We start from the raw sequence: 121,896 nt of genomic DNA, 5'->3' as shown, positions 1-121,896 counted from the left end.
TTTTCAATCTACAATCGGATATATTTCTCTTAAGTAACAACAAAGCATTAATATTAATTTATGAGTTGATTAAACTGAATATTTTATTTCTTTTCAAAGTTTACTAACCAAGTGCCGTCTTAACATCGCACAAATATTTGTCTCGGCCAAATACAAACTAGTCACGTCTCTTTTACTCAAACATTTTTTGTTTTTGGTTTTCTAAATTCATTCAAGGGGGTTTGGGTACATCAAAATCTATTACGTGACAATATTTTACAAGAAAATATAGATTATAAAGAAATGGAAATAGTTTACGTCAGATTTTTTCAAAAATCTTTTTTCGTGTGTGTTTTTGTCTACCCTATCCCTGATTAAAAAAATCATCTAGGTTAAACCCTCTCTCCTCCTCGTAATAACTAACAATGGTGATCTCTCCAGTTTTAAGCTCGTACTCTGAAGGCATAAGTTATCATATAAAAACAAAAATAATAAAAATAAAAATCAGTAATTAATGATAAATTACACAATACAATCGTAATAAAAAATTTCACACAACATAATTCTCATAGGAGATTACTAAAATCTCAATTGAAATAACATACATCTTTAGTATCTTTCAATACCTCAAAATTTTATAATACAATTACCAAACCTTCTAGTTTACTAATCAAACTTCTTCCCACTTTTTAACTCGTACCATAGAGATTTTGAATTTAGTATCATAAATTTATTGTTTATTTGAAATTATTTGAAAAACTTCTATAAAAAATAAAAAATAAAAAATAATAAAGCTTATCATAATAAAATGATGATATTTCAATCATATTGTTCCATTGACTTACCAATGTTGAAACCAATGTTATGTTAGAGATATGTAATTCCATGTAAGTGCCAAAGCCATATAAAATAAGTAGGAAATAGTGTCATGATGACTGTAAAATGGTACACATTATTAGAAACTCTTTTTGAAATGGTGATGATGTTATTATAAGAAATCTTTTTGGAATGGTGTGATGATGATTTTAATTCCGTATTTTAGTTGAATTTTGTGACAAAAGAAAGAAATGATAATTTTGCATTTTAGTGGAATTTTGTGACAAAAAGGAAAGAAATGATAGTTTATAAGCACGTGCTGGTAAAATATTGATAATGAATTTCCTATATTTCTTCTAGACATAGCCAAACAATGACAATGTATTTTCCAGATTTCATCTAAATACTACTCAAACAGTAACAATCCATTTACAGGTAGTGTATTACCTATTAATGTATTACGCCAGTAATATATTTCACAAACAATATATTTTCGGGTATCCAAACGGCTTCTTATGGCTCTACTTTGTTTACCAAAACTAAATTAGTAATAATTAATGGATATATTGGGGATTATACGTGGTGCAATAATATTGGGAGACCACTTAGAATTTAAATCCTCTCCATATACATATGTTGATTTACTTGAATTGCTCAAAAACTTTTACTGGGAGACCACTTGAAAACTTAGGCTGGACTTGGACAACCCAGTCCTATCAATTGGAGTGCCAGTATATACCTGGGCTAGTTCAGCCCGAAGTAAAATAATCAAATTTGGTCAAAGATATTTAAACCTAATATTCAATCAGTTTTGACTAATCGGAGCAGTCGTTTGAGTAGTAGGACACAATATTAAATAATTTTTTAAAAAATGATATTTTATGTTTTAAAATTATTTTCTATTTTTTTATATTTTAAAAGCCAATCTAACCAGCTCGACCGACTATCGAACTGATTATGACTTGACCAAATCCCTCACAATTTTAGTGGTTACTCTAATCTTGATAACTTTAGTGGTTACTCTAGTCCTCATGACTTTAGAAATCCGATTATGAGTATTTAAGTTATATGTATTCTTCTTTGCTGTCCACATCCCTACATGCCATTTCAGTGATTGTCTTTGCCGTCCAAATCCCTACATGCCATTTCAGTCATTGTCTCAAGTGGGCATTGTCTCAAGTGGGTTAGTAACAGTCCCATCCTCCTTGAAGCTCGGGGCCTTCTCTATGGGCCTGGTTAGATGGCAGGGCCGGGCCAGGCCAGCCATATCCCTTGAGATAGTTATCTAAGATGCATTTTACCATAAGGTGAAAAACTAGCAAAAATGACTTATCTACAAACTTACCTTCAAAATTTAGTATTAGAACTATCATTGTGGTAACGAAGTCGTCTCTATTGAAAAACCTTCTAAATTGATCAACTCGACTTTGAGATGTATAAATATAGAGAAAAAAAAAGAAATTGAAGTTCTTAAAGTAGTACATCTTATAACAAGTTATCTGGACTATCTATTTTCAAGATTTTTTAAATGTTTATAAATCTGCTCGATCTGCTTGGCTTTTGAAGTTTTAAATTTTATAATTTGACTTGAATATGTACTTTCAAGCTAACATGAAGTGTTTGACACTGGAACTACATCTTCTTGTAAAATTTAGATGTGCGCCTTACTTTAATATTATCAGATATGTACTTCCTACAAACTTCACACGTACAAACAACATGAGGGGTAACTTCCATAACAAGATAGGCTACATGACTTGCATAGCAAAATGGAGCATACACACACAAAAAAAGCATGAGGGGTAGCTGCCCTATCAAGATAGGCTACATGACGTGCATGACAAAACATAGTACAAAGCATAATACATCACCTCACTTTCTATATACACTACACTTACTACTTATCCCCCTCAAACTAATGCTGGTTGAATAGCATTAGTTTGTCAATGAGATAATCATGTCGAATTTGAGTAATTGTCTTCGTAAAAATATACGTAAGTTGTCTTGAGACAATATTTGGAAGTGTGATTTCTCTAGCCATGAATTTTTCACGGATGAAATAGCAATAAATTTTAATATTGTTTCTTTGCGCTCATGAAATATTGAATTAGAGGCAATATAAATGACACTTATATTATCAGCATATAAATGCGTGGACAATGAGGAAAAAATATTCAGGTCATGTAAGAGACCTCTCAACTAAGTGATTTCATTGCAAACTAAGGACATGACCCTATATTTGGCTTATGCAGAGTATTTTGATATATTGTGTTGTTTCTTACATTTTCATGATACGAGGAAGTCCTTGAGAAATATACCCCACCCAATGGTCTAGTGTCGAGTATCTAGGCCCCTGCTCAGTTAGCATTAGCATAGGCTCGTAAACGAAGAGAAGAATCAAAAGAAATAATCCTATGTGGCATGTACTCCATAGATACCGAATGATATATTGAGTAGCTAAGAAGTGGATACGATAGATATCTGCAACAAATTAACTAACTGTTCGCACTATATGTGATATTCCAGGGCGAATCATAGTGAGGTAAAGTAGGCAACCAATAGTTTATCTGTAAAGAGTAGGATCTAGAAGTTTGTCCCCATCATCATTTCTACATATTACATTCACCTTCATTGATGTATCCACCCATTTATCATCGATCAAATTAGCTAGTTTGATCGAATCTTTGGTGCGTTATTTTTTATGAACTGTATATTCATAAGGGGAATAATGAATCTCTAGGCCCAAAAAGTAAGTTCGTGGATCCAAAATCCTGAGAAACTCTTTCAAGTGTTGTATAGTGGCATGGTTATCACCTATAATAAGGATATTATCAACATATAAGAAAATAATTGTTATCACTGAGAAACATTGGTGAGTAAATTGCAAATAGTCATCAGAGCTTTGTTTAAATCCAGCACCCATAATGACATGTAGAAATCGTACAAACCATGCTCTTGGAGCTTGTTTCAAGTCATAGAATGATTCTTTCATACGACAAACCAGAGACTTGTCATGAGAATATTTATCAGGAGGTCACATATACACCATCTCTTTTAAATGTCTACAAAAATGTGCATTCTTCACATCCACATGAGAGATAGTAAACTAGCGAATAGCTGATAGAGCATTTACTATAGGCATCATGGTTATTTTAGCTACAACAATAAATGTTTCTTCATTGTCCATGCCATACTCCCACTTGTAGCCTTGAGCAACCAGCATATGCTTTATATCGTTCAATCCTTTCATTTTAGATCTAAGCTTCACAAAGAATACCTTTTTGCTTCCAAAGATAGAATTAGAGGACAAGGCACAACATCCCAAGCATCATTCTCCAACAAAGCACTGATTTTTGCATCCATGGCCTCCTTTCAATATGGCGTGGTAGAGGCTTATTAGTAGGGGGAAGGAATATAAATTGAATCAAGGGAGGCAAGCAATGATATATGAAGTAAACAAAAATCTAGGCGGTTGGAACGAATATAAATAATATCAATTTATATAACAAAGATCTAGGATATAGTGAAAAACTAAAATTATCAAAAGAAGAGCCATATAGGTTAGAAAGATAAGTTACATGTCTAGAATATTGTAATTTGGTAAAACTATTAGAAGATCCAGGGTTGGGAGTGATGAAAAAGGAAAGATAATCACTTATAAGTAGGACAGAAGACTGACTTTGTTGTAGTTGGTGAATTGAAGGAGGCATGGATTGGTTATGTTTACACCATTGTTGATTTACCAAAAGTTATGGCAGTTTATCATTCAAACTAGATGACAACATTAGGTGAATCTCAAAAAGCATTTTGAAAGATAGGGGAGTCCAAGAAATATAGTAATAAAGGAGCATAGAAGCATGTGAATTTAGCGATATAATAATAATAAAAGACGTTTTCTAGAAAGACGATATTTCGAGACATATTGATAAGTTGAGTTGTTCGATCATAACAAAGAAATCCGTTATGTTCAAAATAATAACCCATAGAGACACAAGTAATTGCTGGAACAGAAAAATCCATTATTTTATATACAGGAAGATGAACCAAATAAACACATCCAATAATATGTAAGAGAGAATACGATGAACATGAAATAATGAATATTATGGAGATTCTTTATGCATAACCTAGGATGTGAGATGATTTATGAGATAAATTGATGTCAATGCAGCTTCAGCCCAAAAGTGATGAGAAATATGGGCTTGTGCCTGAGCATCCTAACAACTTTCAGGATATGACAATTTTTCTTTTCAACTATGCTATTTCATTATTAAGTATAGGACCAAGTTTTCTATATGGGATTGTATATGATGAGACCATTTACCTTTGATACAAGAGAGTCACAATTATTTACAGCCATCAAATATGAGATTTGATAGCTTGGGTATGTCACAAAGTTCGAGATTATTTGTGGCCATCCAATATGAGTTTTGATAGCTAGGGTATGTCACAAAGTTCGAAAAAATTTATTTCGAAGTTCGAGCTTGGTCAATAGAATAAGTTCAGCCATCTAATTACATCTAATGGTCAAGACTAATTGTGACCACTTTGTACCAAAGTTAAATGATCTCATTATATACTTTTCTATTTTTTGAATCAAACTGATTTGTAACCATGGATATAAATATTTTGAAATGAGAGAACACTTTGGATTATGGTGCATTAGGTGTATCCAAGTATAAAGTATAAAATAAAACAAATACTTGAGAAGATCAATAACCATGCATTTTTCATACGTGTGGACTTAAATCCGAACTGCCACCATCGTTTGCTCTATCATAAGCCTTTTGCCAAATCTCGAAAGAATAGATGGCCATTGAACCTGTGATAAAGAGCACCGTAAAACAATATGGTAAGTAGACTCCTCTTGGAGGCGAGGAGGGCATCTAGGCCTTCAATGACTTTTTGTTTAGTATCATACCCAAATTTCATGAATTTGTTTGTGTGTGTGTGGTGGGTTTGAGATTTCTATCTCATCATTGATCTCTCTCTTTCTCTCTCATCATTTATTTAATGGATGACTCAAGACGTTAACTCATGCTTGGCATTTGGGATGAAACAATTAAAGAGGTAGTTTTTTGAGATGTATATTAGAGTTTTGTGACAAAAAAATCGTATATAGAAGACAATATCAACCTCTGATAGAAAACTATTCAATGAAAGATTAAATCACGCTAATATGTAGATTCCCATGCTACATATTAAAATAATCGGATAATCTAGATGGCAAGCATTTTATGCTTCCCCTACGACATAAAATGTACATACTTCCCTTCATCCAACCGTCCGTTTTCAATAGAGGGCGAGGATTGCACAATGTCATGTCTCCATACTATTTTATTTTTAATTTTTTTTTCTACAAACTATTTTAACATCAAATTTTGTACGTCTAATCCTCTATTAAACTTGTACTAGCAAAAAATATATAAAAAAAATATTTTTAATAATATAAAATGACTAAAATATCCCTTGAAAGTTTCAAGGGGTATTTTGATCATTATCGAAAAACTATTTTTAATATTGTTTATAGGTGCATCCCAATGAGAAGATGGCACGTACCAAATTTCACATTTATAAAATTTGTATAAAAAAAACTAAAAATAAAATACTTTGAGACCCCGGATCTGAGATCAAATGGTGAGTGGCTTTCTTGATCAAAATTGGATAGAAAGGAAGCATTGATCTTCTATACTGTAGGGAAAATATAGAAACATTTCCCAATCTAGATATGCCAAGAAAATATTCCTAGTTTCTACGCATCCCATTTTCTATTACTCCTAGATTTCGGAGGGAACTATGGTCTCTCTGGTTATGCATGTCCTAAGAGAACTACACAATCCTAGGACACCCAATGGGACATGGAGCACTATAATGGATTAGGTGCCGGTTCAAAGTCTATTTGTCCTTTTTATTGTACATTTTCGAATGGTCTCTTTCTTTTTTTTTTTTTTTTTTTCCGTTTGTTGGATATGGCGACATCAAAATCACCTCCATAAAGAAATCTTATGTTACTTGGATTTATATGGTACTTGACGAGTTTCTATATTTATTGAGATTTCTATTTTTGTAGGATGTGAAAATATTTTGTTTTTAAAAAACCAAATTATGCAAGAAATAAATATATTTCTTAATGTTATATATATATATATATATATATATATATATATATATATATATATATAATGAGGGAGAAAGGAATAAGTGTGACTATTTGGATTACCTTATGGGTAATATAGACTTCCCTTTTAGTAAGAGGCAAGTGCCTCCAAGTGGAGCTTTTAGAAAGAAGTGAGCCTCTAGTGAGAGAAATGATTTGCTTGTGACTCAAGAGATTTTTTTCTCTTAGAGAAGTAGTTTTTATGGAGATGATTTTAGGTGGTATCGTGTTTGTAAAGAGAAAATCAGTTTCTCGTTGTTCTTGTATCTATATCTAATGTATTCAGTAATAGTAGCTAGAAGTAAAAAAAAATGAAGAACGAAAAGAAATCATTAGTTTGTACAGAGAGACAGTGTAAAGAGAGGAACTTTGTGAGATATTGAGTTTGTCTCTGATTCTTTCATGTAAAAGCTATCTTGTAATTTTTTTTCTATTCTGCCTTTTTTTTACATTATCTCTTTCTGTTCTTTTTTTTACTTGCTGTTGGTTGTGTTTTTCTTGTTCTTTATTTGCTAAAAATTAACTTTCAGATGTTAGAGCTTCCGTACATAACATTCACATATTTAAGAGAACCGCACAGTCGTGGGACACTAACTTGGAGCTCTACGAGGGCGTAAGTGTAATTGGAGTTAGTGCTATGATATTTTAATTTCTCTATCCTCTTGTACCACTAGAAATTAGAGATGTCTCCATCTTCCATCTCATTTGGATTAATAAGTTAAAGGCGTCTTCTTTTATCTAGAACTTTTCAAATTGTGACTGGTTCAAAAATTAGAAAAATGATTTTGAGCTTTTAAAAACCCCAGATCAAAAATTAAAAAAATGACTTATTTCCAAATGAATTTTTGTTTTTTCAATTGGCCTGGAGAAGAACTAAGATGATTTGAAATCATTGGGGACAAACAAATCCTCCTAGGACTTTGGCCATTGGACAAAATGTGCAATTGGCCCCATCAGAACACCAACAAATCCCCATAGTTAATTTGGAGCAAATTTTTTCTCTAAATCATTTATAATTGATCTTAGAGAAAAATTAAGATGATTTGAAATTTCAAGGTCAAACAAATCCGATAGCGCCCTGTTTGGTTCCCTAGAAATGGAACTCATGTAGAATGTGTATCCTAGAATTGGTATTTCCTGAAATTCGTATTTCTTGAACGATGAGTGTATGTTGTTTGGAACGTTGGATCGCATCTGGCAGAGACCAAGCTTCACTGTTTGGATTGCCAAGTAAATGTATCTTCAAGAAATTCAAAAATTTTCATTGTCATTATTTTTTTACAAATAACCATTTTCAATGTTGTGATTATTGTAACTAAGAATCATTAAGGTACTTCTTTTTAGTGTTTGTCCAAGTGAGGAATAAATGGCAACATTTAAAAGTTGCCAAGTCAAGTTTGTTTTATGATATCTAACAACAACCAAAACTTGAGGCAAAAATTGAAGAATTTCTTTTTATCAAGTTCAAATATAATACCCAAACTTGCAAATGTGATGTTCCTTCATTCTAACATTACATTTCACGTAACATGTGCATTCAGATATTAACATCATAATTATTATAATTAAATAACAATATAATATTATTTTATTAGTATCAATATGATGTTATAACAATAATTATTGTATTATTATTATAGTAATTTTATTATTATTAAATAGTAATATAATATTATTTTACTAATATTACTATGATATTATAGTATTATTGTATTATTATAATATATTAGTAAAATATAATATCATAGTAATAATTATTATAATCATCATCATCATCTAAGTCTTATCCCAATTAATTCGGATAAGCTATTTATAATAATTATACAATATTAGAATATCGTTTATAGCTATTAATATAATATTATATAAAATATAAATATTTTTATAGTAATATAATGTAATATTAATATATTAAGATAATAACATAATATTATATTATAAAAAATATATATTTAAATGATCACTATGTCAATAATAAATATATAAATACTATTATTATTAATAATAACAGTGGTAGTAATTGTTAATAATAATAATAACAACATTAGGGTTCTGACTTTTGATTTCCAAGAAATGTCAGTTCTACCGATTTGGGTGGAATTAATATTTCCTAAAATTTGACTTAAAATGAAAATGCAAGACTCCCCCATAGAAATGTTAATTATGTCTTAAGAAGGAACCAAACATGTTAGTCTAGGCTGTTTAATGGCAATGTGACTTCAGGATTCCTATTTTTAGGGAACCAAAAGGGCGCTAGGTGTTTTACCACGGTGGATAAAAAACCAATTGACTCAAGAACAAATTGTTTTCCTTAGTAATACAACATACTCCTATACTTTATATTCTCCAAGGATATTTTTGTATTAATTTTTAGAGGTCATAAATTAAGAGAATCTCCATATTTATCAATGGATGAGGTTTCTATTTATGAAAACAAAATAAAGCCTCACCCCAAATCCTCATCCGGAAAGTACTTTCGGCGTTAGGAATATCTGAGAACTCTAAAATCAAATTATAACAATGATGATAAATTTAAAACTAAAAAATGGTACAGATCTTATAGATACGTGAACACTTATTTTTAAGGCGAGATGGATGGTCTAGATAATTTGTTACAAAACATATTATTTTTCGAGCTTGAAACTCTTATTTTTTTTTCACAACTATAATGTTGAAGTCAAGATGAACGATGTAAAGGTTTTCCGGTGCTTGAATTGTAAAGGTTTTCCGGTGCTTGAATCGTAATTTTGGACGAGTTATGGGGTTAAACTTTACTTACTTTGATAGGGCTGCAGCCCTATCAAATCATTTTCCTTCTTTTAATTTTGCACGTCTAAAATGTTGACATGGTCTTTATTACTTTTTTTGGGATGGTCTTTATCCCATTAAGTTTGTACGTAATTAGTTATAAATGTGGTTGGAGAGAACCACAAGCCTGGGTTCCTTATATGGAAATTTTTTGGAGGTCAACAACTATGACTCTGTCAAATTTCGCCCAAGAAATCGCAATCTCCTTTGACTTACTCCCTTCATTAGGAGATAGAAAGATTTATATGCCAAAAGATTTATGCTCATGAAGTAGCATATCTAAGATTTACTCTCTCGGGAAAACACTACTTAGGAATATTTTTAGGACTCCAATGTGTTTTGGGAATGTATCCTCTGAATAACCTCGAGAAGAAAAAGGAAAATAATTATTGTTTCACTAGCGATCTAAGATTGAATAAAGACCATCCAATTTTTAGATGGTGAGATCAAGTTTCTAAAAAACTGAAATTATAAAAATACATGTTAAGCGATTTTTAAGGGTATCCTAAAACTTTAAATTGAAAAAAACCCTCCTAGATAGGTCTTGTGCTGGAGGGAGTATGTATACAAAATGCTCCCATCAGAACACCCAGTATGTACTTGGCCAATTTTAAAAAACAGATCCGTGACCTGTATCACCCCTTTGGGTTTTGGATCCGGTTCATCGGATCATATATCTAGTCTACAAAATTGGAATTTAAAAGAAAATTTAAAAAATTAAGCACGCTTTGGTTCTAGCCAGTTCTATAACACAACTTGCTAATTTTTTCAAATAACCAGCCATATCTAGACCAAACCTGCCAATCAGTAATTAACAAAATTTAAAATAGAAAGAAAAAAAGGTGGAGTCAGTTCGTACCGATTCTCTAAGAGAACCGATTGGTTTTGTCAAAAAACTAATATGAACCGGCCAGAATAGGCATGGTCGTAGGGAAACCGACTGATTCTTGATATTTTATAAGGTCCAAATCAGCCTGACCTAGCAATCCGTTACCATCCAGATTACCGACCTGTACAAAGCACGGCCGTCTTCTCTAGTCCATAAAATATGGCAGCATGCAGTGAAAGAACATTGTAATGAACGAGAATACAAAAGCAAATGCATAGAGAGAATGTCTTAGGATTCATAAAACAGTGTAGGGGGAAGAGAGAGAAATTCCTTTGGGAATTGGGATTGATGAGTGAGACAAAAAATATCCAATACCAGGACCATGCGGAGAAAGATAAGAGAGAGAATTTGGTACATGAGACTTAATTTAAATTTATTTTGACCTTGTCTTTAGATCCAAACGAACAATTCCCCTCATTGTTTGGTCCAAACTGCACTGTCAACTCTCAATGAAACCAAAGAGATATTTATAAGGCAAATAGACACAAAGATAAGCATCACATAAGCGTTCCCTCCAACTCAAATCACCATTTTTTATTATCTCCTCTTCTTCTTTAGCTTGGTTCCTTGACTCTGTCTCTCTCTATAAATAACCCTTACCCTTGGAAAGATGAGGAAGACACATCGTGTTTCTGATCACCAAGATGATGCTTCTTAGACTTCTCTTCTTGCTCTTCCTGCTCAGTTTTGCAGCGGCCATCCAGCCACTTTCCGGCAACAAGTACGTAGAGAGAGAGAGGGAGTTGAACTTTTCATGAATCTTGAGTATGTGGAATAGGATTCGTTTTGCTGGTCCAGAATGGCTGGGATAAAGCTATGATGGTGATAATGATGATGATGATAAGGAAGTTACAATTGCTACTAGCCATTAGATGTCAAGTTAGATTGCTTGAAGTGTGTCATGAAATTCAAGAAGTTCGTTTTGAACTTTAAGTCTAGTCAATGACACACTCATATAATCACATCCACTTGATTTGAAATCTAACATAAAAGTGCGATTGTGACCTTCTTGTATTAAAATTAATTTGTGTACTCACGTATAAACTTCCAAAAAAATATTGAGAGAAAGAGAGAGGATTTAAATTCTACAAATGCTAATAACCATCTACTTTTCATTTTCTTTAGGTTGTTGGGATCATGGTTTGGAAGAGGATTTCAAGTCTACAAATGCAAATCAGGAAACTACAGTCTTGACCATGCAGAGGCAACGCTCTATGGGTGGGGTGCTGCAAAACATTCGAAACCTGACAGCGTTGCCGGACGCCACTACTTCCTTCCTTTTCCTGATGGTGCTGGCGGCAGACCCACATGGTCCTTGTCTGATGCCCAAGGCAACCCTTCTAGCACTGTCACTGGTTAGCAAGAAAGACCATCTCCATTTTGCTCTTACATTATGATTTGAAATATTCATATAGAACAATTTTTGTCTTTATTTAAGTCGTTTAATAGGGAAAATGCTTTTTCTAAATTTTGACAATAAAATTTTATTTTATTTTTAACCTAGCAAAAGAAAATAATATGAAAAATATAATTAAAATGGTAAATCACCAAAAAAAATAGTGAAAACAATCAATAAATTAACGAAATAATTGTCTAAATAAGACCATTTCACTCAAGTATCTCTTCAAGTATATTGTCAGGGGTTCATAAAAAAAAAAAAGTGTTAAAGAAGTATAACAAATTACTAAAATGTCCCTATTTGATCCAAATTCTAAAACCTGGAATAAGAGATTTAATAAAAAGAAATGTGTTCTAGGTTTAGAACCTAGAATAAGCGGGAGTAATTTCATCATTTAGCTTGACCAATTTAAGTCATGTCAAATGATAAAATACCTCAACTCGTTACGGGTTCCAAACCCTTGAACAAGAAGTTTTAATGACAAACAGGCCTTGGGTTATGATCTAGGAATAAGTAGGAGTATTTTTGCCATGGGTAATGAGTAGTAAAATTAGCCGATCCCAAATAGTTGGAAAAAAACTTCGAAAGTGATTATGATACCTGAGCTGTAAAACTACCACAAAATACTCCCACTAGTCCATAAGTCCTAATGCAGGACAAAGACATTGTAGGTACGTTTAACCAAATAATTAAGGAGGTGCTTAATGAAATGATCTTTTCGAGTAATCACTTCATCAATAAATTAGTTGATTTGACCACTTTGTGGTTTTTTTAGGTTGTTTTGACCATTTTAATGATACTTACTCAAAAATAATAATAATTATCCTTAAAGATTACATAATTTATGTAGGTGCCTTGAGAATACAATATGAAAAATTGTGAAGAGTTTGTAACGCTTCCTAAAGAGGATAGATAGTGACAATCCTCAGGGAATCTTCTTAACTAATATTGTGGGGTAGTGGATAGTAGAGTTTATAACGCTTTCTAAAGAGGATAGAGAGTCACAATCCGTGGGGAATCTACCTTCTAATATTGTGGGAGGGATTATGCTCTTTCTTATTAATTCATTGGTGGCAAACAATTTCCAATCTCCATCCATTGATGGATTATCTAGTATCCAATTATATGAATTTTTTATATCATGAAGTTGGAGAGTTTTTTTTTTTAACTTTGAATCTATTCAGTGCCACTTTAGAATCACCCGATTTGAAATCTGATGGACAAGAACGTTTATGCCTCTTTGTACCAAAAGTAAATGGTCTTTTCGTATGCTTTTCTTTATATATTAAATTTTGTAATATTTTGTCCGTGTGACTTCTAATTTATTCCATTTATGTTTACCTTTTGTTCCATTTATGTTTATTTCCTATCTAATTTTATCCTGATCTTTAATCTCTACGAATGACCCCACACGTATAACGGCATATATAGAGGATCGGGTTTAGAGAGGAAGAGCTACTCCTTATTCTTTAATTGTCAGTTTTCTTAAAATCTAGGAGAGGCCTATAACCCATATTTCCTTTTTTTGGGGAAGTTTTATAATTTATAAAACATTTCTAATCTAATTAGAATTATACAATATGAATATTAACATGATTAATTTATTTTTATTTTATTAGCATTATGACAATTATAATTATCATTAATTTTTAATTGTAATTAAAATTATTATACATTATTCTTAATTAATTATTTGAACTATAAATAATAATTCATATTTTTAATTAGGGCAAGTTTTCTACGTTTCTCCTACCACATAAAACTTTTATATTTCCTCTTATCCAACCGTCCATTTTGAATGGAAGGCTAAGATTGCCCCAATCACAATGTCACATCTCTACGCTATTTTATTTCAATTTTTTTAATAAACTATTGTGACACCAAAGTTTGGACGTCCAATATAAAAATTGCATCCGTATGCAAACTGCACCTATGGATGCATCCGTATGCAAACTGCACCCAAATTATAATTATAACTATAAATATCAGCGTAATTAGATTTAAATATTCTAGCAATTATTTATATTATTGCCACTTAGTTATTTTAATTGAAATTATGGTAATTAGAGAGTATTATTAGTTAATTATGAAAAATATACTAAATTGTAATTTAATTGATTGTAATTATTTTCTGAAAATCAAATAATTTTATTTATAAGTAACAAAATTATCATAACCATTATTATTCTATCTTAATCATACAGTAACATTCATCATTAGGAATTGATATGGTTATAATTTAATTTCTATATTAAAGTATTTTAATTTTTAATTATTATAATTTTTAATAATTGTCATACAATATAAATATTCATTGAAATATTAATAATATAGTTGTAATATTGAAATGAATACTATGATAATTAAAAATAATAGAATCAAAATTAAATATTATGAATGTACTATACTCATACATTTAATTGTGTAATGGAAAAAGTTTATATAAGGTCTCAACATGTAGAATTGAGATGCACCTGAAAATTATATCACAAAGGGATGTTTTGGTCTTGAAAAACCCTCTAATTGATCTTTCAGTATGAATCCGTCGGTCATGGGCTCAGTCCGGGTCCAAGTTATTAATATAGAGGGTCGGGTCCAGGTCTTTGAAGTTATGTTGGGTTTATCCCAAATGTAATTGGGGTGATCGGCCCAACCCGACATGATATATTATATAAAAATATATAATATATTATGGCCTAGAGTTGGCCCCATATGCCCATCAGGTAGGGGGTCTGTCCCACCACCATAGACCCGTCTAGCGCATGCCCAACCCGAATCGACCACAGGAGCGTACACCCCTAGATACTAGGTAGTAGGCAATGCACTGGTCCCTAAAAATGTGAGTTTTGAGACATAAATAGGGGGTTGTCTAGGTAAGAATCCCAAAAATATTTTGTAACTAGAAATTTGATTTTCTCCATTTTTTTTCTCAAAAAGGAATTGAGAAAGAAAAAAGATAAAAGAATAGAGACTACCCTTTTCAAGTTTATACATATGAGCAATGGTTTAAAAAAAAAGGATCGGTGACCCCGATTGGGCTTTCAAAAAACCGATCCGGATCGGTGAATCGGCGATTCGGATCGGGAATCGGGTGAATCGGTCAGAATAAAACTTAAAAAAAATCTGAAAAAATTATTAAAATTCATTATAAATATTTTTTTTTAGGAATTCAATAAGAAATGAGGGTACTCCATTAAGAATTTTCATGTTTTTGAATGAATATGCGCATATTGATATGTTCTTTCTTTGCATGAACCGCCATTCAACATTTAATTTACATCACACAAAAGGATAAATATGGAATTATCATGGAATAAATATATCAACATACATGGACTACAATAAAGCATAAAATTAGTAACATATGATCTAAAAATAAAATGATAGACGACGTTATTGTTCTTCTTGTTCACGTTGGTGCCATTGATTGAATTTGTTTAACAATTCATTGATTCGATCTAAAAATGAATCATTGATATTAGCAAGCGTTTGACTATTCCCAAATCCCTGAGTGTTAGTGTTTTGTTGTGTTCCCAATCTAAAATCCCCGAAGATTGTCCATCCTTCATGCTCACCTGTACTGTTGCTGTTGGGACTCGATATGTGAATAATATGGTTGGGATAGGGTGGCCTCAGAATCATCATCTCTCTCATTTTCTCTTTGAATAATATGGATTAAAAAATAATAATAACAAATTTTCAAAAAAATCGATCATAGATTTAAAAAAAAAAATCACAAATTTTCAAAAAATTCTATCATGGATTACAAAAAAAAATTCGATCAAGGATTAAAAAAAAAAAAAACACAAAGTTTCAAAAAATTCTATCATGTATTACAAAAAAAAATTCGATCATGGATTAAAAAAAAAAAATCACAAATTTTCAAAAAATTCAATCATGGATTACAAAAAATTCGATCATGGATTACATAAAATTCGATCATGGATTACATAAAATTCTATCATGGATTACAAAAAAAACAAAAAAAAAAAAACAAAAAATTCAATCGTGGATTACAAAAAAAGAAAAAAACAATTCGATCATGGATTACAAAAAATTCAATCATGGATTACAAAAAACTCTATCATGGGTTACAAAAAAAACAAAAAACAAAAAATTCGATCATGGATTACAAAAAAAAAAACAAACATTTCGATCATGGATTACAAAAAAAAAACAAACATTTCGAACATGTATTACAAAAAAAAAAAAAAACGTTTCGATCATGGATTACAAAAAAAAAACAAACATTTCGATCATGTATTACAAAACATTCGATCATGGATTACAAAAAATTCTATCATGGGTTACAAAAAAAAAAAAAAAAACAAAAAATTCGATCATGGATTACAAGAAAAAAACAAACATTTCGATCATGGATTACAAAAAATTCGATCATGGATTACAAAAAATTCTATCATGGGTTACAAAAAAAAACAAAAAAACAAAAAATTTGATCATGGGTTACAAAAAAAACAAAAAACAATTCGATCATGGATTACAAAAAAATCGATCTAAGTATTACAAAAAAATCTATCATGGATTAAAAAAAAAAAAAAAAAAAAAATTTCCATACAGAACTTGCCGGTTCACTGTACGGACTCGTTGATCCCGTACAGTGAATCGCGAGTCACTGTACAGAATCGTCCGGTTCTCTCTAAAACCGGACGATTCCCGTTTTTTTTGCCGATTCGATCCGTCCATGGCGATTCCCGACTCGGCGTTTTTTTAAACACTGCATATGAGAATGGGCTTGGTAAATGTGTCTCTCATATGAAAGCGCTGCCCGACCATTCAATAGAATACGAAATTGCTTTCCTACCATAATAATAAATTGCTTCACTACCCTCGCAAGTGTAGAACCCCATAGTCACATGTGTAGCATGAGCTTCTTGTACCAACATGCTTCTGGCGATGTCAATGAATATAGTGTGATTTGTGACCAAATATCTTCAACCGACTAGCAAAATTATAAATGAAATGATGCAAAGACAGGAGTGTGTGTCATTAAAAATTTACCCTAGATCTTAATGTAGAATGTTTGCTACATGTAATTGAAGTTAATGTTCATGTGATTTAGGATTTAGATTAATCTTTGATGAAGAGGTTCATAAAGGTAATAAGGCATTGGAGGATATTGATAGTTAAAATTATGGTTGGATAGATAAGACTATTAATTTTTTATCTTTAGATTAAACTTGTTTTTGGATAGATAAGACTACTGATTTTCGATATTTAGGATGCGTACAAGTGATACTTTATCGAGCTCCTTATCTTTTTATTTCTTGGTCCCTCATAATCATGGCACCATTATTCTGGCCCTACAGACTTATTGATTTTCGATCTTTGAGATGAGTACAGCACTATTATTCACCCCTCGTAATGAGGATGGGTAGTAAGCTATATAACTACATTGTTATTGGATAGGAAAAACTATTATTAATAAAATATGTGGTATGTTATTATTTGATGCGATGAGCTATGTACCTACATTATTATTGGATAAAAAAAACTACTATTAATAAGATTTGTGGTATGTTATTATTTGATGCGATGAGTGTTTGATAATCTAAATGGTTAATATATTTGATGGGAAGATCCTTTTTTTTAAAATAAAGGATAGAGAGTTCGCTATAAGTGAGATTTAGCGATATTTTTTTTTAGTGTATTATCCCTCATTTTTGTAGAGTAAACTTTATATATATAATAATGTGGCAACTGCATATTTTTGTAGGGTTTATATATAATAATTTGGTAATTGTATTTCAATTGCATTTGGTGTGTAAAAGGGAAGGCTATGTCATATGGGATTGTATATAGATACTTTTGATATATGGTGGTCACAATTGCTTACACTCATTTGATGTGAAATTTAAATTTGATAGCTTGGACGTGTCACAAAGTTCAATTTTTTTTTTTTTTAAGTTTGAGCTTGGCCAATGAAATAATTGCATCCACCTAATTACACATCCAATGGTCAAGATTAATGTGATGGCCTTGTACCAAAGATAAATGGTCTTATTTTTATACTTTCCCATATTATATAGGTTATTTTTGAAAAAAAATAAATCTGAGGGCTCATGATGAATTAATACTTTTTAGGAGCGTTTGATTTTGTCAATAGAGGTTAGTAATTCTTCTGCGCATAATAAGCCCTTGCTCTTGTGTGCATCTGACGGATTTATGACACGTGGTTCGTATTTCTTACTTTTGTTGTCGTTGCACAATTGATGGATGCTAAAAGATATTCTACTCTCGCATTAGCATAATTTCTATTTACTCCTTTAGGTAAAACCCAACCGATATTAATTTTAGAACCTTAGAATTTGGGGATAGAACGTCTTCAACTTGTAGATTAATTCAATAAATTTTTTTTTCCTAATTGAATCTCTATGCACATGAAAGAAATAATGTCTTGAGAATGAATAGAGACCGTTTAATTTTTTAGATGGTAAGCTTTAAGTGTTAAAAAACTCAAATTTCAATTTTTTTTCAAAAAATAATCTTAGTAGTTATTAAGTGGTTCATTTTCGAGTTGTCTCATCCCCCTCTCACTCCTATTTAGGGTCTTGGTTCATTTACAACAATCATACTCTTATTTTCATATAAAAATGGTTAGAATTAATAAATTTATTTTTGCCATTTTAAAGAATGGTAAACTTGATCTATGTAGATAAACATACGTAGAGAATTGGCTGAAGCCTTGGTGCTTGTATTAATGGGCCTTATGATGAAGTTTTTGACTTCATTCTCACCAAAGGGGTAGAGGTCCAAATCTATATTTAATTTTTTTTTTTTTTTTGTACAAAGATATATGTATATAGATATTTGGTATTTATGTACCAGATCTTGATTGAATGGTTAGGAGCACCTAATATATTGAATATTATTATTTTTAAAATCAAATCAAGATAGAATTTTTTGGGTGTGTGCAACTCATTAAGGGCACTCGAAATAATATAAAAATAATATTTTGATAATAGTTAAATAAATAAAATACTGTTAAAGGATTTAAAGGTATTTGGGCTATTTTATTTTTATGGAATTATTTTTTATATGTTTTACACATGTATGATGCCGAGAAATATCGATGTGCAAATTTTGAGCCCAGCTTTATAAAATGATAAACTTGAAATATTTACGTGCCTCTCAACTATCCGGCTCAACTATCCGGCAAGATTGGATGGTTACTAATGATAACTTTTTTACTGTTGGAAAATGTTAGTTTCTTTGATAGTTGGCTTGGTGCTATCCCATCCATTCATTTAGATCAGATGGTTGGCACGCTCTAGTTATGTATCTTTTTTAGGTAGGTGGTCCAAATAGAAAAGTTTGCCCTTTAAATAATAACAAAATATGGTTAAAATATCATTAAAATGGTCAACCACCTAAAATCAATGAAATGGTTAAATCAACAATTTTACCAACAAAATAGTGTCTTTAAAAATTCATTTAATCTAGAAATGTCCTTGAGATTTTTTTTTTCTAAAACTGCCTAAATTGCCGTTGATTAGGATTTTCAACCATGAACAAGTGAGGGAATTTCAATAATTTGACTCACCTCAGAGACTTGAGTCGAATAACTTAATTACCTTAACATGTTCTAGATTCCATACCTAGAACATGATTTCCATTAAAAAATCTTGTTTTGGTTTTGAACCTATATTAAATAGGTTTATTTTGGTGGTTTGGCCATACTTAAATCACCCAAGCTAAAAGATGTAAATACCTTTATTTGTTTAGGATTCCAAACTCGAGGAACATATTTGTGGTAAAAACACATGTCCCTCGAATCCGAAACAAGTCAAAGTATTTACTCCATTTGTTTCGGATAACAAAATTTGAAATTGTTCCAACTTGGAAACAACGAACATTTGGGAATTTTTCTATTAAACTAATAGATTATGTAGCTAAATGGAATGATTTTTAGAAGTAACCACTTTATTCTTAATTTAGTTGATTAACCACTCTTTGATTTTACCCTTTTATTTTTCACTACAATGATTTCATGCTCTAGCAGAAGTAGGCTGCCCATTTGCTCCCTTAGACAAAATCCCACCTAGGTATGTCTTTAGGACACCAAAATTTGTTGGGGGACTATAATTATATACTATGAGATCTTTTATTTTTGTGACAATGAGGTCAAAATTGCTCCTAGTCACTAGATATCAAAATGGATGGCTTGGAGTTGTTACAAAATTTGAGAATTTTTTTTTCGAACTTTGAGTCTAGTCAATAATAATCTTACAACCACTTGATTTTAAATGTAATAGACAAGGGGAGTAGTATTGCCCCTATTTTTTAGTGAAAATTATAATGTGCAAGCTTCCCATACAACATAAAACTTATATACTTCCCCTTCCCCTTATCCAACCGTCAATTCTGAATGGAGGGCTAAGATTGCCCCAATCACAATGTCATGTCTTTACACTATTTTATTTTTAATTTTTTTTTCTATAAACTATTTTGATACCAAATTTTTACGTCCAATCCTCTATTAAACTCGCACTAGCAAAAAATATTAAAAAAATATTTCGATAAAATAAAATACCCCTGAAAATTTCAAGGGGTATTTTGGCCAGTATATTTTATCAAAAAATTATTTTTTATTGGTGCACCCCAATGAGAATATGGCACGTACCAAATTTCATATTCATACAATTTGTATAAAAAAAAACTAAAAAAAAAATACGTTGAGGCATCGGATTTAAGATGAAACGGTGCGTGATCAAAATTGGACGGCTAGATAGTAGGGGAAGCATAGATCTTCTATGTTGTAGGAGAAGTATAGAAACCTTTCCCAATAATAATTAGGGGCAGATGTACTAGCCTGGCCCTAATAATATAGGGCTTGGGCCACTGTCGGGCCAGGGCAAATTCTAGCCCGATCCTGGCCACCCTTGAGAATAATGGGTAGGCTTCAACTTCGCCATGGGCTTGGGCCTCCAAATAATTGGTACTATCTAGGCCCAACTATTCATCTCCATCAATTTTTTATGAACCCTATTTAGGTTGCTCACCAAAAGACCAATGGCTATTATTGCAGGTAAAGTATTGGAGAGCGTGGGTAGGGTAGGCACAATCCCTGATCTTTTATTGCAAGCTACATCTCACAGCGGCTTTGGTGGTTTTGCTGATGTGTCACTCATCAAGAGGGACAAAAACAAAGGTGGGACCGCACCTGGAGGGGGGAAATGCTACAAGGATAATGAGTTGGTGAAGGTCCCTTACATCGCAAGGTTAGTTATGAAAATGGGAAGCAACATGGGTAAAAACCCTTCAATCATATATGTGGTACACCGGATTATTTTATTTTAGTTTCCATTTTGTCTTGATTTAATTCATTTATTTTTGGTTGAGAAGCTAGGATTGTAACGTTAGATGGTGATGTTGCATGACTTACACCCTAACCACTTAGTCAAGAGGCTGAACCCTAACCACTTAGTCGAGAGGCTGAACTCCTGCATTTAAGAAACATTGCGAATATGTCAAAATGCCTTTTAACCATTTCACAAAATCATCTATTATTTTGTATAATTTTCCAAAGTAAACTGGTATATTGAAATTGTCTACGGTACCTCAAATAAGATTTCAAGCAACCTTAGTTGCTTATTGCTTTTAGGGGAACTCTCGTTAAAAGGGTCACACCTTTTTAAGAAATCAATGAGTAAATCAATAAATTTACTAACAAAATAATCAATTCTTATAGACTTGTGCTTCAAGAACATTATTAAAATAGCCAAATTAATTTTATTGGGATTCGTAACCTTGAAAAAGCATGGGCATTTTAAATAATTTGCTTAACTTTAGTTATTTGAATCAAAGGACTTCAACCCTTACTTATTCTGGATTCCCAAAATAGAATGCGCTTTTTCTATTAAAATTCTTGTTCCGAGTTTCAAACAGAAAACAAAAAGCCATATCCCCATATTGTTTTCATTTATGCTCGGGGCAGTTTGGGCATTTTCTAACCAAATAGTTAAGGAAGTACCAGTGAAATGATTTTTTTAATGTAACACTTTTGTCGATAAATTGGTTAATTTGAGAGCTTGGATGATTTTGCAAGTGGTCCGACTATTTTATTGATATTTTCTCTCTTTCCTTTAAATATAAGCACTGTGGAAAAACCATAGTTTGTCATTATCGTACAAAATCACAATGCTGGAGGGTGATGCTGAGAAAATCTCACAACGAAGAACATGAACGGATCCAAGTCATGGGTCCCATTCTCTCTCATATCTCACATTTATGGAAATTGCTGAACCAATACACTACAGTTTTAAATTAAAAAACTATATAAGGTTATAGTTTTAAAAAAACTATGGAAATTGCTGAACCAATACACATCTATGGAAATTGCTGAACCAATACACTATATTTTTAAATTAAAAAACTATATAAGGTTATAGTTTTAAAAAAACTATGGAAATTGCTGAACCAATACACATCTATGGAAATTGCTGAACCAATACACTATAGTTTTAAATTAAAAAAAGTTTATATAAGGTTACAACACCTTATCTCTATAAGTAAAGTTAGAAAAGAGGTTGCAGAAATTTACACTGTATTTTATTTGTTGTATAGATCTGATGCTATCTTAAAAGGCTTGCCATTTTTTTCTATAGTGTCTTAAAAGATGTATAAAGTCTACGAATCTACAATGTCTAACTAAAATAGAGCTTCTACAAATAAAATTGTAGCTTTATACAAATCAAGCCGTGTGAATTATTAATTTTTTAAATTACTTCATTGCTAATAATGAAAATTTGTTATATTATACTAATTTTTTTTCCGTTTTTTGGGTAAATGAATTACAGAATGCTTTTCTTTCCATGAATTTAGGGGTGGCAATGGACCTGATAAGACCAGGGACCCGACAGATATATACCCGACCTCGGGTCCAGGTATGGGTCCAAATTTTTGACCCGAATACTATTCGGATTTAGGTCTGGGTCCAGCCAGGGCTGACCCGTACCAATAGTCATAGGTATATGATAGCAATCATACGTCTTTAGGTGTGCCCTAGGTATTTATATTGTCACAATATTGGCAGCACTACAATATTATTGGAAAAAAAAGAAGAAGCTCATAGTCATAAAGCATGCGATGGTAAGAAAAGGGCCCAAAAAAAAAGAAAAAACTCATAATCATAGGATGGTAACGAACTTGAGTTCCGACAGGTAAACCCAAGACTTGATGGGTTTGGGCACATGTTTAAATTTTGGACCCAAAAACTATTCGGGTCTTCTGGTCCAGCCGTACCCGACTGGTTGCCACCCCTACATCAAACCAACCATTCTTATATAGGAGTTTCTCAAAAAGCGCAATGGTTTCCGAGGTAATAACATTAAACATCTCTAGTGGTCTATCTTTTCCTCTATGATTAGTTAGGTTGGGACTCTTACACCCTAAATTCTATTAACCATATTGGCTGACAAAATTACCAACCAATGAAGAATAAATGGGACAAAATCCAACATAAAAACTCTCTCAAGGTAACAAGATCATGTGCAGGTACAGCTTTTACACAAGGGACACAGAGTCAGAGGTTGGTGTTGGTAGTCCTATTGGGGTTCCTACAGGGTTCAAGCCACTAGTCAACTATTTTGCAGAGGGGGTGCAAATATATGCATACAATGGTTCTGCTTGGGAGTTCATGAGGGCAAATGCTGTGCTTTCATCAGGACCTGGCCAAGAGATTGTTGGGCTTCATTACTTTTTGGATGGGGATGATGGCCATGGAGGTCGACCCACATGGAAGAGCCTGGCTCCTAAGAGCAGTGTCACCTGTAAGGTGGTGGCGAACTTACAGGATAACCCTAACTCTGTTTCTTGGCTCTTACTTGAGGCGACTAGCCATACTGATGGAACCAGGTTTGTGCCTAAATTATATTTGTCCTAAAAGGTGATGGAAATAATTTTTTCTAAATATTTGAATTAATATCTAGAGGAAATAATTTTTAATGGAAATTAACCAATTTTCCTTAAAATAATTTTAATAGATTCAATCATTTGGACTAGAGGCACAACCAGATCACTTTCTTTAAGATGGTTATTGCATCCACTAGGAGATCTGCAAGATGCAATGAGTTGCAGGCAATATTGACTCCCGGATACGACTAGCCCAATCATTTAATAAAAACTTATTTTCCAATAATAAATATTATAAATATTTCTTCTAATATGCCCAAGTGTGGGAAATTATTAATTTTGTGAAATTCAAGGTCAATAGACAATAACTCACAAGACATTTTATTTCACTAATTACTATAATTTCTCAAAATAATTAAATTTCATGGGCCAAAATTTCATTTTAGACCACATAATTTCACTGTACTTTTGTACACATTCTTTGTTTTCATAAGAAGCGTAATGGTTTTGGCCCCTTCTTCCAGCTATATTGTTTTCATTGATGTCTTGGTATTTTAATTAGACTTTGCATATCCACAACTAACGTTCTTTTCTATCATTATTTAAAAAAAAAAAAAAATAACTTTTTTATTATCTCTTCACATTTTTGTTTCGTTTGAAATCACAACTCTCTCTCTAAATAAACTTGGTTGCGATGCGCATGTATGTATGTTTGCAGGCAGTTGTTTGGGTCAGTGAAGTACGTTCAAAGGGTGCACACGAGCGGGGGATTGAGCCCAATCAATAACCAAGAGGCTAAAGTTGGCGATCTATATGCCTCTCCTTACACTGCGGTTTATTGGTTCTATTATTCCTAGTCTAATCTAATGATATCAAATTCTCTCTCTCATTTTTTTTTTTTTGACAATGTTCAAACTCTCTCTCATTTTTTATTTTTTTGACAATGTTCTATAGGGAAGCTGATTCTTTGTGCTTATGCGGTTTATATTCTCGGATTTATAATAATACACACTGCATTCCACTATGAATGTTGCTTGGAATTTATATCCTCGGATTTATAATGATACATACCGGCATTCCACTATGAATGTAGCTTGGACGTATTGGATAATGGCCTCTCTAGTGCTTGAGCGTTTGTAATTTCCACACCTAGATATTATATCTTAGGCTATAATTGATTGCACTCAAATATCCGAATATTTAAAAACTTTAAGTGATTCACAATACTGTTAATGCTTAATCTGAAAATACATGTTTGATGGGTCAAATTGTATCCTCATGTATTAAGATCTCAAATCTGTATTTCCCAAAAAATTCAATTACGCCTTGAGTATCAATTGGGCCTCTTCTATTTCTCTCTTTTCTATCCTGCCTCCCATTAAAATCGAAGATGACACCCATTAAAATCGAAGATGACAGGAGGGAAAGGGCGAGAGCGGTTGAATCCTTTAATTAATGGATCGGATTTGATTCATAAGTACACTTCACCTGCAACTTTCACTCTCTTATCTTCCGAGCAAAACCCACTCTCATTTCTTGGCCTTCCTCTACAAAACCTCTTTGCATCTTGTCAAGGTTACTCTCTCTAACTCTGAACAAATTATCTCCTCATTCCCAGCAAAAACCACTTCCATCTTGTTAAAGTTTATCTCTTTAACTACAAGCCTATTATTTTTCATGGAAAGGTTTCTATGCTTCCACTACAGCATAGAAGTTCTATCCTCCGCCTACCATCCAGCCGTTCAATTTTGATTAAGAGAGCCACTCACCGTTTGATCTTAGATCCGACGTTTCAAAATATTTTATTTTTAGTTTTTTTTTATACAAATTGTATGAATATAAAATTTGGTACGTGTAATCTTCTCATTGGGCAACACCTATAAAAAATATTTAAAATAATTTCTTGATAAAATATAATGATAAAAATACCCCTTGAAACTTTCAGGGGTATTTTGATCATTTTATTTTATTGAAAATATTTTTATTTTATTTTTACCTTAGAAATTAATTTCCATAAAAAATGACCAAAATCTAGGAAATTGAAAACAGAACCACATAAGTATGATTCCAATTACTTTCAAATTAATTGGGGTGGGGTGTAAGTAGGGCTGCCACTTGGCCGGGCTGGGCCGAGTCTAGTAAGACCCGGTCAGAAAACTACATCCCAAAAGCCTAGCCCATCGTGAATATATAATATTAGAGCTCAGCCAGGCCCTGCCATTCAGAAAAGGCCTAATTTTATTTTGTATTTTGTATTTTTTATTTTATTTTATTTCTTGTTTATAGTAAGCCATTAAAAAACATATGCTAAAGTATTTTTTCAAAAATTTAAAAAATATTAAGTTTTTAGAGAGAGAAAAAGAGATTGGGTTTTTAGGAAAAAAAGAGAGATTGGCTTTCTAGAGAGAGAAAATAGGTTTTTAGATATAAAAAGAGAGATTAGGTTTCTAGATATAGAGAGATTGAGTTTTTAGAGAGAGAAAGAGAGCTTAATTTTTAGAGAGAGCTTGGGTTTTTAGAGAGAGAAAGAGAGATTGGTTTTTAGAGCGACAAAGAGATATTGGGTTTTTAAAGAGAGAATCGGATTTAGAGAGAGAAAGAGAGATTTAGAGAGAACGGGTTTTATCGGTGGAATGGGATTTTAGAGAGAGATAGATTGAATTTCTAGAGAGAGAGAATATGTTTTAGAGAGAGATTGAGTTTTTAGAGAGAGAGAGATTGGGTTTCTAGAGAGAAAAAATTGGGTTTTCAAAGGGAGAAAAAGAGATTGAGTTTCTTAAGAGAGAATGAGATTAGAATGAAAAAGAGAGAGAGAGATTAAGTTTCTAGAGAGAGCAAATTAGTTTTATAGAGAGAGAAATTGCGCTTTTAGAAAGAGAAAGAGAGCATGTGTTTTTAGAGAGAGAAAGAGAGAATGGGTTTTGAGAGAGAGAAGGAGAGATTAGGTTTGTAGAGAAAGAAAGAGATAATGGGTTTTTAGAAAGAGAGATTGGATTTCTACAGGGAGAGAGAATTAGTTTTTAAAGAGAGAAATAGATAATGGGTTTTTAGAAGGAAAAAGAGAGATTGAGCTTCTAGAGAGAGAATAGAGTTTTAGATAGATCTTTTATACATTATCTATCTACTCCCTCGGGCCAAATTAATACTAAGAATATCTTTTATATATCCTAAATTTCCGGGATGCGATCTCGAGAACCCACCAACCAACCTCAAAGGAACAAAAAGAAATTAACCCTCAGTCTCTATGTGCCTAAAAAGAATGGAAACCCAAGATTGCATTGGTGCCATCCAACTTTTTTTTTTTTTTTTGATAATAATCATTTAGATGGATCCTGAAATTTCTTATAAAAACAATCTCTTAGTGTTTTGTCCAAGAGAGTAAATGTATGGTATGCTCCATCAGAATTATAACATGCTCTTTACCCTCTATGTCTCCTCTCATGCCTTATAATGCAAACTTGGTTTAGCATTGTACTTAATCAACATTTCATGACCTCGGAGGGAGGGAAACACAGAATAACAAAGTAAAATATGTTTCGATCTAATGTTTAACTAATTTTTTAGTCGTCTTGTAGATGGGTAATTTTCAAGATATCGTATTCATTAGAAAATTATTAGTGCATTCTCAACAATATCTATAATAACAATTAAAAGTTAAAAATAGCTTACATTCCAGATTTTAGGATGGTAGATTTCCAAATAATTTACCAAATGAAAGGAAATAATTTTGTTGGAAATCTAGGCATTATTACCAAACATGAGAAAAAAAAGAATGTGAAATCTAAATCTAAGAAATATTTTTCCTATAAAATTAATTTACTACAAGAAAACCATTTCATGAGACAGGAAAAATTTGTTTCTCAATCCCACCCAAGAATTTGATTATATAAGGTAAACCGCAATCCTTGGACCACATGATTTCAAATCAAAATGGTGAAGGACTATTCTTGGAACTTTAATATCACAAGATGAAAACTTAATCTAAAACTAACTTCGAGTCACAATCATTCTTGTTCCTTACTTTGAGTGAGACATTAACTTCAATATCCAACAAGAATGAGTTACAATAATTATTTCTTCCTTAGATGTGTTGGGTTTAATGAGTTACAATCATTATTTCTTCCTTAGATGTGTGTTGGTTTAAGAGAAAATGGCTTTTACCCCTTTCTTTGTAGTTTTTATCTCTATTAGACCCTTGGTTTGCAAAACTTATTTGTACACCCTCTCAAGTTTAAAACTTTAGAACAATTAGCCCCCAACTATGTTTTTATTTGTTCTCTTTACAAATTTAATCTTTTTGTTTTGCAAAATTCCAAATCCATCCATTAGTCATCTCCATTCCCTTTCTCGTGTTGCCCAAAACTAATCTTACCTCCGTAGACCCTACTATACAAATTTAGACTTGAAAGAAGACAAATTTTTTTTTAATAGTATGACCTATTTTACAATTGAGTAATAATCTTAGGAGACCCTCTTTCATCCATGTGTATAGGACTTCAAAGAATTACCATTAAATTGACACAAATCTCTAAAAAAATCATGTCTCATACTTATTGTGATAATTTTTTTAGAAATTTGTGCCAAATTTAATGGTGATCATTTGAGATCCTACACACTTGGGTGTGAGAGAGTTTCATATGATCATTACTCTTTACAATTACATCAATACTCATGAACTTGCAAATAATAAATCAATATCTTTATTATTATTTTTGATAAATTATTATTATTACTTGTTCATTTATTAAAAAAATTATCAAAATACCTATAAGAGATGAATTATTTAACAATTAATATACTATTGTTGTTGTTGTTATTGTTATATATATATGATTAATAAATGGGTTTGGTATTTAGTAAATAAAAAAACCGAAATTTCTAAAGCAGATAAAAAAAAAAAAAAAAACATAATTGAGGGGTGTGTGTAGATTGCTCCATCCAGCAGCATCAGATAGATATTGAGAAGACCGATAACCACAGTTTCATGCCTGTAGACTTGAACATGAATTTGGTCCCCTCAGCCATCATTGCCGCCACCGTTTGCTCTATTATAAACCAAATCTCTAAAAATAGATCGCCAGAGACATACTCAAATTTCATGAATTTATTTGTGTGTGGTGGGTTTGAGATTTCCATCTCATGATTGGCCTATCTCTTTCTCTCTCATCGTCTATTTGGCGAATGACTCAAGAGGTCAACTTATGCTTGCCATTTGGGATGAAATCATTCAAGAGGTAGTTATTTGACATGAAAACAAGAGTTTTACACAAGTTCTCATAAAAAAACTTTTTGTTCTGCCGGGATTCAAACCGAGACTCTACAAAATCTGGGATTCAAACCCTGACGGTACAAAATTTTTCGTAAGCATTAAAGGGACTTAACGACTTATGTGATTTAAATGAGACATAAATATAAATATAGTTTATAAAGTGGTTATACAACCAACTCGCCTTAAACTCACTCTAATAGAGCCAGACCAAGTTACTCGGCCGAGTCCAAGTGGCCTCAGCCGAATTTCAAAACCATAGTTTTACATAAAAAAAAGACCAAACTAAAAAGCGCTACTGGTATGAACTGCTAAATTTTTTATTCTGAAGAAGATGAGGAGGAAGCTTATACAGAGGATGAAGAGCTTGAAGAGGATGTTGCTGCACCTATTCCCCCATTTAGAGTCACCATTTCTATGGATGAATTGTGACAATATATATATATATATATATATATATATATATATATATATATATATATATATAAACCTCTAATAGATAACTATGCAATGAAATATTAAAACACGCTAATACATAGATTCCCAGGTAACTAAAATCATAGGAGAATATAGATATACCAGAAAAGATTCCTAACTTTTAGGCATTCCATTTTCTATTACTCTTAGCTTTCGGACGGAACTATGGCCTCTCTTGTTATGTAAGAGAACCACACACTCCTAGGACATGGAGCTCTATAATGGAGTAGGTGCCTATAAATAATTCTATTTTGTCCTTTTTATTGTACATTTTTACTTGGGCTTCTTTTGTTGGATATGGCGATATCAAAATCAAAATCTTATATTACTTGGATTGACATTGTTCTTGACGAGTTTCTATATTTATTGGGATTTCTATTTTGTAGGATGTGAAAATATTTTTAATGGGATTTCTATTTTGTAGGATGTGAAAATATTTTGCTTTTGAAAACCAAATTATGCAAGAAATAAATATATTTCCCAATGAGATAAAGATTTCTATTTGTTATAGAATTCAAATCCATAGATTCATATATATGTTATGAGGGAGAAAGGAATGAGTATGCCTATTCGGATTGCCTTATGGGAAAGGTGGACTTCCGTTTAGTAAGAGGCAAGGACCTCCTACACAGACAGAGAGAGAGAAGTGAGCTTTTAGTGAGAGAAACAATTTACTTGCGACTCCCGAGAGATTTTTTTTTATAGAGAAGTAGTTCCTATAGAGATTTGGGTAATATCATCTTTGTAGAGAGAAAATCGATTTCATGTTGTTCTTGCATCTTTAACTAACTTATCCCGTAATGGTTGCTAGAAGTAAAGAAAATGAAGAACGACAAGTGATGTTGGTCAGAAGAATGGTTTCAAGGGGTTGTATTGAGAATCCTTAGTTGATGTAAAGAGACTTGGTATACATAGAGAAACTTTGTGAGCGAATGAGTTTGTTTCTGATTCTCTCAGGTAAGAATCGTCTTGTAATTTTTCTTTCTATTGATTATGAAAATATTAGAAATATGGCCTATCATACCCTTTATTTCAATAATTTACTTTTCAATAATGGTACGAAAGACATATTGTGTAATATATATGAAGTCCCATGTGGTTGACATTAGGCAATGACATATACTGGAATCCACTTTGGAGCATTTGCAGGATGTTGCACTGGAGGGAAAACCGAATATCATTGGAGGGAAAACCAAGTGGTGTGCTTAGATTCCTTGTAAGAATTGTTTTTCTATATTATATATGTACAAAATTATTTAATTTCTAAATATATTCTATCAAATTGTAATAATGCTTCGATGACATCTTATTATGTGAGTCATTAGTGGACTAATGACAGGTTTAGTTCATTACATAGGATAACAGTTTGGTGACAAGTTGTTAATCCTAATTAGTTGTATTTAACAGAGTTAAGACATGAGTTATACTTACATATCAACTCCTATAGACCTAAATGTGAGAGTTACAACCCAAATGGTTCCCCATAAAAAGAGGTAAACCCCTCAAGAGAAAAAAAAGAGAATAATGGAAAATGGGTGATTGAGAGTCACCAAAGAGAAAAAAAAAACATCAATCCTTTTTGCCCTTGGATATAGCCCCATATGTGACAAACCACGTAAAATATTGGTGTTATTTTTACATTATTTCTTTCTTGCTTTATTTTTCTTTATTTGTTGCTGATTGTATTCTCCTTGTTCTTTATTTGCTAAAAATCATCCATCGGATAACATTCACATATGTAAGAGAACCGCACAATCCTGGGACACTATCCTGGAGGTCTAGGAGGCAGTAGATGCAAGTGGAGTTACTGCTGTGAGATTCTAATTTCTCTATCCTCTGCACCACTAGACATTAGAGATGACTTTGGACCTGTCTCCATCTTCCATCTCATTTGGGAATAATATGTTAAGGGGTCTTCTATGATCTAAAAATTTTCAAATTGTGATTGGTTCAAAAATTAGAAAAATGATTTTGAGCTTTTCAAAACCCCAGATCTTTGAGGAGGAGTTGATATGGAGCAATTTTTTTATTTCCAAATGAATATTTGTTTTTTCAATTGGTCTGGAGAAGTGCTAAGATAATTTAAATTAGTGGGGACAAACAAATCCTCCTAGGTACTTTGGCCATAGGACAAAATGTCCAACTGACCCCATCAGAACACCAACAAATCCCATTGATCTCAGAGAAGAATTAAGATGATTTGAAATTTCAGGGTCAAACAAATCCCACTGGTGTTTTGCCACAGTGAACAATACCCAATTGGTTCAAGAGAACAAATTTTTTCCCTTAATGATACAACATACTCCTTATACTTTATTAGTATTAATTTTTAGAGGTCATAAATTAAGAGAATCCCCCTATTTATCAATAGCCCAAGAGCGTTATTTAAAAAAAATAAAATGATAAAGAGTTTAATACTACTTCATCAACATTCTTTATAAAAAATATTAACAAATTCAGTTTCTTTTGTATTGCCCTTTTAGTGAGGCGACTAATGAACGAGTTAAAAGATTTAGTGAGGCTCATCAAAAGATTATAATAGAAGGGGACTGGGCAAATGTGACGCTTGAACCCGTCTGCAACTTTTGAGCAATTGACCTCCACCATGGATGAAAATACAACTTATTTTTCAGCACAAAGGGGTCACTTTTGTCTTTATCATCACAGAACGGAATGGAGCAACGGATAGTTTAGCAAAGGTGACGACATTATAGACTCCATTGCGTCCCCCATTCTATCCTTTCCCCTAATCTACTTTCTTTCCTTCTATTTTCCTCTGTCTTCTCTTTCCCTACCTATTGTTTCCCCTCAGTTCCTCTTTCTCCCGTCTCTTCAAACCTTTTTTTCACCCTTTTTATCCCCCTGAACTACTTGCATTGACTCAATAAAATCATCATTAAAATTCAATAAAACAAATAAATTTTATGCATTCGTTATTACTGTTTCGATAAAGTTAATTCTGATAACGAGTTATTTATTGTTTGTCTGTGCCCATCGTAAAGTTATTTGATATAGCTTTATTGGCGGTTATATATATAAATTTATCTATTTAAAAAGCTATTATGTTTGGATGGGGTTTCTATGAGTTAATCTAAAATGGACCTTAAAAATGGATTTTTATTCTAAAATTTTAGGAAATCATGATCTAGGTTAAGAGGATCATGAATATGAAATAAATAAAATAAATTTTCAATATTTAAAATGTGAATTTGTTATGAAAAATTTCTACACCTTCTAAATTCATTTTAGCTCTGAGTTTTTTTACAACTCTTAAAGATGAACATTAATGAGTCAGTGGGTTAAGAGAATCATGAATATGAAATAAATAAATAAATTTTTAATATTTAAAATATGATTTTTTAATGGAAAATTTCTACACCGTCAAAATTTATTTTAGCCCTATGAGTTTTTTACAACGTCTATCTTAGAGATGGACGGTAGTCAATCAGCGGGCTCTTGCACCCGCTGACTCATGAATCACTTTTTTTTTTTATTCTATTCACAATAATCTATTGAACAATACATGTTTTTAGCTAGAAATAATTAAAAATCACAAAAAAATTAAATATTTAAATAATATTATACATAAATAAAGAGAGTATAGAATGAGACCATTTACCTTTGATACAACGTGGTCATATTAATCTTGACCATTGGATGTGAAATTGAGTGGTTGTAATTATTCTATTGACCAAACTCAAACTTCAAAAGAAATTTTTTCAAACTTAATGAAACATCCAAGCTATCATATTTCACCTCAAATGGTTGTATGAAATTGTGACCACCTTATATTAAAAGTAAATAGTCTTTTTGTGTACAATACCATAAATAAAAGATCTAAACTAAGCAACTAAATTATATTAATTTCATATAAGATATAGCATCTCAGATAAGATTAACTGCCATCCAAACATAGGGCCTAGCCTAACAATATCCCCGTGAATATTTTGCTCAAAAAAGGTTATATCTCCTGGGATAGGAATGCGTCACATATAAACTTAGTTGAACGATTTAAATACCTCACATGCAATGGCTATTTTTGCAAAATATTTGAAAGGAATACTAAAAAAAATAAAATAAAATGAAACGAATTTGTTGCATGTATTTAACTGTTGGAAAATTGTTTCACGCGGGCTGGACTGCATTTCCACAATATGCGGTCCAAAGGTATAAAGCATCGATCTTAAAGATGGATGCAAATAGGTGGTCCATCTAAAAACAAGTATAACTAACGGTCCAAATAATTTTTTAAATATAATTATTATTTCTAGTTTTCATTCTTTTCATTTTTCATATTTGTGATCTTCATATTAAAGATTCTATATTCTCAAAAAATTAAGAACAAATTATATTTTAAAAATATATTTATTGCCAAGCTTGCATTTCTACAATATGTGAGCTAGCAGCATAGAAACCGTATCCTTAACTATTTGCTTTAGATTTTAAACGCAAATTGGTTAATTATGGCTATACACGATCTAGTTTGGGGTCCTAGGTATCAAAAGACGAAGGGCTAGGTAAATGTGTGAGGTAGCTCCTCCATGATTTATGCAGATGTTTCTTTTGATTTTGCATGTCTAAATTTGGTTATATATTGCAAAACACATGTAGAACTACAGATATAATGTAGAACTACAGATATACCTCAAAAATCCATCGGAAAAGGTAGTTTTAATGTTGAAAGACCCTTTGATTGATATCTCGACATCGAGATGTATGACCATAAAAAAAAAAAAAAAGATTAAGTCTCAGAAATGGTGTATTTTAAAATATATTATCTATAATGTCCATTTTCAATATTTTCGTATATTTATAGATCTATTTGATTTTTACTATTTTTGAAAATTTAAATTTTATAATTAAATATAAAATTAAAATTTGAGATAATCTTAAAAACATTTTACATTAAAATTATATCAAAATTATATACCATGATAAAATTTGAAAGTGCACCATGACAAAATTTGAAAATGCATCCGTATGCCACCTGCACCCTTAGTTATAAATGTAATTGGACAGAAACCACAAACCTGGCTTCCTTACATTGACCATCAACAACTTTGACTCTATCAAACTTCCATTTGTAGAAGAAAAGAGTAATTGTAATCTCTTTTAACTTGACTCCTATAAAAAAAGCTAGGTATGAGATAGACAGATTTTTATGCCAAAAGAAATATGCTCTGGAGGGAGCATATCATAGATTTACTCCCTCGGGAAAATATTACTTAGGATATAATTTTAGGACTCCAATGTGTCTTGGGAATGTATCCTCTTTTGTATACCTTGTGAAGAATAAGCAAAACAATTCGTGTTTCTCTATAGGGATTATCTACAAATGATTATTTATCTTTTGTATATAGAGGTTACAATCATTTTCACTTATTAAATATCAAATTGGATGCCTTGAGGTGAGTCATGTCTGAAAACTTATTTTTTGGAACTTTGTGTCTATTCAATGACACTCTTACAACCACACATTTTGAAACTTAACGGACAAGAGTGATTACGACCTCCATGTACAAAAGTTAAATAGTATCTTTGTAGACAATCCCTCCTCTCTATATGTGGCTTGTAGAAATAGCGACCTAAGATTGGATAAAGACTGTCCAATTTTTAGATGGTGAGACAAGTGTTTGAGAAAATAAAATTATAAAAATACACGTTAAATGATTTGAAAGTGTATTTTAAAATTTTATATTGAAAAAAACCTTCCTATATATATATATATATATATATATATATATATATATATATATATATATATATATATATATATATATATATATGGAAAAGTCTTTCCAACGTCTATTGGCGAAAATGAATAGTGATTTCGCCTACCCTCGTCACCATCCAAATTTCATCGTGCGGTCACGATTGTCTGATAGTATTTTATTTTTAATTTTTTTTTACAAATCGGAATGACCTGAAATTTGAAGCATATCTACATCTTACTGAGGCGTATCTAATAAAAATAAAAATAAAAGTATCCACGAAAATTAAATTAACCAAAATATCCCCACAACTTTTTGGGGGTATTTTGGTCAAATATTTTTATGTAAAATATTTTTTTTATAATTTTCGAAGATTCCCCTATTTTTGATGAATACAATCTCCAAATTTTAAGTTATTTCAATTTATAAAAAAAAAATAAAAAATAAAATACTACCAGACATTTGTGACCGCCCGATGAACTTTGGACGGTGATGGGGGTAGAAGAAATTACTGTTCATTTTTTGCCTATATACATTGCGTAGTGTTTTCTATATATATATATATATATATATATATATATATATATATATATATACGAACACCTTATGCATATATATATATATACGAACACCTTATGCATACTCAGCCTCTTTTAAAAAATAGATTGGCGACTTGGATCATTCCTTTGGATTTTCGATCTTGTTTCGCAGATCAAATATCTAGTCAACTGAAGTGGAAATCAAAAGAAAATTTAAAAAAATTTAAGTGGGTCGGGTTCTAGAACTAGTTGATTTTGTTTGACAATGGGCTATAACCGGACCGAAGATTAAAAAAGGAAAAAGAAAAAAAATTAAATAAAAAAGAGCTTATTGTATTTATTCTTTGAAAGAACTGGTTGGTTCCGTTAAAAAACTCGTATAAAGTAGCCGAAATCGGCATGTTCATAGGGAAACCAATACATTCTTGATATTTTATGACATCCAAATCTGCCCGACCTATAGGCCGGTTCCCATCCAGATGACCGATCCGAATAAAACACGGCAATCATCTCCGGTCCATAAAATATGGCAGCATGAAGTGAAAGATCATTGTAATGAACGAGAATACAAAAGCAAATGCATAAAGAGAATGTCTTAGGATTCATAAAACAATTTAGGGGGGAAAAGAGAGAGTTTGGGAATTGGGATTGATGAGTGAGACCAAGAATGTCCAATGCCAGGACCAAGCGGAGAAACAGAGAGAGCTTACTTTGGGCTATGAACATGAGTGAGAGGGGCGGAGAGATTTTGTCAGATATTTATTTTACATTTTTTTACTTGATCTTTATAGGGAAAGTTCCCCAAACGAATAATTTTTTTTTATTAATTAGTCTAAGTTTTTAGCCGATCTAAATTAATTGGAAAAAAAATGATGTCAAGATGATGATAATTTAATCTAATTTACTGTTTGAAATTTCAACTGAAGCCGGAGGGATATTTATTATACAAATAGACAGATAAGCATAATACGAACGGACCCACCTCCAATGAAAAGCCTACAGAAAAGGCCAACGAAATAGCAATGCGCGTTCCCTCTAAGTTAAATCACCATTTTATATTCTCTTCTGCACCTTCATGCTCTTCTTTAGCTTGGTGCCTTAGTCTCTCTCTCTCTCTCTAAATACATACAACCCTAGGAAAGATGAGGAAGACACCTTGTGTTTATGATCACGAAGATGATGCTTCTTAGGCTTCTCTTCTTGCTCTTCCTGCTCAGCTTTGTGGCCGCCCTCCAACCACTTTCCGGAAACAAGTAGGTTGAGAGAGATAGAGACAATTCAATTTTAGTAGTTCATTGATTTTGAGTAATGTACATCTCTGTTGATATTTATGTGATGCTTTTAAATTTCAGAGGGATTCGTAAATGAGATTATATACTATGAGTTTGTCACAAGGAAGTAATAGTTAACTCTTTTTTTAGTTGGTCCCTAGCCTGAGTAAAAGAGGAGGGTTGTGTTAGGCGGGCAGCTAGTGTAAACCTTTGATGCATCTTTTCATGAATCCTGAAACTGCGGAGTATGATTTGTATAGCTGGCTCCAAATAGTTGAGATAAAACGATGATAATGATGACGATAATAAGGAAGTCACAATTGTTACTATTTATTAGACGTCGAATTGGATGATAAAACGATGATAATGATGACGATAATAACGAAGTCACAATTGTTACTATTTATTAGATGTCGAATTGGATGGCTTGACGTATGTCACAAAGTAGAAATTATTAATTTTTGAATTTTGAGTCTAGTTAACGACACACTAACGACCATTCGATTTGAAATCTCATAGACAAGTCCGATTGTGACATCTTTATATTAAAAGTAGATGGTCTCTTTGTATACTCAAGTATAAACTTCCAAAGCAGCATTGAGAGAGAGAGAGAGAGAGGATTTAAATTCTACAAATGCTAATAATCATGTACTATACATTTTCTTCAGGTTGTTGGGATCATGGTTTGGAAGAGGATTTCAAGTCTACAAATGCAAATCAGGAAACTACAGTCTTGACCACGCAGAGGCAACGCTCTATGAGTGGGGCGGAGCAAAATCCGGCAGTGCGAAACCCGGCAGCACTGCCGGACGGCACTACTTCCTTCCTTTTCCTGATGATGCTGGCGGCAGACCCACATGGTCCTTGTTTGATGCCCAAGGCATCCCTTCTAGCACTGTCAATGGTTAGCAAGAAAGACTCACTCCATTTTGCTATTACACTATGATTTGAAAAATTCATATACAACAGTTATTGTTTTTCTTTAAGTCGTTTAATAGGGAAAATGCTATTCCTAAATTTTGAGAATAAAATTTGAATTTTTGCTTTCTGGCCTAGTAAAAAGAAAATAAAATAGAACATATAATTAAAATGAAAAAATCACCAAGACAGTTAGTGAAATCAACCAATGAATTAAAGTAGTTGCTTAAATGAGACCATTTCACTCAAGCACCTGGTCAAGCGTATTGTCACGCTATGCCCCTGTACAGGGGTTGGATTCTCAAAAGTAGTGATATTGTAGTAATTTAGTTCATGAGAATAAAAAGAGTCAAATAAGCTTATCAAATTACTAAAATGCCCCCACTTAGATCCAAATTCCATAATATAAGAGATATAATGAAAAAACACGTATTCTAAGTTTTGAACGTAGATAAGCGGTTTAAGTTAAGTCAAATGATATAAATACCTCAAATTGTTTTGGTTTCCAAACCCACATGAAGTTTTAATGAAAAACATGTGTTTGGGTTATGATCTATGAATAAGTAAGAGTGTTTTTTGTCATTTTCCTGCAGGCAACTTAGTAGTAAAATTAACCGATCCCAAATAGTTGAAAAAACAGGCTCTCGTAATAATGATGATACTTGATGATAAATATGTTTTTATAATAATATATTCATTACTGTGAAGATTTCTTAGTTTATATACATAATTATAATAATAATATCAATTACTATATAATAATCAACATATCTTAATATTATTAGATGCATTTATAATTGAATTAATGATAATTAAATAATATCCTCTTTAAGTTATTGAATTTGTTATATCAAATATTTATACATGATTTATCATTTCATTGGAAATCGCCCTAATTGCAGATCACCGTAAAGAAGAAACTGCAGGGCCGGCTATTGGATCAGTCATAGGTGGGGCTGGCTGTTCGGTTGGTTGTGGGTTGGGTCTGGGTCCAAATTGTTGATCTAGAGGGTCAGTTTCATGTCTCTGAAGTTCAGTCAGGTTTATCCCAAATGTAACTGGGTCGTGCCAGCTCTGTGCTCGGCCCAACCCGACATGATATATAGAGTTGGCCCCACCTGCCCATCAGCTAGGGTCTCAATCCACCGGCCTAGACCCGACAAGGTTAGGTCATGTTCCGCCCAACCCGAATCGACCAAGCGTGCACCCCTAGATACTAGGTAGTAGGCAATGCGCTGGTGCTTATAGATGGGAGTTTGCGGCATAAATAGGGGGTTGTTAGGTAAGAATCCCAAAAATATTTTGTTGTTAGAAAATTGATTTTCTCCATTTTTTTTCTTCTCATATTTTTTTTCTCAAAAACGAATTGAGAAAAAAAAGAGATAAAGAATAGAGACTACCCTTATCAAGTTTATACGTATGAGAATGGGTTTGGTAAATGTCTCTCATGTGAAAGCGCTTCCCAACCATTCAATAGAATACGAAATTGCTTTCCTACCATAACAATAAAATATGAAGTAGCTTCACTACCCTCACAAGAGTGCAACGCCATGGTTACATGTGTAGCATGAGCTTCTTGTACCAACATGCTTTTGGCGATGTCAATGGATATAGTGTGAAGTGTGAACATATGTCTTCAACCCACTAGCAAAATTATTAATCAAATTGATGAAAGTCATGACATAAGTGTGCATGTATGCCTTCAACCTATTAGCAAAATTATAAAGTGTGTATGTATGCCTTCAACCCATTAGCAAAATTATAAATGAAATTAATGAAAATCTTTAGACATAAGTGTGTATGTCACTAATGATTTACCCTAGATCTTTATGTTTGCCCATGTGATTTACGATTTAGCCTAGAAATTAATATTTAGCCAAGAGGTTAATGTCCATGTTAATGTTGATGAAGACGCTCTGCAGTAATAAGGCATTGGAGGATACTGATAGTTAAGGTAGTAACATTCTTGTTTGATGGTTGTAACATCATTGTTTGGTGGGTAATAATGAAGATTTTTAATGTTTGGGATAGCTAGTATTGAATGGGATGATGGGTAATAATAAGCATTTTTAATGTTCGGGATAGCTAGTGTTTAATAGAAAAAATAAGTATTACGTTTGGGACTGGTAATGTTTGAAGAAAAAAATGGAATGATGGTATAAGATATGTTAATATTTGATATGATATTAAGCGTTTGATGTGAGGTGATTGAGATCACCATAAATTTTTATAAAATTTATATAAATAGTAATGTGGAATTGGAATTAAAGATTTTTTTATCGATAATTGGATCTATTGGACTCGGATGACTTTCTCTGATTTCCCTGCCGAAAGCCTAAGTACCTTTACCGATTGATTTCTATCATATCTACGTTATTGGAGGAGAATGTCTACGTTATTGGAGGAGAATGATAGTTATGGTAGTTCATACTATTTTTTACGTGTTTAACCACATTCAGTTATTTATAGTCCTAAGTCTTATTAGAAGATCAAATAAGATCTTATCAGTATCATCAAAATGAGCGTTTATGGCAGTTCATATTATTTTTTTATGTGTTTAACCACATTCAATTATTTATGGTCCTAAGTCATATTAGAAGATCAAATAAGATCCTATCAGTAGCATCAAAATCAGCTTTTATACCTTTAACGACATTGATTGGTCGAAGTTTCGAAATCTTCTAACCACATTCATCGGTGTATGCTTCAAAATCTTATTAGAAGATTACGAAGAATCAAAATGACCTCTAACCATATTGATTTATTAAGAAACATCAAAATGAGCATTGATTGATGTACGCTTCAAAATCTTCTCCTTAAACCATTTTGATTGGTCTTTGTTTCGAAATCTCATCAGAGGAGAAATAACATCAAAATGAGCCTGCATGAGATCAATGATTTAAATATTAATCCATTTCGAAATGAACATGCCCTTGAACCGAACACAATCAGCTACACCTAGACTGAACAACTCAAGAGCTTGTAGACCATGCTCCCTGGAGGGCATAGTGTATCTCTATTCCCTTGGTTAGAAGACCTAATAGTGAGATTTTTTCTATCTGAAATTTAGGGAATCATTTAACAATTATTAGAAATTAGATGGTCTCTATTCAATATCAATACATTGGTTTTTTCATATTTTTCATATAAAATGGTTAGAATTTGCAAATTTGTTTTTGTCATTTTAAAGAATGGTAATCTTGCTTTCTGTAAATAGATATTTGGTGTTTACGTACTAGATCTTGATTGAATAGTTGGGAGTGCATAATATGTTGAATATTACTATTTTTAAAAATCAAATCAAGATAGAATTTTTAGGGTGTGTGCAATTCATTAGCAGCACTTGGAGAAATATAAAAACGGTAATTTGATAATGATTAAATAAATAAAATACTCTTAAAATATTTAAAGGCATTTAGGCCATTTTATTTTTGTCAAGTTATTTTTTATATTTTTAAAAAATATATGATGGCGTGAAATATGGTTGTGCAAAATTTGAGCCCAATTTGATTTATAAAATAATAAACTTGAACACATCTCTCAACTATCTGGCCAGATTGGATGGTTACGAATAATCACTTTTTTTTTACTGTTGGAAAATGTTAGTTTGTTTGATAGTTGGCCTGGTTCTATCCCATCCATGTATTTACTCTCGTTACATTTATTTTCTATGCAGGTGGCCCACAAAGAAAAGTTTGCCCTTTAAAGAATAACAAAATGTGGTTAAAATATCATTAATGGTCAAACCACCTAAAAAATAAATGAGATGGTTAAATCAACAATTTTACCAACAAAATATTGCCTTAAAATAATCATTTCATTTAAGCATCTCCTTCAGATTTTTTTTAAGAATACCTAAATTGCTCTTGCTTAGGGTTTGCAACTATGAACAAGTGAGGGAAATCTGATAATTTGACTCACTTAAAGCACTTCCGTCGAATGACCCAATTAAAAAATCTTGGTTTGGTGTTGAACATGAATTAAACGGATTTATTTTAATAATTTGGCCACACTTAAGTCACCCTAGCGAAAAGATGAAAATTGCATTAGTTATTTAGGGTTTCAAACTCAAAACATATATGTGATGAAACAAAATTGGGTATTTAAGCCATTTGGCTCAAATAACCAAATTCAAAATTGCTCTCACTTGTTTAAGGGTTCCAACTTTGGAACAACGGCCATTTGGTCATTTTGCTAATAAACTAATAGAAGATGTACCTAAATGGAAGGATTTTAAAAGTTGCCGCTTTATTTGTAATTTAGTTGATTAAAACCTTTTTTTTGTTTCGATAAATTATTTCATACTCTAGCAAGAGTTGACTGCCCATTTGCTCCCTTTGGCAAAATCCGACCTAGGGACGCCATTAGGACCAGAAATTATGTGGGGATTATAATTATAATTATAATTATATACTATGAAACCATTTATATTTGTAACAAAAAGGGTAAAATTAATCCTAAACACTAGAAGTCAAATTAAATGGCTTGAAGTTTGTCATGAAATTTAAAAAATTTCTTTTTGAAACTTTGAGTCTGATCAATGACACTATTACAATCACCCGATTTAAAAATCTGATGAGCAAGAGTATTTGTGACATCTTTGCGTCAAAAGTAAAGGGTCTCTTAATATACTTTTCCAATTCGGTGAGCCTGAGAAAATACATCCTAAAAATGAATGTAGACCGTCCAATTTTTAGACAACCAAATCTCAGTGTTAGGAACTCAAACTAATTTTAATTGTTTTGTTGAAAATAATCATAAGTGATTTTAACGTGGATCCCGAAATTTTAAGTCCAAGTAAACTTTGAAATATGTGCGAGCAAGGGAAGTAGGATTGGCGTTAGTTTTTATATTTTTCCCTTTTCTTTTAGGTTGCTAACCAAACAAACATCTTCCTTTTAGGCTAAGTAATAATTAGGGCTTGCAAGGGGCTGGCGTCCTAGCCTGGCCCCCCTAAAACTGGCAGGACTAGGCCGAGTGCTGGCCAGCCGGGACTAGGCCGGCCCTATGGGAACAAGGGCCTGGCCAGGTTAGGGTGAGGACCAATTTAGACCTGGTCCTTGCCACCCTTAAGAATAATGGGTAGGCTTCCACTTTGCCATGGGCTTGGGCCTCAAAATAATTAGTACTATCCACGCCCAACTATTCATCTCCATCACGTTTTTATGAAAGCAAATTTTCGTTAATATATTTATATTTTACTTAATCGAAAAAACAAATTTCAAATTTTCAAAACCTCACCTACACCATTTCCTATAATTTTCGAATTTTTTTTTTTGTTGACTAAAATGACTTTTACTGTATCTTTTTAAAGTAAAGAACATTACCATAATTTAAATAACGTAATGCGTAAAATTTTTTGTACATTAATTTGCATACCGTAGAAAATTTTATAAGGAAATTTACATACTGTAATGCCATCCGTTTGGTAGCACAACGCATAAGAGCATCAGCTCTCTCTCTCTCTAAAAATATATTCCAGAGAGAGAATCCAAAGAAACAGGGGTTCTAGAGGGAGGAAGAGAGCATGCATTATCACTGATCAGAGGCACGTGGGTATCGACAAAAATCCAATCCACCATTTTTTTACATCTGTGAAATTCCCCATGCCGTCTCCCTCTCTGTTAGAGAGGGCCTGATCCGTCTCTCTCTCCTTGAATGGCTTATTGTTCCTATCTTTTCTCTTAAATAAAACCCTCTCTCTTGTCAAATTGCCCATACCATGGATTGAAGCATCAAGGCCTCTAGTTCGTCATCCGTGTCCTATGAAGTTCAACCTGACTAGGTGCCTTCTTGTCTTCTTTTTTTTAATCTAATAACCAGAGGAGAGAGAGAGCTTTAGAGGTCCCAAACTCCTCTTTGATGTAAGAAGAGAGACGTAGCTGAGTTTTCTTGCAAACGGAAAGAAGGGATTCGGATTTTGTAAATTCATACCTGCAATGAAAATAGGCAGCACATAGGAAAGCATCTGGATCTCTCAAAGGCGGTGAAAACCCTAACCCAACCCATTCCTCTTGATCTTTCTATCTTCCTCCTTTTGTATCCTCTTGCTTCTTCTTTTGCAGAGAAAAACCCCAATTCTTAGAGAGAGAAGAGAGTGCTTTTGAGGGTTGAATGAGTTGCAGAGAAGAACCTATGTTATGGAGTATTCCTCTTCTTTGAAATTTTAGAGAGGGAAAGTGAAAGAAAAATACTGGCCTCCATCGATCCCCAAAGAAACCCATTTGAGATAGAAACCCATTTAAGATATAATGGCTTTTGAAGCATGTAGAAGCGAGACAACAGAGGGAAAAGAAACACATTACGGTATTTAAAATACCGTAATTTGCTTTACGGTAAAACAACTTTCATGGGGTCATTTTGATCCAAAAAAGTCAAAAATTGTTAAAAAAAAGAATAAACGAGATTTTAAAAAAAGACAGAAGAAACACATTACTGTAACGCGCTTTATGGTAAAACAATTTTTATGAAGATCATTTTGGTCCAAAAAAGCCGAAAATTGTGAGAAAGAATTTAAACGAGATTTTGAAAAAAAACAAAAAATCATGAAAAAAAATGTAGAAGAAGTTTTAAAAAATTAAAAGTTTTTTTCTAATTATAATAAAATATAGATATATTAAAATATAGATATATTAATGATAATTTCCTTTTTATGAACCCCATTTCAGATGCTCACTAAAGGACTAATCTGAACGCCTCAAAAAGTAAAAATGGATAGTTTTGACTATCACTAACCAAAAGTCTTAACAAAACAAATTAATGTTACTATTGCCGGTAAAGTAATGGAGAGTGTGAGTAGAGTAGGCACGATCCCTGATCTTTTGTTGCAAGCTTCATCTCACAGCTGCTTTGGTGGTTTTGCTTTTGTATCATTCATCATCAGGGACAAAAGCAATGCTGGCACCCCACCTGGCGCGGGGGAATGCTACAAATATAATGGGATAATGAGACGGTGAAAGTCTTACATCACTAGGTTAGTTATGAAAATGGGAAGAAACATGATATACCATTTGATCATAGGATTGTTTATAAAAAGTCTATTTATCTTTTGTATGTAGAAATCACAATCATTTTTTGACATGAAATTGGATGGTTTGGAGAGAGTTATGGAGTCCAAGATTTTTTTTGAAAAACTTTGTCTTTTCAATAACGCTCTTACAACTACCCATTTTGAAATTTAAAGGACAAGAATGATGGTGACCTTTATATACAAAAGATAAATAGTCTCTTTGTAGACCATCCCTTTAATTATATATGGTACATTGGATTACTTCATTTTAGTTTTTATTTTATATTGATTTAAAGTTTATTTACTTTTGATTGAGAAACTAGGATTGTAACCTTAGATGATGATGTTGCATGAGCTGAACCCCTACATGATAGGAAGCATTGCAAATATTTCATGCCTTTTAAAAGCATTTCACAAAATCATCTATTATTTTGAGAGTTTTCCAAAGTAAAATGGGTATATTGAAATTGTTTACGGTACCTAAAATAAGATTAAATTTAACTTAGTTGATTGTTTTTAGGGAAAATATCATTAAAGGGGTCACACCCTCTCAAAAAAACCAATGAGGCGGTTAAATTAATAAATTTACCAACAAAGTAATCAATTTTTTTGTGCTTAAAGAACGCTATTAACATAGTCAAACTGCTCTTTTTGGGGTTCATAATCCTGAAAAAACATGGGCATTTTAAGTAAGGGTGTAGTTTGCATAAGGTTGCAACCTTAAACAATCCAATTAAGGCGCACCGCTAAATTTTATCATAAATATATTTTTGATATAATTTTTTCTTAGAATGGCTTGAAAATATATTTTCATCTCTAATTATAAAATTTTAAATCCTAAAAATAGTTCAAATTAAATAGATCTATAAACACATGAAAATCTTGAAAATGAATGAACCAGTTAATGTGTTGCAAGATACACTATTTTGTTGACTCAAACTTTTTTTTCCTTTCATATTTATACATCTCGATGTCAAGATGATCAAATAGAAGATTTTTCAACATACGAACAATCTTTTATAATGGATTTTTGAGGTGCACCTTTAATTCTCCATTTTAAGGTTTGCAACTTTATATGAACTTTTTCCATTAAGTAATTTGATCCACTTAGATTACTTGAGTCAAAGGACCTAAACCCATATTTATTTTGGGTTCCCAAAGCGGAATATGCTTTTGCCATCAAACTTTCTTATTCGGAGTTTCAAACCCAAAACAAACAGCCAAATCACCAAATTGTTCTCGCTTATTTATGGTTCGAGGCAGTTTGGGCATTTTCTAAACAAATAGTTGAGGAAGTACCAAGTGAAATGATTTTTAAAAATAACAATTTTGTCGATAAATTGGTTAATTTGACTGCCTAGATGATTTTTTCAAGTGGTCTAATTATTTTGGTGATATTTTTTCTCTTTCTTTTGAAGATAAATATACTAAATATTGTGAAAAACCCATAAATAATCACTAATGCACCACTCTCCAACCACTCGAGGTTACGTCTTATCCAACCCTCGAAAGTCTTCTACACATCGTATTCTTTATCAACAAGGTTCTTCTCAGTGTGAATCTTGTCCACTTGCAAATCTCTAAGCTCATAGTTCAATCGAATAAAATGGTATATGACCTCTATATGCTTTGTCTGGAGTGATAAGCTGAATTCTTAGGCAGATGAATAACACTCTGTTATCACAATGCACAACATAGTTATCATATTTCACCCAAACTGGCCAAGTAACTTTATCAACCAAATCATTTCTTACGCTGCCTCATTCAATGCCATATACTCAACTTCAGTTGATGCTATAACAACAATATCCTGCAATCTTGACGTCTAAGTGACTGCAAAACCACCAGCATTGAAAATGTATCCAGTGGTAGGCCTTGTAGTATCACGGCATCCTGTATAATCCACATTTATATAACCAACTTCCAATGATGAATTATCAAAACACAAGCATACATTTCGTGTCCCCTTCAATACCGAAGGATTCACTTAACTGTTTGCTAATGTTTCCAACCTGGATTAAACATAAATCTGGAAACAACTCCCACTACATGAGCAATGTCACTTCTAGTACAAACCATCACATACATTAGACTACCCACTGCAGAAATATATGGATCATTCTTCATTTTACTTTTATCTAACTCATTCATTGGACAATCCTTTTTAGATAAAATGTGCAGTTAATGACGTAAAAACATATTTACAGTCAGTCATATTAAATAACTCAAGAACTTTATAGATATATTCAGATTGATTTAACCAAAGCTTACATTGCTGTCTGTCTCTATAGATCTGCAAGTCCAAAATCTTCTTAGCTGATCCAAGATCCTTGGTGGCAAAATGCTCGGACATATCAAGTTTTAAACGCTTGATTTCACCCAGATCATTACTAGCCACAATCATATTATCAACATAAAGCAACAAAATAGTAAAAGAATCATATGTTGTACCCTTGAAGTACAAATAATAATCAAATTCGCATTTAGAATAACTTTCACCCAGCATAAAACTGTCAAATTTCTTATTCCATTGCTTATATGCTTGTTTCAAACCATACAATCTATTTTTCAACTTACAAACCAAATTAGGATTGGTTTTGTTCTCAAAACCTTCAAGCTGACACATAAATTTCTTCATCGAGATTATTATTCAAGAAGGTTGTTTTAATATTAAGTTGTTCTAGCTCCAAATTCAAGTTAGCAACTAAAGATAAAACAACTCTAATAGAGTTATGCTTAACAACAAGAGTAAAAATTTCATTAAAATCAACACCTGGTTTTTGCCCATAATGTTTCACCACAAGTCTAGCCTTATATTTCATAAGATCATTTGCTTCTCACTTAATAACATATACCTACCTATTCTTTAATGCTTTCTTCCTATGTGGAAGTTCCACTAATTCCCATGTATCATTACTATGCAAAGCATCAATCTCCTTCTCCATTGGTTTATGCTATTTTTCAGCATTAACGCAATAAATAGCCTCTTGAAAAGATTCTGATTCACCACTATCAGTATACAAAACATAATATAAGGAATGTGAATACATTTGTGTGGCCTTGTGAGGGCTTGTGGATCTTCTCAATTCTAGATCCGGTGTAACTGGTTGTCCTTCTTCATCTTGAATTAATTCAGTGTCATCCTCATAACTAACATCACCTCCATCAAATGAGCTCGACTCTATTGCATTTGTCGAGGTGAAACAATGAGATTTGGTTCTTGTATATCCACAACAAGTCTTTTTTGTTTTGGCTCTTCCTGCTTCCTTTCAGCGAACATTATATTCTCATTAAAAAGAACATCCCGACTTTTGATAGTCTTCTTTGCAATAGGATCCCAAATCCTATAACCTCTATCATCACCACCATAACCATGAAAAGCATATCTTTTTGACTTCGCATCCAGCTTGCTTCTACTTTCACTTAGCACTTAAACATAAACTTCACACCCAAATGTCCTCAAGTGTCCATATGTCACACTTTTACCTTTCTATACAATTTCAGGTATTTCACCATTCAAGGGTGCACTGGGAGATCTATTGATTAAATATACAGAGCCCAAAATTTCTTACTAAGACCAGATTGTGAACGCATGCTTCTTACTCTTTTAATGATGGTCCTATGCATCCTCTCAATGACATCATTTTATTGTGGCGTCTCAGGAACGGCCATTGCTCTACAAATGTCATTCTCTCTACAAAAAGTATCAAAAGCATTCAAGCAATATTCACCATCATTATCAGTTTACAAGTATTTTATAAGTCTCTTTGTTTCTTTTTCAATCTTGGCTTTGAAAACTTTGAAAATTTCAAAAGCTTCAAAAATTTGATCCTTAGATGTCAAATGATACAATCAACACATTATAGAATAATCATATAAAAAAGTGACAAAATAAGAAGCTCCACTAAGATATTTAACATTAATAGGGCCACAAGCATCGGAATATATCAATTCTAATGCTTTACCTTTTCTATAAGATTCATTTCTTTTAAAACTAACTCTACATGCTTACCTATGGCACATTGATCACAAAAATCAAGAAATGAATAGTTAGAAATACGAATAAAATTTTGAGTTTGCAATACCTTCATACCATGCTCATTGAGATGACCCAATCGACTATGTCAAATCTGCATGTCCTCTTTCTTATTAGTTGTAGCAACAATCTTCTCTGTAGCATCATTCCTTTGAGCCGTGCCATGAAGAGTGTAGATACTCCCATCTTTTTGCCCTTTCAACATTGTCATACAAACTCTGAAAATGTTCTATAACTCATTTTCAAAAGTCACTATGAAACCGAAGTCTTCTAACTGCCCAGTTGAAAGAAGAATTTTCTTCAACTCAGGAACACTCTTCACATTTATCAATATGTGCTTCTTTCTATCTGATTGCTTAATAACAACATTTCTAATGCCCAAGATTTTGCAAACTCGATCACCACCAAGATAAATCAAGCCACCATCCACATCTGTGTAGGATGAAAAATATGACCTTTTTGGACAAACATAAAATGAAGTACCAGAGTCTAAAACCCAAGTATCTGCAATAGACAATGTTGTGCATGCAATACTAAAAGTGACCCCATCTTCATTATCTGAAACTGTACTTGCTTCGACATGATCATCTTTGCCCTTGGCCTTTTGTTTGCTCTTCAGAGCATACCAATCCTTTCTTGTATGACCAGGTTTCTTGCAATACCAATAAGTAACCTTCTTGCCCTGTGACTTAGACCTACCCCTGTTATGAGATTTACCCTTATTAAATCCATAATGTTGATCTCTATGTTGGGTTCTTCCTCTATCTCCTGCTGCCAATGCTTGATTTGACTCAGCAAGCATTTGTGTGGATGCCTTTCTAGTCCATTCATTCAACAATGAAGCCACAACATCTTTCAAATTAAACTTGTTACCTATTGTATTAGTCACAGTGGTAACCAAGATATCCCAACTAGCAGGTGAAGAACTCAGCAAAAGCAAACATAAAACTTCTTCATCCAAATTCACTTTCGAAGACCTCAATTGTGGAGAAATAGAATTAAATTCACTCACATGCGATCCAATTATTGCACCTTCTTTCATTTTCAAAAAAACAATTTTTTCATCGCATGCATTTTATTTGCACTTGAGCGATGCTCAAAAGATTGCCAAAGCTCTGCAGATGTTTTACATTGACAAACATAAAATAAAATTGATGGTGAAATACATGATCTAATAGTAGCAAAACATTTTCGAACAAGAATATCCCATTCTCGATCTTCCATTCCATCGGGCATGACCTCTTTTCGTCGAATTGACCTCTTTTCGTTGAATTGACCTATCCAATTCTTTTCCAACAAAATAATCTTCCATTACTTTGATTTAATTTTTCAAATTCCATTACCTTTTCCATTTTAAGGAAAAATACAGTAAATAACCACAATAGCAAAAACCCTTTCTTTACAGGCACAATGAGGAACAAACCCTAGGCTCTGATACCAGTTGTTGTGGTCGATTGGTAAAAAATCAGCAAGGGTTTATAACATTCACTTTTATTGTGCATTCATATCAATATAAATGAGCAATAAAAACTACACAATATCAAAACAAGAATATAAAATGAAAAATCCAGCAACATGCATTCACAAAGCACAACAATTTAACGTGGTTCGGTCATAAATCATGACCTACATCCACAGGAAAATGACACAAGACTTTACTTACTGATTTGGGAAGATTACAAGGTGAAAACAAGTTCAAAACATCAATTTCCAACGGTCATTTCTCACTCTAAACATTGCCCAAAAGCAAGGCACCTAGAACACCAAAAAATGGGCTCTCTTTGATACCTTCTCTCATTAAAACAAGGCACACAGCAAATGTAATAATTCTAAAATTCCAGAAAAAAAAAAAAAAAAAAAAGAAAAAGCAAAAAGTGGGAGAAACTTTTAATAAGTGATGGTTCGTATGAGCATGATGGTCCTTAGGGACCATCACTATGTTCAAAAAGCTTTTGGTTTAAAGCTTTTGCTGCCTTGCTCTTGCCAAGGACGTGGGCTTTAAGCGTTTAAAGTGTAATTTAACGGTTACACCTCATGTGTGAGGTGTAACTTAATAAAAAAATATAATATAGTATCTTAAGAATTTAAATACGAGAGGCGAGGACTCCCACCGTAGAAAATTTGAGATCTCTCTCTCTAGCCGAATTTTTATCGGAAGCTCTTTCTCAAATATTTTAGGTAAGGGGCTTCATTATCTTGAAAAATAATCCGCCCTTTTTAAAAATGAAATGAAATAATTATTTCAGCTTATTATCATGAATTTTAGGCACGATAAATTTTATGCGCAAGTGACCTCATTATTTTGAAAATAATCTTTTTAATAAAATTATAATATTAGAAATTTTAAATGCTGTAAATTCTTAAAAATAAATTTATTTCTTACCTAAAATTTTTGAGAGGGAGCTTGCGATAAAAATTCGGCTAGAGAGAGAGATCTCAAAATTTTCTAGGGTAGGAATCCGCGCCTCTCGTATTTAAATTCTTAGGATACTATATTATATTCTTTTATTAAGTTATACCTCACACATGAGGTGTAACCGCTAATTATACTTTAAACACTTAAAAGCCCACGTCCTTTAGTGGACGTGGCAAGAGCAAGGCAGCAAAAGCTTTAAACCAAAAGCTTTTTGAAAATAGACCATCATGCTCAAGAAAAGAGTTGACTTGGGAACAAGAGTAGCATAATGGTTTTGGCCCCTTCTTCCAACTATATTGTTTTCATTGATATCTTGGTATTTTAATTAGACTTTGCATATCCACAACTAACGTTCTTTTCTATCATTATTTAAAAAATAATAAAAAAAACTTTTTTATTATCTCTTCACATTTTTGTTTCGTTTGAAATCACAACTCCCTCGATAAATAAACTTAGTTGCGATGCGCATGTATGTATGTTTGCAGGCAGTTGTTTGGGCCAGTGAAGTACCTTCAAAGGGTGCACACGAGCGGGGGATTGAGCCCAATCAATAACCAAGAGGCTAAAGTTGGCGATCTATATGCTTCTCCTTACACTGCGGTTTATTGGTTCTATTATTCCTAGTCTGATCTAATGATATCAAGCTCTCTCTGTCGAATTTTTTACTTTTTATTTTTTTGACAATGCTCAAGAATTTTATTAATAAAGAGGAATAATCAAAAGCACAGTCGAATAAGCACTCTTTTAGCTAAAAAATCAACTAACTCATGCCATCAATAGATATCTCAAGCCTGCATTCCTCTATGAGCATGGAAGTGTTGGATAATGACTTCTCTAGTGCTTGAGCGTTTGTAATTTCCACACCTAGATATTATACCTTAGGCTATATTTGATTGCACTCAAATATCTGAATATTTCAAAATTTTAAGTGATTCAAAATAGTTTAATCATAGTTACTTGACGCTCCAGCTCCAGAAATTTCGCTCCGGCATTCTAGAGCAAGGATCTTGCCTGGAACCCGTTTCCATCTTTTTGGGATCTCGCTTCAATTTTTAGGATTATCGATCCTATATACAACGGAGCTCGCTCCCGATGCTACAAGGAACACATTCCTTAAATTTTAGAATCTCGTTCCTAAATAAATTAGATCCCCGCTCCCAGAATTTTAAGAGCACAATCCCTACATATCCGAAACTCCATCCCTATTTTTCCAAAACATCCTAAAAAAAACTTTTTAAATAAAATTAATTTTTAAAATAAAATAGTTATAGTTTAAGCCAAATTTTCATAAAAGCGGAGTTCTGTGATGAGAGCGTGGACTAATCATGCACAGAACACGATTCTTCCTTGAATGGAGGATACTTTCCAAATAAGAATGCGGTCATTCTCAGATCGGAACGCAATCCTGTTGTTGATGGGAGCACGATCCTAATGAATATGGGAACACGATCTCATTTGACATAGAAAGCATTCCCGTTAAATAAGGATCTTGATCCCAATGTATTGGGAAAGGGCTCCCTGTTCATACGGGATCTCGATCCGCTACTTTTACCCTCACCGGAACTCGCTCCCCAAGCTCTGAAGCTTTGGGCAGTCGTCGCTCCTGTTGGAAATTTGCGAAAGCGTTGATATAATAATTTGATTAAAAAATAACAACGAAAGATAATTGAGGTGAAGAGGAGGTAGTATGACTCGACGATAGTTCCCTATTTCATAGAAATAATTTTGATAACAAACAATTGTTACCTTCTTTTTTAACTTTATTTTACATACAATGAAACCCTTGGATCCATTTTTCGATTTGCTATCACCCCTTTTTTATAGGCTTTTTGGACCGTTGTATGTACCGTCAACTTTTTTCTACCGCCATACTAAACGGTTCTTGGTGGTCCTCCAATATCAGTTTTTCTTCATCACGAGGTAACCAACACACGAAAATATTTGTGTATGCCTTCCTTTTATTGGTGGAGTGACGTGGAATAGTTTGGGAGAGAGAGAATGAAAAGCGATGATGGGTTGAGGCGGTGATGAGAGAGAAAGGCCAATTAATTTTTTTAACATCCCCTTTTAATTTGTCACTCTCATTAAATCTCTGAACTGGATGAATTTCTCACTTGAAATTGTCTTTGAGAAGATGTCTACAAGTTGGTCATTTGTGTTGATGAATTTTGGTTTGATTTCTCTTTTTTCAACTAGCTCATTGATGAAATGATGCCGTATTTCTATACGCTTCGAGCGACTGTGAAATACTGGATTTTTTATCATTGCAATAGCTGACATATTGTCATAGAAAATAGTTGTAAGGGTATTCTGCTTTTGCTGTCAGTCTGATAACCACGACATCACTTTTGTAACTAGGCAGAATATATAACCGGAAGTGCTTTTTCGATCATCAACAGAACCTGCCCAATCACTATCAAAAAATCCAACAAGATTAGTATTATTTTCATAAATATATTTGATATCGTGTTTCTTTGTTCCCTGGATATATCTTAAAATCATTTTTGTTGCTGAAAAATGCAATTTGCTTGATTCATTCATGAACCTGAAACAAATACTAACTGCATGCACAATATCTGGCCTTGTATTAATCAAATAAATTAAAGATCCAACCAAGCTTCGATAAATCGATGCATCAACATTTTTTGCACCATCATATTTTGACAATTTTTCATTCACTGCCATTGGAGTACTCACTGACTTGCAATTTGGTATTCTGAATCTTTTCAAGAAATCTTCAATATATTTTTCTTGAGAGATCAATATTTCTCCATCTTACTGTTTTACTTGGATTCCAATAAAATATTTCATAATTTCCAAATCAATCATTTCATATTCGTTCATCATGGCTTTCTTAAATCCTTGCATCATTTTTTTGTCCGTACCAGTACAAATCAAATCATCCATAAAAAGGCATACAATTAGGAAGGAATTTCCACTTTCCTTTTTCACATAAAGTAAAAGTTCACTTGGGCTCCTTTCAAATCCTAGATTATGTGCTCAAAGGGGGAGAAACTTATCCATTGCGGCAGGCTTGGAGTTCGAAATTCAGACCCTCCCATTTTTGGATGAGTTTGGGTGGTTGAAGTTGAAACCCTTCACAACCAAATTAGGGGTTTTTTTGTGGAAACCCATTTGATTTTTATTTCCCCATCCTCGATTATGAGTTCAGACTTCAAAGCCCAATGATTCTAGGGCTTCTTGAGCCCCTTTACCAAATTTGGGGTTTCTTCAAAAACCTATCTGATTTTCATTTTCCAGTGCTAGTTTGATGTTCAAAGCCTAAGGATTCTGTGGGTTCTTGAACCACTTCATAACCAAATTTGGGGTTTCCTAGAAAACCCCTTTGATTTTCACTTTCCTCTCCTGGTTTTAGTGTTAAGCGAGAGCTGCAAGACAATTTGGGGGTTCTTCAATCCCTTCGCAACCAAATTTGGCCTTTCTTCGAAAGCCCATTTGATTTTAATTTTCCCATCCTGGTTATAGAGTTCGAATCACAGTGATTTTGGGGTCTCTTAAACTTTTCAAGATCAGATATGGAGTTTCTTTGAAAATCCATTCGTTTTGTCATTTTCTTGTGCTGGTTTTGGTGTTCAAAGCCCAGCGATCTTTGAGGCCCTTGAACCCCATCACAACCAGATTGGGATTTCTTTGTGAAACCATGTGGTCATCATTTTCTCTTCCTGGTTTTAGCTCTTAAAGACCGTTGATTTTGGGTGTACAGGTTATTGATAGAGTTTTGGGTTCTCTTTTCAGGACAGAGGGAAATCAGTGAAGCAAAGGAGGAGGGATCTAGAGAGAATTAGGGTTGAGATGTTGGGGTAAATAAATTTCTTGTGGAAATTCATTTGATTATCTAACAATAAGAAATGGAAATACCGGCAAGGAATCCATGAATTTTCAAATTGCTTGCCAATTTCAAAAAACGGAAATCCAATTAAGGAATCATTGATTTCAAAATGTATGGATTGTTGAAATCCATGAATTTCAATGTACCTCTTACCAAACATCGTCTTATAAATCTACATAATACTGCTAACAAAATTATCATTTCAGCAATCCAATATCTACGGTGGATAATCCAAGAGAATGGAGAGATTGAGGAAGATATCATACATACAACTAGAGTTGGAGGCGCGAGATGGAGAGATTTAGTTCAAATGAAAGGCTCTAAAAGGGCAAGAAGAAGGCCCAAAATGACATGGATAAAGTAATAAAACGAGATATGGTGACTTTTGGTCTTACAGAGGGTATGGCTCTTGATAGAGAAGAATGGAAGAACATATTCATGTAGTCCATAAGGCTTGGATGATGATGATAATGATTGAACCTTAAACTTCAAGACCGAATAAGTGCCGAGGACATATCTAACCAATGAAAAAGGACATTTTTTCTCCTTGTGAGGCTAATGTTGCTGCTAATTGAGCTTCAGTTTCCTGTCATCGAGGATCCCACACAGCTTATGTGCATGAAACAAGGTGCAAAAATAGCATGTCACGTTCGATTTATAAACTCACGAGATGAAGCAATCCAGGGAGTGCCACTAACATATGGAGAGTTGAAGCAGGTTCAGAACTGCTCAGGCATAATTTACCATACAGCACCAAAAACATCAGCACTCTATAACCATCCAGTAATCCTAGAGACCTTAAGTATAGAACCAATAGAACATAGATCAACAAGAGAGGAGGTCCATTACATTTAGTCGTAGATGGAGGTTAGGACATCAAAGAGAGAGAGTATTAGGGACAGTCACATGAATCCAAAGCAATAGTAATGCAGGGAGCTGCAAATATCAAGAGCCCAGAAGCCCAAAACAAAATAGTTGCATCTAAATTCAATGCAGACAACATCAAGACCCCCAAAGGAGGGTTGTTCAACAGTATTGAGATGCTTCAAAAAAGTAAAGTATCACTTTTTCAAGTACCAGTACTCTCAGCCAGCAGTATTTGGTGGGACATAAATACAATGGACAAGCACTAATTAAATCTTCAGGAATACAGACTCCCATCAAAACTTGCACACCAAAGTCAAGTTAAGACACCAAACTTTCTATTTATTTACAAATTTTCAATGGAAAATACAAAAATATTCCAAAGAACATAAATAAGAAAAACATATGAAATATACAAAAATAATAATACACATAAATATCAAATACATAGATTATTCATAAATTATGACATCCAAAACTGATGAGTTACATTTAATACATTAATGTTCTATAACGTAAAAATATTGCATGTATATTACCTCATGCATAGAATGATGTATGCACAAAGAGAGCATGTATACTATGTTCCCACGGGAGCATAGTATATGTTTACTCCCTCGGGCAAAAGACACTTACTAGGGAGGATTTTTTCTATTTCAAATTTTGGGAACCACCTAGGAATCACTAGATGATTATCTTCAGAAGAAATTTGGTATCTTGAGTTCCCTAACATGTAGGTCTTAGTCTTACCTCCAACAATTGAACGGTCTTTGTTCAATCTAGGGACATTATTCTTTTGAAGCACATAGAGTGTGATTTGAAAATTTCTAATTTATTGCGGTCAGTCCATGGTTTGGACAGGTTATATCCCCAAAATTCGGGGTCCCAAAAGTACTCCTAGATATGGTTTTACCGGAGGGAATAAATCCACAATGTAACCCCGCAGGAGCACGAAATCTTTTGGCTACACAAAACACCAATAAATATATATGGATATTGATTCCATATTGCATTTTCCATACTCGAACAAAGGAATACTTAACTTATTTTTCATCATTAAGCTTTCATCATGTAATCATCAAGTTGCACAAAGAAGTGAGATAAATAGAGATTTCCTTAAAATAGATTAATACTTAATATTCTTAGAATCATCTTTTTAAATTCAAAGACTTCTTTTGGTTCAAAGCTCACTGGATTGAGTCAAGACTTAGTCAGCCAAATCAGCTTGTGGCTAGGCCCTTTTTTACTTTGGTGATTGGTTAGCTAAATCCAAGCATAAGCATTGGAAGGAAGGATCCTTTCCAATACTTTATGCAACCAAAAAGGGCGTTAAGTAGGGATGCTCTAGTTGAACCAAATGAGAGTCAATAGCTCGAGGTCTCAGGTTGGAAGCTGTAGTATTTCCTCATAAACAAGTATGGAACCTCAAGCAAGCATTCAAAAGGACTTCAGCTTTCTTATCAGCAATTAACATTGCACTAGTGGAAGTCTCACCACTATTTGGTGGAGGCCTCAAATGCCAATCAAGTCCCAAACAAATGGATGAATTATACAAAAATTGGAAAATCCAAAAGAAATGTCAGATTATGTCAAAGAGTTCAAGAGGACCAATTCATTCAAAATTACGACAACTGTGTATATCCCTTGTGTTGCATAGTTTTAGAAAGGACCAAGGAGGAAAGCAATAAAAAGATAAAAAATGTATGTGCAAAAGACTGAGTACTGGAGGTATGAAGCGGAGTGTTTCAGAAGCTCCACAAAAATGGCGTATGATGAATAAGTGCCCTTTTGCAAACAATTGAGCATATGCCTAGATGTTTTATATATATATATATATATATATATATATATATATATATATATACACACACACACACAAACACATATACTACATACATGCTTATATATGTGTGTATGTATATATGTATGCAGTATGTGTGTGTATATCGAGAGAGAGAGAGAGAGAGAGAGAGAGAGGATTTGAGAGGGAATGGGTGTTTCATGGTCAACTCATGTCCTATGACACATGCAGAACTGGAAGAGGCTTTTAAGAAACACAGCACAAGCAAGGCTAGGACGTATCCAATTTCTTGTTACAGACAGTGATAAACCAAACGATTGGCTTTCCTAGGGGACATAAATTATAGGACAAGATGGACCAAAAGAATAGGAATATCAACAAATATTTAGAAGCATAGTTTATATTTGTTGCTTTTCATGTTTACACACAAAAGCTACCATAGGGGTCAAAATATGAATGGCATGGAAAAGCAGCAAATGAAGAAATCATTGTTTTAAAAAGTAGAACGCCTAGTGCCTAGGAGGTCCAGAAGGTCTGGGTGCCTCACCCAGGTCTAGGCGGGCGCCTAGTGCCCGGCACCGGACGACCGCCCAATGGCGGAAATGCCCCTCGTTGAGGGCATTTGTTGATCTTTTTTAAATAAAAAACGGGAAAATCATGGGTTGTAGGCTCATTTGAAATGTAAACCACATTAGAGCCTATTTGAGAGAGAGAAGATCCCCAAAAAAACAAGTTTTTTGTGATTTTCATAGAATCGAAGGGTTTCTCAAAGTTACAAGAAATCGATCTAAGCACAACCCATTGATATTAGGATTTAGTTTTGAATGTTTTATAAGTCAATTAGAGGGCTTTTTAGAATATTTTGACCTTAGAAACATCTTAGAGATGGAAGTTTGGAGATCGAGCAATCAAAGTTAATGAATTTTTTTTTTTATTGCTTGTATTATTTTGAAATGCCTTCTTCGGATCTAATCAAAGTGGTGATCTGGGTTGGAAATATGGCTACATCCTGAATCCTTTGGATAAAAATTGCATAAAATGCAAGTTTTGTGATAAAGATACAAAAGAGTGCATAAACAGATTCACGAAATATCTTGCCAATATCAAGGGAGATATTGCCCTATGTAAAAAACCTCCAAAAGTTGTTAAAGGGGAGATACAAAATTTTCTGAGTCCTGTAAAAATGAGAAACAGGTATCGATAGCAGAGATGAGGCCTGGGGTTTGGGTCAATTATGACAATGATGATAGTAATGAGGACGCGGAAGGATGTCGAGAGGTACAACAATCCCATATTAGGGGGCCGGGAAAGAGAGTTGTAATTGCTTCTGGGAGTGGGGGGCCTAAGAGACCTTGGGTTAGAGGGCCTATGGATTGGTTTTTTGCCCTAGCTTGCCCCGGGGTTGCAGAAGAAAAAACAAAGAAGCGAACCACTATTGAAAATAGACTCAAGAAGAAAGAGAGAAATAGAGATGCACAATACGTTGCTAGATGGTTTTATGAGACGAGCATTCCTTTCTATACCGCTCGCCTAAGCAACTTCTACACCTTGGTAGAGGCAATTGGCCAATTGGGCCTAGGATAAAACCCCCAACCCCACATGAGCTTTCAGAGCCTCTTTTGAAAAAAGAGGTGAGTATCACGAGGGATATTGTTGATGTTCAGAAGGATGCATGGGTTTAGTATGGAATTTTTGTTATGACTGATACTTGGAGTGATAGGAAGAGAAGCCAAATGAATTTGCTGGTGAATTGTCCTTGAGGGACTGTTTTTTGAGGTCTGTTGATGCCTCTGATTATAGCCATGATGCCCATTACATATTCTAAATTATAGAGAAGGGAATCAAGGATGTTGGGGAGCAGCATGTCATACATGGCTAATTTGTTGGGCATAGCTTACTCTAGAATCTTTTAGGGCCAGTTTGGATGTCAAATTAAAAAAAATTGTTATTCAATAAAATTATAGTTTTTCAAATGTCAATTGCAAAAAATAACAAGCCTTTTCTCTTTTCTTATAAAGCCGTTTGGGTGTTAAAAGTATATTTTTCTCTCTGCGATTCTCTCCCTCAACAAAAAGGGGATTTACAAGTAGAGGAGGCACAAGCTCAGTGGAAACTATGTGATTCTCTCCCTCAACAAGAAGGGGATTTACATATAGAGGATGCGCAAGCTCAGTGGAAAGAAATCTTTTTACCGATAGAGCAGGCACAAGCTCAGTGGAAAACAATCTGTTTACAAAAAAGAATTTACGGGTAGAGAATGATAATGAAAGAGAGTAAATTTCGGGTTGTTTTTGGAAATCTTTTTGCAAGCTCCAAATGATCTCCACTGTGTTTGTAAAAGCAGGATGCTTTTCGAAAACAATTGTTTTTTGAACATTCTCTAGTTGATCTTGGAACTGTATTTGCAAGCTCTGAACTCCCACCATGGATGGCTTCATCGAAGCTCAAAACAATCTTTTCATAATGCTTCGATTGTAAAATTGTGAAGCCCTCAGGCTTCGATTCTTCTCAAGACTTTGTTCTAGAAACCCTCTTAGACATCGACACAAGATACATGGAAACCCTAGCTTGTTCTCCCATTCATGTGGCAGATCACAATGCCATATTTTTTATGCCATTAGAGAGAGAAAGAGGAGCTCTCAAGACACTGGTTCTAGAGAGAGAAAGAGGAGCTCTCGAGACATGGGTTCTAGAGAGAGAAAGAGGAGCTCTCGAGACACGGTTTCTAGACAGAGAAAGAGGAGCTCAATAACTGGTTATGGAGAGAAAAAGAGTAGCTCTCTCAATAGCAGTAGTTCAGAAAAAGAGAGTAGATTTCGGGTTGAAGTAGTTTAGAGAGAGAGAGAGAGAGTAGATTTGGGGTTTCTGAGGTTTCACAGTGTGGGTTGTTGGGTCACACGGTGGGGTTTGCACGGGGGTGAGAGAGTCGCACTTCCATAATAAAAAAAATTCAGGTCTGACTTGAATTTTTTTTTACGGTAACTTTTGCCTTAATATTGCAGTATTTTTTATTTCAATCTAAAAATTAGTAAAATCTTAAAGTTGTCCAAACAGTTCAATTCTATTTCACAAGATTTTTGGATTGCAATCCAAAAAGATTGCAATTTTGGGTACATCCAAACTAGCACTTAGACACCATGTGCAACACATTGTATAGACCTCATACTTGAGGCTCTTGGCAGTTTGAGCGAAATTTTAGGTGTAGTGAAGAAGGCAAAGCCAGTTACGAATTTCATTTATAGTCAGACTTTCACCCTCAGCATGATGCGTAGATTTACAAAGAAGAAAGAGATTGTGAGGCCTGGGGTCACGAGGTTTGCAACCTTGTACTTATGCTTCGATAGCATACATTCGAGGAGAGTCCAATTGAGGCAGATATTTACTTTGGATGAGTTGGAGAGAATGCAAGTGGTCCAAGGATCAGGTTGGAAAGAAGGTGAAAGATATTATTTTGTCTAAGGGTTATTGGTGAGGGGTGAAGGGTGAAGGGCCCTCTTAAGGTATTTTTTCCTCTTGTCAAAGTCCTTCACATAGTTACTGGTGACAAGCCTTCCATGGGCTACATATATGAGGCTATGGAGAGATGCAAGAGAAAGATAGCCCAAAATTTAGATGATGATGTGAGCCGTTATAGCCTATTTCATAGATTATTGATGAGAAGTGGGATAGGTAGCTACATCGGCCATTGCATGCAGCTAGTTATTATTTGAATCCAGTTTTTTTTATGCTGATAGAGATATATACACAAATGACACAATTATGACTGGATTTAATTAGTGTGTAGAGGTGCTAGTTCCTGATTTGGATATCTAAGATGTTATATGCGTTGATCAGCTAAAAAGTTACAAGTGCGCATTAAAGTCCTTTGGGAGTCCAATGGCGATAAGGCAAATGACCAAAATTGATCTAGGTAATAATATTCTTAAGTTCCTCAAGTTCAAGTTTAAGAATAATCGATACTTGAAGGACAGATTTGCTTATGGAGAAAAGAGAGACCCCCTCATATCAAAAAATATGGACAATGCTATGGAATGGTTAGTTGACGATGATCAGGTCGAGAGGCATGAAGAATTGACATGGGATATGGTCATGGAGGCCTCAGGGCATCAACCGACCCTCTAAGGGCCACTAGATTTTCTTCCCAGAGGACGAGGGTGGAGGAAGAGGAGGAAGCAGAGGCGGATTCAGAAGAGACAAAGGAGGACAACCATTATGTCGAGGAGGGAGATGATTTCGACGATGATGGCTTCGACTCTGATGCATATGATGCAGATGCAGCTAACCCTACTTTTTTCTATGATGATTGATGAATGATGAATTGATGATTAAAGATTCTTATGAGAATTCAAATCTATAATTTATATATTATATTTCTTTCATTTTGTTTTTCTCCGCTTGGTTGTGTATTGTGGATTTGTTGTTCACTGGTTTGATAACTTTGGTTTGTAAATTTTAAGTTTTAACTATGAGTGGAGTGTGGACTATGGATAATTAGATATGGACTAATGGAGTATGGAGGAGTGTGTGCTATGTGGATTGTGTATTATAGACATTTGATGTGCCCTACGTCCCTAACTCTTATGTGTTATACAGTTATAGTGTTAGTCTTAAACTATAGAGTATAGACATTTTTCTTTCTATTGGGCCGCCCAGGTTCTAGGCATTCGCCTAGGCGCCTACCTATCGGGTGGCCTGGACCCCCCCGGCTGCCTAGTGTTTTTTGAAACACTAGAAAAAATATTTGGCATTATAGGAGGTATTTCTTTGGCATGAATGACATATCAGTAACTTACATGGGAGATTGCTGCCTCATTTTTTTCTAATCCTTGTTCTTTTTTCTTTATTCTTTTTTTGTTTTTGGAGTGAAGGTGGCTGATGTCTCTTAAATATATTAATTTTACAAGGATAAGTGCAATAGCATCACTAACACCCACACAAAATGAGTAATAATATTTAGCATATATTCATACACAAATTATAAGGAACTCATTGAGGATTGCAAGCTACCAACCTTGCCTTTTGAGGTCTTCAATTGCCTCATCTCTGGGATCACGAATGGGTCCATAAAAATTCCTCTTCCACATCCCATTCTTACGGCCATGGGTTCACTGAAATCACAAACGCTATGTAGAGAATCAACAATATCTCGCGGCGGACAGCAAAATATAGGCTGAATTTCGAAAAGCTCCGCCCAAAATTAGCAAATCCTAGACTTGGATGTTGTTTAATGGCCTTGTTGTTGAAGACAAACAGAACTCTAATACCAAATTGAAGCATGAAAAACTTAAGAAGAACAGAAAAACAATAGTAATTCAGGCCAAACACAAGCAATAATTAGAAAAACCTAGGGTTTCTTCCCTAACCCAGCTAAGGCTTCAAAAGGTTGGGGCTTTTCCTTCCCTTTCTAAAATAATCACATGAATGACCACTAAAGGGCCCATCTCTGAAACAATATTTTTAAATATTCCAGGACATTAAATGTCCATACAATGAGTAAAATGACCCACAAGTCCTAACTTAAAATTCTTAACAATAATTTTATCCTTGATAAAGCAAAGTATCCATGAAGAATTAAGAGGTCAATGAGAGGTCGAGAGTTTATTTTTAAAAATTATTAAATGACGAACATAATGAGAACACAACGGTAGAAGGAACCGTTGGCATAAATGAGGGCAGATGTCACAGATACATCTGTAGAATTGGGATATCGGAAGTTAAAGAAGCTTTGAAAAGGATGAAGATATGAAAGGCTTTAGGACCATATGGTATCCCGATAGAGGCTTGGAAGTGTGTGGGGCCGATCGAATTGACTGGCTGACCAAGTTGTTCAACAAGGTATTGAGAACAAAGAAAATGTCAGATGAATGGAGGAAAAGTATTGTGGTACCTATTTACAAGAACAACAGAGACATACAGTATTGTGCGGACTATCAAGGGGTCGAACTTATGAGCCACACTATGAAGATGTGAAAGAGTAATTGAGCAACGACTAAGGCATGAAACGAGTTTATCAAAAAACCAATTTGGTTTTATGCCAAGGAAGTCAACAATGAGGCTATTTTCTTACTTACGCAACTGATTGAGAAGTTTAAGGCAAAGGGAAAAGACCTCCACATGGTCATTATTGATCAAGAGAAAGCCTATGATAGAGTAACTTGAGATCTAATTTGATGGGTGATGAAAAAGAAAGAAATCGCCACACACTACATCGACTTGATGAGAGATATGTACGAGGGAGCGCTAACTAGTGTGCAAACAACTAGTGGAGAGACGAGTGAGCTTTAGTGACAATAGGTCTACATCAGGGGTCAGCGTTGAGCACATACCTCTTTGTCTTAGTTTTGGACAACTTAACTAAGCGCCTACAAGATGAGGTACTATGGTGTATGTCGTTCGTAGATGACAGTTTCGATCGAAGAGACTCGAAGAGGCGTCGACACAAAGTTATAACTTTGGAGGGATGCTCTAGAATCGAAAGGTCTTAGATTAGTCGAACTAAGACAAGAGTTTATGGAATCCGAGTTCAGTAATAGTAGGAGTAGGAGTAGGAGTAGAGATGAAGAAGTAGTTAAGATTGACAGTCAAGAAATACAAAAAAGAGTGCACTTTCGATATTCTGGGTCAATAATCTAGGAAAATGGAGAGATTGAGGAAGATGTCACACATATAATTAGAGTTGGGTGGGTAAAGTGCAGATGTGCAACTGGAGCTTTATGTGATCCACACATACTAACGAGGCAAAAGGGAAAAAACTATATGACAGCTGTAAGACCAACTTTGCTTTATGGGGCGAAATATTGGGCGGTTAAGAAAAAAACATACTCATAGGATGAGTGTAGCTTAGATGAGGAAGTTGAGATGGATGAGTGGCATGACAAGAAGGGATAAAATTCGAAATAAATACATTTGGGAGAACTTAGGTATGGCTCCAAAAGAGAATAAGATGAGAGAAAGTAGACTTACGTGGGCTAGCCATGTGCTGCAGACCCAATACAACACCAGTTAGGAGGTGTGAGTTAGTTCAAATGGAGCGCTCAAAAAGGGAAAGGGTAGGCCCAAAAAGACATGGTTAGGAGTACTGAGAAAAGATATGGGGACTTATGTCCTCACTGAGGGTATGGCTGGTGATAGAGAAGAATGGCGGATTGGATTCGTGTAGTTGACCCCAAATAGTTGGGTAAAGGCTCGGATGATGATGATAAAATAAAATTTCCCATAAACACTCTAAATACATTTGTAAACAAATCCTAAAAAATCTAAAAATATAAAAAACAAAATCCCCAAAAAACTAAAATGCTAAAAATAAACCCTAAAACTAATATCAAATATGCATCCCTTGATATTAAACAAAAATAAAAATATGAACAATTTTGTCCTGCATCAATCAGGACAGTTGTTCCGAGTATGATCTAGCGGAAGAGGAACTCAATTAATTGCACTCGAGAACTTCGATTCTTAACTGAATGATCTCTGTCTAGGAAATTTAATCACTCGATCCAAACTAACTTGAGATCGCGATCCCTAGTACGCAAGAATCGAGTTCCTTAAATTTAATACAACACGCACATCGATTCCTATCATAAGGAGCTTTCGGGCAGCCTTGAACCATTGCCGATCCCGTTCCCAACAACTATCAAATCGGAGTCCTTGCACATCAAAGAGAAGTTGGGATAGACACGCCTCTCTTAAACAAATGATCTAACTATCAACACCTTATTCGAGACTACAAGCCATGAAGATGAATAACTCTTATGGGGACAAGGGGTGGACCCAATTCCTTGAGACTCGGAGTTTTCTTCATAGTGATGGTATTATACATTGACCTCACAAAGCTCTTCCTTGGAATCTCAATTCCATATCATTCTATCTTCATCTCTTGGTGAGAGAAAAAAGCTTTTGCAGACCTTTTGTAACCTAATGAAGGCCTCAATTTCATTATTTTTGTGTGTTCTATGCACAGGGGACCAAGTAGCTTGTGACCTATTGTTTCTACCACAGTTATATTTGGTTTTAGAGCCAAGTTGAACAAATTTACATGACTAGATATATTTTTGTGTGTTCAATAGCACAAGGGACCAAGATCCCGGGCTCGATTGAATGATCCAAACTACCTATCTCACCTATGCCGAAAGAAAATTCCCTACCTCTATTGTCTGTTGAAGACTAGTCAAATACTTATATTTTTGTGTGTGCAATGCACAAGGGACCAAGTAGCTTGTGACATATTGTTTCTACCACAACTATATTTGGTTTCATAGCCAGCCTGAACAACTCTGCATGACTAGATATATTTCTTTCAAAGGTTGTGACACAATCCACCTATCAAGCCAAAACTGAGTACCTACCATATTTCACCTTCATTCTCACCTTTACTGAAAAGGTCAATCAGCAGTTATCACGACCATTCCACACCCCTGGAAGTCTTCTTCCAATTAAGTATCCTTGACCAGCAATTATTAACTGCATTCCACACCCCTAAAAATCTTTATCCAATTAAATATCCCCTCACCAACCTCCCTACTTCATCTACCCCATATCACCTGCTAGTACGTTTCGTGATTGTGCTACTCTTTTACTATTCTTTTTTGATAAAATATATGAATATGGACCTATCAAGTCAAACCTAGACAATGAAAACCAACTAGACTCACCAAAAGAGTGAATTAGGGTTTTAAAGCATCAGAAGGTGTGTATGCATAACCCAAAGTGTGTCTATAGAATCGTATTGAAGGCCAAAGCATATAAGGGCCTATGCCTTTCTCACTACACGATGTCACCGCTTTCACAAATACCTCGTAGCAAGCATCTAGTTTCATTAACAAATGTAACATACTCTAGCCCACTCTAAGAGCAAACTTCCCGTTATATTTCCTTCCAATCCCGCAAGCTAAGTCACCATCAAGCACAATCCATTGACCACATATGACATGCTCAATTACATTATTAGCCAGCCACTCACTAAAAGAATGTTGTAGGCATAAAATAAGTTGTAGGCATAAAATAATGTAACCTAATTTTGAAATCATAAAATTGAGAGAAGATCAAATAAGGAGATGACCCCTCTTTGATACAGCCTTCTTTTATTATACATTCACTATCAGATTCTAAACCCCATCCCTACACCCCCCCAGCCAGAGGTGGAGAATAAAAGGTTTTAATACTTTACCTGGTAATCTGGTAAATCAGGTTACTCCTTTAACCCAAAAATCAAAGGCTCATGCTTTAATGTCTCAACTCCCCGAACTTATCTTTATGAAACCTCAACTCAAACCTCCTTTGTCTCTATCCCTCTTATTTTCTTGTGCAAATCCCAAAGGGAAAACTTCTCTCTCTCAAAACTACCCCAAACTCAATCTACCCTAGACATCCTAGGCCTAAAGGAAAACTTGCCCATTGTTCCTCTTCACGTGTGAGTCATGATAAACCATATGTTACTCCTTTCTAATGTGAACATAGGAATTTCCACAAAGAAATATGTGAATTTCCAAAGTATTAATGTTTTGGGTCTTTAAAGATGAATAAAGGCAACATAGTTAGTGAGCATTTTTTGGAGGAAAATGTTTATATAGAGCCGAGGCTCTAAACAATCAAATTAGAGCGCATCTAAAAAATTTCATTAGAAGAGGTTGTTTTGATGCCCAAATATCCTCAAATTATTCATCTCGACATCAAGATGCATGGACATGATAAAAAAATAGATTTCAAGTTTTGGAAATAGTGCATCTTGTAATGCATTTTGGACCATCAATTTTCAAGATTTTCAAGTTTTCACAGAACTGCTCGATCTACAGTATTTTTTATAATTAGAGATGAAAATATATTTTTTAAGGCTATCACAAAAATTTCCAGTATTGAAACCACATTTCTCGACACTGTTTGAAGGTCTGCTATACTTTGATTTTTTAGAGCCTCGGCTCTATATAAACCGCACCCTTTTTTTAATAGTTTACCAATTGACTAGAAATGCAACATGACAAAGAACAATAGAATGCTTTCCACTTGGAAATATCACTCAAGCAACAAACCCTCAAGCATTATCACATAAATCTGGAGTTAACATTTCAGAAGGTTCATGTCCCAATTGAACTCTCCCTCTCTATCCAAAGAGATATAGAGAGAAAACTACGGGGTTAATTCTGGGGAAACAGACGAGTTAGATATGTGAAGAATTAAGTATTAGTGCGGGCCTGCTTCAAAGAAAAAAGCTGTCACATTACGAGATATTTCCCCTAAAATCAGTGATATATTAAACTTCGATAATTCCTGAGACAAGGGTTCCAAGCAAGAACTAATTTCTAGATGAATTTGGTAGGATAAATTTGTGGAACCAAATAATTAGGAAGCCCTAATAAGAGTTCAATCTCTACTATTCATGGAGATGTGAAAACACAACAAATAATAATAGGAATTTCATCTGATAAATGGTTAGAGAGAAAAGAATCGACCTCGAGCTCGGTCGATTTCATGGCAAGCGGGATACAGATGAGAACGATGCCAGCCATGGCTATGGCAGTGTTTCTCTTCCAGTACTTGGGCCTGCAGTAAGGACCTCCGGTCATACTCCACACCTTGGTCCTGCAATCAACATGAGTTCCATCGACATGACCATGGTCTCCACCCATTCTCTGAAACCCCAAACGAAAAGGAAAACAGAACAATATAATCAGCGGCTATGTCTTCTGGAGTGAGAAAGAGTGAATGGAATTAGAATCTAACTGGTTAGAGGGAGATTCGAAGTGGTTATAATCCACCGCAGAATTGGAAGCAGCAGGAGAGAGAGAGAGAGAGAGAGGAGAGGGAGGTTTGGGGTCTCAGGGCCTTCGACTCAGCCTGTGGATCTCCCAAGCAGACGTTTGAGAAATTTACCGTTTCGCAATAACGTAAAATTTGTATTTTTATCTTCGTACCTGTGTTTTTCTTTTAGGTCAGGTAGGTTAGTATAAGGCGTCAAAAGCTCTTCTCTGAATTTTGTCTTTGATATGTATTTTGGGGTTAGAAAATTTTATGATGGCTTTTTTTTTTTTTTTTTTTTTTTTTTTTTGGGTAAGTGAATTTTATGATGGCTTACAAATATATTTTTATAATTTAATATAAAAATTTATAATTTTAAAAGTAGTACTGATCGAGTACATTATGCTTGAAAATAGGTTGTCTACATAATTTGTTATAAGATTTGTTACTTTTAGGACTCAAAATTTATTTTTTGTTCGAAGATAAGGTCGAGATGATCTAACTTGAGGTTTTCCAACGTCATAGCACTCTCTTTGAGAGAATATTTGAAGTGCACCTTATTTCAATATTATAAAGTCAATACCTTAGATATTTGAAGTGCACCTTATTTCAATATTATAAAGTCAATACCTTATATAAACTTGTTCCTTTGTTTTATCCCAAATACCCATAATTCAAATTTTGAAGTAGTAAATAAATTATTTACGTCATATCTTCATTTAAGTTAAAAATTTTGACCGAGAACTTGAAGGTTTGAAGTTAAGATCTACAGTTCACTTAGAAACTTGATATCCAAAGTTAAAAGAAAAAATTATTTCATAATTTCTATTCAAAATTGTCACTTCAAACCTTTAAATTTTGAAATAGGTGGATTTATAAATAAAAAATTTAAATAAATAAATAAAGGAGAAGGTGGTAAAAAAGGAAAGAGCCATAAACTTATGAACTCGTGACGCATGGTAGTATCAGAGGGCCACACCTAGCAGCCGTTAAATATCTTGCCTTCCTTGAGATGCTTTGAGTAACCAAGGATTTAGGTCAAACCATAACCTTGTTTGGTCGACCGGTAAATTCGTTGGGAATGGGGTTGAAGTTACAGTGGTGAGCTTCAAATATCAGTCTAGGTTCTATTTTGGCGCATTTGAAAACCTCTCACTATTTCTAAATATAGGATGGGGCTTGTTTACCCTACTACCTACCCCAAAAAACAAAATGGTAAACTAGTTTTTATCCCCACCCTAGTAAGCTTTTACTAGAGAGAAACCATTTCTTGACCGCATCAGAGATTGAAAAAGGGCAAGCTATGCTTGAGAAGAGGCTTAAACCTAAAACGGTTTTGAGCTAATTCTCTGTATTATCATAGTTTATGATTCATGATAAATTTTGATAAAATTTTATATTGGTTGTCTACCTAATACAACCAAGCTTTTTTACCGGAGTATGAAACAAGTTAAGAGAAAGTTCAAAGTTAAGTCTAAAGTTAAATAGCTTTTTTAGAGGGAGAAGATTGGGTATTCGCTACAAAGTTGAGAAGATTGAGTATTCGCCACGAAGTTGACACCTAACTCTTCCACATCTTATGTGAAATCAACCTCTCGAGCTGCTCATGATTTTCTAAGCTATTCATAGAGTGTGTTTTCAAGGGCAAATATGTTATTTTAATCGCTCATTCTTTATAATCTTGGAAAAAATAAATTATGATTTAAATGGGTTGCCATTCAAGAGCTCCATTCTATCATGATTTTTTTGAAGCTTAAAGAGATTGTTGGGCTTTTTCATAGACTAGCCTTGTCTTTCCTTGTCTTTCAAGCCAAAGGTTGAGATTTTTTAAGTGAAGAAAGGAAATAAGTTGAATACATGGTAAGTTATGAATTTATAGGAATTTTAATTTTGGTTCAGAGCATCTCTCTTTGTCCCTCTTCCTTTGCAACTTGAGAATGGTTCAGAGCATCTCTCTTTTTCTCTATTCCTTTGCAACTTTTAGATTCTCAAGTTTTAGAGCAAACCGAAGCTCTCTTCTTTTGCCACTTTTTTCTACATCGGTGTGATTAAGAACCATATCCTTCCCCGAAAATATATTGTATGTGAAATATATTATCTGTGAAATATATTACTGACGTAATATATTACCTATAAATGGATTGTTACTGTTTAGGTAGTATTTAGATGCAACTTGAGAAATACATTGTTATTGTTAGGCTATGTCTGAAAGAAATATAGGAAATGCATTATCAATATTTTACCAGCATGTGTCTATAAACTATCATTTCTTTCCTTTTTGTCACAAAATTTCACTAAAACACATAATTATTATTTCCTTCTTTTTTGTCACAAAATTTTACTAAAATACTGAATTAAAATTATCATCACACCATTTCAAAAAGATTTCTAATAATAACATTATCACCATTCAAAAAGATTTTCTAATAATAACTTGTACCATTTTACAGTCATGACACTATTTTCTACTTATTTTAAGTGCCTTTGGCACTTATATGCAATCACATGTTTTGTAACATGACATTGGTTTCAACATGATAAGTCATTGGAACAATATGATTGGAATAAATGATTTTATTATGATAAGCCTTATTTTTACTTATTTTTATAGAAGTCTTTCAAATATCTCTCTATATAATTTCAAATAAACAATAAATTTATGATATTAAATTTAAAATATGTAGGGTACGAGTTAAAAAATGGGAAGAAGTTTGATTAGTAAACTAGAAGGTTTGGTAATTGCAGTATAAAATTTTGAAGTATTGGAAGAGACTAAAGAGGTATGTTATTTCAATTGAGATTTTAGTAATCTATTATGATGATTTTGTTGTGTGAAATTTTTTATTATGATTGTATTGTGTAATTTATTATTGATTACTGATTTTTTTTTTATTATTATTTTTGTTTTTATATAACACTGATGCCTTCAAATGAGGGGACGAGTTAAAAAGGGAGGGATCATATTATGTGAGTTAAAAAGGGAGGGATCATATTATGTTATGTGAAATTTTTTTATTATGGTTGTATTGTGTAATTTATCATTGATTATTAATTTTTATTTTTATTGTTTTTGTTTTTCTATGACAATCATAATAGATTGTTCACCTATCCCCGTGGATTTCCTATTTTTGGGTAATCGCTTTTCATTTCCTTACGATTAAGTCTACCCAAACAGTGGAAATATCATATTTCCTTGTAATCTATTGTCACGTAATAGATTTCTCCTGGAAATCTATGAAATCTATTACATGACAATAGATTATAAGGAAATATGACATTTTCATTTGGTTACACTTAATCGTACGTAAATAGAAAGAGATTTACGTGAGATTTCCAAAAAAATAGGAAATCCATTTGAAAAATTTATTACGACAGTGACAGGTAATTTTGAGAAATCTTTTCGCATGCATTTTTGTCTACCCAATCCCTTATTAAAAAATCTTCTAAATTCTCTCTCTTCATAATAACTAGGCGAGCTCTCATCTGAAGGCATCATGTCATGTAAAAATAAAAATTAGTAATCAATTGATAAATTACACAACACAGTCATAATAAAAAATTTCACACAACATAATCCTCAAAAGAGATTACTAAGATCTCAATTGAAAATAGCATACTTCTTTAGTCTCCTTCAATACCTCAAAATTTTATACTGCAATTGCCATACCTTTCAATTTACTAATCAAACTTCTTCTTATTTTTTAACTCGTACCCTACCGATTTTGAATTTAGTATCATAAATTTATTGTTTATTTGAAATTATATACAGAGACATTTGAAAGACTTCTATAAAATAAAAATAAAAATAAAGCCTATCATAATAAAATCATGTTATTCCCATCATATTGTTCCTATGACTTATCATGTTGAAACCAATATCATGTTAGAAAATATGTGATTGCATATAAGTGCCAAAGACACTTAAAATAAGTAGGAAATAGTGTCATGACTGTAAAATGGTACAAGTTATTATTAGAAAATCTTTTTGGAATGGTGATAATGTTATTATTAGAAATCTTTTTGGAATGGTGTGATGATGATTTTAATTCAGTATTTTAGTAGAATTTTGTGACAAAAAAGAAGGAAATGATAATTCTGCATTTTAGTGGAATTTTGTGACAAAAAGAATAGAAATGATAGTTTATATGCACGTGCTGGTAAAATATTGGTAATACATTTCCTATATTTCTTCCAAACAATAACAATGTATTTCCCAGGTTGCATATAAATACTACCGAAACAGTAACAATCCATTTACAGGTAATGTATTACACAGTAATGTATTACGCTAGTAATATATTTCACAGACAATATATTTCTAGGTATCCAAACGGCCCCTTATTCTCTCTCTCTCAACGGCACCCACTATATAAAAAAGTGGTTTAAAGCAGTAATCCAAATAACGGATCGGTGACCAGGATCGGGTATCGTAAAGACCAATTTGAATTGGTGAATCAGTTGCTCAGATTGCCATTTTATTGTTCGAAAAAATTAGTGAAATGGAGAAAAAACACGTAAAAAAACACTGAACCGGTCAAAAACCGTTATGGATAGGTGAATCAGTGTTTTTACTGTAGCAATCGATGGTTTTCTTTTAGACCCGGACGATTTTCGATGTATTAACAGAATTGGCATAGGTTGACTAATTCCCAGGTCAAACCGAGCGATTTCGTGTTGAGCCGATATTTTTTAATTTAATGGTTTAAAGAGAAAACATGGGTAACTTGTTTTGTAAGTTACTTCACTCATATTCAATCAATTGTGACATTCGACGGCAAGTAAGTGGTCTTATAAGAAAAAGTATATAAAGAGGCCATTTATTTTTTTATATAAAAAGGTCACAATCACTCTTAGCCCTTTGATTTCAAATTGAGTAGTTGTAAGAGTATCATTGAAAAGATTCGAAGTTGAAAATGAAAAATAAAAAATCTTGGACTTTGTGACTAGCCCAAGCTATCCAATTTAACATCAAATGAGTAGAGGCAATTGTGACCTCCTTGTAATAAAGATAAATAGTCTCATTTTATGCAATCTCATCTTATAAAACCATCCGTTTAGGGAGGGACACAAAAGACCATTTCCCAAAAATTAAATACAAAAGTTTGAGGAAATTTGTAATATGGGATATCTAAGGGGGTATGAGCGTAAATTTCTCTAGAAGTTGCATAAAACCATCTTATCTCTCTTGAAATGAAAAGCATATAAAATAAGAATATGTGGCTTCTTTACAGGGACGGAGTAGGTCAATTTGATTTTTCTTTGTCATTGTGAGGTAATCTCTACAAAACCACCCACTCCTATAAATTTTCTATTAATAATAAACGCTTTCTCACCCATAGCTTGCATATGTATCCCATTTTAGGTGAACCACGTAAATCGATATGTGCTCTTTGCTTTATGCTTCTATTTTTATTGTTAGATTCATGTTTTACTTGTCTTTGGTTCTTTTTAACTTTTTCCAAATTGATTTCACATATTGTTGTTTTTGAGCATCTTGTTTCTAGGAATCAACTTGTTGGTGATTGACAAATCACTTTTGAGGTGTTAGGTTTGCTGTTGTGGGGAGCTCACCATATCAAGCAGGGATTGGGGTTATACATGTTTGCCGATAATATTGAAGCTAGTCAAGTTGAAGACATGGTGGCATACAATCTCATATTCTATCTAAGTTGGATCCTTGATAGTGGAGCCACTCATGATGTGTGCCCACATAAATCATGGTTTGATTCATTAAGTGATATGTAGGACGATTTTGCATTTATTGGCAAAAATTGAACTAGCAAAGAAATTGAACTGGCAAAGATCCTTACAAGCCTTATCTTTTCGCACCAAAGGATTTTCTTTGCTAGGCCAAGATCCTTCGTATCAAATCTTTTGCTCAAGAATGTCTTGAGTTCATCAACCCTAGGCTTATCTTTGCACACCAAAAGCATGTCACCCACATATAAGATTAAAATCAAGTATGTACCATCATCAAATAATCTTAAATACATGCAATGGTCATACTTACTTTGAGGACGTGTTTGATAACAGGAAGTTGCTTCCAAGAACTTGGAAGTTACCTGTTATTGTGGATGTTCTGTGTTTGATAAAAATAAGGAGGTTAAAATGGTAACTTACCCATTACTGTAGATCCTCCCCTATTTAGGCTTAAAAAATGTTCCATCTATTTAGACGGAACTTAAATTGGGAACTTCAGGGGAAGCACATCCATAGGAAAAGCCTGCTCATGTGAAGCCTGTTCGTCTAAAGCCTGCTCGTCTAATAAAGACTGCTCGCGTGAAGACCGTTGACAAAAGCTCTTTTCTCTATCTCTCTCTCTCTGCTCTCTTATCAGTCACGCGACCAGAGAAAAGCTCTCTTCTATGTCTCTCTTCTCTATCTCTCTCTGCTTTCTTCTTGCGTGAAGACCGTTGACAAAAGCTCTCTTCTCAGCCTCTCTTTCTCTCTCTCTGATATAAACCAGACTCTGTAGTCATTTGGAGGTGCGCCTTCGTTCAAGCAAGCAGTTGCTGCCCTCTGTTCTCTGTTAATATAAAGCAAAGCTCTCATAGCTGCTGCCCTCTATTAAACTCATGCTCACTCTGCAAACCCTAGGTTGAGGAAAAGAAAGGGACTCACTCGCAACAACTACTTGCCCCATCGCCATCATCATAGAGCAGGAACCCCAAATCAATCAGTTTTTTTTTTTCTTCTTTCTTTTGTTTATTATGATGATAAACCCCAAATGACTACAGTAATATTTTTTTCTGCTGCGATTTTTGCTGATAAACCCTAAATCAGTGAGTTAACTCACTAATAAATCCAAATCAGTGAGTTAATATTATTTTTTACTACTATTTTGGCTCATAAATCCCAAATCAGTGAGTTTTTTTTTTTTTTGCTATTTTTTCTGTTAATCACGAAATAGAGAAGTTAACTCACTGATAAACCACAAATCAGTGAGTTCAATTTTTTTTTCGCTGCTGGTTTGGCTGATAAACCCCAAATCAATGAGTTTACTCACTGATAAACCCCAAATCAGTGAGTTATTTGTTTTCCTGCTACTATTTTTACTCATAAACCCTAAATCGGTGAGTTAACTCACTAATAAACCCCATATCAGTGAGTTAATATATATTTTTTGCTGCTATTTTGCCTCATAAACCCCAAATCAGTGAAATTTTTTTTTTTTTTGTTATTTTTTCTGTTAATCCCATAGTAGAGAAGTTAACTCACTTATAAACCCCAAATCAGTACGTTCAAAAAAAAAATTCGCTGCTAATTTGGCTGATAAACCGTAAATCAATGAATTTACTCATTGATAAACCCTAAATCAGTGAGTTTACTCGCTGATAAACCCCAAATCAGTGAGTTAATATATATATTTTTGTTGTTATTTTGGCTCATAAACCCTAATTCTTCATCTTCATTTCCTAGTTCTTCATGTTCTTCACCATAATCAATAAATCTTCATCAAAAGGCATAGTTGGGATTTGCTATTGAACTCTTGGCTCTCTTCTTGGATTTCTTGATCATTATCCTTTTTCATCACCCATTTGCCAATACCTTGGATTCATCAAATAGGATATCTCGACTAGTGCTTGTTTTTTAGTTATGTGGATCCTATAACCAGTATTCCTTCACACCATTGTTATAACCTACAAAGATACATTTTTTTTAGGGAAAATATCTCCATATACCCCATTTTCAACTTTCATTTCTCCATTAACATAAGGTTGCAAAACCTATCTTACTACATAGAATTTCATGTTATTATATCTCTTAACCCCCAGATCATATTTTATTAATTTTTTTGACCCAAACAAACCTAAAAAAGACATGGTTTGTAAACCCCTCTCTCTCTCTCTCTCTTAACGTGATTCCCTTTCTCTCTCCCTCGATCAACCTCCCAAACCCCTCTCTCTCTATCTCCCCCCTCACCTACTCGCCGAAAAACTATGCCTCCCCCAGTACCTACTCACCGAAAAACTACACCCTCCCTCTGACCCGTCTGAAGGAAAACACCACTGACATCGGAAAATAAACCCCATCTCTTTTCTCGAGAGGTTCAAGGCTCTGAAACTTAAGGCTTGACCCGACGGAAAATGTTCCAACCACCGAAAAAATGAGACTATTTCTCAAGAGGTTCAGGGCCACCGAGGGTTGTATATGGTGAGAGTTCGAGGTTTGCAAGTTCATTGGCTTCACAAGCATGGGAAAGCTCAAACTTTGAGGTTTTGAAGGTAGCCGGAGCTCAATGGATACAGTGGCCGGAACCGTGTTTCTCTGGTGAGGTGATGAGGGATCTATTTTTCACGGCCACCATTTTGGTCGGCATCTTGATCGGGATTTGCAGGGAGAACCCATAAATTTTCAATTTAGGGTTTCACAAACTGAATTTGCAGGAATCTTTTTGGCCGGCCACCATTTTAGCCGGAATCTTGATCAGGATTTGCGGGGAGAACCAACAAATTTTATTGCCTGAACTTTAGCTGGAAATTGCAGGGAAAACCCACAAATTTTCGGTTTAGGGTTTCACAGGCTGAATTGGCAGGAATCTTTTTGGCCAACTACCATTTTGGCCGAAATCTTGATCGGGATTTGTAGGGAGAACCCACAAATTTTATTACCTAAACTTTAGCTAGAAATTGCAGGGAGAACCCACAAATTTCCAGTTTAGGGTTCTTAGCCTACCTGGAGAGAGGTTTCTGATGCAGATTGCAGCCAAAACCCAAGGTTTCCTATGAGCTCCTGAACGTGGACAAACTAGAGAAAGAAACATGTGAGGAGAGAGAGAGTTAGAAAAGATGTATTTTTTAATTTCTTTGGGATAAAAGTTGGAAAAAAAAATAGATAAAGTCATTTGGGGGGTTTGAAGATAGGTTTTGAAATTTTGGGTTTAAAAAGAAATGAAAGTTGAAAATAGGATCCATGGAGATATTTTCTCGTTTTTTTTACCTTGAATCCAATTTATTCCTTTGACGATTTGGAATAAGTGCATAAGCATCATAACAAAAAAATGTTTCAATCAGAAGAATCACTAGGAGTTTCATATCATACCTCATTAGGAGTTTTGCTTCCCAATTCTATGGAGGGCAACATGTGATGAAATAACAAATCATTGATATGGCTTCTACCTATAATTCTTGTTCTACACCGGCATTGCTTAACATGCACCTCTCACACTCCATCAAAGTGTGATTCATCCTCTCCATGACATCATTTTATTGAGGATCGTAGCTATTTGTGTAATGCTTAGTAACTCCCTCAGCCTTGCAAAAAAATTTGAACTCCTATGATGCAATTTCTCCACCATTATCCACCTGAAGAACTTTAATGTGATGCTTTATAGATTTTTCAACTTCAGCTTTTAAAATTCTTAAATGCGCAAAACACAACACAAACAAAATGTAATGTACCTCTATAAGATGTAATTGGTGAAGGGCCTCATACATCCGAGTGAATATAATCAAGTTTACACTTGTATGTTTCCTAGACTTGAAAGATTGTCTCTGTTGTTTCTTATAGATACAACAAAATTCTAATCCATGAAATTTAAACATAAATATAAGATTCCTCTTCATCAAGACCTCCATACCCTTATCATTTATATACATCAATCTTCTATGCCATAAGTGAAATGGAAGTTCATTGCTTTCAACCCTCTAATTCACCTTATCGTTTGTTGTTGTGCTTCTCAATAACGTGTATAAGTTCTCAATTTAGACTTTGATTACTCCACCTTAACATGTGAACTTGTAACTTTTTTAATCTAGAGAAGAAAGATAAATCAAGCTCTTTTTTAGCTCTTGCACATGTCTATTCCATCAAACATTCATAGACAAACCAAACCTATTCCAACTTCGTTGCTAGCTAAGTTACCTACGGATACCGATTCTCTTTCATAGACATATGGTTCAAACCATGATCGATGTGGGCACATGATGGGTGGTTCCACTATCAAAGATCCAATTTTGATAAAACATAGGATTGTATGCCATCACCAATACTTCCTCTTCAATGAATCCAAATGCCGACTCTCCAACTTGATTTGCATGATTCTCAGTTTTGCTTTGTCTTTCACCTCTCACTTGAGGATCTTTTAAAGAATTCACCCCTTTTCGTTTAGAACAATTCTTGTCTATGTGACAAGGTTTTCCACAAAACTAACACATATTCTTGTTATTAGCCCTCGTGATTTTGATTGAAATTTTGAATTGTTTTTTGAATGACTCCTTGATGAACACCTCATTCATTAGATCGAACCGTTGCCATAAGAGCTTCAGTCTTTGATTCCACTAACCCAAATCACCAAATCACAACACAGTCAAAAGTAAAAAGCATATACCAATTTACATGGTTCACCCAAAATGGACAATATCCATGGGCAAGGTGGCAAGGATGCATTTACTATCAATAGCGGAGATTTAAAATTTGTGGATATTGTAAATATTACCTCAAAATGGCAAAGCAAACTGAAATTGATTTTTCCTACAACAAAACCAATCAATTGACTCGTTTCTTTTATCTATGTCGCCACAAAGAAATACCAATGAAATTCGGCCCAAGGACACAATAATGCTAGGGTTTGTAAAAAAAACCCTAATTTCTATCTTCCTATAACTTCTCTTCACTCTCTTATGTTTTCCCTCTTGCAATGAACGTTTATGACCTCCATAAAAGGTCTTTTTCATGTGACCAAAGTACAATACAAAAGGTAATACCAATGGGACTGATTTGTAAATAAGTACATAAAACCAACAGCATATGAGCCAAAAAGGCTCGGGTTAATGGCTTCATGGTTCTGCCTTGTGAAGCTTTGCTTTTGGCACCATGCATCAACAAAATTACATAAGGAAAAAGCATAGAATAAGATCATTTACCTTTGGTACAAGGTGGTCACAATTAATCTTGACTATTGAATGTGAACTTGAGTAGCTGTATTTATTCCATTGACCAAGCTCAAACTGCGAAAGGAACTTTTTTGAACTTTGTGACACATCCAAACTATCAAATTTCACATCGGATGGTTGTAAGTAATTGTGATCACCTTGTATCAAAGGTAAACGGTCTCATTGTATACAACCATTGTTTGAGAAAGTATAGAATGAGACCGTTCACCTTTGATACAAGGTGGTCACATTAATCATGACCATTTGATGTGCAATTGGGTGTGCAATTATTCCATTGACCAAGCTCAAACTTCAAAAGAAATTTTTTCAAACTTTGTAACACATCCAATCTATCAAATTTCACATCAAATGGTTGCAAGAAAATGTGACCACCTCATATAAAAAGTAAGTCGTCTGGTAGACAATCCCTTAAGTTTTACTCAAGGGAATGAACACCTATGAGTGCAAACAAATAATATTATCCTTTGGTTCAACTTAAAGGGCTCAAAATATAAGTTTTTACATCATTGGCTTTACTTAATGGACCTGAGCCGAATGATGAAACTAATCCTTCTTATATTAGATAGATTTGGAGTATGTGTTTTTTCATTATAATCACCGACCCTTGTTATGTTATAACCGAAATACTCATATTGTACAGGATTCTAACGCACCATTTTTAACAAAATACTATAAGACATACTTTATGAGTAAAATGATATTACTAAATGAGCCTCTTTTTGTTTCTTTCTTTTTATCAGAAAATGGTTAACTTTAATGCTCTAGTGATTCTTTTGAGGTAGTTTAAACATTTTAATTATATTTTTCCCACACATCACTCTCAGATGGGGCACTTATTTGTCACTTGGTGAGGCTACCACCAATGGAATCACTAATCCAATAGAGACAAGGTTGAGATTCATCAGGTATCCGGGGCAAAAATATGCCCTTAATTTGTATTCTATTTTTATCATGGTTCTTGGCCCAAAAAAAAGAAAACGAAATAAACGTATGTGATAAATGTTGCCAAAAAAATGTGAAGCAACCTTTTGTAGCTGTAACTATTAAGGTGGTGAAAGATGGAATATCAATCAATAAGTGAGTGAAATACAATAGTTACAAAGTACCATTTTACACTGTACATAAAGAAGGACAAATGTCACCTCCGCACCCACCTCACATGAATTTCACCAAACATGTCCCTGATATAAAAGTTTTTTGGGTGAATTATACAACTTACAAGTCACGATATAAAGAAGTGTTTAATTACTTATTTTGTTTGGTCATTCCAAATAAGATGGCAGAGAGGGAAAATCATCAAATAATATTGCTATTTATTGTTAAGCATGGGATTTGAAGTGGCCACTAAGGGTGCCAGCTTCAAGGGAAATACATTCATTAAAATAAATCACACACCAAGCATTACATAGGGTTGGTGGAATCCACATGCATTTGAGTTATTTTAATTGCAATAAGCAGTTCCCACATTTTTCCTTTTAATATATCTAGCATGGGAAGGGGAAGAAAGACCAAAACTCTTATCTCTTTATAAGCAATCATGTATAAAATGTTACAATAAATATTGGACAGAACAACTATTTTAATGGTGTTTCCTTCACATTTAATACAAAGGCTTCAAAAAAGTAGAGTGGTATTTTAAGAGCTCAAAATTTGAAACATAATATACATAGAAGATAATAGCTGCATTTTTCTTATTTCTTGACATAGACTAGAAGGAAGGGAGAAATGAGCCCTTCACCTCAAATCTAGAGAGGAGAGGGGAATAATTTGCACAAATTGAGAAAGGCAACAACTAACCTAACCTGTATATTCGGGCACAAGCATTGTAGCCTGGTGAGACCGAGATCTCCTCAAATGTGTGTGTAAGAGAGAGAGAGGGGTCAACATTCTAGAGAGAGAAAGAGATATAGAGAGAGAGAGAGGCTTACATGTTAAAGGAATGGGGTCAACATAGAAAACAATAAAATAGGAGGTATCAATCAATTTTGTTAGTTGTGTGAGAAGAAAGGGATCAAAATTTTGCCAAAATCCCATTGCCAGATGGGCAAAGGGCCATAATCTTCAAAATTGAATTGATGGCCCTAAAAAAATTCCAGAGTGAGAAAATACTTAAAAAAAAAAAAAAAAATTAAAAAAATTGAGACATCTCTCTCTCTCCTTCCTCTCCCAAATCCTTCCGAATCCCATTAGTCATATGACATGAAATCAAAAGGGAATATGGAGAATATTAAGAGAGACAAACAAAAGGGCCAGAGAGAGAAATCGGAAGCGGCAACCATCCACTTTCTCTCTCCTCTCGAAGAAAAGAGAGAAAGTAGGCTCTCTCTCTAGAAGAAGAGAAAAAGTGGGCAATATGTCTATTTTCTCTCTCCTCATACAGAGGAGAAACCTTCCATGGCCGTCTCTGCACAACACTTTCCATCTCCTCAGCGGCAATCAGGACACCTGACGAGCCCGTTCTCGTTGCACGCATTGCAGGTCCTGAACCCACCCTTCTCACTCACAAACCTCTTGTGGCTCCCACTGCACGTGCCGCACATAACAAACCCTAACCCACCGCACCATTCGCACGTGCCATCGCTCACACTCGCGAATTCTTCGAGCATTCGCTTGAGCTCACCTGACTCGTGCAATTGTCGAACCTCTTCGGCGCCCCCAATGCACAGGTCCCCTAAAAAGACGCGAGGCAATGAGCCCACCTCGAGCGCTGGGCTCGAGCCCACCTTGGCCTGGAGCTCGGCCACGAAACTGACGTCCATGGAGAGGTCTCGCTCATCGACGGCCACCCGCAAGCCACGTAATATTACGCGGACGGCTCTGCAGTCTTCGAAGGTTCTTCGAACCACGCGAAGGCTGGTGAAATAGAAGACCACTTTTCTTCCCTCTGATAAAGCCACTGGCTTTTCTGACGTTTCGAAAATTTCCGGTGCGTTTTCCGGTGAGCCGTCGAGCTTTTCTGATGAGTTTCTTGGGGAGAATGTATTTCCCGGTGATTCAGGCCAAGTCTTGGGCGGGTCATTCTCTTCCTGTGAAATCACTATATTTTCCTGACAAATCTGAGGTGGGTTTTTATTTTCCGATGAAATCTCAGGGTGGGTGTTATTTTCCGGCAAAATCTCGGGATGGTTTTTATGTTCCGGCCAATTCTGAGGTGGGTTTTTCTGCCTGGGCGACCTTTTGGAGGAAGAGATATTTTCCTGCCATTTGAGACTTTCCGGCGAGAGTCCGAGGAAGGGCAGAGAGGCCCATCGCCTTATGGAGGTAGAGATCCTCGCCGGCGAAGTGGCTGTTTTATGAAACACGGTAATTTTCCTGCAAGTTTCTGGCGGTGGAGGCTCTGTGAGGTTCTGGACGTCTTTGAAAGAAGGAGAGGAGAAGGCCGGAGATTGGGTTTTCCGGCGACTCGTCTTCTTCCCCCACGGCGGCCACATTGCGAGGGGGAAGAGAGAGAAAGAGACAGAGGGGAGAAAATCTAGAGAGAGAGAGCAATAAACTAGAAAAAGAAAGGGTGGACAGAGAATGGAGATGGCATCATGTTTTGTGGGGGAGAATGATTTCTGGTTGCTTGAAGCGAGGGGTTGAGTGAGTGGGTGGAAGGCCTGCAAAAGTGGGGGGAGGAGGGTTGGGATTTTTGAGGGAGTGATTGTCCTTTTTTAAGAGAGAGAAAGAAGAGAGAGAGGCGGCAAAAGGGCAGAAGCCTCTAAGATTAAAGTGGGGGCTAGGGGTTGTTAAGTTTGTTAAAAGTATTTTGCGTCCTTTTTAAGTTGTAAAACAAATATTAATGTGTGGGAATTAGTCAAATCCCCAACTCATAAGTTTAGCAACTTTCCTAAATTCGTATTTTTCATCGCAGTTTATACTTCCCCACTTTCCTTATACCTACTTAATAGAAATCGGATTCTCTCTCTCTAGATTCAAATACAAATGTATATTCTCTATACAAATCGGATTCTCTCTCTCTAGATTCAAATACAAATGGATTTTTTCTCTCTAGATTCAAATGCAAATGGGAGTCGCCCTTTCTAAATTCTAATACAAATGGGACCCTCTCTCTATTCCGTACTGACATAAATGGTCTTTCTCTCTCTACTTTTCCATATTTATAGTCAAATACTTCTCTCTCCTTTTCGATAATTATAGTCAAATACCTCTCTTTAGAAGCATATTAAACTTCTAATTTCCATCACCTCTCTCTCTCATGTATCTTTTTGCTTTTTATTTCTTATCTCCTTTTTGGGCTCTTTGATTACCCTTTTCCAATATTTATTATCCTCTAATCCTTGTTCAGGATAAGGCCTAAATCCACATCTTAAAACCTCGTCCCACGGATATTTAGACATGAAAATTCTCTACGATAGCTCTAAAATCAATTTTAATAATTTTTTGTAAATTTCGTAATTTGAAAATGCGATCCAATATTGAAAATGAAAGGTTTTTTCAAAATTATAAGTTTTTTTAGTAAGATTTGAGATCGAGATTTTTTTTTTCATAAAATCTAGGACTTATTTTTAGCTCTTTTTTTTCTAAAAAAATAGTGATGATCTCTCTATCCCCACTATTTGAGTGATGACTTCGTCTTTTCTAATGTGAGGGAAGCAATGTAGGAAAATTGGGGGGATTCAAATACCGTTTGGGTGGACCTATTTAGATCAGAATTGATTATTGGCCGGTTTTGGTGAATCAGTCGGATTTAAAAAAAAAAAATTTAAAAAGTACATAAAATCTCAAAAAATAAGGGATTTTATTTGTAATGTATTTTTTTCATTTGGGCAAAGATTGAAAATCGTTTTGCCCATTAACACTCATTTTTATATTTTTTTTTTTTTTTTTGTAAAATTCTAAAAATACCTTTAGGCACGAATTCGATTCATTAAAATACATTTTTTTCATTAATTTTTAATTTCATTTTGGATGTGATTTTTTAATCTTGCTTTAAGTATACTTTTTTATATTTTATTTGATTATATATATATATATATATATATATATATATATATATATAAACATTTTTTTGACCATCTAGGACCGGTTAGACCGATTAAATTGACCGATTTATCGATTAAGCCCGCTTCCAGCTCATATCCCGTTAGACCCAAGGGCACTTATGTTATGTTGCTAAAGAACGTAAATTGCCTAATTTTTTAAAACATATATAATAAAAAGCAATCTGACAAAAGAAAAGTGCCCTTAATCATTGATTGTAGAAAAGCGATAGAACGTCAAGCTCATGGACTCTTCCATCTAAACGCGAACTGTAATATTAGTTGTTTAAAAAAACAGACTCTAAAAAAGTGCATTGGACAATGAGACGCCAAGGCTCTTTTTGTAAGAAATTGAGACTTGTGTGCATCTTTGAGATAGAATTCAAAAAACATTATTTATAATACTTAAAAATGGAAATTTCTAAATTTAGATCATTGTTATGATTGAGACTACCGAACCCTAAAATTTTGAATCGAAAACAATTCATCTTTGAGATAAATTTCGAAGGGAGACATCATGACAATAGGTGTGTCGGCCGTCTCACCAAATACTTTTTCCTTTCGAGAAACATTATTTATTTCTTTTTAAATTTTTTGGGGCCACAATTTCCCCCATACACATACACCCAATAATAAAGGAGTTTCCCTTTTAGATTTGTGGATCCATGACCCTTCATTGTTAAAGTTTTATGAGGTTTAAGGAAAAGTAGAATGGGCTCATGGTCTCTTATTAAGGAGGACCAAATGAGTAAGCGTGGAGCCCATGTGATCCCTGTACAAGGATGGATGCCTGCTTGATAAGGACCTTACACTAACGAACAAATTGTTTGGAGCATGCATACTATGCTCCTGCGGGAGCATAGTATATGTCCACTCCCTCATAGAAAACACATATTTAGAAAGATTATTGTAGTTTAAAATTTAGGAACCACAAATGAATTATTAAATGATAATTTAAAAGAACAACTTGAATTTTGAGTTTTGTGACTCTTAGATCTAATTCTACAAAAATTGGATGGTCTTTATTCAATTTGAGTTTTTTTTTTCACATATAGAATTTATTTCAAAAAAAAATTTATTGAGATTAATTTATGGGCTATAGAGATTCACCCTCAAAATTTGAGATGCAAAAGCGGGCACTTGTCATACATGAGGGAGTAACTAGATAGTATACTCCCGTGGGAGTTAGAAATCTTTTCGCATTTGTTATTGTCGTGACACTTAGGATAAGGACTTGGGGGTGAGATATGAGGGTGATTGATAAGAATAAGAATAGGTTTGGTGAGGGGATGTACTTCTGGTGGGGGTGCAAGCCCAACGCTTTTTGTCCAAGTTTGAAATATACCATCTTTATTGACGAAATGAACATTTTATATACACATGAATATGTGCTCTCTCTCTCTCTCTCATAAACATTTTATATACCCATGAAGATGTGCTTTCTCTCTCTCATACACTGTGTGTGCATGTAGATGCTCTTCAGCCTCTCCGTGATGCATATGTTCTTATTTTTGTGACACATGTCATGTTCTCACGGCAGCACATTTTATGCTTGCTCCTGGTAAAAAACTATTTAGATGGAGTTTTTTGGATTCAATTAAGAATTAGCATACAATTATTAAAAAAAAGAAGAAAAAATTGGATTGGGTTTTTAACACAGAGTTAATTATCCATATGGGTGTGGTTTGTCTAAGGTTGAGGCCTTAAACCACCAAAGCAAGGTGCACCTTCAAATTGCATCGAAAGATGTTGCTTTAGTATTGGAAATCTTTGTGATAGTCTGAAAATTTATGTTTCTCTCTAATTATAAAATTGAAAGGTCCAAAAATAGTGTAGATCAAGCAGATCTATAAACGCTTGAAAATCTTGAAAATTGATGGTCCAAAAAATGCATTACAAGATCATGTGTTAATGTTCCAAAAAAATAATAATACATTATAAGATGCCCTATTTTCAGGACTTGAAATCTATTTTTTCTCATATCCATATATCTTGAGGTCGAGATGATTGATTTGAAGATTTTTGGGCATCAAAACTGTTGAAAATTGTTTGGGTGAAATGAGGGCAGAAAATTATAAAATTTGCGAAATATGGAACTCAGACTCTTCTTGTTTTTGGGCACGCAGGAGCGCTATCTCAATACGATATTTGGCCCCCTTTGATGTAGTATTTGTTGTGCATAAAAATGGCAATTTATCCTCGGGATACAGGAAAACAGAGATGTCTTTTTCTTTGTTCCTAAGCTCTATGCACCCGAGCTTGAAACCCACACAATAGACACCAGAGTCTTGATAGTTTAGAGAGAGAAATAGATAAAATCTAGTAGAGAGAGATAGAGAATTAGCCACTGGTTTGCTTGCTGAAATTGCAAAGAATGGTCTCTTGAGAGAAGCTACAAAATTATTCTTAAAGTGTAGAAAAGTCATATCTAGTATGTGTAGGAGAGGCCTTGCTATGGAGCACCAAGAGGCTGCTCATTTAGTGTTGTGGTGGTTACATGCATCACCCAACAACTACAAGTTATATGAGTTACGTGTACCCCAACAGCTGCAAGTGCACTTGAATGCTATTGTTACAAGCCTCCATCTCATCAACGGCTGGATACCCGTTGGATGTCCCACTCTTTGGCGGTTACATTACTGACACTCTTCGACGGCTGCATGTTCGTTGGGTGTCCCACACTCGTCAATGGCTAAATGCTCATTGGATGTCCCATACACTTCGACAGCTAACTAACCGATACTCTTCAACGGCTAGCTAACCGACACTCTTCGACGGCTAGAAGACCATCGGATTCCTCTATAAGCCGCGCTCATAAAAAGATAATGAGTCATGAGCCTGACCTGCACACGTGCTCAGGCGAGAGGCGCCTCATGCGCCGATGCAAGCGAAGTGCACGTGCGCCCACGCCCTCACACACGCACACGTACACATGCTCCGCACGCATCTTCTCTCTCCTTTGTACTTAGAGTATATTTCATGAGAATGTGTGCTCTTAAATATGGCTCAATAAACTCTCTCCTCTTCAATGTGGGACTCAAACCCACATCTTTCTTTCTCTACAAAGCAATTTAGGAAAGAATAATATACCATAGTGTTGTTTTGAAATAGATATAAGTAGTTTTCAAACAAAAAATACTTACAATTTCCTCCACTATTTTAAAATAACAAGACAAAACATAGGAAACATATTATCTGCACACCATGAAAGTATCTTTCGATTTGAACTTTCACTTAGAGTGTACACTACAAAGTCCATCAAGTACCATGGTGGCGTATAGCTTTGAACCAGGTTGCTTATCTAACATACCGGTAGTATAGCTCACAAACAATATTCAACTCTGGTCTCTCTTTAGCTGCCAGCATATTTTGGGTCTTATGCTTATATCCCAATTTCATAAGTACTCTAGATATGAGTCCTATGTCATCGGAAGCGGCCTCACTTCCACACTTGTCGATCAAGAATGCCCCTATATATAAAACACTCTGACTTATATATATATATATATATATATATATATATATATATATATATATAGTCCATAGACAACATTGAGAGCGTAGCTCATCCTACTGACAAACAGGTCATCATTAGACTTATCCTCAGTGTGGATTTTCTTTAGAATGGGTGCTAATTAAAATTTGTCGTTTAGAGACCAAACTAACTATACATACAATTTGTTTTTACCACATTGAACTTAGAATTTTGATGTTATAAAAAACTAAGTTGGGTTCCCACTGTAGACGATTATTTAATGGACTCTAGCCCCATTTGTATTGACTTCTTACTAATGTCATCCCTTGCAAGGCTTTTAGTCAAAGGATCAGCCAAAATTTCCTTTGATCTTATATATTCTATACTAATCACTCCATCCCCAATTAAAACTTTAATGGAGTTGTGTCTTCTCGTAATATGTATAAATTTTCAGTTATATACATAATTATAAGCTCTTGAAATAGTAGCTTGATTGTCACAATATATTGTTATTGTCGGTATTGATTTTGCTATATGAAAATGTCATATAACAACTTATTTAGCCATTCGGCCTTTTTGTCGACAAAGTTTAAAGAAATAATTTCAGACTCCATAGTAGAACGTGAAATACATGTTTATTTATTTGACCCTCATGATATCGCACCACCCACTAATGTAAATATCCATTCGAATATTGATAGTGAATCTTGAATTTTATTATTCCAATTTGCATCACTATAACATTCCAACACTCCTTGATAACCTACATATTTTATGTCATAATTGATAGTTCCTTCCAAGTATCTTAATACCCATGATCCAACATCTCAATGCTTTTTACTTGGACAACTTGTATATCTACTAAGTTTCATAATCGCATATTCAATGTCAGACCTCATGCTAGTCATTGCATACATTAAACTACCAATTACCATAGTGTATTCAAGTTGAGATATACATCTCCCATCATAGGGGTAGAGATTGACTTACTATCAATATGCTCAAATTTATTAAGCCTTTTCTCAATGTAGTGAGATTGAGTCAAGATTAATATTTTTTTTTTTCTCACTATTTTGATACCAAGTATCACATTAGCCTCTCCTAAGTCCTTCATAGCAAAGTTAGATGTGAGGAACTTTTTAGTTTCCTCCACAATTTCTAGATTAGAGCCAAATATAAGCATGTCATCTGCATATATACAAATTATCACATCAGCCTCTCCGAAGTCCTTCATATCAAAGCATGTCATTTCTCTGAAAGCTATTTGATATCAACACATTGTCAAAAAATTTATGTCATTGTTTAGGTGCTTGTTTTAGTCCATAAAGAGATTTAACCAGTTTACAAACTTTATTCTCATGACCTAGCATTACAAACTCTTTGGGTTGTTCCATATAAATTTCTTCATCAAAATCACCATTAAAAAAAAACAGTTTTTATATCCATTTGATGTATGACTCGATTATAGGTAGAGGCTATTGCTAAGAGTAATCTAATGGTAGCAACTCTTGCTACTGGTGCATATGTGTCAAAATAATCGACACACTTTTTTGTTTAAAACTTTTAAAAACTAATCTTGCTTTATATTTATTAATAGAACCATCATAATTTATTTTTCATTTTTAAATCCATTTTCAACCAATGAGTTTAGAACTAGGTGGAAGATCTACTAATTTCCAATTTTTATTAGCTTTAATAGAATCCATTTCATTATTAATAGCTTCTCTCCAAAAAATTGCATCTTGAGATGCTAATGCTTCATTTACAGATGTAGGGTCTTCCTCCACATTTGAGACTATAGGTAATGAGTTCAAAAATTTTATATTGCTTAGCCTCAACAAGATAAATATAAAAGTCAAGTCCAAAATTGTAATATTGATCATCTCTAATCCTCTTACTTCTTCTTGGTTCTATTATTTCATCATCATTATTTAAATTACATACATCACTATGTATAAGTCCTAGCAATTCATTATTCCTTTCAATTGAAAGAAATGATTTTCTAGTTATTTTTGCTTGAGCACATACTTCACCTTTTTCTTTAGTTAATTCATCACAATTAGAAATTAATTCTAATTTAACCAAAGATTTAATTGAAGCATAATTAATATGTCCTAATCTATCATGCCATACATAACATGAAATAACAACATACGCATAAGGCATATTCATTTCATTAACAAGGTCAAATTTGAACATCTCATCACATGAGTACCCCTTGCTAATAAATACATCATTTTTTGTCAAGATGAGTTTGTCATATCCAATGACTATTTTGAAGCCCTTCTTGTTCAAGATACATCCTAAAACAATGTTTCTTCTCATGTCTGGTACATAATATATATTTTTCTAAGTGAGTATCTTGCCTTAACTAAATTTTAGTTCCACCATACCCTTTCCATGAATAATTGCTATAACTTGGGTTCCAAGTTGAACTGAATTACCATCACCCACTGGTTCAAAAGTCTTAAACATGTCTCGATTATTAGACACGTGAACGACAGTGCTGGTATCGACACACCATCCACTGTCGTTATCGGTCATATTTATTTTGGTGATCTTTGCTACAAAATTTTCTTCAATGGTCAAGTTCACTTAGTCTCTCGGCCTTTTGAGCCATTTTCGGTGTCGGTACTCTCTTGAATAGTATCCCGGTTTTCCACTTCCATAACAAGTGGCTTTCTTTTAGTTAGCAATATACCTTAGGTCCTTATAAATTTTATTATGGACCTTAGAAAAGAAAGATTTGATTTTTTCTCAACAAGGTTTGCCTTAGAGTGAAAATTAATTGACTCATCTTTCTTTTCCATAAGTCTATTATCTTATTCAATTCGAAGAGAACTTTGAAGTTAAACCAAAACAAGATCAATTTTCTTGTGTTTCATCTTCTTTTAGTACTCTCTCCATGACAGGGGTAACTTATGAATTATTGAGCAACTAGGAAATATTCATCTAGAGAAATACCATAATCTTTAAGTTCATTGACTACAAGCTGCAACTCATATACTTGAGAGAGTATAAGTTTGTTTTCAATGAATTTAAAATCTAAAAAAATTAGATATTAAAAATCTTTTGTTACCAGACTCTTCCGTGAGGTACTTGATCTCAAGTAGTTTCTAAAGCTCTCTCACCGTGCCAATGGAGGCATACATATCATAGCTCGAGTCCGCCAAGGTATTAAGGATATGAATGACCCTTGCATATATAGTCATCCTCCATCCATCTCTTGTATGATTGAGTTTGCTTGTCGGTGGAGTCATATGATGGAAGCAACGGTACAGACATTGACTCGGTGACATTGTAAGCCACTTTGAGAGTGGTAAACAAAAAGAGAACCTTTTACTGCCATTTCTAGAAGTTCAGCCCGTTGAAGCATTCGAGTCGAATAAAGTCGTGATTCATGACCTTCAACAAAGTCATGGTAGTCTCATTTCTTTCACCCATAAATATCGTCTTGAGTTGTTGGAGATTGTTTGGGTAAAATGGGAGCAGAAAATGGTGCAATTTACAAAATAGAGAACTCAAACTCTTCTTGTTTTCGGACACACATGAGCGCTATCTCAAGATGATATTTGCTCCCATTCGATGTAGTATTTGTTGTGCATAAAAAGGGCAATTCGTCCTTGGGATACAGGAAAACAGAGAGGTCTTTTTCTTTGTTCCTACGTTTTATACGCCCAAACTTGGAACTCACACAATAGACACCAGAGTTTTGATAGTTTAGAGAGAAAAAGAGATAAAATCTAGTAGTAGAGAGAGAGAGTTAGCCCACTGGTTTTCTTACTGGAATTGCAGAGATTGGTCTCTTGAGAGAGGCTAAAAAATTGTTTTAGTGTGTCGAAAAGTCCTATCTAGTATGGGTAGGAGGGCCCTTATTATATAGCACCAAGAGGATACTCATTTAGTGTTGTGGTGGTTACGTCCATCACCCAATAGCTACAAGTTACCTAAGTTATATACACCCGAACAGCTACAAGTTACATGAGTTACAGGCACTTGAATGCTCCTATTACAAGCCTCCATCTCATCAATGACTAGATAGTCGTTGGATGTTCCACACTCTTCGACGGCTACATGACCAACACTCTTTGATGGCTACATGCCTGTAGGGTGTCCCACACTCATCAATGGCTAGATGCTCATTGGATGTCCCACACTCTTCGATGGCTACCTGACCGATACTCTTCGACAGCTAGCTAGCCGACACTCTTCGATGACTAAAAGACCGTTGGATTTCTCTATAAGCTGGGCTAACAAAAAGATAACAAGATACGATCCCGTCCGGCACGCGTGCTCGGGCGAGGGGTGCCTTGTGCGAAGTGCAAAGTGCGTCATTAAGCGCCCTTGCGCCCACGCCCACGCCCACACCCACACCAAATCTATTGACTTTATATTAATGCAAAGCTAGGTAATTTATGGAAATGATGTCATGTATAGCCCAACTTAGACAGTTTGGGTGGCAATAGGCCAAGTGCCCTAGCCCTGTCCAGTTCGTCCAACCCTAGAAAACCAGGGATGGGGTCACAAATTGCGGTATGAGGACTGGGCTGGGCCAACGCCGGAGCTAAGACCAACCCATAACATGGTTAGCTCAGCCCTTCTATTATGTTATTTTCTTTAATTTTATTTGGCCCTGATAGGGATAAAGTAGGCTTGGCCCAGGGCTTCTTTGGCATGGTCAGGGTTGGATAGGGCCCAGTCAGGGCTACCCCTATGGGGACTTGATGTAAGAATGGGTCGATGAAACACGTGACTTCAAACCTATCTAATACTTGCAAAACTATATCACGTGAACTTTTTAATCGACCCATTCTTGATCTGCATCAGGACTAGGGTTGGGTCAATGGTGACCCAATCTAGGCTAGGCCCATTGCCATCTTAATAGTTATGAGCACTTGGGCCTTGTCCGGCTTAACACTTTAGTGCATAAACTATTTGGCCTTGTGTTTGTCTCTATTATCTTTTGAGAGCATATATATTTCGTGAGAAAGAACTCTATGAAATGTTCTATCACTTTCCCACGTTTGTTTTCTGGGAAAGCAATAGTTTTTGTAATAACTGGGAAAAAAAAAGCGTTTTCCCAGCATTTCCTAACACTCTATGCAAATTTGAGAGAAACTACATGTCAGAAATGTAAGTTAGCTAGTCAAAATAGTTGTGAGAATACTACAAATCCATTTTAGTGTGAAAGCATGTTCCTAGGCTCATGGGAAAGCTCCCTCCTTCAATGAACAAATTTTCCGAGGGCCGCAGGAAATAGCTTCACAAGAAACAAATGTGCCGTTGGGACACGTTTGGTTTGCGGGAAATATTTCTTCTAGAGAACGATTTTCATTGACCAAGCTCCTTTCTGTTTCGTGGGAAAGTGGCACCTAGAAAAGGGAATATATTCACACCGCTACACAAATTACAACATTTCATGAGAAAAGTGGCTTACGTTTCCCTTTGTTTTTTTAATGTTGGTTCGAGTATGTCACAAAGTTAAATAAATAAAAAAAATACACCTGATTGTAAGCTATCCATAGTGCACCCCAAGACACAAAGTTTGGACGAAAAAAAATATTTATTATTTTATGTTTCCTACAAAATACAATACCAATTTTAAGATATTTTATGTTTCTAGAATAGCCTTAAATTACACTAATGGCCCACTTTTACTTTTACGATTCTGAGTTTTTAATGGCTTTAAATTTTACTTACGACTATTTTTCTTTGTTTTAATATTTTCAAAAAAGTTATAAAAAAGTAATGTTGCATACTATCCATGCATTCCATATTTGCATTTTTTATTCCATTGCCTAATCACTATCTACATTAATATGGTAATTACCGATTAAATATTTCACATATTTAGATTAATATTCTTGAAATGTCTAAGGTGATAGAGTGTATAGGCCACGGTCCTTAGTACAAGACTTTAAAATTTTGAAACAATACAATGATACACCTCTTGTACATACAAAGGCACAAAGCCCTCACAAAATACAACACTCAAAACACTCTAATAAACCCTTAGCAATTTACGTACGCACCTTAAAAATATAGGAAAAATACGAAATGCTCCTCTTATAGCCGACAATTACAAAGACGGTCGATCAACTCGCAAATTTTTTTTTTTCAAAATTGCCCAAATTTGAATGTATATTTTTTCTTTATTAGGGTAATGCCCCAAGTTCTAGGGGCAGTGCTTAAAGGGCTCGAAATTAGAATTTTCGGATCGATCGTTCTCTTTTTTTTTAAAAAATTACGGTCCGAAGATGGAGATCTCGGACCACTCCCTAGACTGAGTGGAGCTCAATTTTACAGCGGTTCGAGGTCCCATCCTAGGACCACTCTTTGTTTTTTGAAAAAAAAGAGGTCGAAAATGAGAATCTTGGACCAATATTATCTCCCTAACAACCGCTGTTCCTCAAAACTGTCTTCTCTTTATAGTTTGTTTCTCATTCAAATTAAGAATAAGTTAGGCAAATAGGCAAAATAATGTGAATGTTGCCATTTAAATTTAATTAAAGATTATAGACTTATACACGCAAAGGGTCAGTATTTCTTTGGCGTTAATTTTTCTATACAGTCCGAGGTCCCCATCCTCAAACCATTGTTTTTTCTATATAAAAATAAAAAGAGAATGATCGATCCGAGGATTCTAATCTCGGACAGTCTTGGCATTTTCCCTAAAATTGAGGGCACTGCTCTACTAAAGAAAAAACTAAAAAATATATATATAATCGGTCCGAGGGGTAATTTTGAAAAAAATAATTGTGGGTTGACTAACCTTCTTTATAATTTCCAACTATAAGAGAAGCGCATTTCGTATTTTTCTTATTTTTTTATGGTCCGTACGTAAATTACTCTAAACACTTTATAGACTATTTGATATGTTTATTTTTTGGGTAAGTCAGTGAGGAAGAAAGCCCCCTACCCTATTTTTCATTAATAACGCCAAATCATGTAATAAACGAAGAGAGACAATTTCATACGTTCAAAAAACTCAATTGCAACACCTCAAGGCAGTCCCATGTCTAATTCCACTAAAAAACACACCTGCAGATTGACAACATGCAAGACGATGTGGTTATGTACAAAATTCAGTATCATACATTTTACTCATGATTATGATCAAATAGTCTGCATTCAAAATTACTATGAAACTAATTCTCCTAGTTTAGCAGACAAACAAATGCATGTAACAAAGATTTGGATAATGGAAGCCGACTTTTAAGGCTCATAGTGCCTAGATTATCTCCAATGGGCTTATATTCACTTTACAAGATTCCCACTACTGATAGCACAAGACTCTAATACAATTCAATCTAAAAGTGTGAGAAGTACTCATAATTGAACATTACTACAAAGATAATGCTCAAAATTTACTCAAAGAAGGGGGTGATACAAAATGCGAGGGAGATCTTATGCATGGAGTGAGAGAGCTTGAATTTAAGGCCAATGTGAAAAGAGATATTCAAGTATGCGGGCATAGCGAGAGATAATCAATAGTACCACACCCACACCTTAGTCACCACCTTGTGATTTTCATTCCCATCAGTAATACCACCCCACTAACGCCTTCAAAAATCTAATTCCTAATCTACTCGAAAAACGGGTAGGGGCCTATATTCCCATTGAATTACCCCAAAAAAAATGCTCACTTAAATGATAAAAAAAAACATGTTATTTTTTCTCAAAAAATATTAGAAAAACTCAGCAACAAAATGATGGGAAAATCATGTGAAAATGACGTCAAATTAAAAGGCAGTTGAACTAGGTATGAAGAATCAAATGAGTTAAGCTAAAAGAGAACAATTACCTCATTGAATTAGCTAAGAGATCAGCCATGAAAATCAATAAAAAGATTGACGTGGATGCCGATTAAATTGATTGTGAACCATTGATTAAGGTGATCTATGGAGTGAGAGATGGTTTGATTCTAACCATTCATCCTATATAAGCTACGGATGTGATAAACACCATTATCCCCATATTTCAATTTTTATTTCCAAATTTATCTCCGTTTGAATTTTCAAATTTGAATTCAAAATCAAATATTTCATCAAGACCAAATTGCCTAGGGTGTTGTGAATGGTTTTGTGAGAGAAACAAGGCAGGAGGGATGTGCCCAGTTGCTCAAATAATCTTCTCTCTAATCACAAGATATTTGATTAAGATTCTTTCTCTTTTAAAGATTTGGAATGTCTCCAATGAAGGAGTGACACATGGCAACTAATTAGATATTCTCATTTTTCCTTGTCTCTAGGTTTTCAATCAAAATTTCAAACCCTCTATCCCTCCTAAATTTCCTTGTCTCTAGGTTTTCAATCAAAATTTTAAACCCTCTACCCCTCCTAAAAAGTGGAGATACATGCCTACATGCACCACAATTGCAAAATAACGCCATATCACAAAATTCACAACTTAAAACACCTAATACACTTATCTCCATCACCTGAAAACCATCACAAAGCCCCATGTCCCATAAATGACATCACCATGAAACCATCGATATGCGGGCACATAGATCCCAAATCGTGTCACATAAGATGAGTCATGTTGGGCCCATTGGCCATTAGGCCCTACATTTGTCGAGCATGCTTGTGTATTGAATCAGGATTTCTTTAACATAATTTTCACAATCTAAGTTTTGATTTTGCAATTTTTATAAAATTCTAAAAATTATCAAAAATATTTTTTAAATTTATTTCATTATTTTAAAATGAAATAAAATAACATAAAAATATTTAGAGGAAAAGTAAGTACCTTAAGGAAATGAAATTTGATCAAGTCAAGTACTCCACTCAACGAGTCTTGAAACCCTGTCATTTTCTCAAATTAGCTCAACATGACCCGTAACTTCACAATCTATAGCAGTGGCTCATGTTTGACTCATCAAAGTCAACTAGTAGATTGTCGGACTTCTGAACATGAGGTACTCTTGTTGATCTTGACTAGAGATAACCCTCTTGCACCCCTAGCCTACTCAAACACCATGATCTTAGGTTTTGTGATACTATAGATACTATCCTCGAATTTCAGTCTGCAAAGATCCAGGATTCATATGCCTATCTTTTTGTTGAAAAATATCAGTTTTTTTTTTTTTTTTTAGAGAATCATTGTTTTCCACGTTGTTCTTTCCTCCATCTCATTCCTCTTGCCATTCATTCTTTTTAATATTAGCTTATGAGTATTTTTAAGATTTTTGAACTAAATTATGAATTATTGAATTAAGCTTAACATTTTACAAAAAAAATAGGGAGTAAAAGAAAGGGTGAATAATTCTTAGTAAAATATGAAAAATTTCATTAAAGGTTTTATGCTTCAACTGCAATTTGACTCATTTTTAAGTTTTTAAAATCATAATATTTTAATATTAAAGAATAAAATTGGTCAAAATATGACAAATTTCATTTAAGGTTTTATGCTTCAAATGTAATTTGACTCATTTTTAGGTTTTTAAAATCATAATATTTTAATATTAAAGAATAAAATTGGTCAAAATAACCATAAGTTATAAATTATTGAACATTTTACCTATGTCTTTTGACTAAGATGGGATAAAGGGTAAAAGATTGAGTAGTTTATCTGTTGTGGGTAGTTTGATAAATTTCCTTTAAAACAAATTTATACCTATTTTGATTTATTTTTTTTAATGCCTTTAAACTATGATATCTTGATATAAATTTTCAAGATATACGAAGAAAGTTATAGGGGAATTGAGACATTATTATTTTTATTTATTTTTAAATATTTATTTACACATCATGGTGAATATTGTCCTTGGCCATGCATCCTCAGCAAAGCACTTGCAAAGTGCGGAGCCTATCATATTTCCCAAGCCGCTGTGGAGAATTGAGCATAGCAATTGAAAATTAAACCCTAAATAGGGGATTGGAAAAAGATTTCTAAGGTAAATAGTCATAATATTTTAGGAATGAAATAAAATGAGAGGGACATATATTGTAGAGTGTGCACAACTTACTCCCATGAAAGCACATGTACACTCTCTCCCTTGTGTAAAATAGTTCAATCAAGATTTTTTTCAATCGGAAATTTTGGAATCCCCTTTAGACTAATGATGAGTACTTTCAGTAAAAGAGAAATTGAGTTTTGACTCTTATAAAGACTTAAATTTGACCATCCAAAAATTAGACAAGCTCTGTTCAATTTTGAAACATTATTTTTTCAATGTACACAAACACATTCTTGTCCTTTGAGGTTAATCGCTAAGGTACTCTAGCTCTTGGGTTACAATGGGGCATTTTACCAGGTTGAAGAGGTAACATCTTGGGCTTCTAGAAATACTCTTAGCTAGAGTTTTACTCAGGAGTAAATGGACGATATGCTTCCGTGTGAGCTTATTATTCATTCACTCCCACAAATAAAACCTTGTCTAACTACCAAAAAGAAAGAAAAAAAAAAAGAGTAAAATCCTATTCACTCCCACAAATAAAACCTTGTCTAACTACCAACAAAAATCCATGATTGAATTTTTTGAAAATTTGTGATTTTTTTTTTTAATCCATGATTGAATTTTTTTTTGTAATCCATGATAGAATTTTTTGAAAATTTGTGATTTTTTTTTTTTAATCCATGATCAAATTTTTTTTTGTAATCCATGATAGAATTTTTTGAAAATTTGTGATTTTTTTTTTTTAATCCATGATCGATTTTTTTGAAAATTTGTTTTTTTTTTTTTAATCCATATTATTCAAAGAGAAAATAAGAGAGATGATGATTCTGAGGCCACCCTATCCCAGCCATATTATTCACATATCAAGTCCCAACAGCAACAGTGTAGGGATGAGCACGACAGTGCAGGTGAGCATGAAGGATGGACAAGCTTCGGGGATTTTGGATTGGAAACACAACAAAACACTAACACTCAGGGATTTGGGAATAGTCAGACGCCCGCTAATATCGATGATTCGTTTTTAGATCGAATCAATGAATTGTTAAACGAATTCAATCAATGGCACCAGCGTGACCAAGAAGAACAATAACGTCGTCTATCATTTTATTTTTAGATCGTATGTTACTAATTTTATGCTTTATTGTAGTTCATGTATGTTGATATACTTATTCCATGATAATTCTATGTTTATCCTTTTATGTGATGTAAATTAAATACTGAATGGCGGTTCATGCAGGGAAAGAACATATCAATATTCGCATTTTCATTCAAAAACATGAAAATTCTTAATGGAGTACCCTCATTTCTTATTGAATTCCTAAAAAACAATATTTATAATGAATTTTAATAATTTTTTCGGATTTTTTTTAAGCTTTATTCTGACCGATTCACCCGATTCCCGATCCGGATCGCCGATTCTCCAATTCGGATTGGTTTTTTGGGTGCCCGAGCCGGGTCATCGATCCGTTTTTTAAACCATTTGGCGTAACCAATGGTTTAAAAACCGGATCGGTGACCCAGATCGGGCTTTCAAAAAACCGATCCGGATCGGCGAATCGGCGATCCGGATCGGGAATCGGGTGAATCGGTCAGAATAAAGCTTCAAAAAAATCCAAAAAAATTATTAAAATTCATTATAAATATTGCTTTTTAGGAATTCAATAAGAAATGAGGGTACTCCATTAAGAATTTTCATGTTTTTGAATGAATATGCGAATATTGATATGTTCTTTCCCTGCATGAACCGCCATTCAACATTTAATTTACATCACACAAAAGAATAAACATAGAATTATCATGGAATAAGTATATCAACATACATGGACTACAATAAAGCATAAAATTAGTAACATACGATCTAAAAAAAAAATGATAGACGACGTTGTTGTTCTTCTTGGTCACGCTGGTGCCATTGATTGAATTCGTTTGACAATTCATTGATTCGATCTAAAAAAGAATCATCGATATTAGCGGGCGTCTGACTATTCCCAAATTCCTGAGTATTAGTGTTTTGTTGTGTTTCCAATCCAAAATCCCCGAAGCTTGTCCATCCTTCATGCTCACCTGCACTGTCGTGCTCATCCCTACACTGTTGCTGTTGGGACTCGATATGTGAATAATATGGCTGGGATAGGGTGGCCTCAGAATCATCATCTCTCTCATTTTCTCTTAGACCCCCTTCCCACTCTCCCTCATTAGGTGCAATATCACCGACATATTGTGGATACATTAGCTGGCTGCTTCCTCTTTCATGCTGCTCATCACTTTCTTCAATATCTTCATCACCGATAGCCTCAAGGAACGCTCTCTTGTGCAACACTGGCTTCTCCTCTTCTACTACCCATTGGTCTGCTGTGTCTGTGACAAATATTGTGTCTAAGTCTATCGGCCCATAGTCTTAAAGCTTCCTTCTTATTTGTCGCTATCTGAGGTTTAAATTATCATGAACGTAGACTAGTTTATGAAGCTTCTCAGAAGCGAGTCGATTCCTCCTAATAGTGTGCAATCATTGGAACGTACTCCAGTTGCGCTCACAGCCAGTAGCAGAACATGTTTGGGAGAGCACCTTGATTGCTATCCTCTTTAGGTGAGGTGCATCAGTACCATATATCTCCCACCATTCAGCTGGATTAAAATGTAAAAAGCATTGTAAGGGTAAGAATAATTCATAAGATTAAATATATGAATAAACAAAATATTAGCGAGGGGATAACCTGGATCCATCATAGTTCGAGAATTTCTGGCAAGTCTAGTTCCGAAGGATCCTATAGCATCCCTATACATAGCAAGCTAAAACAAATATATTACGTTTTAGTGCATTATTCCTCACAAATATAACAACTCAATGAAGTTCTTACCCAAACATTAAATAATACCTCTTGTATTGCTGCTACTTGGTTTCGATGGCTTCTCTCCAACCTTGCAATAATGTATCTGACCCCTTCCATAATCTTGTGGGGTTGTTCAGGTGTCAAATAGAAAAATTTTGGGTTGAAGTAGTAACCTAAAAAATATATAGGTAGAAAAATGTCATTTACAATTTCATAAAAAAATGATTTAAACTAAAACATTGTAATGATATAAATATATTACCAGCATAATGAATTGGACGTCCAAATTTGGTGTTCCACCTCTTTTCTATAATCTCGATCACTTTACTAGCAAAATTACACTTCTCCCCAATAGCTGATTTCGCCCTCTCAATACCTTCATAAAGGATACCTATGGTAGCTTTCTTATCAGCATCCACCATTTTTAACACCGTGACCAAAGGGGCAGTGGCCTCTACAACACTGGAACATCGAGACCAGAACAGCCTATTTGAGATTATGTTATCCACTTTTATACCGGTACTGGACTTCGAGAGGCGGTCATTTAACCACTCTTCACAAGTAAACAATCTCTTTAATGCACCTTCAGTGATCGAATGGAGTCCACAGCTAAGTAATCGGTCGCAAAGCGGGTTATGCCAGGCCCGATTATCTCTTTTTTCTTAGAGTGTTCTCTAAACAGAAATAATATTTTAGAGTGGTTGTATATAAATCTCGACACCAACCTTGCTTCATCTAGAGTCTCCTTCACAATTTTGATCTCACCGATTTCCTCTAACATAATATCGATCATGTCCGCAGAAACACATGCACGCGCATTGTCCGTAATAAATTGGACTACATGCTTATCTCCCACCTCCTCCACTATCTGATCATATAGTCGTACGTAGAAGTTTGCATCCTTCTTCGTCCCTGATACATCTTTGCTAGACAAAAAAGCTGTACCTTTTGGGGAATAGGCCAAGCAGTTTAAAAACTCTTTTTTACTAACTTTATTCAACCAACCATCACTCATGAGAGTAATTTCTGTCCTTGGCCAACTCTGTTTATATTCTTCAATCCATTTTTTAACTTCCTCTACCTCTTCATCTAATATTGGCCCACTGAGCTCATATGCCGTCGGGGGTTTTACCCCGGGCCCGACTCTCTGGATTGCACTAATCATAGGTGGAAAATATGGGCTATTGGCTGCATCAAAGGGAATCCCTTTATCGTAGAACCATTTACCAACATATCTCCCTAACATGTTTCTTGTACCTTTAACCATGCCTTTTAGGGTCATCTGTTGTGACTTAGGCTTTGAGAGAAATGGGTCTTTACGACCATGACTTGCAATACTGGCACTCCTAGGTAACTTAGAAACAATTTCTTCAACAACTGATTCTCCTTGATACATATTGCCACCAACCCCTCCATACATATTTGAGCTGGGCCCGCCATACATGCTCGAGCTGGACCTGCCATGCATATCTGAACTAGGCCCACCATGCATATCGGAGCTAGGCCCACCATGCATGTCTGAGCTAGACCCACCAGGCATTCTAAACCCACATTCCCTCTGATATTGTTCATGTAAACTCAATCTTATGGCCATGTCCAGCTCATTATTATATTGCTCTTCTAGGTTATAATTATATTGCTCTTCTGTATCATTCCTGCTTGATGGTGTATATAAACTAGCTATCACCTCATTCATTCTATGTTTGGCAATTTTTTTACCTTTGCTAGCATTAAGAATTGCCACCATCTGTTTTTTTACATTACTAGGGACACTAGTGCATGCAGAAACTTCTCCCTTAACCCCTGCCAAGTGTTGCTTGAACCTACGTACCCCACTACTTATCACTCTTTGACAGTAATTACAAATAATTTTGTCTTTCTTGTTGGGATCAAGTCTGACCCCATGTTGTCATGCAAGGTCTTCTGTAGATCTTGACATGATTCAACTGTTTTAAGACGTAAAAAGTTTAAATTAACCTGATAGTTCAAAAAGAAAAATAATTACCATATGTAGTGATAATATGTTGCGGTAGTTCATGTAGTCATATTCGTTGTTATTTGTTATTGCAAAATACCTTTTTTGACAATAATATTTTCGTACATATCAATTACAAACATTTAGAATAATACAAAATGCAAGCTCCAAACATGGCTACAACTCAATTATCAAGAACATACATTTTTTGCATTAAAAAATTAATAATAAAAACAATTCTTCAAAGAGCAGGCTAACATCAGTCATTCCAACTAAAAAATCCATGAACAACAGATAAAAAAAATACAGTTTTGTATTAAAAATATAATAACATGCATTTTTTTGCATAAATAATCCATCAACATACAATTTTTTCAACAAAAACTTTAACAATAAAAATTTAAAATATGGTTTAATACCTCATGATAATTAAAACCTTGTCACGATTTTCACATCTTTTCGGAAAATCATCATTTTTCAAAAAATTCGATCATGAAAAAAAAAGAAAAAAAATTACAGCAAACTCAAACAATAAAAATTAAAAATTGGGTTTAATACATCATGATAATCAAAACTTTATCACGATTTTCACATCTTTTCAAAAAATCATCATTTTTCAAAAAATTCAATCATGGATAAAAAGAAATTAAAAAAAAAAAGTACAGCAAATTTTCAAAAAATTCGATCATGGATTAAAAAAAAAATTAACAAATTTTCAAAAAGTTCAATCATGGATTAAAAAAAAAAAATCACAAATTTTCTAAAAATTCGATCATGGATTACATAAAATTCGATCGTGGATTACATAAAATTCGATCATGGATTACAAAAAAATAAAAAAACATAAAAAAACAAAAAATTCGATCGTGGATTACAAGAACAGAAAAAAACAATTCGATCATGGATTACAAAAAATTCAATCATGGGTTACAAAAAAAAAAAAAACAAAAAATTCGATCATGGATTACAAGTAAAAAAAACAAACATTTCGATCATGGATTACAAAAAAGTCGATCATGGATTACAGAAAATTCTATCATGGATTACAAAAAATTCGATCATGGATTACATAAAATTTGATCATGGATTACAAAAACAAAAAAACAAAAAATTCAATCGTGGATTATGAAAAAAGAAAAAAACAATTACATCATGGATAACAAAAAATTCAATCATGGATTACAAAAAACTCTATCATGGGTTACATAAAAAACAAAAAACAAAAAATTCGATCATGGATTACAAAAAAAAACAAACATTTCGATCATGGATTACAAAACATTCGATCATGGATTACAAAAAATTCTATCATGGGTTACAAAAATAAAAAATAAAAAATAAAATTTGATCATGGATTACAAGAAAAAAAAACAAACATTTCGATCATGGATTACAAAAAATTCGATCATGGATTACAAAAAATTCTATCATGGGCTACAAAAAAAAAAAAAAAAAAATTCTGTTCTTCACATAGTTGTTTTACATAAGCGATTTTAACTAAAAAATTCACCTCTAAGTGAATAAATTACATCCAATTGAGTATATTTTCTGATAAACAACGATATAAGGAATCAAAACCCTAAATTTCTAACAAATTATTTCTAAGATATCATGAAAACAAAATCAAAAGGCGAAAAAAAAAAAAAAAAAACAGCGGAATTTGGTTACGCAGACATCTCAGTGTTCATATCAAATTTCTTGCTGTAATTGACCAGGTTACGTAAAATTGAAAATTTTAAATCATACTAGACACAATAAAGATTAAAAACCCTAATTATTGAACTCATTATGTTCAAAATATGCCGTGAAATAAATCAAATGGCGGAAAAAAAAAAAAACCCAAAGTTCCTACCTGATTTTGTGAACCGAAGCCTTCAATCTCTAAAAAACTCTGTTTTTCTCAACGATTATCACAAATTAGTAACAAAATGTTTTGATTCACAGCTTTAAGATCAAAATGTATACAAATTTTTAAAGATTCATGCCCTATTTGGCATGAAATTTCAGAAAAGGCGGAAACCCTAAACACCGATTTTTTCGTGATCCAAAAACAACAAATTTGTCCACCATTTAATCCTTGAAAAAGTTGAATAAAGCTGTTTACAACCTGTAAATCAGATCACATGCCAAAAAAAACAAGAAAAATGATCAAAAAATGACAAATTTCAAAGAATCCATGAAGAACACTGTGCAACCCGTGTTCTTCACGGACTCGCCGATTCCACACAGTGAATCGGCGAGTCACTGTGTGGAATCGTCCGGTTCTCTCAAGAACCGGACGATTTCCGATTTTTCACCTATCCGGTCCCTTTTTCACGATTTTCGAGAAGAACCGGACGATTCTCGATTTTTTACCTATTCGGTCCCTTTTTCACGATTTTCGAGGTTCGACTCGGCGTTTTTTAAAACGCTGGGCGTAACTATAATCAAGCCCTCAACTACTACATATGAACAACGGGGAATCCCTTCAGCAGATAAAGATGCACTCCAACCATTTATTGCTTAGTGTTACTGCAAAAATTCACCTTTTAGCTGGTATTACATGTCACACTTCAACACGTGATAACGCTTGAGAACACTTAAAAATTAAATATTATAGATGTGCTCATGGTTAAACTCATCGTGTATCTGGGTTGGTCTAAATTGGTGATCCAGCAAATATTTAAAATAAAAAATTTGAAAATAAAACAATTAAAATTGGGGTTTATTGGGGGCATGAGATGGGATTTAAAGGGAATAAGAAACCATTAGATAAGTTTAAACACCATTTACGCCATGGATGTTAGATAAGAGTACCTCAATACTATACTTGTACAAGGTATAATATATGCACCCTCTCAGTCATTTGACATGCATGGAGTGTCATTTTGTAATGCCATTTGGGTACAAATGCATCTCAATTGTGGCATGTAAGTTTTAAGTAAAAAGTTTATATAAGGGTCTGGCCCTAAACGATCAAATTAGGGCGCACTTCAAAAATTCACTAGAAGAGGTCATCTCAAACCGTTAGATATGGACATGAGAAAAAATAGATTTCAAGTTTTGAAAATAATGCATCTTGTAATGTAGTAGATCGTTAATTTTCAAAATTTTCAAATGTTCATAGATCTACTTAATCTAAACTATTTTTTCATCTTTAAATTTAATTATTCATGATGAAAATAAATATTAAGGCCATCATACAGATTTTTTATACTGAAATACCATATTTTAGCATTATTTGAAGGTGCGCCTTACTTTGTCTGTTTAGGGCCTCAGCCTTATACAAACCACACACTAGTTTTTACACTGAATTTCTGCATAGAGTGAATGACACTGTGAAGATCCAGATCTTGAGTACCTAATCAGCACTCTTAAGTTTGATGGGCCGAATCTGCTGGTAAAGCTTGATTAGATACATGGATGTACTGGTGCTTGAGTTTGGTATTGATTTCAAAATGTTTTTTCAGCAAAATATAGCCAAACACATTTGATTGTAGATAGCTTGTGTCTACACCTTTTGAAAGCTGATAAGCTTTAAAGCAAAAATAGAGCATAAACACCTAATATTTCATCACAGATGAACTGCCACTTGATCAATGACACAACGGTAAGAAGCTTGTTGATTTTTTGACATGGTTTGTCAGGCGAAAAATTTGGTGCTTTTATCAGTACTTTCACCTGATCCCGACCAGTAGTAGACCTACAGTTAATAATTTATCTCTTTATATCACTAGTTCAACATCAATCTTTTGTGTTGGAAAAGCCTTCAACTAGGGGAAATGTTACATAATTTTGGACAAAAATCCGATTTTTTTTTGATGATTTTTTCCGCAAATTGTAAGTTTCTGATATCTCTCGATTCTTTGATTTTATCGGAGAAATTTGTTCTAAACCGTATGAAGACAACGCTATGGCAAACTAGAAAAATCGCAATACCCCACAGAAGTTTCTCTAGAGAGTATAACTTAGAGCAAACTTAACAATTGTTTTACTTGGCTCAGTTTTATTAAGTAGGTATTTTCATTCTTTTTTCTTTTTTTTTAAGGATTAGTGGGGACATGGTGCCATCTTATAGGGGGATATAATTTTTTTTTTTTTTTCCACCCTTTTTCGTTTCTTTTTCTTTTTCTTTTCTTTTGGCAAAGATCACTTACAAGTGGTCTTATTATAATAACTTTTGCTTCAAAAAAAATAAAACTAACAAATCCAAGATCTCATAACCTTGATACCATTAAACCAATTTTCTTAAAACAAAGAAAATATCCACAATTCTTATGCTTGAGAATGTAAAGACAATATAATTAAATATAGCAAGAAACAAAGAGAGAGTCAGAGATTGCCTCAATCGGACTTATTACACTCGACATCGAGTCACTACCGTCTGATGGTACGAGATCAACAATCAACCTTCAATCTCAACCGGGAAGCAAGTTTAGGCCAAGCCCTCTAATGGAACTATGAACTCATTTATCACAAATATCAAACCTTTAGGTCAATCCCTTTAGCAACTAGTTTGAGAGAAATACTTTTCTTTTTTACCACAACCCTATAATCTAAAACCCCAATGAAAGATGAGAAATCATGAGATACACTATGAGAGATATGACAACTCTCAATAGCCTAAAACCCCTTAGGTTATTTCACAATGTGGGCGAGAGAGAGATCAAAGATAAGGTGTCGAGGTAGAGATAATCTCTTTTTATAGACTTGAACAAGATTAGGGTTTCGTAAGGTTTTCTTTGTCTTGCTTCTTGTGAGATTGAATATAAATCATTGATATTGGGTGACTTGTGGAGTGAAAGATATAAGTCTTCCATTCCATAGATGGACCATCAACATTATGAAAGGTGCTAGAACTTTTATCCCCCATTCCTAAACCATTTTCCCATCAATAAAAACGAAATAAAATAATTCCATTCATAATATAGTGCTTACCAAAATTATGCACAAGCCTTCTCATGTTTTCCAAAAATCTTTTGAAAGTTTTCTCAAAGCAAAATCTTTCCAAACCACTTCAAAGCTTTCTCTTCAAGCCAAAGTCTGATCTAACACAAGGAGGATGGGGTAAGCCACCTTAGGTGATACTTCATGGGCCCCACCCTCATGCAATGGTGGGCTTATTAACATATTGAGCCTCCCATGCAATATTAAAATTATTAAAATTAATTATATGATTTTTAGAAATACATAAAATCAAATTTGCATATTTAAATCAATCTAATCAATATCTCTATTTTTATAAATCCAAATTTGATAAATAAAATATCTAAAGATCTAGAAAATATCAAATAATAATTCTAAAAATCATGTATCATTAAAACAAACATAATTTAATTCATTAGATAGGAAAAATAACTATATGGTCAAGGAATTAAATAAATAAACTTTGGGGCATTCCAACTTGAATTGTGGATTACCATCCACATTTGCTTTTATCAAATCGACCAAGTGTTTTCCATGACCCACAGTGCATGCAAGGGTTTATTAGTGGGTCACCAAAGTTTGGCCAATGAGCCAAGGGGTCGTGATCCCAGTTTGAGGATTTTAGGTTCTCCCCTAAAGACGTACCAAGATCACCTAGACAAGATGCGACTACAGCTCCTATGACGCATATGGGTATCTCTCGCACATACATTAGCTTCACCCTAAAAGGTGGTTCGCTTTTCCGAAGTGGCTTTCATTATGCATGTCGTGTGATGGTTTACGGATGAGGATTTGACCTCCCGTCTCTCAAGGCCACCATCACGCACAAGGATCATACAGTCCCTCGGCTCACTCATCCAAGTATACTCTGACCTCATTAAGGGATGAACTATTAGAACCCTTATTGGATAGCTTTCTATGTGCACGTAACATAGGTTTTTCCCAACTGAGTAACCTAGCTCATCAAGCTTAGTCCGGTATCAACAAATATCATTTGCTTAGCATGATCCACGAAGGACCACACTCCCACTGAGTTCATATTCTACTATATAATTTCATTTTAGAAGCACTCATATGGCCTTTAAATACAACACTAATCCAACATACCTATGATAAATACGGAACTCAAGATGTTATATTGAGCACCCATCACCTTGACCGCCTATTCATTCAGACCTGTTTGTATCATGGGGTTTACATGACAAAGGCATCCAATGCCTCAAAAGAGGTGGATTAATGCACCTTTTAACCGATGTAGAGCACAATCAAAACAGGTTCAAAAACTCTACATAAGAAACCAATTATTCTTGGTGTTGTGCTTGTAAAGAGTTCGAGAAGTGAAAGTGACAGAAAATAATAGCAGATAATGGCGTCTCAGTGTTCTACAATGACTCGAACTCACTGCATTCATATCTCACTGTGTTTTTCACTAAGTTGCATGGACTGAACTTGAGTTGAAGTTCTGACTGCAAATCTTGATGTTGTCAAGACCAATTTCAAATTCCCCTTGCATCTACACTGACTCGTTTGTTCCGAACTTCAGTTCAACATTGACATTAGTGATCTAACTTGCTTCATTATTCTATTGTGAGTTTCGAAGCGTTAAGGATGACTTACTCTCAGCTCTCGAACTTGCCAAAGGAGCATAGCTCTACAAAAGTTTCAACCGTACAGAGAAGCTACTTCTTCGAAATGAAAGACTGCAAGATACAAAGCTTGTCGGAATCCAACGTCATTGAACTCAGGTCTACAAAAAAATTGACCACTATTTCAGGCGGTTTATGGATGGAGCTGCAAACGGACGGTGTGTGCTCCGTGGTGGTTCCTCGTATTTTTTTACTGCGACAGACTTGGTCCGTGAAGGTTTAACTACCATGGGCATGCTAGGTCCGTGGTGATCTTTAATTCTCGCTGTCCAAAAATATCGGTCGGTGCTGAGCCTATAGGCGAAAGCACCGTTCATTTTAACCCATAGGCATTGTGTAGTGGCTTATATATATATATATATATATATATATATGGAAAAAACTAACAATAGCTAACCAGCTATAATGAATAGTTACCGTCAAATCTTCATCATATGGTTCAGAATGCATATCACTGTTTTAATTTTAATTATTTTCTATAAATTGGATCATTTTATATTTTGAGAAATATTTTTTATTTGTACGCCCTATTTTTTAGTACACATGTCCAAATTTTCATTATGATCTGATTTATAGAAAATTAATTAAAATTAAAACAGTGATATGCATTCTGAACCATATGATGAAGATCAGACGGTTCCCAGTCCACCTATGGCACTATTCATTATATATATAGGGTAAACCTTATAACAGTTGGCCAACTATAATAAATATTATATAGGTGGACTGGGAGCAGTCAGATATTCATCATGCGGTTCAGAATGCACATTACTATTTGAATTTTAGTTTATTTTTATATAAATGGGATTAATATGAAAATTTGTGTGTATATACCTAACACTATTGCGCACCACATAAAAATAAAAAAATATATATATTTTTTAAATATAAAATGACCACAATACCCCCATCATCTTTCAGGGGTATTTTGGTCATTTTATATTTTGAAACATATTTTTATTTGTGCGCCCTATTTTTTAGTACACGTGTCTAAAATTTTATTAAGCTCCGATCTATAGAAAAATAATTAAAATTAAAACAGTGATAAAAATTCTGAACCGCATGATGAAAATCTGACGGGTCACATTCCACATATATAATTCATTATAGTTGGCCAACTATTGTTAGCTTTTTCATATATATATATATATATATATATATATATATATATATATATATATATATATATATATATATATATATATATATATATATATATTGAGAGTATACCTTATAATAGCTTAATATAGGTGGAATCCTATAAGTCAAATCTTCATCATGTGGCTTAGAAATGCATATCACTATATAAATTTTAATATTTTTTCTAAAAATCAGATTTTAATGAAATTCTACATGTGTGTACTAAAAACTAGGGCGCATAATTAAAAAATATAAAAAAATATATTTCTCAAAATATAAAATGACCAAAATACTCCTGAAAATTTACAGGGGTAATTTGATCATTTTAAATTATTGAAAATAATATTTTTATATGGTTCGCAATAGTGTTGGGTATATACACCCAAAATTTTATCTTAATCAGATTTATAGAAGAAAAAAATTAAAATTCATATAGTGATATGCATTCTAAACCACATAATGAAGATCTGACAGCTGAGATTCTATCTAAATTACTATTCATTATAGCTGCCCAGCTATTGTTAGCTTTTTCCATATTCTAATAAGGGTGAGGACGTTAAGCTTTCCCTTAACCTACCCCGAGCCTGAGTAAGAAGATGAGTTGCATTAGGTAGGCAGTTAGTATAAAACTTTGCCACATGTTATGATGAATCCTAAACCTATGAGAGAAGAATTGAGGAACAATATTCATATAGCGGACCCCAAATAATTGGACTAAGGTTTTGAAATCTAACAATAAGTTACCACTTTATGTTATGCTCCCTGCCGTCATATTTTAATCAAATGGTTAAAAAAGCATGTTATTATTTGCATTTTAATATTTCTCTGCAAATGAGATCGAGATAAAATTTTGGGCATGTATACTACATAATAGGGACAAAATAAATAAAAATAATATTCATTTTTCAAAATATAATATGATCAAACTACCCTTGAAAGTAATAGTGGTAATTTGGTTATTTTAAATTTTTTCTTAAAAGTAATAGGGGTAATTTGGTTATTTTAAATTTTTTTAAATAGTTTTTTATATTTTTATATGGTGTATGATGGTATCAAGTATATACACATAAAATTTATATTTGTGTGTCTATATGTGTGTGTGTGCATGTGTGTGTGTGAGAGAAAAAGAGAGAGATAAAGCTGCCAATATGTTGTATCGAAAAAAATTGCATTTTAGGTTATATTTCTATCCGTCAGATATTGATCATATGGTTGACAATACATGTCACTATTTATAAATCATAATATTTTGTCTTACAAATAAGTTTAGGATGAAAATTTAAGTCTATACTTGATACTATCATGAATAATATAAAGATATGTAAAAAATATTTCAAAAATATCAAATGATCAAATTAGCCCCCTCCCCCCATTTTCTAGGGGTAGTTTGGTCATTATAAGTCTTGGACCATATCTGTTCTATTTTTTTTTACTTGTGCCACCACACACCTAAAATTTAATATGATACAATTTGTAGAAAGAGATTTAAAAGTTATATAATAACATGCATTTTCAACTATCCAATCAAGATCTGATACCTAGGAATACAACCCAATCTGCTATTCATTTTACATCACAATCCATTATATTAGTATCTGTATATGTATGTAGAGTGATTTCATGTCACTATGCTATTCTAACATGTGAAACTTCACTATTAGAAAACCATGGTTATGGCATTTGCATAATCCTATATTTTATACATAGACTCTCCTCATCATCAATTAAACTCAGAAAAATAAAAACAAAATTCAATTTGCATATGAGATATGATCAAAGCAAGTCCCTCACTAACCATGAATCCATATCATTCAGTTGGTGAATTTTAATATCTAGGCCGTAATTAATTCAAATGCAGTTTTTTTCCTTATTAACATTGTTTATCTAATGATAATAAAACCATCTATAATATTTGGAAGAGAAAAAAATCCCTCTAAGTACTAGATCTAAGCATCTCACAAAAAGATGACCTATATTAATTGGGTTAAAAATATTTTTTTTTGACATTTTCAATTATTCATTAGAATGAAATGAGTGTTGTAAAAATTGACGTCAAATCATCAAACATGTAACCCTAGCAATCAATTTTGCTTTTGAGCCTTCTTCAATTTGGTTAGATAAATGAAGCAATTCAGAGCAAGACTTTAGAATTTTTTTAAAAAATTTACCATAAATATATATATAAATATTAAAATGGTAAAAAAATTAAAATTAAAAAGTTCAATTTTTTTTTTTTATTTGTGTTGGTCGAAGAGGCCGAAGCTTTGGCGAAACCTTCGACCGAAGTGCCCAAATTGGATCGAAGCAGCCAAAAGCTGCTACATCAGGCTTTGCTTTACTTCGGTCTTGGCTAAAAGTTTGAAGACTTAGGCCTGCCGCAACGAAGCGAACTTGATAAAATTACCGAGCATTATTTTTAAAAATTATTTCATCATAGTACTATAGAAACCTTGCATGAAAATAACTTATCCTTATACATATAAGGAGAGAATATTACAAAGCTAAATGGTGTCATTGTATATAATCCCTTACGAATGTTCAGCTTTAGGCGACAAAAGATTTGGGTAACATAATTCCTTGGGAAAGCCTTTACAAGAAATCGATTTACAAAGCGAAGAGAAAATAAAGGAAGAATTTTAAGAAAAAATTAAAATAAAATAAAAGAGAAGCCAAAGTTGTGATGGATACGTGACGTCTCATTCACGCAAAGAGGCGCGTCACGTGCACTGAGTGAGAGGAGCGGCTCCAACCGCAATTTTTTAAAATGAAGGGCACCACATTATACTCGCTCAATTATATATATATGCACCTAAAAAATTCATTGGAGATTGGTGTCTGAATGTTGAAAAATCCTCTAATAAATCATCTCGACATCGAGATGTATGGTTAAGGAAAAACAAAAAAACAAAAAAACTCTAAACCTTATAAATAGTGCATCTTGCATCACATTGTCTAGACCGTCCATTTCAATATTTCTATATCTTTGTAGATCTACTTGATTTTAGCCATTTTTGAAGTTTAAAATTTATAATTAGATATAAAAATAGATCTTTAGATAATCCTAAGAATTTTTTACATCAAAATTGCATTTTAAAATAACATTTGGAAATGCGCCTTAATTGGATTGTTTAAAGTTGCAACCTTATAGCAACCACATATATATATATATATATATATATATATATATATATATATATATATATATATATAGTAATGATTTTATGAGACCTTCCCACACCTATGTGTGTAGGACCTCAAAAGATCCCAATTAAATTTGGTACGGATCTTTAAAAAAGTTATCATATGAGTGTGAGGGTTGACTTTTTTAAAGATATGTACCAAATTTAATTGTGGTCTTTCAGGATCCTACACACATAAGTGTGGGAGGGTCTCATAAGATAATTACTATATATATATATATATATATATATATATATATATATATATATATATATATATATATATATATATATATATATATATATATATATATATATAGCGAGGATATTTCTATACTTATTTATGGGGAAAATGATCTACATCCCACTGCCTGTAATTTTCATCTCTATTGGACTGTCAAGTTCACCAAAATCTTTTGTATCTCTCAAGTTCAAAATCTTAGGACCATTAGCTCGCAATTGTGTTTCCTTTTTGTTCTTTTAAGAAATTTTATACTTTTGTTTTACTAAATGCTAAAGTCATCCATTTGTCATCTATATATTTGTTTTATGTATACAAATTTTAATAATAACAACAATAAATAAATATACAAATAACTATTAACAATAATAATAAAGATCTTGATTAATTATTTTGCAAGTTCAAATGATATTGATGCAATTATAAAATAAGAAATAATATTAAAAAAATCATTTTTTTATATGTCTACATTTATACGGCGAGGTCTACAGAGGTAAGATTAGTTTTGGGCAATAGAAGAGAGAGAGAAAGGAGTTGATAAATAGATGCGTTTGGCATAAACATCAAATTTGTCAAAAAAAGGAAAAAAGAAAAAAAAGAAACCATTTGGCGGAGAGGGGGGGGGGAAAGGATGCTATGCTCATGCCAACAGCATATTGGCCATTCGCTCCCTCGGATAAATATCATTATGGGTGTGTTGTTTTTTGGGGCCTCAAAACTTTGGGGATGTTTCCTCTCTATTACTAACATAGGTTGGCAATTGGTCGAGTTGGGTTTGGGTTGACCCCAATCCATACTCAAACCGACTATGCAATTTGGACCAGGCCCTGACCCACTAGGTCGGGTTGGGTTGACTTGGACTCGAACTGATAGGTTCCAAGCTAGACCTGGACTCGGACAGGGACCCGACCGAGGTCATATCAAAGTCACTTGGACCCCCCACCCACCCCTCAGGTTCAATACCTAGACCTAGACCTGAACCTGGTTCGGGTCGATATACCGACCCACAGGTCGATGTGACTCAATTCCCACCCCTAGTTGGAAAAATAACCTCCTAAAATTGAATGCAGACTATTTTTTAATAGGATTGTATACTATGAGACCATTAATCTTTGTTACAATAAAGCTATAATTGCTACTATCCATTGGACGTCAAATTGGACAGCTTGGAGTATGACATAAAGTTCAAGAATATTTTTTTAAAAATTTTTAGTCTATTCAATGACACACTTGCAACTACATGATTTAAAATTTGATATATAAGAGTAATTATAATATTATTGTATTAAAAATAAATAGTCTTTTTGTATATTTTTTCCTTTTTCAATAGTTTGAATTAATGTTACAAATTCAGATTCCATTTTTTTTCTTAAGTAATTATTCAGTGATTTTTAAGTGGATCGCAACATTTTTAATACAAAAAATCCTACTAAGTAGCTTTTTCACCTTAGGGAGCAAATCGACAGAATGCTCTTGAAGTCGCATACTGCATGCTATAATAAAATGGAAATCACGGCAAGACTCCGTTGCGGTTACCAATATGTGATTGTCATATGTAACGATAAATGCAAGAAATTTTTTTTGGGAAGAAACATTATCATTATAATTGAATTCAGATATGATTTGAAAATATTATCATTTTGGACATATATACACCATAACAACAGGAGTTCATGTTTTTTGCTTTGATCTAAAAAGCTCAAGTCCGTTACGATGGCCTCGACACAATAGTGTAACCAAAATTATATAGGTGTAACATCTCGACCACCACGACATGACTCTGAAATTTGTATAACTCTAAATGGTTTAGACTTAAAAATGCTTAATCTTCCATGTATTCTAGAGGCTTCCTTTCGATTATTTAATGATCGTTAGATCTTCATTAGTTTTTGGGGATGGTATACTATGAGACAATTGATTTTTGGTACGAGGTCACAATCATTTTTAGCCATGAAATTCAATAAATGAAGGTTTATCACAACATTCGAATAATTTTGTTATGGACTTTGTGTCCAAATAATGATACATCCTCAACTACGGACTTCAAAAGTAAATGATTTGATTGTATGTTTTCAATTTTTTGAGCTCCATGTGGAAAATGATTTAAGTGATTCCAAATCTATTTAAAGTCTTGGAGCCTTGAAAACTCAACTCTGATGCATGAATAGGTATAATCAGATACATGAGTTGGTGAAATCATAAAAAAAGGAGAGGCATTTATTAAAGGGTGCAGTTTCTATAAGGTTGCAACCTTAAACAATCCAATTAAGGCGCTCCTCCAAATTTTATCATAACAAGTAAATTTTTTTTAGGAGTATCTTAAAAACTATTTTCATATTTAATTAGAAAATTTTAAGCTCTAAAAATAGTTAAAATCAAGTAGATCTACAAACATATTAAAATCTTGAAAATGGATGGTTTAGATAATGTGTTGCAAGATGCACTGTTTTTGGGACTTAAATTTTTTTTTAATATTCATACATCTCCATGTCGAGATGATCAATTAGAGGGTTTTTTGACATTAAAACAGCATTTCCGATAGATTTTTGAGGTGCATCTGTGATTCTGCATTTTAAGGTTGCAACCTTACATAAACTTTTCCCTTTATCAAATTATACATATAACTTGAACTATTTAACATCTTGCACATATTTTTTGATCAAATTTGAACTACCCATCTTTCTTTGGATAATTTCAAATTATCCATCAAATGACATGTCAAAATGAATTTCAAAATTTATCAAAATATATCTAAAGTAAAATGTTATATTGCTCAAAACTTCATAATTTTTTTTTTATGTAGTTCAAAACTTCACATGTTAGGTTTATTTTGATAAATTAACAAAGAAAAAATAATGCCCTCTTTATTCTACTACCAGTCGTTTATAGGCCTCGCAACTGAGCCCCTTGAGCGCCGGCACAGGCCCATACCCCGGTCAGTGCTCGGCCCTATCAGGGTAGAGCTAAGCTGGTTAAAAAAAAAATGAGGGAAAAAAAAGAATAATATAACAAGTCCAGGCCGAACCGGCTGAACCGGCCTAGGCCTATCTTAGACTAAACCAGGACCGTCCCTCAGAGTCCCGGCCCTAGTTTCATGTGCGGCTAACCGACCGGGCCCAGCTACATAAGCAATGGACAAGAGGCATTATCTTGACGACCAGCGTTATTTTTCCTGACGCTCGTATAGTGAAATTTGACTTGCAAGTTTTTAAACAAAAGTTTGTGGGGCCTAGGTCACACTGGACTTGTCAGTCACGCTATTTTCCTCTTAGACGGGTGGATTTACTGGAAAAATGGGTGGCCCAAAGTGTCTACCAAATTTAAAAGTGAAACCCTAAAAAAATAACAGTGGGGTCCACAACCCTCTCTCTCGGGAACGGCGGATCCGCGCTTTATTAAAACCGACTCGCACCTCCGTTTGATTTAGCGCGGGAATGGCGGGCTCCACATTGACGGCCCAGATTCTATCCCGGAGCAACTGCCGCCCTACGATTCCCCTGCGCTTTTTGAATTGGCCTCACTCCCCACTGTACACCATCCATCGAATGGAAAAGACGACAATGCCCCTTGAAGATGAGTACATGCACCTGTCCTTAACATTTTTACAATACCTTTCACGTCCCGTATAATCATTGGAAATAGTTTGGTCATAGGCAGTGTTTTAATATGGTCTTAAATGGGGAGTCGGTCAAAAAAAAGAAAAAATAAAAAAATAAAAAAATAAAAAAAATGTAACGACTGGAAATTGGGGAATTTAGTAGGTTTGGATCGCTCGATTATCTGACAGACTCGGCAATACCAAGGGAATTAGACCAATTCCCTATCTAGATCACCGGATTTTAGAAAGGGTGTGGTTTGTATAAGGCCGAGGCTTTAAACAATTAAAATAAATTACACCTTCAAATAGTATTGATAAATGTGGGTTAATACCAAAAATCTTTGTAATTATTTTAAAATATATTTTTATCTTTAATTATAAAATTTAAAGCTTCAAAAATAATGTAAAGTTAGCAGATCTATGAAAACTTAAAATTCTTGAAAATTGACGGTCCAAAAGTGCATTACAAAATGTATTATTTTCAAAACTCGAAATCCATTTTTTTTTCACATCCATGCATCTTGAGGTTGAGATGATTAATTTGAGGTTTTTTGAGCATCAAAACAATCTCTCTAGTGAAATTTTTGAGGTGCACCACAATTTGATTGTTTAGATCCTCATATAAACTTTTCCCTTTTCTAATATAGCTCAATTAGACTGATAAAGAAAAGAAAAGAGTACTGCAACGTATGGTGCAAGGCATACAACTTTACATGCAATAATTGAAAGCCTTTGAGTAGACAGACAACTCCGTAGTTGCCATAGAACTGCTAACATTCTGTTTTGAGAACTAAAATGCTTGCATGGTAACTGTTTGTAAGGGTATGTTATGCTTGCATGGTAACTGTTTGTAAGGGTATGTTTTGTATAAGGTGTCAACTTTAAACAATTAAAAAGAAGGCGTGTCGAAAGATGTAATTTTTTTGTCGGAAGTTTCTATAATTACCCGAAATTCTTATTCACATCTAATTATGAAATTTAAAATTGAAAAAAAAAGTATAAATCAAGCAAATCTACAAAAAGATGGAAGTCTTGACAATGAACCATCTAAGTAATGTATTACAAGATGTTCTGTTTTTGAGACTTTCAAATATTTTTTTTTTACCTTCGAACACTTCAAGGTTGAGATGATTAATTAAAAAATTTTCAATATCAAAACAACCTTTTCCAAAAGATTTTTTTTTTCTACAATATAAATTTACAACATCATATAAACTTTTCTCTACTCCACGGTTTGGAAATTATTATCAATAAAGGCATTGTGGGAGCAATTTGTATTGAAAGTGACTCTCACAATGTGATTAAGTGGTGCTGCTTGGAGCAACGACATTGAGTGGTCCCGGTTGGAGCAACGAACCCTTAGGATTATTCATGTCTTTTTGTTGAAAATCATGGATATTCGCTCATTGTTTGGACTTCGAGTTTCATTCTCTCATATCTTTTGTGAAGCCAATGATTAAGCAGATCGACTGCTAAATATGGTGTCTCTTTATTTTTTGTCGACTTTTGATGCTATGATTCCAAACATGAAATCGATGCTTTCCAAGCACTCATTCAATAAAAATACTTAATATTGTCAAAAACAAAGGGAAAAGTATATAATGAGACAATTTACTTTTGGTACAAGATAATCACAATTAATATTGACTATTAGATGTGAAATTGAGTGGCTGCGTTTATTTTATTGCCAAGCTCAAAATTCAAATGAAATTTTCTCGAACGTTATGACATACCCAAACTATCTGATTTCATATCGGATGGTTGTAAGTAATTGTGATCTCCCTATAAAGGTAAATGATCTAATTGTATACAATCCCCAAAAAAAAAACATCATATAAACTTTTTTCCCTTTTTAATTTGAATTATTTTTCTATAAAAATTTTAAACCCTTCCCTTAATTCATAAAACAATGGAAGTGAAAAGAATGGATGCAACTTCGAAAATGAAAGATTTTTCAAGAAAAGAAAGAAAGTTGAATTTTGGAAACTTTTCCAAAGAAAAAATAAAGTTCTTCAAGTGGTAACAATTTCGAAAGCTCCAAAAACAAAAAAAAGTGGAACTTCGTCACGTGTTCGAATATGTACCTATTTGTACCTATTTGGTATTTTAAGAAAAGCAAGGGACTTGCCTTGTCTTGCTCATGTAGTCACATTTTACTGGGGGCGTAAGCGTAAATCCAACTTTCACCAAAGAAAAAGAGTTTTTTCAGCATTTGGATTTTGGATTTTGGATTTAGAGAGATAAATTGAGGCTGTTTTGAATTTAGACCACTTTCTCTTCTTTCAGTTCTCTCTCTCTCTACTTTGAGTTCTTCTTTTCTCTCTCCTATCTCTCTATCTCTTCTTTCTCTATCTCTCTCTCTCTTCAGGAGACCCCGCGGTATAACTCGGTTTGGGGCTCCCTTTAAATGCTTTAGGACCGTTTGGGTCTCCCTCTTAAAGCGTGCTCTCCCTCTTTCTCTTTCTCTCTCTAACCCGTCTTCTGGTTTCTGCTCTGTCATGGCGCGCGGATCTCGAGGCATCTCTTTGCTCTAGCTCCTTTTATAGCAACTATTTTTTATCAATTCATAATGGCGCCTCCTCCTTCTTCTCCTTCATCTTATATACATGGAACCTACAGTTTCTAAGACTTGCTTCTCAGTGCCATTGCTCCCCAGTCGAAGAGGTCTCTCTCCTTCTCCCTCTCTCTCCCTCTCTCTCTTTTTGTTTAGGTACTTTTCTGATGGAATGTGCAGAAACCAAGGTGGGTTCTTTTTCTCAGTAGAGTTAATGTTTTTTATTCCTATCTTTTCTGTCTCATTGAACAGATTATAGGTTACTGAAAGTGGATTCCTTGGAGCCTGATCAAGTAGTTACTCAGAGTACAGGAGTTTCTTTTGTAAGTTCTACTGTTACTGAACTGGTTTTCTTGCCTTTTTGGGTATTTTATTTTGCGAATAATATTTCTTATTTGTGATTTTTTTTTAATTCCATAGGGGGTGGATTAACTCTTGCTAATTGTTTTCCAGAATGACTAAGATCTGCATGAACTGAATAGCTTATTTTGATTTTTGGGGTTTTGGGGTTTGTTTTCAATTGGGTTTGTATATTCTGTGATTTATTTAAAAATTCCTCTTTTTAATAATGGTTTTTTATATTCTCTTTTATTACTGATAGTTTAATCTTTTGTTCTTTTATATATATATATTTTTTTTGAGTGGAAACAATTAAAGAATAAAACTAATTATTTATACTGGCTTCATGCTTACTTTATCCTGGTCTATAACCTTTGGTTCAGTGTTAATTATTTTCCTGTAAAAATTTAGACTTCGGAGGGAGTGCTATCTTACCGTGTTATTGGTAATCGGATTGTCAGAGCTGTTACTCTAGGCAGTGGGTACTGTTCTTCCTTTCGTTTTCCTTTCTCTTGCTTTTTACTATGTTATGCAGCATAGTGTGTTAAGTGAACTGGGCCATTTTGATATCAAAGGGATGCTTTACAGTCTGAGCTGCATAATCATCGGCTGCTATGGAATTTGGATCTCAGAAATTACAGATTGCGATGGAGTTTCTACTGCTCCATTGATTGGGAATCTTAAATATGAATTTGACCTAGCTGTTAAAAGAATTGCCCATTGTAACTTTCGGAATGACATTTAAGTAAAAATCTGACGAGGATATTAAGGAGCTTTTTCAATTATATTTATGGTCAAGAAATATTTTTAGTTTATACAAAGAGCTGGATGATTGAATCTTGTTCTTTTCAACTGGAATATGTGAATGAAATTATAGATTTTTTTTAGTGTTTATTTGTTATACTCTTGGAGAAGATTATCTTTTCATTGATTCCTGTTTCTGCTCCCTCATGTGTTACCCTTGATGTTTCATGTAACTCTAAGCCCGATATTAATACTTGGAATCCTTTTTATTTAGACTTTTCAGTATTATGTATGAAGTAGAAATATGGTTGACATGATAATGAACTTTTTTAATGCAATGTATTAAACACAAATGTATTTAACAGAAGGGATTTGGTGCATCTTTTACCAGAAGGGAGTTGGTGCATCTTATAACTATCAAAATGAAAGAAATTTAGAATGTTTCATTTCATGACTTCGTCTATCTATTTATTATTGAATGCCTCTTAGCAAATCTGTGTGCCATCCTATCTTTTACTGTAATTATTTCATGCATAACTTCCATTTACAGACGGTTTGTAGGCTAATTTCTGATAGTTATATTTTTAAATTTATGTTTTCTTAATCTTGATATATTTATCTTTCCCTAAACAAGTCGAAGGATTTGGCTAGTGGGAAGGTTTCCTCTTGTGTCTGTATTCCTT

General features: G+C 33.9%; 4 protein-coding genes and 4 long non-coding RNA genes across 11 annotated transcripts in view; 3 read left to right on the top strand and 5 right to left on the bottom strand.

Annotated features, from left to right (window-relative positions):
• Nucleotides 1–11,142: 11,142 nt before the first annotated feature.
• Nucleotides 11,143–24,961, top strand: LOC18437120 (uncharacterized). The gene is made up of 5 exons (XM_006847331.4): nt 11,143–11,370; nt 11,775–12,004; nt 21,095–21,287; nt 23,563–23,922; nt 24,638–24,961. The coding sequence occupies exons 1-5, from the start codon at nt 11,294–11,296 to the stop codon at nt 24,774–24,776; spliced, it is 999 nt and encodes a 332-aa protein (XP_006847394.2). The 5' UTR covers nt 11,143–11,293; the 3' UTR covers nt 24,777–24,961.
• A 12,038-nt stretch (nt 24,962–36,999) lies between these two features.
• Nucleotides 37,000–55,904, top strand: LOC148781068 (uncharacterized). Its single transcript, XR_016061135.1, has 3 exons — nt 37,000–37,165; nt 37,852–38,087; nt 52,048–55,904. It is a non-coding gene; the product is annotated as an uncharacterized LOC148781068 (long non-coding RNA).
• On the bottom strand, nt 43,434–44,941 carry LOC148781069 (uncharacterized). Its single transcript, XR_016061134.1, has 2 exons — nt 44,036–44,941; nt 43,434–43,913 (listed from the first exon to the last, which is right to left on the bottom strand). It is a non-coding gene; the product is annotated as an uncharacterized LOC148781069 (long non-coding RNA).
• On the bottom strand, nt 46,605–69,030 carry LOC110007533 (uncharacterized). 3 transcript variants are annotated; one of them, XM_088874312.1, is made up of 4 exons: nt 68,944–69,008; nt 68,523–68,702; nt 63,089–63,247; nt 46,605–47,003 (listed from the first exon to the last, which is right to left on the bottom strand). In XM_088874312.1, exons 2-4 carry the CDS (start codon nt 68,697–68,699, stop codon nt 46,905–46,907), a joined length of 435 nt encoding a protein of 144 aa, XP_088730438.1. In that variant the 5' UTR covers nt 68,700–68,702; nt 68,944–69,008; the 3' UTR covers nt 46,605–46,904. The 3 variants fall into 3 exon arrangements, 1 of the variants encoding a protein (XP_088730438.1); XR_016061133.1 differs by lacking the exons at nt 46,605–47,003; nt 63,089–63,247 and having other exon boundaries at nt 68,301–68,702; nt 68,985–69,030; XR_016061132.1 differs by lacking the exons at nt 46,605–47,003; nt 63,089–63,247 and having other exon boundaries at nt 68,301–68,702; nt 68,794–68,953.
• LOC110007532 (uncharacterized) lies at nt 48,498–52,054 on the bottom strand. Its single transcript, XR_016061136.1, has 2 exons — nt 49,196–52,054; nt 48,498–48,804 (listed from the first exon to the last, which is right to left on the bottom strand). It is a non-coding gene; the product is annotated as an uncharacterized LOC110007532 (long non-coding RNA).
• A 12,179-nt stretch (nt 69,031–81,209) lies between the features above and the next one.
• On the bottom strand, nt 81,210–83,604 carry LOC18437108 (uncharacterized). Its single transcript, XM_006847333.4, has one exon. The coding sequence runs from the start codon at nt 83,132–83,134 to the stop codon at nt 82,130–82,132; it is 1,005 nt and encodes a 334-aa protein (XP_006847396.1). The 5' UTR covers nt 83,135–83,604; the 3' UTR covers nt 81,210–82,129.
• A 16,971-nt stretch (nt 83,605–100,575) lies between these two features.
• Nucleotides 100,576–101,022, bottom strand: LOC148781067 (uncharacterized). The gene is made up of 3 exons (XR_016061549.1): nt 100,938–101,022; nt 100,776–100,851; nt 100,576–100,686 (listed from the first exon to the last, which is right to left on the bottom strand). It is a non-coding gene; the product is annotated as an uncharacterized LOC148781067 (long non-coding RNA).
• An 18,739-nt stretch (nt 101,023–119,761) lies between these two features.
• Nucleotides 119,762–121,896, top strand: part of LOC18437109 (uncharacterized) — a 6,708-nt gene continuing 4,573 nt past the window's right edge. The window contains exons 1-3 of one of the 2 annotated variants that reach the window (XM_088874311.1): nt 119,841–120,240; nt 120,383–120,453; nt 120,881–120,951. Coding sequence is in view for 1 of the 2 variants with exons in the window: in XM_006847334.4 (XP_006847397.1) it covers nt 120,183–120,240; nt 120,383–120,453 (129 nt within the window). In the remaining variant the exon portion in view is untranslated. Of the gene's footprint in view, nt 120,241–120,382; nt 120,454–120,880; nt 120,952–121,896 lie in introns of both variants that reach the window. The other variant, XM_006847334.4, reaches the window with a different exon arrangement.

Source organism: Amborella trichopoda, chromosome 8 (genome assembly GCF_054954075.1).
Source record: "Amborella trichopoda isolate Santa Cruz 75 chromosome 8, AtrichopodaSantaCruz75HAP2 v2.0, whole genome shotgun sequence".
Lineage (NCBI taxonomy): Eukaryota > Viridiplantae > Streptophyta > Magnoliopsida > Amborellales > Amborellaceae > Amborella > Amborella trichopoda.
The sequence above is the reverse complement of the archived record's forward strand: the minus strand, read 5'-3'. Positions and strand labels throughout refer to the sequence as shown.

What these genes read in the sequence shown, in the direction of transcription:
- LOC18437108 (XM_006847333.4), bottom strand. Translation starts at nt 83,134, where the DNA reads ATGTGGCCGCCGTGGGGGAAGAAGACGAGTCGCCGGAAAACCCAATCT.
- LOC110007533 (XM_088874312.1), bottom strand. Translation starts at nt 68,699, where the DNA reads ATGGGTGGAGACCATGGTCATGTCGATGGAACTCATGTTGATTGCAGG. An exon ending in TGAAATCGACCGAGCTCGAG is followed by an intron (nt 63,248 to 68,522) that starts GTCGATTCTTTT and finishes TTCGAAATTCAG; the next exon opens with CCTATATTTTGCTGTCCGCC. An exon ending in TGAAGACCTCAAAAGGCAAG is followed by an intron (nt 47,004 to 63,088) that starts GTTGGTAGCTTG and finishes TGGATTATACAG; the next exon opens with GATGCCGTGATACTACAAGG.
- LOC18437120 (XM_006847331.4), top strand. Translation starts at nt 11,294, where the DNA reads ATGATGCTTCTTAGACTTCTCTTCTTGCTCTTCCTGCTCAGTTTTGCA. An exon ending in CAGCCACTTTCCGGCAACAA is followed by an intron (nt 11,371 to 11,774) that starts GTACGTAGAGAG and finishes CATTTTCTTTAG; the next exon opens with GTTGTTGGGATCATGGTTTG. An exon ending in AAGGTCCCTTACATCGCAAG is followed by an intron (nt 21,288 to 23,562) that starts GTTAGTTATGAA and finishes GATCATGTGCAG; the next exon opens with GTACAGCTTTTACACAAGGG.